A 142610-nucleotide genomic window follows, 5' to 3' on the forward strand; every position below is an offset into this window, starting at 1 on the left:
TTGACTTTTTCGTTGCCTTTTGACCGCTATAACTCGCCAAAAAATTGTTCGGTAGTAATCGTTGAGAAGTATTTAGAAACTTCAGAATCTAATCTAAAGATACATATCCATGAAAATCATATAAAGAAATTTCTTCACCTTTAAAATCGCAAAAATACTCAGTAAACTCTCAAAAAAAATGTGACTTTTATTCTATTTTTGCAATTTTAAGGGTGAAGGGATTTTCTGAAACGTTTTTTATAGATATGTATCCCTAGCTCAGATTCTGACGTTTCTAAATTTCTCTCAACAAGTACTGCCTCACAATTTTTTGACAAGTTATACCGGTCAAAAGTCAAAGAGTGGCAAGACAAATAATAAATAAATTACTCACGTCTATTTTTTCAAATGCTGACACTAATTAAATAGTTCTTTATTATATAAAACATCGAAAAATAAATTTTATCAAAGATTATTTTTGTTTTAATACTAACCCAGTATCCTCCTTATAAGACCTAGAAATCTGCAACCTAAATTGAACCTAGACATTCTTAAAAACTTTGCTACTAATGGATATTGAAAAATAATGAGTATCATTATCAACCTTTTGATATTGTGATGATATCAAACAACAACATAAACACCAAACTATTAACATGTAAACTGATAGATAATGTAATGACTTAGTGTATTAGAGCATAGTTTAAGTATTTGGAACAAAAACATATGATATTATGATAAATGAATTTAATAAAAATTGTAATTAAGCAGCACATAAACAAAAAAAAAATTAAATAATAAATACATTAGTAGTAAAAAAAAAACTTCATGAAAGAGTTCTGCTCAAGCTTACAGCAACTAGTTTACTGTGTCAACGGTCTAATTCAAAGTACGTTGTGATACAGGCACGAAATTCAATTATTATTTTTTTATGAAGAAAGTTATGGTGGGTGCATGTGTTCTTACATTTGTAAATTTTTTGGCGCTTCAAATAGTTCAAGAACGAATAGTGAGATCAATTCTATTAAAAAGATAACAACATAAAAAACACTTAACAAAATTAACAAAAAGGTTGAATAAGTTATTTTTTTTCAATAATCCGAACACTTTACAAATTAAACAACTACATAAGAGAGAGAAAGAGATGAAATTATCCTTAGTATTTGAAAGCATCAAATTTGAACTTGACTGGTAGGATGAACCAGTCTCATTTATTTTACAATGAAGAAAACTCGAAAAAAGAGTTATCGCTGGTCTTTGAGTCTCCGGGAAGCCATCGAGTCGAGAAACTACAATTATTTAAAAAATTATTTGGTAGATGAACGAAATATTCATACAAGAGAAGCTGATGGCTCTACCGCCCTTCAAATCGCTCTTCTAATAGACGACATCGAGATGGTAAGGTTTTTACTCGAACATGAAGCAGATCCAAATCAATGTTACGTTTCTGGAAATTGGGAAGGCTGTTTTCCACTCCATTTTGCCTTGTCTGTAAGAAGCAGTGCTATGGCCATGTTGTTGATCGATTATGGAGCTGATATTTTCGCCAAGTCGCCTAGTGTGCTGCCTGCAATTTGTGTTGCTATCATCAATAACCGTCTTTGTGTTCTTCGCTATCTAATGAACAATGGGTTGAGCCCTGATACTCTCATTGATGATAATATTTCGCTCCTGAGCTACGCTGTGTTAAAAGGAAATATCAGAATCGTCAGGTGTATTCTGGCGTACAAGCCTAGTCTCAACCTCCACCAAAATCAGCAAGCTCTTTTAAACTCAATCCACAGGTCTGGTAATTGTTCGAAAAGACTTGTAAAAATGCTTTACAAGTATGGATTTACTTTGCAACCGGCGGAAATAAATCCTGATCTGATCTACAAAGCTATTATAAACGGTCATTATGAGGCTGTTCAGGATTTACTGAAGCTGGGCGTCAGTCCTGACTTCAAAATAAGTTCTCATTCGCAGAAAGAGAAAAACGAACAGATACTGCATAATGCTGTAAGGTCTGGAGAGATAAAAATCGTTCGACTACTCTTGGAAAATGGTGCCAACGTAAATCTCCGAAATGAAAATGGAATAACACCTATAATCAATGCTGCCTGGAAAAACAACCTGGGTATGATCAAACTTCTCTTAAAATATGGCGCTGATGTAACGAACGCTGATTCGAGTGGCCGTACAGTGTTACATTTCACCATTATGGGATGTATAGATCACATCTACACAAGTCTTACTTTCTGTATGGACAGAACTAAGGCTAAAATTGTTAAGCTATTGATTTCTAAAGGAGCAGATGTAAACGTTCAGAAATATGATACTAATAGCAGTCCTCTTCATTTCGCAGCATGGTTAGGAATACCTGATACAATACAGGTGCTGTTAGCTCACGGCGCTCGAATGGATTTAATCAATTCCTTACACCTGACTCCACTTAAGTGTGCTCGTAGTGAAATGATTGACCTCATAACCGAGATAAACTACATCAACCACCGAGATGCCTTGTGGACTCTCAAACTTTCTACGTTGAAGCTACTTGAACAACATGTTTATCAGCTTTACCGGATCGGACTTCCCGTCTGTCCGAGGGACTTGAAGGAAGTTGATGCAAATATCTATAAATTGAAGGACGACGCTATTAAAATGATTAATAATGAAATTCGGTTTATGAAGAAGACTAGGATACTCCACAATTACATAACTCTGTATTGCTTTCTGACAAGTACTGATGAAAAAGCAGCAAAAGTAATCCGGAATGAAGCCTCTCTCAAAAGCCTCAAAGCAATGCTACGCCACCCAGTTAAGTTTCCTCAATATGCTAAACTTATAAGAAATAAGCTGACGGTTGCTTTGAGTAAAAAAAAATTAGATACAGTTACATTTAGATTAATGAAATTCTTTTTTAAAGAAAAAAAATTACCATTACTTCCAGACGAATGCATTGAACACATTGCCAGTTTTTTATCGGATAAAGATAAAGAAACAGTCATTAATCAGTTTACTTGAAAAAAACTACATATAAAATTAGTTTATTCTGAACAGAAATTCTAAAACCGATAGTACTACCTTAACTGCGCAAATCCTTGAAATTTACACTTAATGATGTAAACTAATTTTGCCGTATCTCATTTGCAAATATCACCGAATCCGTCACATTAATATTTTCAAGCAATATTATAACTAAATATGAAACATGTTAATAATTATTGATTATAAATTTTATAAATTTTAAAATTTTTTCAAACGGTTTAAGTGCACAAAATTTAAGATTTATAAATACTTATTTCTGACAGCAGCAAAGAAAGTCAATGTATCTAAAAATCTAGAAAAAAAAAACATTTCTGTACAATGAAAAGAGGAAAAATAGCTTTTATTTACTGTAAATGCAAACCTCTTTTCGTAAACATTTTTCCCTCTCCAATACTAACGTAATAATTACTTCATGAGACCTAGAAATCTACGACCTACATTGGACCCAGACCCGTTCTTGAAAACTTCGCCACTAATGGATATTGAAAACTAATGGGTATCATTATCAAACTTTTGATACTGTGGTGATATCAAATACCTACATAAGAATTTAACTATTAACACTTAAAATGATAAATAATGAAAAAAATAGTATATTAGAGCACGAATCAAGTAAGTGGACGCGAGCATTAGTAATAAAAATTATAGAAATAGAATAAAATATTGTAATCAAGCCATGTGTTAGATGGGCAATTAGTAACAAATAGTTGTACAGTAAAAAACAACGCGGTCGTGTAGGTTTCGTTAAAGTTTGTTTTCTAAGCTATCGAACCTATGTTAAGTGACAAGTATCAAATGTAATTGCAAGTATTACACAAAATTATTGGCTTGTTCATCATGGAGTTATCCCAAAAAGATTATTATCACTGCTCATTGAGTCTCCGGAAAGCCATCGAGTCAAGAGACTACAATTATTTAAAAAATTATTTGGTAGATGAACGAAATATTTATACAAGAGAAGCTGATGGCTCTACCGCCCTTCAAATTGCTCTTCTAATAGACGACATCGAGATGGTAAGGTTTTTACTCGAACATGAAGCAGATCCAAATCAATGTTACGTTTCTGGAAATTGGGAAGGCTGTTTTCCACTCCATTTTGCCTTGTCTGTAAGAAGCAGTGCCATGGCCATGTTGTTGATCGAGTATGGAGCCGATATTTTCGCCAAGTCGCCTAGTGTGCTGCCTGCAATTTGTGTTGCTATCATCAATAACCGTCTTTGTGTTCTTCGCTATCTAATGAACAATGGGTTGAGCCCTGATACTCTCATTGATGATAATATTTCGCTCCTGAGCTACGCTGTGTTAAAAGGAAATATCAGAATCGTCAGGTGTATTCTGGCATACAAGCCTAATGTCAACCTCCACCAAAATCAGCAAGCTCTTTTAAACTCAATCCACAGGTCTGGGAATTGTTCGAAAAGACTGGTAAAAATGCTTTACAAGTATGGATTTACTTTGCAACCGGCGGAAATAAATCCTGATCTGATCTACAAAGCTATTATAAACGGTCATTATGAGGCTGTTCAGGATTTACTGAAGCTGGGCGTCAGTCCTGACTTCAAAATAAGTTCTCATTTGCAGATAGAAGAAACTGAACATATATTGCATAGCGCTGTGAGGGCTGAGGATATAAAAATCGTTCGATTACTGTTAGAAAATGGTGCTAACGTACATCTTCGTGATTTTCATGAACAAACACCGATATTAATCGCTGCTGGAACGAGCAATCTATGCATGATCAAACTTCTCTTGAAATATGGAGCTGATGTGACGGATGCTGATCGAAATGGTCACACAGTATTACACATTGCAATTATGGAATGTATGGAATATATTTACGAACATATGAACTTTTGTATGAACAAAACTAAAACTCGAATCATTAGTCAGTTTGCCACTTATGGTGCGAATGTAAACGCTAGGAAATATGGTCCTTCTAGCAGCCCTCTTGATTTTGCTGCCTGGATCGGAATCCCAGGTGCCGTTCAGATACTATTAGCTTATGGAGCACGAGTTGACGAGGTCAATTCCGTGGATATGACGCCACTTAAATACGCTCGTAGTGAAATGGCTGATCTAATAACCGGGGTAAACTTCATCAACCACCGAGAAGCCTTGTGGACTCTCAAACTTTCTACGTTGAAGCTACTTGAACACCATGTTCATCGGCTTTATCGGATCGGACTTCCCGTCTGTCCGAGAGACTTGGAGGAAGTTGATGCGAATATATATAAATGGAATGACGACGTTATTAAAATGATTAATAATGAAATTCGGTTTATGAAGAAGACTAGGATACTCCACAATTACATAACTCTGTATTGCTTTCTAACTAGTACTGATGAAAAAGCAGCAAAAGTAATCCGGAATGAAGCCTCTCTCAAAAGCCTCAAAGCAATGCTACGCCACCCAGTTAAGTTTCCTCAATATGCTAAACTTATAAGAAATAAGCTGACGGTTGCTTTGAGTAAAAAAAAATTAGATACAGTTACATTTAGATTAATGAAATTCTTTTTTAAAGAAAAAAAATTACCATTACTTCCAGACGAATGCATTGAACACATTGCCAGTTTTTTATCGGATAAAGATAAAGAAACAGTCATTAATCAGTTTACTTGAAAAAAACTACATATAAAATTATTTTATGGTTTTTTTTAAATTGTTATAGCCAGAATAAAAGACCAGAATAAAATTGTAACAATTCATAGAATACTGACAAATAAATAAAAAAAAAACACATTTTTGAAGTGAAGACAATTAATCGAATTCTCTAACTTACCAATTGTAAATTACTTATCAATGTGGTGTGCAACAATTGTAAATATCTGTTTTACCTTCAGAAGATTTTCTAGCCTTCTAAAACTAGCCGCTAGTGGCGTTTCAGCTGTCAATACTCCAATTTTACATCGAACAGGTTATGTTCTAAAACCTACACGTGATATAAAGTGTTTATATCCTTCAATAAATAAATTTTTTATTTTGTTATACTGTGAATAATTAAAATGTCACGCCTCGTAGTAAAAAATTTACCACCCAACGTAAGTATTTATATTGTTTTTGATTCAATGTAATAATAAACATAATTTTTCTATGAATTATGGTTTGTTTTATGATTCAATTATTTCACAGCAAATTAATTGTTTTTATTTTAACTTTTAGATTAAAGAAGCTAAATTAAAAGATTTGTTTAGTACTCAAGGAGTTATAACTGATATACAATTAAAATATACAAAAGATGGAAAGTTTAGACGCTTTGGATTTATTGGTTATAAATCAGAAGAAGATGCTAAAAAAGCTTTAGCATACTTTGATAAATCTTGCATTGACACATCTAGGATAAGTGTCGAATTATGTGCTGAATTAGGTAATATATAATTTATTCCTTTCAGTAATCATCTGTGAATCTTTTTACTCATCATTATTTATATTTCAGGTGATTCCTCCAAACCAAAATCGTGGAGCAAATATGCTCCAGATAGTTCAGCTCATGTGAAACTTACTCCAAAAGCAAAAACTACTGAACATTCAGAAGTTGATGTTGGCAAATTGGATAAAACTAAAAAAACAAAAAAGAAAAATCAAAAGGATGGAGAAATAAAAAAAATATTAGAGAAAGTAAGTACACTTGATAATGAATAAAGAAATTAATTATAATAGTAATGAAAATTCTAATTGTTTAATACACTACTATTATCACTTTTATACATACTACATTTGTTGTACAATTTCAGCATAAAGAAGATCCTCTTTTCACCGAGTTTCTTGAAAGTCATGCTGTAAATGGAGCTAAGGAATTATGGGGCAATGATTTAATGATTGATACTGATGATGAAAAAGATAAAAAAGATTTGGACGAAGAAAAAAATGATTCTAAAGTGGAAAAAGAGGACAATGATCTGGAAGAAGAATCAAACATAAAAGTAACTGATGAGAAAATTTCTGATTTGGAATACATGGAAAAATTAAAAGGGAAAGGAAAAGATACGGACAAAAAACAGTCATTAGAAAAAAAGTCTACGAGAGGAAATATTAAATTATATACGGTAGTACTAAGAGGATTAGGCTATAAGCATAAAAAGAAACATATAAAGCAGTTTTTCCATCCATTGAAGCCAAAGTCAATTCGAGTGCCAGTGAAAATTAAAGGAATTGCTTATGTTGGATTTAAAAGTGAGAGACAGAGAAATCAAGCATTAAATAAAGATAAAGGCTTCTTCGGTAAGTTAACTCATTTGTTACATTGTTTACGTAAAGTTTTTTTATAGAAGTAATTGATTAAATTTATTTCTAATTACTTTCAGAGGGAAAACGTATATTCGTATATAAGTATGAAGGTGATCATAGAGATGAAAAAATTGAAAATGATAGTAAAGATGAAAAAAGTAATGTTCGTTGGAAGCAACAGGAAGAGGCTTTGAAAAATGAGGAAACGATTGCTGAATCGGGCAGAATATTTGTAAGAAATCTTTCTTATATAACAACTGAAGATGATTTAAGAAATCTATTTGAAAAATATGGTCCTTTAGCTGAAATTGATATACCAATTGATAAAGTTACTCGGAAATCTAAAGGTTTCGGTACTATTACATATATGATGCCAGAACATGCAATGAAAGCATACTCCGAATTAGATGGAAAGACTCTACATGGTAGAATGTTACATTTGTTGCCTGGAAAAGCAAAATCATCAATTACTGAAGCTGAACAAGGTTTGAGATTTTTTTATTTCCTTATCACTGCCAATTAAATTTTAATTCTATGATTATTATTAAAAATAACACTCCATATTGAATATTTTTTATCAATTAAAGTTTTTGTGTGGTAACCACCATATTTTTTTTTTATTTGTCTTTAGAGGGTATGAGTTTCAAAGAAAAGAAAGAGTTTGAAAGAAAAAAGATGGCTAATTCAACACATAATTGGAATACGTTGTTCCTTGGGCAGAATGCAGTAGTAGATGCCATTGCATCAAACTATAATACTACTAAAGAAAAAGTACTTGAAGATGGAGGGAAAGGAACGAGTGTGGCAGTAAGGATCGCCTTGGGAGAAACCCAATTAGTTGAAGAAACTAGAAAATTCTTGGAGGATAATGGCGTGAAACTTGATGCGTTCAATAAACCTACTGAAAAACGTTCAAAGACGGTTATACTTGTCAAAAATCTGCCACCAGCTACATTAGCAAAAGAATTATGTGAAAAATTCTCCCCGTTTGGTATTTTAGGACGAGTTATCATGCCTCCATCGGGAGTAACAGGTGAAATAAACTGTTAACTAATTTTTTTTTTATTCATAATCCTTTAAAGGAAAATTTTTTGCGATAGTTTTATTTATTATTATTTTATTCCACAGCACTTGTAGAGTTTTTGGAGCCATCGGAGGCTCGTAAAGCTTTCAACAAGCTTGCTTATACAAAATTCAAACACTTACCATTATACCTGGAGTGGGCACCTGAACATAGTTTGTCTCCAACTACTCACAGTGCCAATAAAAAATTGTCATCTGACGATAAACTTAACGAAAACACTCCTGAAGAGCCTTCAGGTGTTTCTCAAAGCACTAAAAATAATGAAAGTGATAAAGTCAAACAGGATGAAACAAGTCAAAATACAGTAAATGAGGAAGATGATGAAGAAGAAGATGAACCTGAGCCTGATACTACATTATTTGTTAAAAATTTAAATTTTTCAACTGGCGATGAAGGATTAAAAAAACATTTTAGTAAATGTGGGCAAATACATTATGCAGCAGTTGCGACGAAAAAAGATTCAAAAAATCCAGGACAAAAGTTATCAATGGGATATGGATTTGTTCGATATAAATATAAATTAGATGCAGATCGAGCATTGAAAGAATTACAAATGTCAGAGTTAGATGGAAAGACATTAGAATTAAAAAGATCTGAAAGAACATTAGGGTAAGTGGAAAAAATTCGTCACGTACTATATGAATAAAATTATCAAATTTATTGCATAAAACTTTTATGATAAAGATACTTTATTGTAGAATTGCTGATGAAATTTTAAAGATGATAAGTAACTTATGTAATTAAATTACATAATTTTATTACTAATGACAAAATGTAAAAGAATTTCCTTTCAAGCTAATTGTTATCTTTAATTGTATATTCATTTAGTAATCGTAGAAATTTTATGAATAATATATGTATATAATTTTAGAAAAATCAAGAAAACTAATAAAATATTTGGTTTCATTATTTATAGAACTGATGTAGCAACGACAAGAAAAATATCTACATCAACAGTGCCAGCCGGAACAAAAATTTTAATAAAAAACATTCCATTCCAAGCAAACGAAAGTGAAATAACAGAATTATTTAAGTATGGCTCATCAGATATTACTTTAATATTCAAAACCATCAGTCTGACAGCTAATTGAATTGTTAAATAATTTTTTTTAGGGCATTTGGTCAGTTAAAAGCTGTACGATTGCCAAAAAAATTGGTTGGAGACGAAAAACATCGTGGATTTGGATTTGTTGAATATTTTACCAAGAGTGATGCTAAAGTAAATTTATTTTATTCATGATGATTATTTTTAAATAGTGTCCACACTTTAAATAACTGGATATTTAAATGAAATATGTTGTTTACTTTTTCAGAAAGCATTTAAATCACTATGTCAAAGCACTCATTTGTATGGCCGAAGATTGGTACTAGAATGGGCCCAAAGTGTCGAGGACGTGGACACCATTAGAAAGCGAACTGCAAAGCATTTTCACCAAGGTAATTTCATTCATTCTTTCTTTATATTTATTCTTAAATCATTACACGTTTTTCACTTCATTTCTTCCATCTGCAATTCAAGCTGTCAATTATAAATCGCAACATGCTTCTTCATTCCAGAAATATCAAGTAAGAAAAGCAAAAAGGCTGTACTCGATCCGGAATCAGTTGGTCTTGAGGGTGAAACATGATAATAACATTGGAAATTAATTATCTATCAAGTTGTTTAAATAAAAGTTTTAAAGTAAGTCATTTATTACTCTAATAAAATGTAATAAAATGTTTTTAATTTATTTAATTATTGAATCATATTTTATTTATAAAACATCTTTTAATAGATAATCATTTAAATTTAGACTATAAAGAGCAAGTGCAATGCTTTGAAGTAAAATTAAGTTTAGTTAGTTTAATTTATAAATCTAATTTTTTCCTCAATAATTTATCATAGTATCTACATTGAATAAATATGTTTGAAAGAGTTTTCTTTTGAATAAATTAAAAGTTTCATCAAAAGAAAAAAATGTTTTTAATTCTCTTAAGATTAATTTCTTTACAGTAAATGATAATTTTTCTTTTCATTAAATTTACGTAATTTTCAAAATTTATGACTTTTGATTATTTTAAAAAAATTTTTGATAAAAATTAACAATTTTCTCTATTAAGAAATATCTTTCTCCTTTCTTTGAGTAATATTCATTTTAAATTTATCATAATTACATAAGTAATACCCACGTAAAGAATATAGTTGATTTCTTACCAAGTACAGAAACTGAAAATTAAAACTTGATGAATAACTTTTATATTAGACCGAAATGCATTCTTGATAGAAGCTTTAACTTCTCATCACGTTTCCAAACTTTTCCTTTAGCCTTTAGTCTATCTCTCTCACGAATGTCTCGAGGCTAACCAGCTCTTGATAATGCCATGTATCTGGGCTTCGATTCTTGCATATGCTTATTAACTTTCCGAAAGTATTGACTTCCATTCAATCTATTCAGCTCTATAAATTCATTACATTATACATTACATGTATGCATCTCCATCCTTATAATAGAATCAATAATGAATGGTAATCAAGCATAATTCCTCATATCATTGCTTTGTAAGCACATTATTTGATAAAGATTACATTTAGAAGTGAAAAGTCATATTTTCGTGCTAGTCAAGTGCATCCTACATTAATTGTATGAGACAGTGTATGCATAAGTATTAAGCATAAATAGTTTCTAAATAACGTATAGGGAAGAAATGTTTTCCTTTCACATCCCCCGCCATGCCATCAACATCATAGATGAGACTCTACATCGCAAGGCAATGGAATTGGCAGGATCACGATTCTCTGGCTCACTTGGTGGGGCTTCTAGAGGTGGAGTTCAGCCGCCGATGAACACCCATGAAAGTAACAGTGCTGTAGAACACCTTGAAGTACGCGAAAGGGATTCTCCTTCTCTCAGTTCAACATTCCTCGTTGTCGTGAACGCATTCAAGTCTCGTGTGTGTTTTTATCATTTGACAGATCAGTTACTAATTCAAAGGCTATCAACTTTTTTTAAATCAATAATAAACAATTAGTAAATATTTGTTATTTATTTATTTCACTATTGAATTGTAAATAATTGAACAATTGTAGGGTTTATTTGAATTGTGCAAAAAATTAGTGAGCTCCAAAACAGGATGCGAACTTCCTGAAGAAGGTTGTTGACATTTGAAAAAAACATCTTTGGATTTTAATCAGTGAGAATGGATTGGGTAAGGATAAAACCTTGAAACTAATGTTTGTTATTATTTTGATGTTTTTCAAGTTATTTTTTATTTCTCGAGTTATTTACTTGATTAAAAAAAAAAAAATTAATCGTCCTGGTTAAAAAAAGTTATGAGGTCGAAGAAACCGAGTCTACATGTGTTTTTTTTTTGTTACTTATATTTGTTGCACTACCTCACGCGATCTCCAGTGAGTGCGACCAACGAATTACTGAAGCCGGTTCAACTTTCTGCAGCCTTGAGACTATCCTACCGAATGATGCATTTTTAGTATTACCTTTTTCATTCATTTTCATACGTAGGAATATTTATCTTATCAATTCTTAGAATGTTTTTATAACAAATAATTAATAATTATTTCTTACTACTAGGGGAATGTTCCCTACGTTTCATAACAGCTTCAGCTGAGAAACCAATTCACACCATAGATGCAGAATGATGTAGAAAACAGGAAAAAAAATAACTCTTTAGCACTATTATGGGAGCCATCATATCACTTATTACGTGGGAGAATCTCGTGGAATAGTTATTGGTCGGTGTGGGAATTTAAATCCATTCTGCCCACAGGTACTATCCCGCTTCGGTGAGGAAGAAACGAATGTAGTAATGATTTTATTGCAAAATCTTCTGCCAACTTTTAATGATATAAAATCCGTAATTTGCCGCGAAAGAAAACTCATTTTCAGAAGCTCAAGAAATTTCTTAAGGGCTCATGAAAAAACGATTATTACTGGTAATTTTCATCTAGATTCTTTAACAATATACTATCATTTTCTCATAATTTTTTTCTTCCATTTTTTTTATGAACTCAATGAGACAAAATGAATTCGTTCATTAGTAAAAACTGTTTCCTTATTATTTGAAAATAGAACATTAAATTGATAATAAAATATAAAGTTTTGTCTTTTGTTGGATATAGCATTTAGAAAAGCTTTCTAACTTATAAAATTATTTCACTTATTTTTCACAACTATTATTAAATCGTTTTGATTTTGAAAGGCTTCTATAAAACGTTTGACATCATATGATAGAACATTACTTCTTTTTATATTAAATTTATAACAATTAATCAACTTTATCTCGACATTCCTTTTACGCTTCTGACACGAAAATCTACGTCGGTCATTAGGAAAGTTTTGAGATACGAGTAAGTGTAAAACAGTACATATATAAAATTTATGCTGGCAAGAGTTCAACTCATTAAAAGCATATTAACATCAGAAAAACTACCACCCTACCTTAAATATTTTTTTATAGCATCTGAATAAACTTTAAATGAAACTATACATTGAATTTATAGCTGTTTATTAAAACTTTCATTTTTTAGTTTGTCCAGTTATTTATCCAGTTATGCACCAGAAGTATTTTGCATTAAGGCGTTATCAATAATAGTAATGGAAATGTCTAACTGTATTTTTCAAAGCATGCGGAATTCAAATGCCATTCCAAAAGGAAAAAAATTATTATATAATATTAATTTTATCATTGATTTTTAACAAAGATTACGAACTTGTTCCTTACGCCTTTTTTGACAAGCTTTACTATAAAGTATATGCTTGACATAAATTAATATTCATCAATTAAAATTCACTTTTCCACAAGGAATTAACTTTCATCTGATAAATTATTTATCACTTTAAAGTCCACACGGTTTCTTCGAAATATGCATTCAATACTTTTCCTCACCCCCAAAATATGATACTTTTCCTGGAAAAAAAAAGAAATTCATTATTGTATCATCAAATATAAAATTGATAGTAAAGTATAATAATCTGAGAAATTTTTATTACTTCTAAAACTTATTTAAAAATAGTTAAAACACTGTTAGATAATATTATGGTAAATTTTCATGTAAATTTGAATTGAAAAGGAAAGTAAAGATTTTTTACACTTCCGACAAAGTGTTGAATAGTTAGATAATTAAAGGGAATTGATGTAAATTTATCTAATTCGTTATGAAACGAAAAATGTATTCTGTTATGAAAAAAAAAGTAATATAATTCGATGTTGTAATGTATCAATGATTTAAGAAATTAATTGAACACTCTTCTGACGACTTTCGAGAAGAAAACTAGTTAATTCAACACGTGCTAAGATCATGTGGATAGTGAAAGCGCGATGTTTAATTTATGCTGAAGGAAGAGCTCATCAATTGCTGCGACTTTGATTCTTGCGACCTTCATTTAATAGTTAACTTACTTACTGACTTACTCTTCAACATTTCTACATAATAAGAAGAAAGACGACCTTCAGGAAACTATAAAATTTTCTATTTGTGGTGTAACTGTCATTTCCATTGACAATGAAATGTGATGCATTAAAGACCATTATAAAAACGTATAAAAAAGCTAGACAACATTAAATTTATCAATGACAACGAAAGTTTGGTCATAAGAAATATGGAAATTGGCAGCTGGTTAACCTTTTCTAGTTATTACTTCTTGGAGCAGGTTCTTTGGGTCATCTATCCCCCTTTCTCTTATCTGTGACCAACGTCACATTTCTTTTCTCCTATTGCTCTTTATTACTTTTACTCTAAAACATTAATGCTTATTAATAGTCTATTTCTATTTGTAGAAAAAAAATTAATGAGCAAAAAAATGATTGATTTATTTCCTGTGAAGAAAACGATCGTCCAGTCCCTCCAGCAAATTCCTATGAAAGTAAAAGTGAGTCAGACATAACAGTAAAGCAAGGCGAACTGATACACAAGAGCTGATCTCAATATTCTTAGAGAATGTTTTGTATATGAATGAATAAAAATAAATGTCAAGATACTTTTTTTTTTAAACATGTAATTGTTACACTTGAAATGTATATTGTAAAAGAGAAGATACTTTTAAAAAGTAATGGCAATTACTCAAGCTAAAGTTTTTGTATAGTTTCAGTAATACTTTTTTCATTAAAGGAAGTTATTACTTACAACTAATTGATTGAATCAATTTATTCAATTAATTTAATTAATTCAATTATTTCGAAGATTCATTGATACTTTAACATCGATACATACCAGTGATATCATAATTAATAATTATCTCTTGTGAAACATTTCATTTGAAAGAAGTCTACGAATAGACATTTCAATATTTATTTATGCTAATACAACATTTCAATCTTAAGAATGTATATTTTTCATTACCGCTTTTCTTATTTATCATATTGTTAAGAATCAAATATTTATCTCTATCATAGAATGCTGCATTTAATTAGAACTCTTTGAATAATTTGTAAAATTATTTCTCTGCAATCTTTTCCAGCAGAATAATTTTAATAACTATTTATTTTTATTAACTAAGGAAATAACAATAATTGCTTTTTAACAATTACATTTAATAACTTCAAAGAGTTTTTTATTAACAAGCTCTAAACAAGTTATGAATTTCCAATATTATTAATCCTTTTATTAAACTGGTATATTTTAAAAATAACTTAAAATCAATATAAACTAGAATATTCAATCAAATATTCAAAGCTGCCTTTTAAATTTCCATTTACAACATAACCAATAATTTTGAACATAAAAAAAATTTAATTAGGAGCTACATAACCAATTAAAAAATACTTTCTACGATAAAAAATAATTATATATACCGTTTATTAATTAAAAATAGCCCAATCTAAATGAAAACAATCGTTCTTTTGATCAAATTCCTTGTGTTGTTGCCGGTCCATTTCTTTGTTCCACCAACAACAAAGGCCATAAACGTGTAATGGCGTCGATGCGATTGCAGGAAAGTTGGTAACATTAAACATTAATATAAGCAAATATAATCGCTAGCTTTGTAACGATTAGTTGACACCGCTACGATGTAACAACGTAATAAGATGTTATTACGTTTGTCGCGCCGAAACGCCCGAGAAAGTCGAATCAAAACTCGCTCCCTCATATATACGTTCCTTCGTTCTTTCTTCTTGCTTTCTCTTTACACATACGTTGCATAACGAGGAGTGTCGACGCACCTCATATATACAAACTGTGTGTCACGGTCCTATACTTTGGTACACACTTCTTTTAACATCAATTACGGTTTAAATAAAATATTTACTTGACAGTCTTGACGTTTATCCTGTAATTATATCTATTCTAGTCTCTACAATCAATTTCTCCAGTAAAAAATTATGTACAAAAAATGATTTATGAGCTAATTGTCACTTTGAAAAATGCCTGCAATAAATAAATCGAGTGAGTAAATAGATAGAAATTAAACCAATCAATTAAAAGATTTTACCGTTAATTAAAATGAAACATTTTATTTCCTATGGAGTCTTATAAGACTATGGTGCATTGGAACCACTAAATTGTTTTGTTCCAATCCTTCGAGCACGTTCTTCGATGCGTGACAGTACTTGTAAGTGACTGAATTTGTAGGATATCCGCATTCTTCTGATGTAAAGAAGGGCCAATCACTTCGTTGCACCTCGATGAAAAAAAAAACTAAAAGCTTTCTTCAGATCTTCTTATTTTCAAATATCATCTAAGGAAATTGAGAAGTCTTCAATTTCATATTTCATTCAAATACCATAAAAAAAAGGAATTTAGAAAGTTTCTATTTCGTTTTGATTCTAATAAAAAAAAATTAGACAATTTATAAAGATTTCCAAGTTGGAAAAAGAAAATTTAATTCAATGATTCTTGCCTTCATTGTTGATACTGGTGAGAGAAGACTTATTTTAATTTACACTTTGAAAAGAACCTATTATTAAAATAAATATAGGTATGCTATTAATGTTCTATTTATTTCAATTTGATTTCAGAAAACACCAGGAATGTCACTCATACTGTGGCTGGTATTGATACTAGGTTTAGCTGACAATGGTAAGGCAATCAGTAATCTATCAATTTTATGTATAGTATTCATTCTTTCGAACGAAAGTTTAGAGGCTAAAATTTCTCCATGTAAACCGCAGTTTCACTCCCAGCCATTTATGTCTACTTCATTCCCTGTAACGAACAACATGCGTGATGTTGAAGTCTCAATAGATTTTTCTCTATAAAGTACTTAATGAAATGTCAATAGTTAATGGCACAGACCTACATGGGTATTGTTGTATTAAATAATTAAAGAATAATCAGGTCGATTATATTCAATTATATTTTTCATACAGTTTAGCATTTATTATTCATAATAATTTCATAGACAATTTATTTTTTACGTTCAATTCTTATTTTTACAACAAAGTTGCATTTCCTAAACTATCACGATTTTAATTTTCTAAAAAGTTGAAAAGTTTTGTAAATAGTCAATTTCATTAATAAGTATTGAAGATGATTTGTTAACAACAATATATCAATCAAATTTGTTATTACGAATGAACTATTATTCAATCATCATTATTATCACTATTATAGTGAGAAAAAATAAATTTATTCAAATTTTATATACAAGAATCCATTATTCATACGATTTTCATGCTCACCGAGCAATCTTCAAGGTAATAAAAACCTTAATATCAATCAGTAATGAAAATTTCATTTTCCATTAATACTACATGGGTGGTTATAACAAACAATCATCATGATTTCGAAATCAGAAGCGACTTTTACAAACGTAAAGAATGTAGGCCTGTATTTGATTATTAATAACCATCAGTTATATACATGAATTCATTATGGAGATTTTGATGTATATCTTCATAAATATTAGACGTTCAAATATTATAAATAAATGATTTATTTCGTTTAGGACATGCTGAGAAGAGAGTCGTATGTTACTACACTAATTGGTCAGTCTACAGACCTGGAACAGCCAAGTTTTCTCCTCAAAATATCAATCCATATCTTTGTACTCATCTTATTTATGCTTTTGGTGGTTTCACAAAAGATAATACTCTCAAACCTTTTGATAAATATCAGGATATTGAGAAAGGTAAAGTAACAGATGCTTTTTTTTTAGCAAAGACTATAATAATAATTTTATGAAATTACCCTTTAATGGCTTGTCTACAGTGAATTATGATGTTATCATGATCTAGATATGAAACAAATATTTTTCCCATCATTTCAGGTGGATATGCCAAGTTTACCGGTCTAAAAACATACAATAAAAATCTGAAAACAATGTTGGCGATTGGTGGTTGGAATGAAGGATCCAGCAGGTTTTCTCCCATGGTCGCAGATCCTTCAAGGCGTCGAGCATTCGTAAAAAACGCTGTTAAATTCCTCAGGCAAAATCATTTTGATGGACTCGACCTCGATTGGGAGTATCCAGCTTTCAGGGACGGTGGAAAGCCTCGCGACAAGAATAATTATGCTGATCTTGTTCAGGTACTTTATTGTACATTGAGATAAGAAATTTTTTAAATCATAATCATTATAGTCTTGAATAATTTTGCCATGTAGATATCGTTACATGAATCACTACAAGTCACGAATTCTTTAAAATATGGAATTGTTGGATATTTTTCAAGTTTCTTTTAAATATAAAAACGAAACTTCTTTTATTGTTACAAGCTTAAAGAAACTAAATAAAAATGAGACCAAAGAAAGAATCTTACGTCTTACTTTAACGTCTTAATGTTCTAAGTTCTTTAAGTAGTTTTACTCAAGTCTAATAATGACGGATAATCTATCTGATTTCATTGCAGTATGATAAGAAAGAAAATTAGAGTTGAAATTAATGAACAGAAAAAAAGCAAATAAGAAATGAGATTGGTACATAGAATCATGAAGAAATCAAAGAATTATTTAAAGACAGTAAAAAATAAATGAATAAATCATTTGCATGACAATAAATTACAAGATGAGATTCACTAATTGAATATTAAAGTAATTATTTTTAATAAGGAAATGTGATAGAAAAATAAATTACCTGTTCATCAAAAATCTATAAAAGAAATTTATGATCATTCATATTTACATAGCTAAACCCAGAAATAAAAAATTGCAATATAATCTAATAAATCACGTCATTTATCATAAATTCAACCACGAGTTTCTTTACTTTTAATATTTTCGATTGTGCACTTTTCATGTCTCTATCTAAAGTGATAAATGTTCAAATACTAGAGAGGATTTTAAAATGGAAAAATAAAGAAACTTTTAGCTGATCTATCATTTCATTTAACAGTCTAGTACGATAAGAAAATAATTTATTTGTTTATAAGAAATCAATAAAAAAAATAGTTGTGTAAGTTATGGAAATAAGAGAGTGGAATTCCACTGAATTTGTTGTTAAACTTGATTGTAGGAATTACGAGAAGAATTTGAAAGAGAATCTTCGAAGACTGGACGACCAAGATTACTTCTCTCTATGGCTATACCAGCTGGTATTGAGTATCTAGAGAAAGGATATGATTTGCCAAGACTCAACGAGTATCTTGATTTCTTCAATCTTCTCTCTTACGATTACCATTCAGCGTTTGAGCCAGCTGTTAATCACCACTCACCACTTTATGGCTTGGAAGAAGACAACGAGTACAATTATGACAATGAGTTAACAATTGTGAGTAAATTGCTTGATAATTATGTATCCATTTTCTCTGGTTTATTAATTGAATTATTAGTGGTTTATTTAATTATATGCAACACATCATTATTTAGGATTACACGATATCCTATTTATTAAAACATGACGTTTCATCGGATAAAATAATCTTGGGTATCCCAACATATGGAAGGTCTTATACTTTGTTCAACAAGGATGCTACAGAGATTGGATCTCCAGCTGATGGGCCAGGAGAAGAAGGTGAAGCCACAAGAGAAAAAGGATATCTTGCTTATTACGAGGTATGACTATTAGAAAATATTCCTTAAATGGTTAATAATATACTGGTAATGGCTAAACTTTACTTCTTCAACCATCAAAGAATAATTATTTAAAGGTTAAGCTAGTGATTGTGTTAATTTGAATAAATCAACAGTTATGAATTAATTCTCTAAAAGAATAATTTCGGTCAATTTGTCTTGAGGTTTCCTATTAAGTAGAAAGAAACCAAAGAAGTTATTTATTAACATAGCTAGCATACTTTGATTATATCAAATTGCAACAATTTATTTATTTTAGTTTAAAGAAACGTTTTATGTAATTATTTAAATTTATCTGAAGAATATTCACTTAATGATATTCAATCAGTTTTATTTTTTATACTTTGAAGTATAATTAATGTATCACATTTGTTAATTTAAATTTCTTGTCTTTAGATATGTGAAAACATCGGCAAGTCGGATGAGTGGGAAGTAGTCCAACCAAACCCAAAGGCAATGGGTCCTTATGCATTCAGAGATAACCAATGGGTTGGATATGATGATGAAAATATTGTTAGAGTCAAAGCACATTATGTAAATGAAAAATCCCTAGGTGGTATTATGTTTTGGTCGATTGATAATGACGACTTTAGAGGAAAGTGCCATGAAAGACCATATCCGCTTATTGAAGCTGCTAAAGAAGCTATGCTTACTTCTGATTCAGGGTAAAATTTTTTTTTCTAAAAAAAATTCTTCAGAATGTTTTTTTTTTTGTACTTTTTGACGTCAATATCTGAATTTTTACAGACGAAGCCAAACAACACAAAAGCCAAAATTATCAGGAAATAGAAAGAAACCTAAGCCTCAATCGAATAATGAGCGAGATGATGAGACATCGAGTCGGCGACTGAGACCTGAAAAACGTAGACCAGGTGCTACAACGTCATCTAATAGAAAAAGAATCTCTTCACCGAGATCAAATAGTAGAAATCAAGGTAGCTTTGAAGATGATGACGATGAAAGGATTGAAGATGTCGAAGATGATGGCAATGCGGTGAAAGAGAATTCTAATAGAAATAGATCAAAACCTGCATTTAGAACTCGCGCGAATAAATCTGGTTCACGAAGGAAATATCAAAATACACAAAGAGATGAACCTTCAGATGAAGAAATTGATACTTCTAAGGAACAATCATTGGGTAATAAACTTACAACGCCAGAACCACCTACTACACCCGATCCTGGAACTGGTTAGTAATTTTTTACGATCCTCCAAGCATTCCAGTGGTATTTAAGTTGTTGGACTTTTTTCTTTGTAAAACGAAAGTTTTTTACGACTCAACTTCCTCTTAGCTTGCTTATATTCAGTTCATTTTAAAGTTTTAAAATATTTCTTTATGTAAATGTGATGAAAAAGTTCTTTTAATTTTCAACTATTATTAAACAAGAAGCGAATAATTTATTATTATTCTTTCGAATAACAATTAATAAAAAGTAAATATATCATTTGTTTTTTTAGATTTTAAATGTGAGGATGAAGGATTCTTCTCTCACCCTAGGGACTGCAAAAAGTACTTTTGGTGCTTGGACAGTGGCCCTGGGGGGCTTGGAATCGTTGCTCATCAATTTACATGTCCCTCAGGACTAGTATTCAATAAAGCTGCTGACTCCTGTGACTACCCGAGAAACGTAATTTGTCCAAAAACAAAATCAACAAGTACTGGATCATCACATACCGGATCAACAACTAAAGCTCCCATAACTGCTGCTACAAGCAAAACAACATTTTTACACAGCACGACTCGTCGGACTACAACAACAGAAAAAGCTGAATCAGAGGAAGAATATGAGTATTATGATGAAGAGACGAATACAGCTGAAGATGAAGATAAGGAAGAAGCAACAAGTACTACAACAGTTAAGCCTTTGATTTATAAGACAATTACTCGAAGTAAACCGGTAACTACAACAACGACAAGCACAACAGACATTCCTGTCACTAGTTCTCCAAGGAGTTTTAAATCAACGTCTGATAGGGTTTTAGGTTTAGAAGATGAAGAAGATCCTCAGGTTATCAAAGAATTAATTGATTTAATTAAAAAAGCTGGTAAAATACTTTTTTCATTATTTTTTAATTATTTTTTTTTTATTTATTGATTATTAATTATTTATTTGTATCATAAGGTGGCCTGGAACAATTAGAAAAGCAATTAAAATTAGGAGATAAAAATTCTAATAAGAAATCAGAACCTGGAAGTGATGAAATTACTCCCGCTACAATCAGTCGTAGTTTATATGAACGTGTATTAAACCGTCAAGCTAGTAAAGTCGGTGGACTTTTTGCAACTACCACAACAACTACTGAGCAACCTAAAATAAATAGAAATGTATTTTTAACTGATCAAACGACAAGAAGTAATCGAATCAATTATCAAAATGGTCCTGGACGATCTCAATTTGAAGGTCTTGATGAGGTTCCTGAAGTCAAAAGTCTTCGTCGTACTAATAAACCACATTATGTTACTATTGAACGTCAAAGGTATATTTTCGAAAGTAAATACAGTAATTCTACTCGACACAATAGGTATATAATTTTCAATGAATTATTATTTTCTTAGACCTTCAACTACAGAATCAATTTCTGAGGAAGACACCGACGATTTCTTAGCAGATGAAGAATCGGTAGATCGAGATACGGCAAATGTTGCTTCATCTGAAGATTTAGCAATCAGAGATTTTGCTGGGAATGAGAGAGAGTCTCCATTTAAAAAAGCTACACCGAATTACGTGAACATTCGTCGTCCTCGTCCAACTACACCTGCGTAAGTTAAAATTTCATTATAATAAATTATAAATAAATTATTTTTGTTTGAAAAATTTTTTTTATATTTTTCTACAGCAGTGAAGATGATTTTAGAAATAAAGAGGACACTGTAGATGAAAATCAACAAAGGTTTTCTTCACAAGAACGGATGGATGAGAAAGAAGAATCAAAAGAAACATCTATTCCCAAATCTAGGTTTCTATTCCTATTCTTTTAATGAATGAATACAATTCACTAGGTTATAAGTTTTAAACAAAGTAAAAATATTAACAACTTGATAAATTGATTTACAGGTACACTAGCATTCAAAGATTTAGAAGTACAACTTCAAAATCATCGGATTCGACACCATTCATTGAAAATAGTAATTTTAGTGAAGAAAAATCAGAAACTCCAATGACCACAACGTCACTATATACTCAAGACAATAAATATAGCTCTGAAAGCTTAGTTGTTTCTACATCGCCCTTGTCTATTGAGATTTCTTCTACGTTAGCCTCTAAACTGCCTGAAGCTACATTCACTACCGAAGAATCTTCAGCAACTAGATCGACAATTAGTACAACCCATCTACCACGCACAGATCCTACAATTTTCGTTGAAAACTTTGTAACCGATTCTACATTAACAACTTTACCCGTATTATCAAGTTCAAAAGCACCAGTTAGCAGAACCACAGTCGCTCAACCTCGGCCGTTTGGTTTTCCCCGAAGAGGTCGGCCAACTTCATCAACGAGTCTACCAAATACTTTGCCATCAACAACAGAACAAAGCAGAGGAAAGGTGAGTACCAGACCAACGAAAAACTTTGTGAGAACAAGAACACGACCAAATCAAAGACCTAGTGAATTACCTGATGAAAATCATCTTGATAATGAAGAGGAAAAGACTGTTGATGAAAAGACAATAAATAGATCAAGACTTTCTGCAGTAAGAAGAGGAAGTAGCCGATATTCAACAAGAACACCGGTAGGAAATAATAATTCAAATGTTAATGATTTTTCATCAAGAAGACGACCACAACGACCAACTACATCTGCTCCATTAGTTATTACTGAAGCATCATTTGAGGGCAGACCTTCTTCCTCATTTCACAGAAGACGAGGAAGACCAACGACAACTACAACACCATCAATTATCGAAAGTACAACAGAAAATAATAATAATTATAGTAGCAATAATAAACGACGAAGAAGACCTACTTCAAGATCCAACATTGATAACTTTTCTGATAGTCCTATTATAAGAATATCTCCAGCCCTTTCAGAGGGACAGTTTGGCCAGTTAAATAATACCAAAGTCAATTCCAGTGAGCCATTGAAGGTCACAAATATTAAAATTATTAGAGTTTACGATGAAAATGAAGGAAAGAATGATATAAATAATATAATCAATAACTACGAAACCACAACATTTACAAGTGGAACAGAAAGAATTAATTCTGAAGACTTGGATAGCGTGACTGAAACAACATTACTTTTTTCAACGACTCCCTCACTAACTAGGTCTCCTGCGTTAATAAATAGACACAATGTTGATAATATTATTGATTTAACTCAAAACGTAATCAGTTCAACAGAAAATCCAATAGAAAAAAATGAACAAGAACCAGAAGTGATAAGAAGGAAAGTTTATGTAAGAAGAAGGCCAATTTCATCAACAACGGAAGTTAATTATCAGTCTGAAGTACTAACAAAACAAAATAGAAGACGGAAAGTTATAAGAAGATTATATCCAGTATCATCAACAGCTAATACAATTGATGAAATTGAATCATCAACTACTGGAGTAAATGATGATGGCCGAGAAAATGAAATAATAACTACGACAGACTCTTCAGGGTTATTTACAACAGTAAGAGATGACGAAGGATCGATCTCAACTAATACTTTCACTAATTTACCATCTATAATTGATTCTACAACACAGTTTAGTTCAAATCCAACTACTTTAGCTACTGAAGAAGATACTTTATCTATAAATAACGACATAGAATCAGGAGAAAGTACTACTGTGAGCAATAGTTTCGAAGATTCCTCTACGACAATTTCTGTTTCAACTCTACAGACTACCACAACAACAACAACAACAGAGAAGCCAAGATTTGTCAGGAGAAAGTTCATTCGTAAAAGACCATTGGACTTTTCATCATCTACTACGTCAGCACCTTCATCACTTACTCCAAGACGCGTAGGATTCCGACCTTCAAGTGATTCTACTTTTAACTTGAATAATTTATCTAAACATAGAAAGAGTTTGTTTATTCGTAGACGTCCAATTTCTTCCACACCATCAGGTGCTGATGAAGATTTTCGAAAAGATAATAATAATGATCAGGATGATGTTGATGATTTTGATGATCGGGAAGAAATTTTATCACAAACAAAAAAACCAATTGGGGTAAGTCATGATACTGAAAGCTTTTGGAAACAATACACAACATCTTCAACACCTCTGGCATTGACTCCAAGCTTTCAAGACACCTTAACACCATCTGTTGATGATTCGTCTCCTCAAGAATCGGCAGATAAGCCTGGAGATGTTGTGGCTAACCGTGAATCTCGTACTTACCTTCACAAAGACGACTCTGACAATGACGGATCGACTAAAGTATCTAATTCACCTGTTTTTAATTCATTTTGGCAAAGTCAATCAACGAAAAATCGATCATATCCAAAACGACCAAGTTCTACTACAGACTCTTCAGCGACAGAGACATTAATTCCATCGAAAAAATTCGACTTTGCTGCTGATGCAGCTCACAGAAAACAAGGTTTACAAAAAATAACGACTCTACCATCAGTTAATGATGATAACGCTGTAGAATTGACGACACCTTCCTCAAAACCTCAAGTAACTCGGCTTGTCACATCAATCGCTGAATCAGGAACCACAGAAAGACATAAAATTCTCATTAGGACGAGAGTCTCTTCAGTAAAGACAATGACGAAAGTACCTGTTAATAATAAAGACAATTTAAATAACATTGACAAGAAAATTTTATTTGACGAATCACGACATGTATCACTAAATGAAATTCACGAGCCAACAGAACGTGTGCCTGAAAAATCAACGCTACCAATTGAAAGCGAATTTGCACGAAGGCCACGTTATTATTTTATAACAGAACCATCGATTGAATCATCAACCATTGCTATTGAGTCAGTGTTTAATGATTTAATTAATAATAAAAAACATCAGCTTTAAACTCTAAAGACTTATTTACAAAGATTAAATATTTTAATGTATTTGTTTTTTGTTAATGAATTAATTAAATAATTAAATAGTTGTTAAATATGTTGAAACTCTTTATATAAACGATCATCGATCATCAAATCTTTCATTTAAAAATATCTTCTTGACCAAAGGAACACTTTCTGCAATGCTGTTGCATGTTAACGACTTATCTCGACTCTAAACGTCGAAACAGTCACTTCTGCTTTTTCTACACTACAACAAAAATTGTGACAAACAAATATTTATCAACAAAATGAATAATTGTTGTTATTTCCAATGGTTATCATTTTTCAGGTTGAAAATACTCAGGAACTTCCTACTCTGAAGAGTCTGATTAGTAATAATAATCAGATTAATAATGATAGAGATCATATTGAAAATACATTTAGTGAATTTAAAATAATTAATGATAATAATAATCCTGATATTAACATTCAGAATGATAAAAATTATGAATTCGAAGATGAAAATTCTGAAATTCTCAATGTTGAAGAAAATTTTCACGGTATTAAAATCCCTGTAAGGATCATTGATGACCAAAATAAAGAAATTAATCACCAGTTTGCTGTTCTTCAGCTTCCTAGAAGTTCAATTAATTCCAGTCTGCGTGGAAATATTTTTAAAATTGAGATAATTGATAAACAAAATGAAAAGATATTTAAAAATCCTTTTCAGCTAGAAATTAATGATAAATTACTCGATAATGATCATGATAATAATGATGACCATAGTAATAATCAGGAAACTGCATTAGAAAGAAAAATAAGAGAAGAAGATTCAACAGTTAAAAATAATTTCAATGATTTTAATCCAACGTCTATTAGACCAACTACTATAAGACGACCTGAAATATTAATTCCCAAGTCTCAGAACTCTCTTCGAGGATTCTTCATTACTAAGAATCTTGACGACATCACTGAAGCTGTAACTGAAGATACAACTGAGTCAGATAAAGAATTGGAAATAGATTTACCTTTAGAAGTAGTTACAACTATGAATGAATTTAATTCAGAAAATAACTTGATTGATAAAACAACTGGTTTTCTTCAAAGTACTTCTTCGTTTATTGATGATAATTTTTCTTCTGTTGATTCCACTACGATTAACAGCATAAAAATTCAAAAGAATGCTGATTTTGAAGAAGAAATATTAACAAATAATATGACATCTGTAAATAGTACTGAAAATAGTAAAACACTTATCACCAAAAATACAACATTGTTAAATAGTCCTAAAGAAGCTGAAGAGAAAATTTCATCAGCTGTAGAAGGAAACATATCACCAAAAAATAAATGGAGGAAGCGGTTAATACGGAAGAGACTAAAGGTACCGGAGTTGGAGGATGATCAGACAATTGCTGAGACTGAGCTTGAAGTGAGTGTACAGGAAGTTAAATAACTACTGGAAACAATCAAATAGCAAATTATTATTATAATAATAATATTAATAATCATAATGATAGTAATTATAAAAATAATAATTTATACGGGTCTGCCTTCTATAAATCGCGTATAAATAAAATAAAACCACTCTATAAATAAAATAGAAGCTAAAAAATAACACGAAAAGTTTTTTTCAATGGCTCAGGATGCTAACAAATCATCACCCATCAAGACTGTCTTCTAACGCTATCATGTCTTCAATATAGTAAGAAAAAAAGGGGGATGTGTTATAAGATTTCAAGCTTCGTCACATCTGGATGATTCTTCGTACTACTCAAATAACAATCTTTTGTCTTTATATATCTTATGAGGAACTGCTTCAAGCGTATTCATCGCAAGTTGATGATAAACGCAATGCTTTTTCTTCTTATTTACAGTCTTTTTACAGTTCTTATTAACGCTTGCGAATAGAATTTTATCTTTTTATCTAATCGATTTCCAACTTTTATTCAAGAATATCTTCTCAATTACTGACAAATCTATAAATCAATCATTTAAAACAGGTTAATCAAGTGAGGAATTCTGGTGCTTCATTAAGAAAACCTGGGAATGTTGTAAGACATGATGGATCTGATCGACCAAAAGTTATTACACGTAATCCAACAGTTGGTGAGTTTAATTATTATAGTAAAGATAATTATAAAATGCTGAAATATTTTCTAAGTATTTATAATTATTTAATGAAACAGGTGAAACTAAGTCTGATAGACGAAACACAAATAAAACAAAATCAGAAACATTTGATCAAAGTAGTCGAGCTCAAGAACTAGAAGTATCTGTAGCAGATCCACCTAATGATTCTACAACACAACCAAGTACGTAAGAAGTAAATTGTATTCAATTACTATAAATTAAATTTTTTTTTACCAATTATATGTTATATCAAAGTTCTTTTTCACTCTGTCTCGTTTAAAAACTCTTACTTCATGGTTTCTTTATCACTCTTTTCTATTTCTATTGGTGTCATAACGTCTTTAATTAATCTCAACTGATTTCTCCCTCAGCTGAAAATAGTGCAAGAAATGTTACATCATTGAACTAACAAATAATCACCAGTCACCCAACGAAATTCATCGATGCGCCAGAAACTCTGCGAATCATCTACTTCTCTTCATAACTCTTCTTCCTCCTTTTATCTTTTTTTTTTTTATAAATAATATTTTATTATTAATTTATACTTGTATATAAACTATACTATATCTATTTTTATTCACTAACGATCATTCTAACTGCTGAATCATCAAGAAAAAAAAGAATTTTATTATCGATGTCTACCTTACGATCATATCAGGTAAAAAAAAATCATCAAGATTCAGAGAAAGTCAAAGATATACTATTGACACAAGATCAGCGGATAAAACTGATGTACCAGTACCTACTAAAACAACTCCATCATCATCATCTATAAGACGACAACAAAGACCTAGAAATAGTAACAAAAGTAAACTTATCGAAACTACTTCCACAAGACCACGCCAACCAGCTGTAATTGATTATGATTATTATCTTGACGAAGAAGTTCAACTATCTCTACAACGTGAACTAAAGGATAAACTTTACGTAACTCGAGAAGGTGGTGTACGATGTCTAGATCAAGGCAACTTTGCTCATCCTACTTCTTGTAAAAAATTCATAAACTGTGCACGAATGGTCAATGGCCATATGATTGCTACAGAATACACGTGCCCAGATAGATTATCATTTGATCCAATTGGAGGAATTTGTAATTGGTCTGCTGGACTTGGCTGTAAAAAATCATTAACTTCATTTGTTTGATAAATTAATGTTGTATAAAATATGTATTTTATTTCGTAACAATTTCGACAATATAATGGCATTATATAAAACGTGATTATTATAAACTTTATATGTTTTTTTGAAGATAAAAACAATGAGAAATCCAGAATACAGTTGGAATTTGATTAAAGTTAGCAATGATGACTAATTAATCAGGATTAGATTTTTTTATTGTATTAACTTGGTAGCCATATACATTGTATGTTAATTCTAAGCACATGTCGTGATATTATCGTGTAATGTATCAGTTTTTTAAATTTGTATATACTAATTTGTGTAAATAAATATATAACGAATGTATTAATAAAGCAATCAATAAAAAACTGATTGTATGAAATAATGATTATAATTTTTTTGTTAATAATGTGGTCATTATTTAAATAATGAAGTAAAAAATTTTTATAATATTTTTTTTAATATACTTAAATTAATGGAAGGCAGGTTATAAATAAAAACAACACCAAATAAACTTATATCATTAAAATTTATTATATTAAGTATTAGATGCATAAAATATGATTAAAAAAATGCAATTAAAATTCTTTATTAGATTTAACATAACAGTTGTAAACAGAAATAAATAATATAAAATATTGATACAGATGATACAATTTATACATAAACTAAAATAAATAAAAAACTATTTACATATTTACAAGTTAACTTAAAATACAATTACCAGTTAACAAAATCAATTCGTCTCGTGATTCGAATTCTTTTAGTAAACTGATCAATAGCTATTTTTTTCTCTTCATCGGATAGGAAACTAGTTATATATTCAATGCATTCAGTTGGAAGTGGTGGTAATTCTTTTTCTTTAAAGAAGAAATTGAATAATTTGAATGTGACTGTTTCTAATTTTATTTTCTTTAAAGCAACCGTAAATTTATTTCTAATTAATTCCGCATATCCAGGAAAGCTATCTGAGCGGTACAGTAGTGCTTTGAGGTTCTCCTGAAAGACTTCATTCCGGACTAATTGTATAGCTTTTTGGTCGGTACAGGTAAGGAAGCGTAAGAGGGTGATATGACAATCGCCGATATTGGTGATTTTGACAAAATCGATCTCCTCGTCGATACATTTAATAACGTCGTCGTGCAACTTGCATACCCGATGGCTGTTTTCTACAAGATCTCTCAAACAGATGGGAAGTCCAATCCGATGAAGCCGATGAATGTGGTTTTGAAGTAGGTGAAATGTGTAAAGTTTAAGCAACTTGAAATCTTTTGTGTATAAAAATGAATTTTCTCCAAGGATGTAGTTCTCCACTTCAACCATGGCGAGGTCGAACGGTGTCATACTCTGAGAGTTAATCGCATCTACTCGTGCTCCGTTAGCTAGCAGCGCTAGAAGAGCACCAGGTGATCCAGTAAAAGCTGCATAATGAAGAACAGAATAATGATGACTCGTACTTGCATTTACGTCTGCGCCATGAGTAATGAATAGTCTGACGATTTTGGTTAAAGCATTATTCCTATGCGGGTTCAAATTCCTGAAAATATTTTCCATATCTTCTCTAGCTGCGAAGTGTAATACAGAAAAACCGTACACATCGGAATCCATCACATTTGCTCCATATTTTAGAAGAAGTTTAATGATGTGTACGTTTTTTAACTCAGCAGCAATTAATATAGGTGTTTGTCCGTAATAATCACGGCTGTGAATGTTAGCACCGTACTCTAAAAGTAATCGGACCATTTTTGCCTCTCCAGTTGATACAGCAATATGCAGTATGTTTTCCGTTTCATTCTTATTCAGATTATATATGATTTCAAAGTTAGGACTAACACCCAGCTGGAACAGATTCAGAACAGCCTCACAATGACCATTGTAAATGGCTTTGTGGATCAGATCAGGATTTATTTTCGCTGGTTGTAAAGTAAATCCATACTTGTAAAGTAACTTTACAAGTCTTTTCGAACAATTACCAGACCTGTGGATTGAGTTTACAAGAGCTTGCTGATTTTGGTGGAGGTTGAGACTAGGCTTGTACGCCAGAATACACCTGATGATTCTGATATTTCCTCTTAACGCAGCGTAGGTCAGGAGCGAAGTATCAAAATCAATGAGAGTATCAGGGCTTAACCCATTGTCCATTAGATAGCGAAGAACACAAAGACGGTTATTGATGATAGCAACACAAATTGCAGGCAGCACACCAGGCGACTTGGCGAAAATATCGGCTCCATAATCGATCAACAATATGGCCATGGCACTGCTTCTTACAGACAAGGCAAAATGGAGTGGAAAACAGCCTTTCCAATTTCCGGAAACGTAACATTGATTTGGATCTGCTTCATGTTCGAGTAAAAACCTTACCATCTCGATGTCGTTTATTAGAAGAGCGATTTGAAGGGCGGTGAAGCCATCAGTATCTCTGAAGTATGTATTTTGTTTGTTCACCAAATAATTTTTTAAACAACTGTAGTCTCTTGACTCGATGGCTTCTCGCATACTTAGCGGACGCGTAATTTCTTGAAATGGTTTCATTATTAATGATGTATGCACTTTACACTTCACCAATGACGCTGTAAATTTGGCACTTAATATTGCTTTGAAAGCTTTAAAAACAAACTTGAGCTGTTTCACTACAAAGGCAAAAACCTTTTTGGAAGAATTGCTAGAAATACATGGGCCTTTTATCGGCCAAGAATTTCTATGGTTTATGGAGGGGTTGTTGGGTCAGTAGTGGGGAAAAAAAGCATGTTTTTGGTCGTGAAGCAATGTAAGCAACCATGAAAATTATCAAATTTACGTTGGAATTTTTCTTTTTTCCATGTTTTAATTTAAGATACATAATTTCCTTTAATCATTTTCATTTTGTACAAATATCTCTAACTATTTTGGGACTTGAAAAAAATTATCTCAATCCTCGTTTAAGTTGAGATTTCATTTTATAAAAACGTAAATTTACGGGTTACCAAGTAAGCTTTGTCTTTAAAAATTGTAAAAACAATGCTCCCTAACACTTTCGAAAAGAAGAAAGCATTCCAATTTGTAAATTCAAGGAAAGTGCACGGAACGAAGAATTGAATATATTACCCTGCTATTCAAAGTAACCCAGGTACCCTACGCAAACAAAGTAAAGTTTACCCTACAAGATGGTACAATTTTTTCTTCTGTTTTGTGAAAAGTTCGTTTCTCATGGGGCAGCTTATGATGTAATTATTCTTCAGGTATAAATGTGCCTGCATTCTGCACCCATAAACATTAATAAGTGTGAGTAAGCAAATATTCATTTAGGAAGCTCATAAAAATCAAATAGGCCCTGGTTTCTTGGCTCTCGACTATGATGACTAATTTCTTAATTGTTTATAATTATAATGCAGAATATTAGCCTTTCTTATCTTTGTAACTATTATAAAATGATGTTTTAATGAATGTACTCATTTCAGACTGAATCAGATATGACTGTAAAATTATTTTACTCAGAGTAATCCTACTTACTATTGAACATTCCCAATTTATTGAAATTTACTGCCAAATTTATTGCTATATTCCTGTAGAAATAATTTTTATTATCATTTGAATTTAAAAGTTCATTAAAATCTAATCATAAGAACAAATGAGTTAACCTCTTGACGATTTTAGATAAATTCTTCTCTTTCTTTGCTTCAAAAAAATAAAAATGGTCGATTTCTGTTTTGGAGTAGACATAGATTATCAAGATTTCTAGAAATTCCAGACACCTTTTAGTACTGGTGAAGAATGAAGACGAACATTAAAATGTAGATAATTCATTTGTATGCCTACTTCAACATGATATAGATAGCATATCTGTCATATTAAAACTTATTTATTTCTTCTCATTTTTCATTTTATTGTATTGAAGGATGAATACTGAAGTCGGTCCAGGTGTATCAACATGCTTACAATTGTAGTTACTTTGTCAACAATCGATAAGTAATAACTCGTTCAGTGCTCCTTCGGTGTTGCAGGGTGCATTTAAAATGACGTTTCCAAGCATCAAATCGATACTCCCCTCTTCTCAGATTACTGTTCATTTTCTTATGGTATATGTTCAGTATGTATGTGTATATCTAGATTTTCCTCGTAGTGGGATGAACGTTGATAATGCGCTGTGCGATACAGTAACGATAGAAGGGAAGAATCATTAAAGCAGTGGCTTTGCCTGGGTATTTTTGTCGATAAATTCATAGCAACAGTATAAATTCACACAAAGTTGAGTGAAAACCTGATTGTGATACTTTACACATGCACAAAATCAAAAAAATAAAAACTGTTTTGCAAATATAAAATAATAATAATAATAATTACAAAAATGTTTTTGATTATTAATTTAAATTTTCGTTACTAATATTATCTAAAATATAAAATAAATTATTGTGCAATGAACTGTGTAAATGTTCATTGATGTATATTTATTATTGTGATATTTTTTTACTGTAATTAAAATAGACTGCTAACTGAAAAATCAATTCAATCTAAACAGATTTTTTTAATAACAACATACTAAATTGTTTATAACTAACGTTTAAAAAAATTCAAACGAGTGCAATTATTTTAATCATCTAATAATAATGATAAACTAGTCTATAATGAACAGTATTTTTAGATAAAATCTGGAGTATTTTTAAAAAATTGAAAAGACATTAAAAATTGATGATAATATTTAATAATAAATATAATATCAAGAATTAAATAAATTTTCGAAATGTTTTCACTGCAGACTGATGTGATGATGATCGAATTTTTAAGGTAAAGAATTATTCTATTATAATAGTCATAATAATGAAAAATATTAATTTTGTATTAATAATCCATCTATTTGCTTCCATTTGTAGCATCCCATGTGCCTGCTTTTGTCCATTAATATATCATAATATGTCAAATGTATTTATTGATTTTGAAGTCCACTACGGGAGTCATGTTGTAGCCTATGGATAGAATAGAATTATATGTATGAATTATGTCCATACATGAACTCTATATATAACTGATATTTATTATAAATTTTTACATCAAAAACTCTTAAATAAATTGAATTCATAACTTTCTATTTTATCAAATTCAACTTATCTTTGCATAGAAACAATGACACTCATTAATAATGCATTACAATTGAATTCAAAATTCAATTGAATCTCTGATAGATATTTAGATTGTATAATAAAGAATCTTTCTATTCAATCCAAATAATAAAAATAAATGGATTTAGTCATTTTGATGTACTTGTTCTGCATATTCAAATAGTTTGGACATGTTCAATAACTTCAAAGTCAATAATCATTTGCATTTGTTAAAATAAATTAACATCTCAGTTAGAGGCATTCCCATCAGACTTCGATGACATAAATGTGATTATTGTCTTTACAATTTTATTACATTGAATATTAATATTTTGTACATATTTTATTTTCAGTACATTGAAGCAGAAAATGCCAAAATTAGAAAAATTGGAAAATTTAAATTGTCCAGAATGTTCAGGACCTCCACCTCTATTTCGAGTACCACCGCCACCACGGCCTCCTTTTTTAACAGAAGCTTCAATTTGTTCAGAAGCACCTTTGGCAGAACTTGAAGACTGTATTGCTATGCCAGTAAGTAATTGATGGTTCAATATAAAAAAAATACATCATCACAAGTATCAAGAATTTATAAGATGTTGATCTTTATTCATTGTCAATCTATACGATAGATAATATAACTACTGTCAAACTTAATTTTTCAGATGATTGATGCATCCTACCATGCCAATCCTTCTTTGCAAAATACAGCGCTAATCATAGCATGTACTGTCATTTTATTGCTCATGGCAGCAATAGTTTCAGTTGTGTTTTGGAAGTAAGTACTTTTATTTTGCATATACATTTTGGTGATTCAGTTAATTAGAGAGCACATCATTTTCTAACTTCATTAAACAATCTCGAATCTAGTTAATGCACAAAAGTTAGGTACGAAACTTTAACGGAAATAATCCTTATTAGTTCCAAAGGTACAGAAACTAATGCGATTACTTTATAATAGAAGAAATTTATAGTTACTAAGACTAGTAAATAGAAACTTAATTAAAGTTGATATTATCAACTTTGCTCATGTTAGTGCGTGTACCAAGTTATTGATTTTTTATTAGAGAATATTAGACTGAATTCAATTTTTACACGGAGAAAACTGAGATAAAGAGAGATATTGGAGTAGAAAAGAGAGATTTTCAATCCAATTGAAACCATTCGGAAGTATCAATATAATTATTTTTAATATCATCATGAAAGAGAATATTTTTTTCTAGAAAGTCTTCAACAGTCTCATTCTGCTCTAATATCTTTTATTCTTGTTTTTTCCAATAATGACAAGTCTTGTGATTAATGTTTCAATTATCATTTTATTTTTTTTTAAATCAAGATGCAATTAATGTATTTTATTGTTTATTTATTGTGTTTATTCATTGAATATATTTATTATAATTTGTATATTATTTATATATTTTTTTGTATAATATGACATTAATAAATTCTGAATTTATTTTATTTTTATTTATTATTTATCCTTTTTCATTTATTTTTTAGATTAAATATTTCAAAATAAAACACATAACTATTGATAAAAACAATACGCTTTTAATCTCTATTATAGACATAAAAGGAAAGTCCAAAATCTCCTCCCTTGCAAGAGTGCAGTGGCTGTAACTGCAACCACAAATCAAACTAGAGTTTTGCCAAATGGTCAAACCTTAACAAGCTCTAGTAATATTACTGGAAACACACGACTGTACGAAGATTTAATAGAAAATATGCCACGCTCTCAAATTCACAATCATTTGACAATCCAACCCAGGATCCAACCCACGATTGAGGTACGAGGTACAAATTCCTCAAGGCAGCAGGTGAGCGAGTTCATTTCACCACCGCATCGGGTCGACTATGTTAATTATCGTAATTCACAATCAAATATTTGCACTACTCGATTGTCAACGAAAATGAACCTTGGTGGTGGATATCACATACTGCAGACTCATTTGTCAGAATCACCAGATGCACCGATAATGACCAATATTACGTTGCATCCTAATTTTATGAATGATTTTTACCAACAATCTACCAATACGTCTTTGTCAAACCCACAATTAGCATTAACATTATGTTCAAATAATCCAGTATTTAATTTAGAAAACATTTCTCGATTTCTAAAATTTCCTTTATTAATAAATCATTATGATTCCGATAAGAAAAAATATTCCACCAATTTGAATGCTGTACCCGAAGCTTTTAATCATTCATATTTTACCTCAGTAGTGGAGCTTGCTAATTGTAACTTATTAGTCGGAAAGCAATTTTTGAAAAATAATATTGATGATATTAAAGATAGTCAGAATAATGACTCAAGTATCAAAAATAGTATTTGCATTGATAGAAATAAATTACTATTAACTACTAATTCTAAAAAAAGTACATATTCAGAAGCAGGAACTAGTGATAAAAATGATAAATTAACTTTAAAAATTCATCACACTCACGATCAGCAAAATATGCAGCAATATAATAGTAAATATTTTCGAAAAAGTATTCTTTATAATATATCGAATTATAAAAAAATTAAAGGCATAGTTAAAAAATATTCTCATCTAATTCCTACTCGTAGAAAGACGACGTCTCAAACAATTGTAAATTTCCTTCCCTACGAGACTAAAGATGAAATTTGCCCACTTTGTACGATACAAAATATTCATTATCTTCTCTTGTTACCTGATAAATCCTAGATGTAATCATTCAAAATTCATTAATTTACTTATTCAACAACACTTGATTGAAATGTATGCAATGCAAAATTAAAACACTCTCCGATACTAGACTTTTTAAAGTTTTATCTTGATTACTTATAATTATTTTTACTCTGAAAATTTTTTAATCTATATCGACTCTAACTTTCAACATTACTTGGGAAAAATGCAATTAATGATTTTCGGTCAATGAGTCTTTTATTTTTAAATATCCATTTTTTCCCCAGTATATTTTATTAAATATCTAAATATTTTTTTAAAATTACTAGATTGTATTATCTATTTTTCTATAACTTCTAATTAAATGAAATAAAAAGAAGAAAATACAAAGTATGAATCTAACTCACATCACATTATTGATCAGTATTAATTATTTCAGAACTTGAATACTTCTAGCATAAGCATAAAAATAAATATTACATTTATTAAAAATAAAAAATGACTCTAAAAAAAAAGAATTTTACGAGTTTTATCTTTTAGAAGAATAATAAGACATTAATTACAATTTAATTGTAAAGGTTTTAAATATTTCAGAGTAAACTTAATCATGAGTAGCAAACATTATCCACTGTAAACTATGTAGGAACATTACTTTCCATAAGGTATCCTTTAGATTTAAGAATTAATTTAAATATTGGAATATCCTTCTACACAGATAAACATAAAGTTATATGATAGCAACAAACATACAGTATAAGTTTCCTTCACAAAAACTCACGTTGTGTATATATAAAGAGTGTAATATTCAATATGAACGTGTATTCTAATCATTAAATTATTATAGACTACTAGAATTTAACAAATAATAAAATATAACTATATTCACGGTACTAAACATGAATTTAATCAATATTTATTTTTATTAGAATAAATAACTTTATAATGAGCAATGTGGCTGTTATTATTTAAAGTATCAATAAGAATGACAATGAGAATTTTTTAATAAAAAAAAAAAAAAAGGTTTTATAAATCTCAATTTCATCCCTTAAAATAAAATTCAATAAGATTAACAAGAATCGGATATTTTTTATTAGAATGAAAATCGGCTGCTTTGTGCTTAAAAATTTTTCTCATCACTATACTTTTAATGAAAGTACAATTTATATATCTTCACTGTAGATGATTGATGTCAATAAGGAGAAGAGCATCGATCGAGGAAGTTTTACTTGTAGCAGTCCTGGACCAGATCTGTATGGATCACAAGATCTTTACAATCCAGTTTATGAAGAATTATGTAATGGTAATTTTAAATATAGACTATGATTAAAAATACCAATACTTTATTTCTATTCGATCAATAGAAATATATATATCACCAAGTTAAATAAATAATTATGATTTGTTCCAGGTGACAATCATTTGAATACTGATGACGAAGGAGAAGTAAATCCTCAAAAGTATTCACACCATCATCGATTATCGATTAATTTAAAATCAGGAAGTGAAGATGAATTTGCTGAAGATGAGCTATCAGTAGGTGAACCTTCAGAATCAAGAATGCTTACATTGTCTATAACACCAAGATCGTGGGGTACATGTCCTAATGTAACCAATAAATCATCAAGAGATCGCAGAGGTAGAAGTCCAAGGAGCTTAGATGAACGAAAAAACAATAAAAGTCACGATGTTGGTGAGTTCCATGAAGGAATGCTCCTAGATGCTCTACTTCACTTTTATCCTAATGTTGCAGGTAAATAGCACTTTCCTTACACAGTAGATATTTCCTTACACATTATCCTATAAAAACCATTGGGAAAATTGCTTTGGAATTACCTGCTGTCCAATTATTGATAAAAAAGTCTTACAAAAAGTATAGATAAATCGTCTGCTTTTTTTTGTTAGTAAAAATAGATTTGGCTTACCTATTGAAATACACTGCTTATCCACTTAAACAATTTTATATGAATAAAGTTATTCACAGTTTAATATGAATTTTCCAATATTTAGGTATTGTTGGATCAAAGAATAATTCAAATGCCAATGAAGCAAGCAAATCCGCAACAACATTAGCTCATAAACTGCCATATTTTTTGCCATCTGCTCCAACTATGCAATCAATTCACAAAGATGATGAAAATCCATATGAAAGTGTTCCAGTTTTAGGTCCTTTACACCATTATTCAAGTCACACTAAAACAAATAGAGAAAAACATCACAAAATGTCAACAATGGACCATTACGATAAATATCCTCATTACGGTTCCAAATATTTTGGATTTAATTCAGACAATATGGCTCCTATTTATACTCAAGTTGGAAGTGATTATTCAGAAACATATTCTCAAACAATTGATAAATTATCTTACAATGATAATAGATACGCACAACCTGTTTATTTCATGTCAAAAGATCCTTCATCTCGTGGGCTTTATCAAAGTCAACCTGACAGTAGTTTTGGAAGTGACAGCGGTTATAGTCATAATACGTCTAGTGGTGCAACCACATATACCAATGGTATACGAAGCAGTACCACACGAGCAAATCATCGTAAAGACAAACATCGAAATTCAGACCATTCTCATCATTCAGCTGATTTTATATTTTCGCAATAAGCAAACACAATATTATACGTCACGTCAAAAACATTAAAAAAAAAGTACTATCTCTTAGATTTATATAACGTGGAAAGTTTATTGATTCTAGTAATCATCAAAAATGATTTATTTACTGATTATAATTTCAGTACTAGTCATTATGAATAAAAATTAGGTATTTGACACAGCAAGTAGATTTAAGGAATTTTTAATAAGTATTATATTAACATAATCTCCCTAAAGTAGTATTATTCTTCTTTCTTATTCGAAAAATAGTAAACGTACTTTATCACACATATTGCAAGCTTAGTGATCAGTGGAAGTTGATGTTACTTCTTTATGAATATTAATGTTGTGTAATTAGTATATAAAGTTCGGAAATTCATAGGATTTGTTGTACTCATTGTTAGGTAGTTTAATATGTCAGTTTCTTTATCAAGAATCCGATGTTATTTCAATTATAAATATTATCATGCAGATCATTAACTCAAAGACTACATTAGCACCATGGCATCATTAAGATTGCTAAATTTAATTATAATAACTTATACAGTTAGCCACGATAATAAAGTAATTAAAGTGAAATTTAAGTCTATCTTACTTGCACAGGCCTTCAGGAATGTGCCCTATTCTTATAATACAATGCTTATAAAGCTTGCTTCTAACAACGAGTAGAGTTTAACTCACCTTTTTTACGCTACCAAGACTTTATTTCAATCAGATTAGTCATTTTGATGTCAATACCGACAGATATGTACATCTTTTTATAATTTTACTGTAGATAAGACTGAGTATTATTATTATTATTAATAATGAAATATCCTACTGATTTTAGTTTTAGTTTTATTTATGTAAAATATATTATCAGACTGAATCTATAATAAATGTATATCATGTGTATTCTTTCAACACAACAAGAAGAAAACTAATAAATTTATATAACTGTATTGTATTGAGACTTTGAAAAAATTCGATGAGGTTAGAAACTACTTGATATATATACACTAATTTTTTTGCAAGTGGCTTGAATTCCTGTTGCCATTGTTCAAACGCTACTGAAGCAGATGGTATTTATATATTGTTCAGATGAAGAAGAATGTTGATATAATTTTTTTCGAGAGAATCCTCAATGTAATAGGTAAGTGTTATAATACATATTTCTTTCTATTTTCTAAATATTGTTATAAAATCATTTTTTAAGAATATTTGTTATATTTACAGATAAAAAAAAGATTTTTGAATTTTCAAAATTATTTTTATATTTTTTTCAGTTGATCGTCAAAATAAAATAACAATTGAGATATCTTGATTTATTTATTTATTTTGCGAGATACGATATCAACATGATTTAAAACAAATTGATCAATTTTTTATTAACACCAAAAATTATGACAAATGTTTGAGAATTTAATTTCTTAATTGTTATTAATATCTATGGTAAACTACAAAATTTTTGTAAAATTATTAAATGTCTCTTTTTAAAAATTATTCCATTAACTTTGGTATGACAATATAATACAAAGATATAAGTCTTATCAAGGCAGTATATTCATAATTGATACTCTTAAAAAAGCGTAATGTTTTATTTAATTTTTAATATCAATTATCAAAATCCTGTAAATTATTGAATAAATATAATTCTTCTTTCATATTCTTATTTTAAGATAATTTTTTTTTTCTTGCTTATTAAAGTAATTTACATGATAATTTTATTATAAGGTAATTAATTTTTTCACAGTATTAAAAATGTTTTAGATATTTATTTAAATTGTATATTAATAAATTAATAATTGAGATCATGTTTTAACATTTAATTATCAAAATAAATAAAAAAAATATTCAAACAACAATATTCATTAAAAAGTAATTTTTTAAATATCAAAAACATTAGTCTAATAATAAAAATTTTATCTTACATAAAATGCTCCTATCTGATGGAGTTTATCATTTTAAGTCATTTGAAAGCATATAAAAAATTTATTTATTGTTTATTGAAAAAACCATGTCAGCATTTAAGTTAAAGGAATCGTGGTCTTTTATTCGTTAATTGCGCTGCAACATTTAAAAGCATGATTACATGTTCAGAATCAGTTTGTGATCTTCTAGATGATTTTGCTTCATAGGAATTTTGATCATTCTCAAGAATAGAACGTCTACATGCATCATACATTTGTTCTGCAGGTTCAGGAGATATATCAGATTGCACATTATTAGAAAGTATTGCAGCATGGGTATGCCGAACAGTTGAACGACATCCATGAGGAGCCTGTTGAGCAACAAAATCTCTTCTTATTATATTAGGCTCTTTCAGAGATGCATGAATTAATCTCCCTGCAGGATCATCGGTTGACAAGTGACAGTAGTGTAGAAGATTTTGCCAGATGCGTGCGAATCGAAATGTATGCACCCATGGTCGTGTAAAAAATCTGAAGCAAATAAATCAAAAGAAAGATAAATCAATACATCAAATAAAAAAGTGAATAAAATTATTAGTGAGGACAGAAATAAAATAACACAAATCTGTATTATTTAAATCACATTTGACATAATGCTTTTTTCAGCAAAAAAAATTGTTAAGGATAAAAAAGAAGAAAAATGCTTGAAAAAATTGATGGGGAAATTTTTAAAAGAATCCAGGAAAAACCAATGAAAAATGGAATTTAGATATCAAAAAATTAATTGAAATATCTACGCATCTAATTAATTTTTTTATCGTTTCCTTATTATGATATGTAATTCCTCTAAATGAGGAACTTTTACTAGGAAACAAAGAATTTTTACAGCTAAACAACATATTCATTGTTAGCACATTCAACTTACTTCCATGATGCAACGAAAATTGTAGTAGTGACGAAAAGTGAAACAATGACGTATATAATTATGAGTGCTTCATTTTGCACTGTAGGAGTATTATGATATGGTACACCAATTAACTGTAAGGAAACATAAATGTTATACAATATTTTATGAAAGAAAATTTATCTTATGTTACAATTATAAAAGATATTCTAAAAATTTCTTTAACATTTATTAAATAAAAAAAAATATTTAATTTTATATCCTGAATATTTCTACTCAAATATCAAACCTACCAGAAATTTTACTTTATCAAGAGCTATTTATATTATAATATAACTAATGTTATATTTTTTTGTACTATTTAGGTATTTAAAATGCTTTGTGCTTACGGAAATAGTACTACAATCTTCAAGTTCAGCTAAAGGTAGCTCTGAACAGAATGTGGCTTCATCAAGAAACGCTGGACGAGGTGGAGGTGGTAGCTCAAAAATTGGTGGTGGCCCTGAACATTCTAAACAATCTTCACTTTCTGCAGGTCGTCGCATTTCCGTCATAGTCCGTCTTAAAGATCTACATATAAATATATCATTTACATTAATTCATCTATTTATATTCCCATATTTAAAAATAATTTATCAAATATTTTAACAACTATTGATTAATTCATGAAACAAAGTGTATTTGAGTATATCATAAAATTTCAATTGATTATTATTTACATTGTTTTTACTCCAATTATATTATGGAGCACAAAGAATATTTCTATTTGGTAAAATTTAATTATAAACAAGATTTGTTTTTATAAAAGAATATAAGTATCATATGAATTTTTATATGATGAAAGTCAGGTAATTTTGTTGATCAAATTCATCTCATTTTTTATCATCATGATGGAATAATAATGATCTGTTTTACGCCAACGCAATGCATTGTATAATTATGCAAATTTATTATAAAATATTCAACTTTTATAAAATTGCAGATGTTCTGATAGAAGTAATTATCTAAAAATAACATCTTCAGCATTAAAATGAGAAGAATGAATATATTTACAGAAAAACTGTAAATATATTCACGCTATCTATCTTTGTTAATACTAAATATGGATACAAAGGCATTATGCATCTATATAATTTGCTTACCTTATGAATTCAATCATCATATTTGACTGCCACATTAACTCAATAAAGTACATTCATTCTTTACTATCATATCTAAGCAATTTTCAATCACATGCCATTAAATATCAATTTGTTTAAAAAGTTTTAGTACTTATAACATCATTTAAGTGAATGAACACTGAAAAAAATTGTTTTTGTTTATTCACTTTTTTTCATAAAGCTTTATTATGTCAAGAAATAAATACTTTGCTTCGATTATCGGTGTATCAAACCGTGTAAAAGCTTCATGAAACATTTTTATTTTTTCAATGAATACATGACCGAAAGATACTGTACACACTTTGCAAGTATTGATTAACTACGTATTACACTGCCACCTAAGAAATAATTGAGTTTAACAAATTTCAAAAAATTCTATAGATATTTTCAAAAAATTCATTACAATTTATTGTATTTAATCATTTGAATATCACATTTTTTTTCTATCTGTAAACATGTCTTTTTTGAATCATAAAATGTAAGTGATGCAGTCTGTAATGTAAAACAGAATTTTTCTATGGATTTCACGTTTGTGGACCTGATACTATAATATTTCAGAAAAATTTTAGAATTTAAAATAATTAAAACTTTAAACAATCTAATAAATTTTAATTATATGTAGCTTGATCAATATTTTTTACTAATTCTTTACTGAAACAAAATTGAAATAACTACCAAATTATATTTTTGCTTTCAATCTTTTCAGTAACTCTACTAATTTTCAGTGTACATTTACACAATAATATTATATTTTATTAAATTAAGAATATTCATAAATATCAAATTGTCTTAAATAATAATAATAATAATAATGCTTGAGTGAAATGTAATAAAGAAACAAATATTTGAAGGTATAAAAAATTTTATTACAATGATTATTGTTATAAAAAAATATAAATACAGTATTAAAATATTATCACCGTTTCCAGTTCATATTGTAAAAAAGTACAAACGATATCCTAATTTATAGAATATAAATAAATTAATAAATAAGTTACGAGATGAAAAATGGAATAAATAAGAAGTACAATGATATCAATAATGATAGCTTATAAATTAGTGTATAAAAAAGATTATTTTGGCAGTGTTCTTTTTCATCGGTGGTATGTTCATATTCAATAAATATTTTAATCTTAACTTATTCTAAATACTAGTGATCAATTCTCATAATGTTGTATCAGGGTGTAATTGCTTCTTCTCAAGATCTCCAAGTAATTGAGCACAAACGCATCCAGTGTTAATTCTGATAGGCTTCTTTTTACCTCCATTCTTAACGATGACATGAATTTTAGTGTATGTTTGAATACAACAATAAGTCCCACTCTCTTGACATCTGGATCCTCTGCTGTTGCAGGTGATGTCAACCAAGCCTTTAGGCACTTCGTAATCCTCCAGATTCTTCAAAGGAGTCACAGTATAATTACACAAGGAGCTGTTTTGTGCGTCTTTTACCAAAACTTCAAACTTCTTATTATCATTACTCTCTAGATGTTGTAGAGCTTTCTGATCCCTATCGTTGATTGTGGCGTACTTAACTCCTTCGTCATTTCGCTTCTTCAGCAAATGATGATTATGATAGAGTAGATGGTCCATCGGTGAATTTGAATGTGAATGGATCCTTGATCGCAAATGCCTCATATTTACGTGTCTCATGATTGAATGTATATTTGAATAATTATCACTTGTAGGTCTCCCCAATGAACGAGATTTGATCTCCTGCACCATCAGCAATAGGCTGAGTATTATCACAATTAAAGTATGGATTTTGGTTTTGGATATATAAAGTAGATCCATGTATTATAAATTAATTGACAAAACTGTATAAAAGTAGTATAAAATCAGGAGAACTGTTCCTATCAGAACCAAGGGAATGACTGAATTTCGAACGTTCCTTAGTGAATTTTTTATCCTGAAGCTTATTGTAGCACGTGTATATAGTAACCCCCCTTAAGTTGCAATCTAGTATAACTACAAAACCAGAAGTCACACAAATCCTGTCAGTAAAACCTGTCATTACGTCATAATTTAAGCCTTCTTCAACGTCATGATCATTGGTACTGACGTCAAAGAACTTCTTTCCTTCTGCGAATCAAAAATCCCCGTGCCTTTCTATTTTTATGTATTCCATAGATAATCCATTTACTAATCAATCATATTTATATGTTATTAATATTATTATTATTGTTAAGATGTTCATTTAAATATATATTAATAAACTGTCAGCATGAACGTCAGAACTGACCATTCTCTTATCAACAGGACTGCATGCATGGCTACTAGCTTTTGCTTAAGTATATGACTTTGTACTATCTTATTACTGTCATTTTATTTTTAATTATAATTATACAGATACGTTAATTGTAGATCTTATCATCGTTAAATGTTAAATTAATCAATTAAATTCACGAGGAAATAAAAAGAGGAAATGAGGATATTACTTTGACGTCAAGAACTGCGAATGATATTGAAAGATCGTATGTGATTGAATTGTGAAATTTTTGTCATCAAATTGCGATTAAATCCAAAAGGAAAAAAGCTCTTGTGGTTTTGTGTACATTTACGTTTGATTGTTGTAATATGAAAGCATAAAACCCCATATGTTCTATCAATTGATACAATAATAGAACTTTTGAGAAAGTATTTGATAAAAGAACACATCGATCGATTCCAATTGTTCAGAAAGTAATGAGACTAAAATTGTTTACAGGAGAAAATGTTAGGATTAAATAATCATACGATGGAGACTCTAAGTCTCGGTTTTCATTTCCTCAATTATCGGGTATTACCCGCCATTCTTAAATTAGATAATTATTCTTATTTTTCTTGGGTGTGTTACATTGTTGATTCTTTCATTCATGAGGAAATTGAAAAGATGATCAATTTATCATTATTCATTGAGAGTTTTATTGCTCAATTTAAAAATCCATTAAACTTAAAATAGATATTTTCATGCATTTTTCTCCATATTAAAGAAGTAATTTATTCTAAAGAATAAATAAACAATTTAATTGACATTTTAATAAATGGACTGGAAAAATAGTGATCAAAACAATCAAGTATTTTTAATATTTTATTAAAGATATAAAAAATCCTTAAAATTCGTATAATTTATAAATCATTTTTTAAAAATATTTCAAACAACTGTTGCCAATCTGCATTTTTGAGACTCCATGTCTTCCAATAAGTCTGTCAAAAGACCTTCCATTTGGGTGGCAGCACGTTTTAATTCACAATTTTCACTTGCACTCAAAGACTCTAAAAAAATTATTCAATAAAGTCAGTTAAAAACTTAATCATAAATAATGTTTGCTAACTCATTCATAATCAATCATTATATTTTAATGATTCAAATGAAAAAATTTTTATGAATGAAATTTGATGAATGAATTGTAGTAATTTGTCATTGTTTATGTAGATAAAGAAATAAATAGAAATACTTACTACAGACGTAAAGAATCACGCGATATTATAGGAAGTAAAGAAAGTGATAAAAGTTGTGACGTTTTACTTTCAGAAGTCTATGATGTAATTGGTGAATTGATACGTAAAATTAAATGTGAGTGTGATATTTAATATTAATGACCTAGATTAACAATGGATGAAAGACCGCAATGGCTCAACGTAGCGACGGAGAATCAATCCAAAGAACAGAATGAGTTTGACCACGACAGAATACGGTCACTCATGACAAGTTTTTTATAAAACTAATTACTTATTCAAATTCATGAAATTATAAGTTCTACATACTGTTAAGTAATCTAAAGTTATTTAATTCGACGTAATGACGTCTTTTCGGAAAAAATAATCGTGTCATAAAACTATTGCAGTTATTAACCTTTCTCTTACCTTCCAACAAACACTCGTTAGCAACCATGTGCTGAAGTCGATTTAAAATGTCATTTAAATCTCCTTGAATATTCTGAAGACTGCTATGCTGTGAATGTCTATCAGGACGTTGAAGAGAAGACGGTGTATTATCTCGGGAAAAATCAAGATTAGAATCATCATGATACTTCATAATATTCTGTCGTGATTCTGATTGTTTAAATTGTCTTGTATTCTCAGAATTAGGATCCAGCCATTGTGAGAATCGACCTTCATCAAAGTCAATATTCGTTCGATTACCTGGTAAAGTAAATTACATTGATATTTTTTAAATTATTCGAATTAAATATTTTGATAAATAATTAATAGTAGAAAAGATACCTCCAATCCAGGTACTCAATTCGATTTGTGGTGATGATGGTAAAACTACCGGTGATCTTTGGATGTGGTTTATGCTTCTAGTTTCCATTGGTGGATCAGAATCATTCCCATTTATTTTAATTGAATCTTGTGAAGTATTTCTACGATGATTAATAGGACTCAATTGAAATTCTGGCAGTGGTAGAAATCGCGATTCTGATGGCATTTGGTGCAATGGCGCAATCAAAGGTGTACTTTGAACACATCTCATCGTTTGTGGAAAAGAAGATCGTTTTCCATGAAATAAGCATTTCTACAATTAATGGGAACATTAATTTAATCTCTCTTAAATGAATGAAAATTTTATTCAAGCAAAAAGAGCAATTATTCGAATAATTCATACCTTTAATATCTTGAGTCGTTGCAGCTGTGCTTCAACAGTTTTTCGATGCTGCTGCAATCGTTCTGCTCTGCTACCACAAATTTCTTTCAATTCCGCTTGAAGTTGTTTATTTTCTTCTTCCAGATGATTAATTATACTTGAAAGTTCTTTATGAGGATCGCTTTTTACTTTTCTTTTTACAGCTGTATTTATTTCAGATATTGTGTCAAAAGTATTCTCTTTGTCACTCGAATAAAATATTGTATCCGATAGTGATGTCTCAATCTGTTGTGTTGTTTGAATTGGACATAATTTCAATTTATTTTTAAAAAGACTTACTATTGGCTTTGTTGCAGTTTTGATGGATGTCTCTGCACAGTATTCTTTTACTGGGTGCTTTATTTTGTGTTTATGTGAAGTTTTTGCAAAGAAGAAGCAAGTTTGGCATTGATGATATCTCACACATCTCATGCATGAAAATCGTGGTCCACGTACTGGCGTTGTTTTACATGAAGAACACTTTATATTGTGAACGACATTTTCTGCTAATTTTAATCGATTAAATGTTGAAATCCATGCGAGTAAAGGTGGATCTCGCATTAACCACATTCTTAACTCTACTTTACTAATGCCCAGACAACCTTGTGATTCTGCAAAACAACTGTCAATTGTTGATTGGACAAGATGACTGCCATAAGCTACACTTTCTCCTAGAAATTCAGTTACTTTGCAGATATTCATTAACAATAAATGTAAAGATGATTTAGATAAACATGCATTGTGATCTGCCAACAGTTTGTATAAATATTCATATTTGTCGTGTAAACTACCACAGCTTAATAAAGTCAATAAAACTTTTGTAGAGAATACAGATACTTTGTCTTTGCTGTAAAGAAATTGATCCATAATTAATGAGAATAAAATCATATCTTAATTATTTTATCGATTTTAGAATAAAAATTAATACAAGGTTTGTAAGAAAGAATGAGAATTTCTATGAACAAGGAAATTATAAGTTGTAGGATAAAATGTGATAAAGGTAACGAGTTGTTGTGACCCTTACCGGAACTATGGTCTAGTAAGGAAACTTTTTGGAAAACGTTTTTGATTATAAAGGTAAAACTTCATCTACAACTATTTATAACAAAAGTATACTCACTTATCGAACACATGTAATAAAACATTAACAGCTAATTCCGTAGATGCATTCAAATCAAATGTGGCATTTGCATTCTTCTGTGCTGCATAATAAATATCAAATACGACGTCTTCTACCTCTGATCTATCTAACGTGACTGAATTTTCTGTGACTGATAATTTATGTCTCTCAAATACTCCAATAACAAATTCGAGTGATACATATTGCACTAAAAAAAAAAAATTAATTTGACAATAAATAATAGTTTATAAAAAAAAAAATTAAAATACTTACTATACAGCTTTTGATGTAAGATTTGCACTTTTGCTGCTGTTCGATAAAAGGGATACCGAATGCCATTGTATTTTTTTATAGCTGTGATAATACTTTCTAATGTGGTCGGACATTCTTGCTTATTGTAATCTGAAATAAAACATAAATTACTACAAGAATTATAATTTATTAAAATAAAATCATTATTATCAATAAATACATTTTTTTATTTTGAAAAAATTAATTTTTAAAAAATTTATTTACATATTTATCTCAAAGAAATTTTTAAATAATTTAGTAAAGCTTCAGCTATGATTTTCATATTTATACTGAATTCGAAAAAAAAATTCATTTAGACTTATAAAGTAACCGGTAAACTATTGTAATGCAATAATGGCAAGCTTTTGATGAATAAAAATAAATTATTTTATAACTGGTAATAATCAAATTTCTTTTAAATTAATAAATCATACATACCTGGAGTCATGATGCATTAAAGTAAAATTACTCAAATATTAAATATTACAAAAAATAAATGAATAATAGATATTTATAAAATTTTGTTTGATGCAGAATTTATGTTTATAAAAACTATGATTTTCATGGCATTGAAATAACTTTAATAAAATTTAAAAAAATATATCATAGAAAAACTGATATTAGATCAATTATTGGAACAAGATAGAATTCGAAATGTGTATTAAATAATTGTTGAAATGGAGTAAATAAATCACTGTAAACAATCAACAGTCACTACAAATATTTACAAAAGAACGGTTTTGGTAAGAAGGGTTATAGTTGAAACAGGTGCTGCCAACAATAACAAAGTAAATACACTCCATTGCACTAGAGGTTTGTATGCATTACCGCGCCAACTTCAAATTGATTTTGCAAGTGCATACAAATGATACGATTATATGCTAAAATAAATTACATCATACCAGTATGATTTTTTTTTTATTTTACAATTGTTCATAAAATTTGTAGATAAAAATAGGAATCCATGTTATTCAATATAATTGTTAGAAAAAATAAGTACACTTAAAACTAGATTTAAATAATTTATTTCATAAATAAAGGTCTCAAAAAAAGTATTAATACAAATATATCAGAAATGCATTCATTTCAATACCACATTACTGAATTGTCATTACCAAATGTCAAACCAAATTGTAGATAAATATGATATTGAAGAATTTAACAGATATATTATAACAAAATTGTTTTCAAGTTAAACTAAAAATATCAACGATTTGAAATGCTAATAATTTTTCATGTATTCATTTAAATTGTTAAATAATGATCATTATAGCCATGAAAAAAATTTATACCACTAGAGTGTAATTTTCTTATACTACAAATTGAATTAAATAAATAACAGTCTATATTCATTTCATTAAATAAAAATTCAAGACAAGTTTTCCAACGGTTATAATTAAATGCATCAATAATTATACTTTGATCATTATAATTTGGACATCTTCAACAATTATTCATAAACTTTAACTATAATTATTTTTTTTAATCTTTGGAAATATATCGTAGATTACAAAATCCTACGTCAATTGAAAGCAAAAACCTAATCTCTAGTTTTCCATATAATTTATTGAATCAATCAGGTGACTCGAAAAAAGGATGTTTTTTTATTTCTGCAATACTTGGCCTTTCTTCAGGATTAAGTTTCAGGATGTCAGTTAATAAAGATCTGGCATTCTCTGATACTCTACATGGAATACTGATAACAGATTGTGAATAAATTATATATGAATCCTCTTCACTGAATTTCTGTAATAAACAATTAATATTTATAAATAAAATTCTATGTTAAAAATAATTTATCTTGTTATAACTTACTATTCCAGTTAATAATTCATATAAAATTATTCCATAACTCCAAACATCAGCAGCTGGATCGACAGAAATAGGTGATATATACATGTAAAGTTCAGGTGCCGTGTAAGGTATATGACAATCAATAAATTCGTAGCCTTGCTGGGGGATAATACAATTCAGTCTAACACAATTATCTTGATCAATTAATAAATTATCAGGACGTAAATTCATAAGTACAATATTTTGTTCATGTAAAGCTTCAAGGATTTGAAGTAATTGAATAGCCCATCGTCTAATCATATTCTCGGGTATACTCCAATATTCTTCGTCATCGAATATATAATTATTTTTTATTTCACTTGTATTTACATCTTGATCGTCAATATAATTTACAATATCATCAAACGTTAAAGCTTGACTACTATCAAAAGTTTCTAAATCTTTGGAAATGCCCATTTTTTGTACACTTGAATTATCTGCCAATCCATGTGCTAATAAAAGATCACTTAATTCACTATTTTTTGTGCTATGACTATCACTCTTTTGATCATAACTCTTGGAAGTATTTCCAAGTTCATTTAATTTATTTGTCATGGAATCACTTTGTTTTAATGTAACATCAACGGATATCAATAATTTTTTAGCTTTATCTAATAACTGGTTTATTGATAAGTCATGATCATGTTGACCATTATGAACTCCATTACTGCTTTCTTCTTGCTCAAAATGTTCTTCTAATTTATTTGGAGTAGTTTCTAAAGATTCATTTTTTGGAGTATCATGATCTAGTTTATCAGTGCCATCACTCGTTATTATATCCCATAATTTTTGACCTTTAATATACTCGAGTATAAAAAAAATAGTTGTCTCTGTTTCAATAAATGCATGAAGCTGAACCATCATTGGCACCTTTGGATATAGAATATAATTATTTACACCTTTTATACAACCTGCAGGTTTAGCTACAGTTTTGACAATTCTTTCAACATTTTCTTCTGTATCTCTAACAAGTATTGTTGTTGATCCCATGATTTTTAGAATTTTATATTTTTTTAATTCAATTGGGGGTTTCATAAACATAGAAACATCACTATTTAAATATTTTTTGTAGATTTCGTCTATTTTTTTAACATACTTAGAAACATTATCTAAAACCCTCTTTTGCCTATTAAGGTCTGGATCACTATTCACACAATGTTGAAGCTGCATAATACCAAGTTTATATTGAACATAAGCCTCCTTATACTCCTCTAAGTGTTCATGTTTATGGCCGGCGTTTATATGAGCAGCTGCAATGATCACATAATGATTAAAATCCTTCAATGTCATGTTTAGTACTTGTGAGTTGCTCGGTGCTAAGGAATTCTCTTGTTTCTTTATATTTCCATGATACTCTTCCAAAATATTATTGAGTCCATAAGATATAATTGATGTATTAAATTTAATATTATTATCACTTGAATTGTCAGCTGATGTCACAACAATACTATTGTCATCTGATTGACTGCAGACCTCTATTTGATCTAATTCACCATTAGAAATGCTCAAGTCATTAACATTAACTATATCAGACACATTGTGGTCAGGGTCTTCGTCGAATAAATCAGGGCTAACTGATTGACTATCAGCTTTTTGACTATCTAGACTAGTTTCAAAGAATTTAATAAATATATCATGAGTGTACAGAATAGAATACTTTGCAATAAATTCTAAAAACTTATTAGCACATTCACGACGTTCTTCAACCACTTTTTTATCGAATCTTCCGAAATATTTAGACTTGGCAAATTTTGGAAAAGGTTCTTTTATCGATGAATTTTTGTACACTGCATAAAGAGATTTATAAAGATTTTTAAAATCACTGTAGCGTTTCCACACTGATACAGAGGAAGCAGTATCTGGAGAATTCTTCAAAAATATCTTTAACAAATAAAAATAAATGTTATTATCAGAAATAAAATATTTTTAATATTATTATGAGAAAACTTACCAAAGATGTAACTTTGTAAATAGTAAAACCAGTTTTGTGAAGGCTTGTTTCAGTAATAAAAAATCTTCTGACCCACTTATCCTTACATGAAGTCATATCTATACACATTAATTAATTATATCCATTAACGTTGGTGATAATTATTCCTCGATCTAGGTTGCTTGAAAAAGTATAGAGAAATATTTAGAATAAGTAAAAGAGAGTATGTATAATAAGGGCCATGCGCAATGAAACAAGTAGGAAAAATATCACTGTATTTTTATTGGAATTGTGATATCTCACCGAAATATCAATGACAACTCAAATGTACTCAACAAGAGTTTTTAAAAATTGAATCTCTTTTTTATTTGTAAAATAGGTATAAATCATATTTATTATTTTATTAGATAAATTGAATTTAGAAAAAATTACATCACCGTAGTTACTAAACAGAATTATCGAAATTCTAATAAAAAATTTTATCAATACTCGGTATTATTATAATTAAAACTAACCTTCATAGGTGTCACCATTGGAATATTTTTCGATTAGTCCGACTGTAGAGATAATTATCACGTGGTTTCGAATTCGTTTTTTCTCTCTTTCCTTCTGACCTTTACCAAAAGTGTGTGATATAAAATAAACGTAAATATTTTCAACTTATTAATCATTATAGAGTGCATGTGCATTCAAAACAATGTAGTATCTTCTACCATTTTTACTATTGTTTCTTGTAAATCTGTGTTTACTTTCAAATAAAATTAAACTTTTCAAGTCAACACCAAACATAACCTTGCTACTTGTAATTAATTATGTATTAGTTGCATTGGATTTTTATTTCATTACTTTGAATAAATTTTGATAAAAAATTAATTTTACAAAGAATAGCAAAATTCAATTATCACTTTAATTCCTTATATCGACATTTATAATTCAAATTGCATCAGTTTTAGGTTTTATAAGGATTTTTTCATAAATAAATTATAGTTTTAAATAATATGCTGTTGAACTAATTATTGGATAATTTTAGATAAATCATGGATGAATATTCGAGAGAACCATGTCCTTGGAGAATCGTTGACGACTGTGGAGGTGCCTTTACAATGGGTGCAATTGGAGGAGCAGTTTTCCAAAGTATAAAAGGATTTCTTAATGCTCCAAGTGGTGTTAACAGACGATTTGTTGGTAGTTTAATGGCTATAAAACAAAGATCACCGATCATTGCTGGTAACTTTGCTGTTTGGGGTAGCATGTTCTCTACAATCGACTGTACTCTAGTACACTTCAGACAAAAAGAAGATCCTTGGAATTCAATAATCAGTGGTGCAGCTACTGGTGGTATTCTAGCAGCTAGAAATGGACTCCCTGCTATGGCAGGAAGTGCAGTTATTGGTGGTACCTTATTAGCACTCATTGAAGGAATAGGAATTTTACTTACACGTTTAGCTGCTGATGAATTTAAACCAAGAATATTAGATCCTAATGATCCTTCACAATTAGGACCTCCACAAGGATATCCATCGTAATTTAAGCTAATCAAAAGATTAATTCTAATTATATATTTATAGTTAATTCGGTTTCACTTATTGATTTTTAAAATTTAAACAAATTTAAATAGTCTATAGGATTTCTGTTCATGTACAAGAGTATGTAATTAAAATTTATGTATATTTAGGTTATGTATGAGTTATTATTTACAATTATTGATAATTTATAATATAATTTATAATAATTACTTAAATATATAAAAAATGTTTTTTTATTTAATCCTGTTCTTCCTCTTCTTCTGAATCATCAATAGTGTGTGTTGTTGGCACTTTAAGATCTAATTCTTCAATACGTAATGGATCTTCTTCTTCTTCTGGCTCTGAGCTATTATCATCAGTGTTTCTCAGAAGTCCTGCTAAATGAAACTGTTCAACCTGAAATAAATCCAATGTTATTTGACTGATATTGCTATTATTAATTACGGAATTGATTGATTATTTCTCGTATAACTATTAACTATTCATCATTTTGAAATTTCGTTATACCTGAAGTACATGAACTTGCTCTTGTAATTGAGAAAGAAGTTTTTTTAGCGTTTCTTCTTCATTAACAAGCTCTTGACGATAATCATGAAGACGTTTCAGACGTTCCATAAGAATTTGTTTTTTCATGTTGGCTTACTAAATATTAATTATATTATTTATCAGGAACAATAAATACTTAGTTATACGATGTTTAACAAGTTGTTTATTTTAAAATACAACTGTTTTTCAATTGAACAACAACAGAGTCAATAATCCTTGTTCCAACGTCTCTAATACACCATATTCACACTTGTAAATTGTCGAACTGAGAAAAGAGGTCCTTAGTTGCTTCAATGCTGTCAGGCTCCCTACCACTGATTCTTTACTCCTTCTACCATGTTTTTTCCTATTGCGCAAGCGTACAAGAATTCAAACTGTGCACCATTTTTAACGTAAATGGCAATTTAAAACTCAAAGGCAATAAGCAAATGAATTTACCAAAATTTAGTCAGCGGAATAATTTTTCTAGATTATTCTGTTTTAGGTTATATATTCCCATGATAATTAATAATACATAAACAGAAGTGAAAGATAAGACTAAATAACCACCAATGAAAAGTTCTTAGTGAAAACGACAGTTTTCCATGCATAATTTACTAATTAATAATTTGTAATATTAGAATATACATATTGAATATAATGCTCCAAACTGGTAATAACACACAATTCTATGTAAGACAGGTACAGTAGTAACTGTATAAATTTATAATTAGAAGGCTAATTAGAAATTACTAATGAGAAGTTTTCAATTTTAGGTATGAATAAAAGCTGATAATTGTTGTAATTAATATTTAGTAATGTCATTATGTATGAGACGAGGTATGCTAAAAACCGGAAAAGAAAAAAAAGATATAACTATCACGGAGTTGTGATGATGAATTTTTAGTATCAGCGAAATAAAGACAATGTCAACACTTTTAGAGTAGCATCAAATGAAAACTGATAACAATGGATAGGGATTATCAATAAAAACATCAATAAGTATCATTATTTTATAATTTATAATTAATGGTAAACTTTTCGTCTTACAGCAATTAACCAATTGTTATTAAAAGCAATGAGAGTTTTTGATCTTACACAAACAACAAACTATAACTGTTACATTGTGTATCACCAGTATCCATCACCCTTATTAAATTACCGAGTATATTAAAAAAACAAAAAAAAAAACATTGTATAAATGATGATTTATATTTATTAACTTCTTTGTCATTGATTTCTCAATTCTTTATATCTCAGTTCATATTTTAAATAAAAAGGTGACGGATTGGTTTTAATATTTTTATTATATCTATACGTTATCCATTAACTAATATCCTCTCAATTGCTTACTTACATAAATAAAATTAATTCTATTACTATAAAGTATTTCATTCACATTTTTGAAATATAAATATGATTAATGTACACCTTTATCGCAGACTCTTCTTCTTAACTCTCGTCACTGATTCGATCAATGATTGTTGGAATTAACTATCTCAATCACTTCTCCAATCAACATATATTATCGCATCGTTATGTTGTTATTCTCACTGTTTATTTAATTATTCCAACAATTACAATCAATCATTACCAATCTTTCTATTATTTTGTCTAATATATAAACTAAAATATTTGCAATCAAAAGTGAATAAGATCGGTAAAAATTTTTTTTTTAGTTCTTAATCAATTCTTCTTTTATTCACCGTACTAAAATGTCTCTATTCCATTTAATGATAATAATAAAAGAAATAACTAATTATTGTGATTTATTATTATTATTACTTTAATCATCATTATTGTAATAGTAATATTAATTATAGGAGTAGTTAATAATATTCATAGAAGTGCTAATGTGATGATAATAATGATACAGCTGAATCTCTAGAATTATTAAACAATGTACGCAATAGCATAACAATATGAGTGGTTTTAAGTTTTACTAGTAAATATCATTTTAGAGATCCACCTGTATATAATAAATGACAATAAATTTACATAATTTGATAAAATTTACAAATTAAAATGAGTATACTTTATTTTAAAAGTATCAATTACTCCATATTTTGAATGATAATAAAATATAAATTCAAGGTACAGTATGCAGCGGTTAAAAATTAATGATTTAAGTTTTTATTCTTTTTTTTTTTCCTTTTTTTTTATTTTTCAGCTTTATGAAATATTTCATAACTCTTTATTCGATCACATAGCGGGGACAACGATAATTGGGGCTCACTTATCTTCTAATAATCTTTTTTTAACCGAATATATTATTAACACACTGTAATGAAAGTGTAGTTGATTAATTTTTAATACAGTGTAATTGAGTTAAGTTAATTATTATGTATCATGTATTTGTAATACGAACGCGTCCAGCGCATAAAAAATAAAAATGATTAATTGTATTTTAGTTTTAATAAAATCAAAACTTAATTGTTTTTAGAATTTGTTTTAAAAATAGTCACAAAATTGATTATGTATTTAAAAAAGTTTTATTTTTATGACAAAAAATCCGTATTTTCATTCCATATAAGCCCAATATTCTAAAGAATTTTTTATTCACTCGAAATAAATCATTTTATCACTGTGCGAACTCGTATTTAAAATAAATCACAAATTATCCTTTCAATGATCATTATTACATTATTGTTGAATAATATTATCGATTAATAGTAATTAATCGATTTACAAAAATATTGAGCATTTATGGATTTAACTGATTCACTATTATTAATTAAAAACTATTTCATTCAATGGTAACATACAGAGAAAAAATTAAATACCAGTTATAAACACATTGAAAGAATTAGTATCAAAGCTTTTTCAGCAAAAGTTAATATATATATATATAATAAACATATAATAGTGATAATAATATATATTATTTTGACACTGTATTTAATAAAACAAATAAAGTTGAAGAAAAAAATCTTACATTTAAACATAAAAAAGTAAAGCGGTAAAATTAATAAAAATGCTTTGGATATTTTAGCGGTGTAATATAAAAAATATATATGAGATTCAAAAATGAAAAATCTTATTTTGTATTTGAGTCTCTCTATATGCTTTCATATTTATTATAATAAATAACCATGTTATGTCTGACTCGCGATATATGATAAAACGGTTTTCACCTGACTATACTTTTTTCTTTTTTTTTTTACTTTAATTATCATGACTATTGCATTTATTGATTACAGTATGAAGACTTATTGGCTATTATAAATTGTAGTTTGTACTTGGATTTCTTTATTCCTGAGAAAGTACTTGTGAAAGGGCTCACTTAGCGTATAATAAAAATTTTAGACGGCTTATGGACGCAACTGACAATGGCTCCATTTTTAGTTTCTTTGTAATACTTTGAATTCGTAACATATTAGCATTCAAGTTTGATAAACATTTTACTTTTACATATTTACTATTTTTGTTTTTCATTTAATTATCTCATTAATGTATGTCACGCATTTATTCTATTTACATAAACGCCAATATGTTTTGTCGCCATCAGTACACCCTGTGTTATATTTATTTGTGAGGTAGTATTTGTACTAATACAATGAAATATTGTAAATGAATGAAAATATTGATATATGTCACAGTGAATCAATCGAATTCGCATAGTTTCAACGAGTTGTACAGTTATTTATAATATTATTAATGATGATGAAGTTTAATAGTTGAAAATATGATATTGGTAAAACAAATATAATTATTTTTTTTTATTTTCCTATTTGTTGAACATTAAGGGAATTATTATTTTTTTTTTTTCAGTTAAAAGGCATACAATTATTCACAAGTTGCCGAACAAATCGACTTCTATTATTTTTTGCCTTAATATGCATTATAAACACTTATTAATATTAAATTTATTTCATTTAACTTTGTACTATAAATCACGAGCGTATAGTCAACGTCCCCGTAAATCGCAGCCCCGCATTGTGATGATAATTATATCTGAAGATCGAGTATTATTGTTACTCTAAAAATAATTGCATGGATTTATTTTCATTCTAGTTAAATTATTTTTAAAAATAAAAAAATATTATATCTTAAATCACTCAGAAAAAATAATTAAATTTTATGATCACCGGTTAATTTTTCTAGCAATTAATTTAATAACAATTATACACGATCTTACACATGTACTGATGTACATTTTACAATTCTTATTTTCATTAGACATTTATTTATCATTTACTACCCAACGGTATAATGTATTCTTACATTTTTTTTTGTTTTATTATTATATTTAATTTTACTAATTATTTTATTACTTTGTATTTCTATATATGAAATGTTTTCATTTTCATCAATTTGCCCAATTTCAGTTAGCTATGACTGATGGTCTCTTTTACTATTGTAAATTACTATCTTTGTATTAGAAACATCATCCAGGAGTTTCAGGCTTCGATAAATCACAAAAAACTCCAATTATGCTAGTTTATTCATCGTATTAAGAGAATTAAATGATTAATTTGACGAGCATTACCTATTCTAAATCACCGACTTTACTCGATAACATTTTTTTGTATTTTTTTATTTTTTTAATTTTTTGTTTCATTATACTCATCACTTCATCAAATAGCTCGCAGTGAATGATACGTTAAGCTGCATCACACAACATTTATGAAAGATTTTCAATCTATAAATACATATTATATAAACAACATGCAACATATTATTTTACGATGCAATAATACAATAAATTTATATGTACAGAAGATTAACATTGGTGTGATAATCTTCTGATTCTAAGTTATTAATTTTGCTACAGCAATTATCTTATGTATAAGCTAAATGATCCGAATGAAAGGTTGATCTTAAATATCAGATATTGACGACTTTATACGGCCACATATTTAATCATTTTAACATTATGAAATGAAAACAGGTAGCCGTTAAATCCCAATTTTGTTAATTTTTTTTTAACTCATTTGTAATCATATTTCTCATGAATTTTTCTTGTATCCTGAATATGTACATATTATTGCAAAATCTTAAAAAGTATTAGAAATATCAGAATTGCTACCGTCAAGATACTTCACTAGAAGATACATGTTTTCAACAAGAATTGTGTGTAAGAATTTTCACACTTAATAATCCGCTATATATATCTATATATATTTATAATATATTATTTATTTGCTGTAAAATTGTTATAATATCATGCATAAAATGACAATTTTTCAGTAAATAAGTAACATATTGACCACCATATTTCCACCATATAAAACACATATCGAGGAATGGTGGATAAATGAAAAATCACAGTACGTAACTATGTTAACGGAAACTTACGGGATAGAAAGCTTCAGTTATAAAAATAAAAAAATTTAACTCATATACACTATTATAATGTAAAAATATATACACACATACATATATGTATATTACATTTATATATGTATGTACAAATATATATATATGTGTAGGATATCAAAATAATTAGATACCTCGAATCCTGCATTAATGCTTAACAAAACAAGTATATAACATAGTAATTATTATCGCATGTATGCAAATAAACAAAATGGTAACAAGAAAATTATGAAATTGCCTAAAGACAATATTATAACTGACTCCATTCACATTCATGTGTTTTTTTTTTTTTTTTAAGAATACATTTTTTTATGCTTTTTAAAAACATCTTTAGAAAGTAATTCATGTGAGTTTTTTAACACTCAATTTTGTTTTTTTTTTCTTTTTTTTTTCGTAATAGTCACACTTAAGTTTTTTTACATACGATACAAAACATTCTTTACAATGATTCTATAAATCATTATTTCAAACTTAGTGTAAATTAATCTATCAATCAATTAGTTTTCAGTTTTGTCAATTTTAAACTGATGTATCAGTTTTACATCAATTGTGAAAGCAATGACATATTTTTTGTCAATAGCACTGATTTTTGTTTTCGACTCTTACATATATATATATATATATATATAAAGAATTTTATGTTTTCGAAAAGAGATTATTTTAATTCGAAATTGCTCCACTTTTAAAATCTAATCGATAAGTTGTTTTTTTTTATGTGTGGTTATCATGAAATTCTACTAATTTTTTAAATGAATTATTAACTATGATTTTTCATAATTACAACTTACATATTGTTTTCCACATTTATATGGTAACGATCGTTATGAATATTGAAATATAAAATCGTGATAAATTCCTCATGCTGTGAAAAAAAGTACATATCAACAATTTCAACGCGATAATTTATTTAAATTGTAATCGCGATGTTATAGTCTTTATAGTCAAAGAATGGGCTACAGGTACGTTCGTTACTATTTTTCCATCCCTTGTTTTTCATTTTAAATAAATTCAATCATAAAAATTCTTTAAAATATTTCAATTTTGGGATATAAACGGAAAAAGCTCATTCTTTGGCTAGTGTGACTGTTTATTATTTCATCATTGTATTTTTTTATATATAGAATATATTTATATATATATTTATTTATTTATGTATGCATATATATGTTTTTTTGTTTTTTTTTAATTCAGTTCTTCTTCATTATAATGTTTCAAAGTTTATACTTATTCAAAATCCATAAACATTTAGGTGAATTAATTGTTTATGTGATAACGTTTTTGAATAAGATAGAAATTAATATAAATACGGTGATGTTAGCAATATAACTGCTATAATTGTACTTCGATATTTTGTTCAATGGAAATTCTATATAAGATATTTTTTAAAATACATGGTGGTTTTCGCCTCACCAATATAAACTGAAAATAATATGTTCATAATATCTTAACTGCAGTAATTATTTAGTTATAAAGTTTGAACATTTTCTAACATATTTCTCTGCAAAATTGAATATAGTAAAATATAGAAAACGACTTATTTGATTTTACTGATTATTGAATACATTGTTCCCAGTGTTTTGAAGACAAAAGAAAAACTATGAGGTAGTATATTGACATGTTTGGCAGATCTGCATTTGAATGGCATCTTTAACAGTTGATTGTGTGAGTTGTAGTGTTTAATATCACTTGAAAAATGTATAAAAATAACAATATTGACTATTTTATTATATATTCAGTTAATCTTTTAAATATTTATTGTTTTCTTTTTATATACTGTATTGTTTATCATGAGATAGAATCGTTGTGTGATAATATCTTGATGAACTGCAGTAACAAAAAAATTTGTAAATACTGTAACAAGTAATAATGTGATGCCAACCTGACTAGGATTATTTATATGTAACACTATCGTATGGAGTTAACATTCTGTATGGAATTATATCAATTGAACCAGAGTTTAACTATTACTTTAATAATTCTTTTCTTTTTAGCTATTTGAGATGATATATCTATGTTTCTTCTTTTTACATTTGAAACAATTTAAATATTTAAACTTCCCATGAAAGCCAAGATATGCAAATTGTGTCAAATAAATTATTTTTAAACTTATAAATTAATAAAATATCAGGTTTCTAAAAGTTTTACAGTCAAATAACTATTATCAAAATTGTAGTTATTGCTGACTTTAATATTTATACTTTACAAATTGCAGTAGAATTATGTTAAACAGCCTTGAAAGATTTTTTTTTTTAATCGTAATCTTCAGTGAAATATAATAAATTATTAATTCGATATATTACGATTAATGGTATTTGTAATATTACATTAAATATTACAAATAATTTTAACTTTATAAACAAGGAAATAATAAAAAAAAATTGTTATTTACTGCCTCATAGTAATTGGCACTCATAACATGAAATAACAAACTCGCCCAAACTTTTAGATAAGTTGGAGTATAATCCTAGGCTCAACGTTTAATAATGATAATTGTTAATTACGTATTGCTGAGTTGATAAATTTCTCTGAAAATTTTTTTATCTATATTTAAATATGGTTTTCTTTAACTATTGTGGCAGTTGTGTATATTTATATTGTATATATTATTATTATTACTATTATTATTATTATATAAATGCTTGTGAGTTTTAAATATATATGTCTTATTGGAGGCAGTCTGTCATTGAGATAACAAAATATATCTCTATAGTTATTATGTACCAATATTCGTACTTTAACTATATTTAATCAGATTTGAAGTAAAACGGAAATGCATTGGCATGTATTATGAAAAAATAAAATCACCTGAGCAAGATTGTTCGTTTAAACTGTTCGTTTTCCTTTTTGTTTATAATCATAACCAGATTCTCAAATCTGTACCCATTATTTCATTTTCAGTTATGAGTACAATATTGCATACTTATTCGATTATATTTATTTCTTTTTCACTAATTTAGCCATAATCCCTTTCATATTAATTATAATTATTTCTTAATTATTCTTTATTTAGTATCGATTATTCAGCTATACCCTAGTTATTAATTTATTGTTGTTATTATCATTATTATTACTATTATTACTGTTATTATCATTGATATTAATATTATCATTAGATTTATTGTTTTTTTTATCATTATTAATTATTAGTAGTAATAATATTAGTATTATTATTTTTATGTTTCATATAGTAGCAGTTGTTTATAATAATAGTAGTAGTAGAAGTAGGGATAATAGTAGTAGAAGTAGTAGTATTAGTAGTAATAGTACGAGTATAGTATTATCGTATAAGCAGTATTATTAATTGGTAATTAATAATAACTGCATTAATAAATTTGACCGTTGCACTTTCATTGACTAGTTTTGTATTTGTAATATTTAAATTCTCTTAGTAGCTTTCTGTATATACCAAATCACTGGATTACTTTTTGTATTTCGTTTTCGATACCTATATAAATGACACTTTCTGCGTGTATTTTTTGTTTTTTTCCTTTTTTCGATAATGATTTCTCATTGTTTTGAGAAATTTTCTGCATCGGTAAAATTCACGTACTGATTTAAAGAAAGTGAAATTCAAAGATTGTCATATTTTTTTTTTTTTTTCATCGACAAATTTGCACTCTCTAGAACATTAAGTTCTTATTTTTTTTTTTTTTTTATAATATACACAATCGACTACCTAATTTCCCTTGTATTATTATATTAAAGTGATTTTTAATTAATTAATCAATCAATTAATTAATATTCAATGAATTTGAGTAAATTATATTAAAATGCTAATATTCTTATCATGATTTACAAACTTCATAAAGTTTGTTTAAAATAAAAAAAAAAACGTAATTGCTTTAAAATTAACGAAAATTTGAAAAAACCACCATAATAAAAACGATAAAAAAAAATATTAAATATTTTTTTTTGTAAGGTGCAGGTAACTGTAGTATTCATAAAATTGTTGATCTATTATCGATCATTAGACAGAAATGTTTTTTATGAAATGTAATCTATTCATGAATCATATCTTCAATAGTAGGAGCGTTATTATATATGTAAGAAGATAATTGATTCATGATGGTACATTTATAATAAACTTGAAAAATTACTCTCTGTACATGGAATAAAGATAATGATAAACTTAACATTTATTGTGGCATTGATTCTGCAACTTGATGACCTGATGTTTGAAAGGCCTTAATGCTTATTTCATTCTTGTGTTCCCGTGCTATATGTCGTCGTACAGTATTATTTCTAGTAAATGTGCGTGAACAAAATGGGCATGACACTCTGATACCTTGATGACGTTGACGTACATGAGCACGTAAATTTGTCTCGTAGCCATAAAGACGATCACAAAAGGGACACTTTAACTTTTTACCTAGAAAAAGATACAAAAATTATATTAGACTATCATCAAATGGTATTCTTTCATTAAAATAAATTTATTAACTTTTAAAACTATTTTAATTACAAGAAGTAGAAGTTGAAGGTAATGAAATGAAACAGTTTTAATCAATTGTATCATAATTGTTCTCAAAGAATTCATTTTAAATAGAATCAAAAAGAAAGTTCATCAACTAATTATAAGATGAAGTTAAAAAACAAATTGGATAATTTTTTTTGTTTGAAGAATAGAATATTATAAAAGTTAGAAAAAGAATTGATGATGTAGTTATTTTAAGTATCAAAAAGCCCTTAGGTTACTAGATAATTTGAAAGAGAAAGTAAAAATTGGATTCAGAAAATAACAAGGGAGTTATTAGAACACTTAAAATTTCATAAAAGCCAATTTGTAAGTTTATCATATAATAAAACGATTAATGAATAATGAATTTTATAACAGGTGTATATGTAGTTTTTTGTATTTAATAGGTCAAAAATATATTGAAGTTGGCGAGTTAATAGACTAATAGTTAACTTCTATATAAACCAATCATGAAACAATTAAACTAATAAATTCTAGCGGATGAGATGGTGGGTCTAAAGGTGTTTCATTGGTTGTCCTTGAGGATCATATGCAGCCCATAAGTTCGTAACGTATAGAACACCACCAAATATCTTGGCATGTGTGAGATGAGCTTATATGCAGTAATATGTGGTGGTACTACTGTCTTTCGATGAATACAAGCCTAAAAATAGATGTTGACCATCATAGAAAAATTCAATGTAATGGGGACATGGCTCACGGCATTTCGTGCAGCTGACTATGAAATTTACAAAGGATAGACAAATAATCACTGTGAGGAAAGAAGATGGTATCACTATTGTTCTAGATGTGGTGATAAAAAAAATCCACCGACAATAGCACATCAAATTTACTTGTTATTATTATTAAGAGAAAAATTTTTTTTCATAGAATAGATATTCAAGTTTCTAATTATTCAAATGAAATTAGCTATTTGAATAATTCACGAAATGTTGAGTGTTAAGATGTTCTTAAACGTACAATTAAGTATAATAATATATTTATGTGTAGATATATACATATATCTATCTGTGCTTAGTGAATGGCCTTGAACATTATTCATAAGTATACCTTACTATATGTGCTAAAGGTTGTAGGACTTCTAGATAGAAAATATAGTCAACGAATTTGTTGAGAGAGAGGAATAGATTGAGAAAGACATAATATAGTTATAGTCTTTGAAAGAAAAAAAAGTAGCAGCAGGAAGGCCAGAAAAATAGAAAGGTTAAATTATGAAGTAATGCGTTAGAATCAAGGTCTATCCTTACTACTTAGTTAAATATTCGGATCTAAGGTTCTCTATCTAACTGTACTATAAAAAATTCTCGCAGCAGTTATGCCAAAAAAAAAAAAATCTTATCTATCGTCAATTATATGATAATATATTTTTTTTTTTTAAGATGTTAGAAAATAAATTTTTTTTTTGACATTCTCAGGAATTCAAAGGCTTGTAATTTTAAAAAATTAGCCATCAATTAATTTATAAATAATCATTTTTATGCCTCGGTAGATTCTATCTTGGTATTTAATTGACATTGACATTGAAAAGAGATTTGAATAACTTACTTTATTGAGATTTATTGGTATGTAATTTATATCAAAGAGCATAAATAACGTCATTAGATAATGTTTATCAAGAAAGAGAAGTCATGAATTTTATTATAATCTTTTTCATTTTTATTTGTATATTTGAGAGTTTGAGAGCTTTTTGAAAAATTTGTTGTGAAATTTATTCATAATATGTAAAAAATTAATTATTAAAAAGACTAGAATAAATATTTTTAATATATTTCTGTGCTATAATAATAGATAAAATATTTAAAATTATTTGAATGATAAAAAAAAACAAAAAAATGATTGCTATTTTTATTCATAAAATTAGAATGAATAACTTCATTAATTCTATTCCCAATTTAATGTTTGAATTAATTTCATCTTTAACACGTTGAAAACAAGCACCGGAAGCAAATAATTTTTAAAAAATTTTCAGAAGCACTAATTAATCATCAAGTAGTACAAATAGTCGGTAGAACTATTACTCCAAAAATGTTATGATAATTTTAATTACAAAAGTAATTATCATTTATCAGTAGTTTTAATTTATTAAAAAAAAATATTTGTTATTATTTAACGTAAATTTACCAGGAAATTGATTAAATAAATAATTCCCTGGTTTTTGGTCAATAAAAATTGACAGGGCTAACAAGACTAATTTTTTATCATGCAACTACGAAAGCTCGTCGCACAATTTCTACTCTGCGATCAATACACGCCACAAGGTTACCATCATACCTCGAATAATATTGTTATGATGTGACTGTACGCCTATGCATGATTTATTAAAAGCATTGTCTAAAAACCATACTGAATAAATTTACTTCGTACACTTATTATTAATTCATCAGTTTTCTAATTTTTTTCTATTTATTTATTCTAGAATTGTAGATATAACCACCACTTTAATAACTACCCTAAATACTAAACTACCCCATTACAATTATTTCACAAAATTTTATTTTTATCTCAATGATATTAATTCACAAATATCAAAAACTCATTGATTAATCATCAATAAAATTATGCCCTTGACAATGAATGATATCAATATATCTAAATCGTATTTATTCGAAGAAAAAGTATGAATAATCAAACATACATAAACATTGAATCTCCCTAAATGCTGACTAGCATGTGGTGATAACTATTTTATGGGGGATTGACATGAAAAAAAAAAAGATAAATACAGAAATTGCATTATTATTTGAGCATTAGTATTAAAACAGTAAAGTCTGAATGTCATTTTATATTCATAACATATTTTTTATTCATCACTGAATAATAAAATTGCTTTCATCCTTCAACAAGAATTACTTTGCTGGAAAAAAAACTAATTCATCAATAATAAGAATAACTGCATTACTGTAATAAAGTGGATATTTTAATAATGTAGGACTGGACAACGTGTGCTTTTTAGAACTCAGTGAGAAGGGTTGCTGTTAAGAGCTCAGTAAAAGTCGCTCGTTGCCCAGCCCTGATGTAGGAAATAGGAAAATTCTTTGTTAAAGGCAAAAGAGAATAAACAAATATGCCTGGAACCCCTTTCTTGCATTCATCTATTGATCTGCTTACCCTATATTGGTTAATCCGTTTACTTAATACCTGTCAGATTTATCTACTAAATGATCTCGTATATATGATTATTTAACCAATCAGATAAAAATGGCTATCTTGAGTTTACTTTAAGGATACTACTGTTGTTACTTATATTTATAAGAAAGTAACATAATTATTACTTGCAATTAATTATTTATGCTAATTTCATTAAATTTATCAAAAGAAAACTAGCATTTTTTAGTTTTTTTGATACTGGAAGCTATGTAAATAATTTAATGAGAATGTAATGTTGCTGATGAAAAAAAGATAATTAAGAAATAATAAGTAGTTAACTTACCATCTGGTGTAGTAACTGTCCCAGCTTTATTAATTTTTGAATTCCATCTGGCTGGAGTTGTTGGAGCTGGGCTTAGGTCAGGTGTAGGAGGATGAGTTAACGGAGCTGATCCTTGGCTGAATGGTGTTAAGTTATGTTTATGATCACCAACTAATTCATAACTACTTGGTTCATATACTCTTCCTGCCGGATACACTTCACCAGATAATCTTTCTACCAATTTTTCAGTTCTTTCCCGATCAGTCATCACTAATGGTTCTTGTTTTATTCGTAAATCTGTAGCAGTGAGTTCTTGTATCAATGCATAGGATTCATTTGCAAAACATTCACAAATTGTATACATTTTTTTTTACAACTACCTTGCATTATCAATAGATAAAAAATCATAATTTTTATCAATATAAAACTTTTGCAAAATCATTCTTAAGCTGGTTTTTTATTTGCTTAGGATTGTGCTTTAGAATTTGAAAAAATTATTAGATAATTTATCCCAAGATTATTTAAGGTAAATAATAAAATATTAAGACATTACCTTCAGCTACTGTTTCCTTATGTTCACCATTATCTTTCTCATCTGACCTAACTCTCTCCAATTCTCTCTCTAATTCTGTCGGTGTGTGAGGTGCAGTATACGAATGAGTCACATTTTCTGAGGGATGTGTGAAAGGTTGATACAAATGATTTTCTAGTAATAATGGATGTGGTGCTGATGCAGGTCGAAAAGCTGCTCCATCTCGTAACACGCTTACTCTTCCAAGGGTATCAATTTCACTGGGTGATCTGATTTAAAGACCAAGCATTAAAATTAATTGAGGAAATTAATTATTAAGTTTATGACATAAAAATATTACCTTATTAACCTCGTCCTCTTCTGAGGACTTTCATAGTAGTGAGTTGAATTATAAATATTTGGTGCTGTGTAATTTGGTGATGGTGATGATGTTGAGGTTGATTCTTTCTTCATCACCCTACTAGTAGTTTCTGATTCCAGCACTTCTGCATTACCATTACCCGATTCTGTTGATGAGCTATTATTTTCTGCTGAACGGGTGTGTGCTACTGCCAACTTTTCATGCTCAATAGACAAACCTTTTACCTGTTTAATCACATTATTTTTTACTTTAAAATATTAATAAATATTTAAATAATTCTATTAATTACATCGTGTGATAAAAATTCTATTAATTAAGAAAATAATGGAAAATTTTACAGCATAGTATTTATATTAATGTAGCAAAATTTAGGCTACAATAAATACTTATTTCATTATATTATATTAGAATCAACTTCCTCATTTACTTAAAATTTATTTAGCATTATTTACAGAATATGTTAATATTGCGTTTTCAACGCAAATCAATGCGTGACTTAACTTTGCAAAGTTTTGTTCTCAAGCAGTATAAAATTGCGTGATTAATCAAAATTCTCTAACATTTGCATAACAATGTCAACTTATTCAACTACCCAAATGATTTACTGTTACTTTTTTTTTTTGTATTATATAATAATAGATGATAATAAATAACATTGAATTTTTCCAATATCCGGAAAGTATTCCATAGAAAGTATTCTAGAAAGTGCTTCACGAATTTAAATAAAATTTAGGTTTTTACATTTTCTCTACTTTTTATTGCACATCATTAAATGTAATCTTAATTTCTTTTACCATTTTACCATTTGAATCATTTATTATCTCTATTAAATTAAGTGAAAATATAAAATTTGAAAACAAAACTATCACTTTATAGAATTAAATCAAATATAAAATTCAACTTGACTTTTCTTTAAAAAATTGAATATTTAAATAATTTCTATCACAATTAGTTCACTTGATGTGATTAAATCTACTGCTATCATCCAGTTTTTTATTAATAAAGTATACACTGCTTTATTAAAGGCAACCGCAGTTATATTGAATAATAGCTTTATCTATTTAATATTTAGTAACAGTTATATTGTGTAATGAAAACTATGATAAACAAAATATTTAATACTAGTGTTTTAGAGTAATATTTATTCAGTAAATGATTTATTTAAACAAAGAAAAAAAAATCTGTTTAATCACAACAAGGAAATATATTTACTTTGAAATTATTGAAGGAAAGAATGTAATTTTTTTTTTTTCTAAAAAATTTAAAGAAAAAAATCAACATACTTGAAGATATTCAGCAGCCTTCAAAAAGGAGCTGAGTGATTCTTGAGAAACATGAACTTCGCCTCGATACATAAATTCAAGAAGAGAAGCCATATTATGTGCACTAGTACCGTCCAAAATGACAATAAGTCCAGCAGGAGAAGGCGGCATACTCTCAAAAAGCTCTTGAAAATGTTTACTACATGCTGCTAATATTAATTTATGTGCTTTAAACGTTATTCCTGTAACAATAAAAAAAAAACTAATTAACATCATTGCCTTAAGTTAAAGAATTTTTTGTTCAATAAAAAAAACTCTATATAAAATCGTTGATAAATTGATTAAATGCATTAGAATGCATAATGAATATTTTAAAATGATAAAAAAAGAAATCGTGATGAATTTTTCAAAACATTAGTCATATCAGAAAGATATGAGGAGTGTAAAAAATGCATCAATATTAATAATAGTTTTATATTTGAAATTCTCATCGAATTATATCATTGTATTACATTCACCTTTCTCTGACATACTTATTCACTTCGTACACGTGTATGTAGTCATTTGTATAGATGATAAATTCACTAGATATCAAACACTCATTTATTCAACAATGATTACTATGTCTAAAATAAATAAGTCAAAAAAATTTTGAAATTATTATTACTCTAAATATCCTTTTAGTTGCTAAATATTTTTATTTTTTATTATTAATTTGATATTAATTTCTCTACTTACATACTTTAATGAATAATGCAAAAATTATTTTATAAAATAAAAGAGAGATATTTTGTAATTTAATAATAAGTAATGATGGCAATATAGAATTAAAAATATTTGTAAGTTATCAGAAATGATAACTTAATGAATGTAAAACAAATAGATAGAATTGAATATATTTTATCACGTATGGTAATGATCAACAAATGTATACTGATGATCATATTTAAAATATGCAGCCATCCATAATGAACACTAGGTCTTTGTTCGATAATTATAATTTACTATTTGAGTTCTAATTTTTTTAAAATACGATTTTTAATAAAGTAAACATAGTTTGTCGATATTTAATCTGACAAGATTTAAAATTTTGAAGTTGAATTAAATTAAATTTTAGATAAACTATTAATTATATAATTTAAGGAATTAATCAAAGCTCCAATTCTGAATGATGGAGCTTTAATGTAATATTAAACAGGATAAAAAATTTATCTATCATCTTTTTGCATTATTTAGAATGAAGATTTATGATAAATCAATGATTTAATATTTTTTCTAACTAATCTATATAATTTGATTGCATTGAATATTTTAGTATGAGCTAGAAATTTAGTTGCTTAAATTTCAGCAACTGAAAGTGATTTATAAGCATGAGTTTTGAAAATTCCCACTTTCATACACGCCTGTCTGAATAATATCTATTTGTATCCCTAGCAGTTTCAATTCTTACTGGCTGTGCTGTACTGTACTACATCTACTTAAGAATTTTTGCATCACAATTATGTACTCTCTGTTCTCAACAAGCTAGACCTAAAAATATAACACAAGTTAACTACCAATATTTTATCTTTAATTAATGTGATTTTATTTATGATAAATAATTAGACTTTAACTGATAATAAATAATTACAGTATTTTTTGGGGGTACTATAATGATTTTGATGTTCAAAAAATAATAAAAAGAAGTTGGTTTATAAAGTTGATGAAGAATGTAGGCTTGAATGTAGCTACTATGAAGTAGTGAATAATAAAGTTGGATAAAAAAGAAAGATAAATCTGTTACATCAAGTAGTAAATATAGCAAAAAATGGATCCTTGTTGAAGTAAAGAGAAAAAAGACATTAGTGGAAGATATATTAAAAGTAGCAGTTGTGAATACACCTTGTTCTGCTAATCAGAAAAAAAGATTCTTAGAGCGGGGTCAATGTGCCAGCAAGGCCGTTGCAGAGAGTACAAAGGCCCGCACGCTGAACTTTTTAAGTGGCCAATTGTCATTCGACTTCCTTTAAGTTCGGCCAATGGCCGCGTGGGACCAAGGCCATACTCTGCACATGCTGCCTATTGCAGAAATGAGAGAACGATGAGTCGAAAGATGCTTATGAGTTTATTCCACTCCGTCCACCGACCAATCTATTACATCACTATTTCATAAAAATAACTGCGTATAATATCACTGGAGTCAATTATAAAATGTGCGATACATGAGGATAAAGTTTATTTATTTTATAATAACATAATTTTTGAGAGATTAGCTAATTAATAGATCAACATAATCTAAGTTAAATTAAAAATAACATTTTTTTTCTTTCGTTTAAAAAATTCTATCAATTTTTTTGATCAATATTTTAATTAAAAAATAAAATAGGAAGCAATTTTTAAAGAAATTTTTTAAGATGTCCACCTTTTGGTGTGTATTGATTATTCTAAATGCACTGAGAATAGTTCGTCTAAAAAGTGTACTAAAAATAAAAGAAAGATGTAGTCTACACACAGACGTTATAACATTGATAAACTAAATAAAGAAGCATGAAAATAGATTGGGTATGTTCTAACATTGTAGTTGAAAAATTCGTATTAAAATAAAAAATAGTTTGAATTTAATTGCATCAGAATAGTAAGTGTTATTTCTGAAAATATGTTACTATAGAGTTTATTGCTTGATGTAACATGATGCTTGCGCATATAAAAGCAGTTTTTGGCGCCCACGTGTGCTTCTTATTACTCCACAGAAAACTTCAAGGTTACAGAAATGGGAAAGAAAGAGGGGGAAAGCTAAGAGGGGCTGTTGCACTCTATTCGGCGAACTATAATGTATGTCACGCGTGTTCGTCCGTGAGACATGTTGATCCAATAGGAAGGTTTGACTGCGAATGCGTGCGTTGAACTCCCCCTTCTCTTTCTCTCTCTCTCTCACACACTTCAACTTGCTGACAGATTCTATCCGATTTGAAAATTAACTAACGCATATACCCAAGTATCAATACTGTATTGACACTTGCTAGCTATTCATGTATATAAAACAATCAAATTATAATTTTATCTATGTTAGTACTGTCACTTGTACTAGGATATATATATATTCGAATATAAAACCATCCATTTTTGAACCCTTCATTTAATTATTGAAATTATTAGCATTTTTTATTTGTTAGTTTCATTATTTTATTTGTCAATATAAGACTGAAGTTTTAATAAAATAGTTGAATTAATTAATTAAGATTCATTTTGTATTTACAAATTTTAATGGACAATTAAATTTTAAACCAAATCTGTTTCATTGAAAATATTTTTAAATATTTATTTATTAATTTATGCCTAAAACTTTTATTGATTTTTACCTTTGACATAAAAACTATAGCCATCTTTATAAATAAAAAAAATCTTGTAATAATTATTATTAATAAATAATAATTTCATCATGTTGAGTGGTAATTTCTTCTATTTTGAGGCTTTTATATATTTTCAAAATAAAAAAAAAAAATTATTTATAACAATGTCCAAAAGCCATTTCTATTTTTATTAATTACTTATGATAAAAATGGTAGAGTTTTACAAAATAAAATCATAAGTGATAACTTTTTTTTTAATATTATTGTTTGATTATAATTAGCAATTTTTTAAAAATTTAGAAATCATATCAATAAAAAAAACTGATTATATTATAATTTAATTTTCAACGCACATGACATATATATATATATATCATTGTTCCAATTGAAGCTCAATATAAATCTAATCAGTCATATCGATTAATTGTATTAGACGTCAATTGATACGTTGCACAAATATTAATTAAATAAAATTAACAACTATTGTGTTCTGTGGAAAGATGAATGGTCACAGTTACAATAAAAAAATAGGAACAATATAAAAACGTAGTAAATGAAATGAATTACACTTTTTATGATGTAATATTTATGGAAAGAAAGAGTGAGTAAAAATTACTCTGCCATTGAGTGTAATTGAGGCAATGTGCAGTGACACAGAAACAATAAAATTTACCTGGCAAGATCAATATAATTTATTCATTTTGATCTAGGATTGCTTGTTTATTTTTAAATTTATTTTACGAATATACTTCACTTGAATGTGAATTTTTTTTTAATGTTAAAAATAAACACATAGAAATGTATTATCATCTCTATGAGAAAGAATAATTATCTCATTGCTTGATACCTTTTTTTAATAAATTTTTTTATGTGTAAACAATATTCAAAATTCTAGCTATTTTTATCTTATGGAGCAGAAAAAATTTTTTCTATAGAAATAGTAATAATAATTTTAAAAAAATGAAAAGTCCTTTCCTGAGAGGAAAATTGAGTAAAAATGCACCTTCTATACAGTGTAATTGTGGTACACTGCACAAGAATGGTAAAATTTACTGTATAAAAAAGAGAATGTTACTATCTTTCAGTGTAAATGAAACTTTTTCTGTGCATTGTACCACAATTACTCTGCACGTCAGGAAGTAAGATCAATATTAGCATTTAATTATTCTTTTACGCAGTGACATAAAAAATTATTGATAATAATTTTGAATTTTTAGGTAATTATATTTCGTATACAAAAAAATAATAGCTGAATTCACTAGCATGTGCATCTGTGTAAAGATGATGTGTATGAATAAGACTATTTACTAAGTAGATAAAAATTTCATAGAATATTACTGATATATCTAACTTAATATGTATGTAATTCTATAATGGTTTTTTTTGTATAAAGAATGACGTTTATTTGAATTGAAATTTTATTTAAAAAAAAAAATTTAATACATTAAAAATATTTTATTTCAATATCAATAGAGGACTGAACGTAAAGTGAATTGGGAAATATTTTTTAAACATACTCAATAATTTTATCGCCATTATTATTATCAGCATGGTTGAAATTATGAATAAATTAATGGAATATGCTGAAGTAAAAAATGATTTAATTAATGATGTAATTTGGAAGTAAATAGACCAATAAATAATCATTTATGATCATCAAAATGTTAACATTAGAATAATTTTTATACTTTGTTTATTATTTTTAACTAATATTTTATTTATTATTTTCCTTCGCACTATCTTATCATTTTTTTTAAAGCTTTTTTTTTATTTATTCACTGATAATTATGACAGATCCAAAAAAAATTGACATTTGCAAGTTCAAATGAATGTTGACTGATAAAAAATGACAATAAAGAATTGTATTCGAAAATGACCTAAATTTTGGAGCACGAAGAAATAGACGAATCTTATTGATTAGAATCAAAATTTTTTCATTGACATCTTGATGAAAGTTTCATGATGACTTCGATATTAACTCAGGATATTCAAAGTGAAAAGACTGATGTTAATTTTAATAAAATATACATAGCAAACTTATCCATTTATTTAAACGTCATATTCATAGCTGGGTGAGTTAAAAATATTTGAGTTTAAATTTTCTCACTGTGATTGAAATTCTTTCACACATCGGGTGTGTTATTGACATTCGACGGTTTTTTGTTGTGAAACGCTGGGATTACCAGGTAATTTTTATAATGATAGGTAAAAAAAGAAAAAAAACATTAATAGCTAGCTTGAAAAAAAAAAAATCAAAAAAGGCCTAATAAATGTTTGATTTTAAAATGCATATAAATTATGTGATAAATTATAATAATTAAAAAGATGAATTTTGTAATATTTTATCAGATTAAATTCAATTTAATCTCAATCTACATTTCTATAGATATAAAAAAATAATTTATGTTTAGAATGCACTTTAAAATGAATTTTTAAATACAGACAATTAAAAATAAAAGTAATCAGAGCATGAAAAAAAAATGAAAGTATAATCTTTATGATGACCCAATAATGCATTTTATAAATTTAAATATCACTAAAATATGTTCCAGTAGCTTGACCAATTAGTCAATGATAAATCATTTTTCTTCAATGCAGTGAAAGTTGATTATTACAAATGTAAAATCAATAAGAACATAAATAATGATATTATTCATCAAATTACATAGATCTTTATGTTCCAGGAAATTTATTAAATTTATTCAGTAAAACTGTTTTGATAATAATAACCTTGAAAAGCTAATAAAAATCATTCTTTTTCAACGATTCAACATTACATAAAATAACTTTAAAAGTTGAAGTATTTTATGAATGAAAATTTATTCATTGTTAATAAGAAACCAAAGAATAAAGTATATCTTTACCAAACATGAGTTTCATTTTAAAAAAAGTAATAATTTCTGAGAGTGTAGAAAAAAAAAATCATCAAATAAAAGATCTATTTTTCTAAAGTGTTCCAATACTTAACCAACTTATTGGCTACATTTATCTTATGTTGGCCAAAATGTTAACCTAATTGTATACCAAAAACTGTTCCCCTTCAAATAAATCAGTATTGGTGAATACATAGTTATTAGAACTATTCTCCTTTCGACATAGAGCAGAGTTAGTATTTGTGAATAGTACTGTTAGATATAACTGTAACCTAAACCTACTTAGAGCAGCTTCTTTCAAGTCAAATAATTCGTCTCATCAAATAGAACGACATTTTTTAGCTGTTGCAACTTTTTAGCTGATTAACAGGACTAATTCAATATTATTCATTGAGAGAATTTGATTGAAAAATTGATACATGACTGGAAATATTTGTCAGATAAGCAGCTTGTTGATTATTGGCTTATTTTATCTCGTGATGGATTCATTCATGGTAATATCAGTGAAAAAATATGTCAGTAAAAGTAAAAATAACTGGATTTAAAGTAGATCATTGCCCTAAGTTGGATAGTTATTTGCAAAGCAACATCAACCCACAAAAAATACTTTTATTTCTGTTAGAAATAAGTTTTCTTTTTCAAGCTTTGATGATTCTGAGTTTCATTAGAATTCATTTAACCTTATTAAAGATGATAGCATGCTAAAAAATATTATTATTAAAATTATTCTAAAATAAGTATAAATATTGATATAGAAATTTTTAAATCAAATCCTGTGCTATTTTTTGTGAGTTGAATTGATGATAGCTTTGAAGATTGCCTTCTTTATTTTTTAGATGTTAAAAATGATGATCATGAATAATTGAAAGTAACATACCTTCACAGAATAGTGTTACATCAGTAAGACTCTCACTTTTGAAAAGATTTGAAAATGCAGTAGCTAAATTACTGCCAAAACTATTCCACTTGAGACAAAATTGTTGTTGGTGAGAATCCATGATGCCACCCTTGAATCTGGGCTTTTCGCCACTTCTATCACTGTAGTCCTCCGGCACTATTTTATCTTGTCGATCACACGTGAGTCCTATGGCTTCCCCAACTGAAAAAAGAAAAATACTGGCTGATGAGATTTTCCAATTTCCACAATATCGACATATATTAAAATAACCCACAATTTAAAAAAAAAAATCTTAACGTTATAAGAAAAAATTTTGTATGAAATTTTGAAGGCTTGGTGACTTTCTTGATGGTTTAGTGATTGAAATTTAAAATGAATATATTGTGAAATGTCAAAATACAATGGTAATTCTATTAGAGAAATACACTTGCACAAATTACATTTTATTTGAATTTAAAAAAAAGTGAAATTTTTTTAAGAGATTTAGCAGCTATAAAAATGCATTTGATAAAGAAGCCAATGAATGAGTAGTTTAAAAACATTAAATCTTTTGATAAAATTGTTTTTATCATTTTTAATAGAATTATTACTTATAAAATAATTTTAATAATCATTGTGCTCCAAAAAAATATTTACAGTAAACAATTAATTAATTTAAAAGTAATATTTTAAATTGTTTCAAATTTATTTTTATTCGTTTTTTTTTCTGATAAAAACAACGAAATTTCTCATTGACCTCAATTCAAGTGATAATAGATTTTTAGAAAACATCAAATTTCACAGTTTTGGAAATTAAATAAAGAACTTTATTGCTAAAAAATGATTAGTTTAAACTAACTAAAATAAATACATAATCCCCAAAAAATAATTATAGTTTCACTGTCACTTATTTCTAACAAAAATTATTTCTTTCAAGCTAATAAATCTAATAAAAAATTCAAGACAATACCACACCAAAAACGAAACCCTAAAAATCATCAAAAAAAAAAAAAACAAAAATTCCTAATACCACCTGAAGCCTAAAAATTGAATGCATTCATCAATCAGCCAAGAAAAAAAAATATCTAAATTTCATTAAATATTAAAAACAGTTCTAAGAAATCTTATATCATTGTTATCAATCAAGAAAATCAAATTAAAACCAGTGATTAAATCATACCATGTAGTTTACACAGATCGATAATGTTTTAAATACATTTTAAAGATGACATCAATTAACTAAATATTACTTAATTCCACCTATCAACATAAAAATAGCCTTTTTTTTAAGAAAAGAAAATACTACATTCCATCCTAAAGAACCTTCTCTATCCATTATTCTCTCCAAGTTCCTAGTAAGTGAATCATTCAGGATTTCATGTCTATAATACTATGCAGTTTTGTTCTCCCGAAAGGTGTTCTTTTTTTTTTTAATAAATATAAAGTTAAAAACAATATTAAAGTAATCAAACACGAACAGTGTAACAGTAATAATAATAGTCACATAGAAAAGAAGGCGTTAGTAGCAGCTATGATAGCAGAGGGAGAGCTCAAGGTCATTGCGAGGCCGCACGCGCGGGTTTATCTCACAAATACATACACCGGCTTCGTTAATATGACATTCGTAGTGTGTTGCAGCATCACATATGTTTACACGCAGGCACCCACTTCCTCCATCACGTCACCACTGACACAATCATGAATACCCGGTTTCTATACTTATTTCGCGTTATTATAATATCTTGCCTGCAATGAATGTATTTACTCTGTCCAAAATATTAATGCATTATTACAATATTATCATAATTGTTAAAAATATTAAATACAAATTAAATGTTAATATAAACTTACACGAATTATTGTAAAATATTTTGATTGAAATCAAAGCAAGGTTGTGTAAGTTCAAACTTTTTATTATAAAAAGAAGATCGTATGATTTTTTCAGTTGAGTAGAAAAGTCAATATAATTAAACTTATTGTAGTGTGCATAACACCGATTGTTTATTTTAGAACACACACCTTATCTTTATTTGTTTTATAATTTATTTTAAACATTCACTATTTAATATAAAATATGTACATTTTACGAATACAAATCATTTGATCTTATAAATGAGAAATTATAGAGCGTAGTTAATAAAAAGAAAGGTCAAAATAAAAAACCTGTACTATAATTCCTGGAGACAATATATATATATATATATATATATATATATATATATCTTAGTAAGTGAATTAGAAGAATTACATGTATCCTAAAGACTTTCTACATAAAACAAATTATGTCAACTGTCAAACATTGTTTATATTTGTTCTCTTTTTTTTTTCCTTATTCTCATGAATTCACTAGTACATACATTCCACCGAAATCCTTTTTACTTTCTACATTCTAGATAATAGATTTGAAGAATAATAAAAAGAATAATCATTATTTAAATGTCGTGTAAAAAAATTAGGTCATGAGAATTGGACATTAGGTAGCTTAGAAACTGGTAATTTCCAGTTGACTTTGGAGAATGAAATATCTTAGCAAAGTTAGATGATATATCAGCATAAATGTGATGAAAAAAAAGGAAAGAAAATGAATATTGATGAGAAACTTACGAACAATGAAAAATAAATAGGTATAAATGATGCGTTGATAGTTGAATTGCACCTGATGATGATGATAGTAATAATAATATTATAAAAATCACTGCACTTAAATAGAAACGATTTAATAAACTTTTACACCGAACTCTTTTTGTATGCTCGGCTCACCTGTTCTTTCGACCATTCGCCGTATCGTTTGAAATAAAAACTAAAAAGCCGCGCAACCAAGCGAGCGGATAAACCAGGTAGTACGAGCGCAACGAACAAAGCACGTGGACGCGCGGGAAACAGCGTCAGAAGAAAGAACGACTTGGTTCACGTCATAGTTGAAGAGACGCAACGCGGAAGTGTGCTGCGGCTATGGGACTGGTGGTCGGCCTGCGAATAGGAAACGCGGTATTGGGTCGACGTGTTGTAGATATACCGCTAAAAAGAGAAAGGAGATGAAGAAGAAAAGAGAAAGAAACAACTAACTACAGTCTAACTGTAATCTCACTCACTGATTCTTCTTTTAGTGTCCTCGTTCGCACTGTAACTTCAATTATTACAACGTTTGGAACCATGACAGTGCAGTACCTACATGGTAACAGGATTTCGCTTTTAATCCTACTATTTCTTATTAGGTGACATCCTTATTCTTTATTCTGATATGATATCTATTTTATTTATTTCAACGAAATCTACATTTATTTAGGAATGCGCAGGCCTACCATTTTTGGAGAACAAACATTATCATTGCTTTTTTGAATATTTATTTTTATTTTAAATTTAAGAGTTTATTTGATTTTTAATTAATTTTTTTCCGTTTTTTTGTATTTTTAGGTGATTAGGAATTATTTTTTTTTCTTGAGATTATAAAGATGATGATTAAATATGCTTTTGTTCTTGTATTTTATCTAGTAAAATGTTCTAATGAACAATCATATTGCTCATTCTAGAATTAAAATGCTTTTTATATCTCTTAAAATTCGAATAAAAAGATAGAGATTTTTTTTATTTGAGTAATAAACATTTATTTGTTGATCTTAGATGGATTGGCTTTTTTTTTATCTTACTGCAGTCAAAATTGTGTTTAGTAACTTATTCTCCTAATACGAAGTGTTTAGTGAATCTTATCGTCATTAAGATACCAGAAATTATAGATAAAGAATATTAACCCCCCGGTTACATTTTTTTTTCGACAATATTGCATTAATATTGATGTTGACAAAATATTTAATCACCTCTATCGATTATTTAATAATACATTTCGTAATCATCATAATTTATTCACATTTATCATTATTATCATCAACCTTATTTATCATCAAAAATATTCACAATTTATCCATATAATAATTAATTACAATAAATGGTAAATTCTAATGGATGACAATCATTAAAATATGTTATTTTAAAAATGATATAAAATACTAGAATATTGTAAAAAGTATTGATTGTTATAAGAATAAAATCTCTAGAATATTTATTATCTTATTTAAATTTAGTAGTGTGTGAAAATAGAAATAATAACGACAAAGTAATTACAACCAAGTAAGCACAATATGACATGTGATTCCAAGTGTCTTCCACACTCTGTTGTCACCAAAAAGAAGAATTTTGAAGTCAAATCGATGAATATTAAAATAAACTTGAAGTTTGGTCTTCTTTCAAAACGTATTGAATGAAGTAAATGTCAAAATCGATAAGAAAACTTGACTTGATCAAAAAATAAAAAGAAAACAAAAGTTGAAGCAGCTTCGTAGTCTTGTTGAGTTATTTACAAGTAAAAAAATTAAGACGTCCTGATATTAAAGATTAAAGATACCTGGTGAATGAAGCCACCATGAATTGGCCGGTGGTAGTTGTTGATAACTCAGGCCGTCACCAGAAGGGGCGTACATCCTCCCTGGACTACGTCACGCCCGTTACTGCTATACGCAGCTTTTACTTTCTCCACTTTTACGTTTAGTAAGGGCTGTTTTCACCCCTCTACAATATCTACTTGCTTCCCTTCTTCCTCTCACGTACGAAGGGGGTTGCAAGGTTACTGCCAGTTTTCCATCTTCTATTCGCTGCCGTCGCTTTGTCGCCTTTGCTACCATCATCACTGCCTCCAACGCACCCCTTGCATCACGTCTATATACACACGGCCGATATTCTCCCTTGAACCTGTGTAGTACACTTTCACTGATGAACACTACGTATTTTAGGGTGCGCGCAGTTCGATAAAATATATTGCAACTTTGTCCAACTGCAATTTAGCCCTTTTTGCACATTAGGAACTCGTGATTTCATTGATCACTGAATTCAATTTATTTCCTTGCCCAAATAACATTTAATCTTTATTGAATAAATTCTCCTTCAAGTTGGTCTCTTTTTTCTAATCAATATTTATGCAATATTGTTGCAAAAAATTTTCTTAACATTCTAGAAGTTGTTGTTTATATTATTATTACCCTGGAGTATTAGAAAATGCTGAAATACATCAAGGATAAAAATTCAATGTCAAAAGTGAGATGAAAATATTTTTTAATTGGAGGAATTGAAGCAAAAGTTGATTGCAAGAATATATCTACACCGAAAGAAGCACGATACGCTCCTGTTTTCGAATCAATTAGGAAGGGAGAGAAGTTTGCAGCCCTTGCGTCCCTGAGGGTGCGCATAGAGGCATCGCCAAAATTCTGCTGGTGATTCTCGTATTTTCAGAGGTTTGCGAAATACCACGCAATAAAGTTAGAGAACCTAGATATTAGAGGGAGTGAAAGAGACAGGTTTGAGAAAGATGGAAAGAGAAAGAGAATTGGCAAAAAAGAGTGAGAAGCAAAACAGAAAGTTAACAAAAATGAAAGAGAAAACTATTGACGAGGGTGGGAGATGATATCGAGTAACGTGCACCCAGCAACAGCCCCGACCTCGGAAGAACTAATCATTAACCTCCTTCTAGACGACAAACTACTGACTCGCACGCTATATTCTCCATTTACTTTCACCTGCGTCGAGTCCACGAAATCATGTGCGCCACATTCATCCCTACAAGTTCAAACCTTTACAATTTTTATATATACAGAAATATTCATCACTCATCACCATCATTCATTATTATCTTTAATATTATGATGGATTTTTCTACCCTAGGAAAAAACTTTTCTGTATAAATCTGCATTTTTCCCTCAATATTACCAATTATGCTAAATTTATTGATGACCTATGATGCAGGATAATCAATTATTGATTATAATTAGAAAAATATTTATTCTTCTCCAGTCTGTTGGGATAAAAAAAAAAGGTTCAGTTAAATACACATTATCTTTGGTAAGTGAATTTCACTAGAGAAAGAAAGTCGAATACATTGAAGTTATAATTTAGAATCTTGATGGGTTATATGTGTATATATGTATAGAAAAGAAAAGGTTCGTTATTGATTTCCTAGTTGGTTGTGTGTAATTAAATATTATACACTTGCAATTTTTACATTGCGTTTCACTTTTTAGTAGTAGTAAAAAGTATCACACATTCTTAGTACCAAAACATGTTCTTTTTTTTTCATCATGCCATAGCTAATATACTTATTTTGCTGTCTTCAATGTCATTAATTGTGTCATATTTTTTTTCATCATATTTAAATCATGATAATAAACTTTTGAATTGATGATCAAGTTTGTCAACATCTCATAACTTACTTAAATTATAATTAAAAATGCATAAATAATATTCCCATCAAATACCAACTAAGATCAACAAATATGTTTGCTATAACTTTAAAGAATTTTTGTCAGTAATTAATTGCACTTGATGTAAATATTTCTCTTTACAAAATACTTCAAGGTGCATATAGTTTTCATTTCGGAGTATTGTTTTGATTTAGTATGTATTTATCAAAATTTCCTTCTGATTATCAGCTGAATGTAAATAATGTCTGTAATTATATTCAACAAAAACTGTGTAGATATATTAATCGAAAAATAATTCGTTTTATTAAAGCACATTAAATAAAATTACGTAGTCATTCTTCAATTGAACGATTAAATAAATAATTCTTACATCTATATTATAGAGTAGTGTATGAAAACATGATTAATTATTCACCATGAAATGGATGTAGATATAAATATAATGAAATAATGAAAAAATATTTATAAAATACTTACAGATTGTGGTCAATTTGCCTTTTACACACACAAAGTGCAATGACCAATGTTGATTTTATGACTGAATGAATTTAGCTGACCATCTGTACTGAATTTCCTGATCGTATTTTGTAGGTATAATCTCAATGACAAATTTCATTTACTTGAGTTCTATTTGAATAGCCAACAATCATATGATAACACAGTTATTTTTTACCATAATCACTATTCCAAATAATAAATCATCCATTAAATTGCTTAATATTAGATAGTGAATCACAACGATATGAGTGCATCATTTACGTTGTACACTTAGTTTTTTTAGTACGACACAATAATTAATAATCGTTTTTCTTTTCTTTGCAGTATCATATATAAACATTATGTTACTATAGATACTATCACTTGTTAATTCACGAGAAAAATTTGAAAATCCACAGTAAAGAATTTAGTTTCTCATGTCAATTTAATGCTAACAGGCTACTAACAAAACTTGACTATGGTTTACCGGTTTATGAATCATATGTGGAATTCTAGCCTATCTCAAAGATTTTATTTCTCGTTTAATATTAATATTGACTTTAACAATTCATTTATATTTGAAATTTAGCTTGTAATTGTCAAACTGAATTTAGAGACCCGTAAATTTCACATGTTTACTTTGTTAAACTCCAAATTTGTTTTGATCCAAAAAAATTTTGCTTCATGAACTCTGAATCGCCTTATTACTAATCGCCATACTGGTTATTTTTTTGATATGCCTTAACGCCTCTATTACAATCAAATTATATGAACTAAAAAAGTATGTATTCTATCGGTAATAATATGTGTGAATAAAATAGATTTCACGAATATCGAGAAATTTATTACATAATCAGTCGTTTTTTTTAGATAATTAATTTTTCAGCTGATATAAATTAAAAACAAAATATACCTCGGACATTTATAAGATTTTTTAATTGTTGAAATTAATGGTTTCTGATGATTTGTTTAAAATATGAAATAATTTAATAAATTTTTCAGTTATTCAGAATCTCAAATTCATGTACATTTACTGACTGATTTTAAATGATTTATTTGAAGATAAATAAATAAATTTACAAATAAAATTGATAATTAATTTGCAAATGATGTAATGAAATGCACTGAATTGTTGTTTTTATGGAAAAATTTATGTTCTCATGGTAAATTGTCTGTTAATTTATTCTGAATTTTGTACAGCTTAACATTATTACACATTTTTGCCGCACATTTTAGAAATAATTTAAAATTTGAAAAGATTGTATTTTTTGTCGTAATTGTACAAATTATAGTTTAAAACTGATTGATGCTGATTTCACGGCATTAATAATATCCTTTATTCAACAATGATGTCATATTTTACTACTAAGAAATCGTTTTTATTTAACCAACGACGAGCAAGTTATCAATGAACTCATGGTGAGGTACTTCTAAATTCAAAGGAGCTGGACCTTTCCTAATTCTGCCACTAGCATCATAATGTGATCCGTGGCATGGACAATAATAACCACCAAAATCTCCAGCATTAGCAATTGGTACACAACCCAAATGCGTGCACACTCCAAGGACAATTAGCCATTCGGGATTTTTTGTTCGTTGGTCATCACTTTCAGGATCTCTTAATGTTGAAATGTCCACTGATTTTTCTTTTTCAATCTCCGCAGAATCTCTGTTACAATATTATCCAATTTATTATCATAAAATCATAATATATTTTTTAAACAATTTATAATTAAAATTCTTATTGTCATTTTTTTTTTTTAATAATATACCTGTGCCGAACAAACAAAGGTTTTCCTCTCCATTTGAATACCACACTTTGTCCCGTTGGAATTTTAGTAATATCAATTTCAATTTTGGAGACAGCTAATACATCAGCAGATGCTGCCATACTCGAGACAAGGTCGGTGACAATTACTTTAGCTCCATAGACTGCTGTTAATCCAGTTGCTAAAAATTTCATAATGCAAAATTTTATTATTTGTGGATAAAAAAATTGTAATGTTTTATTTGAATTATACCTGCGGTAAGTAGATACTCGACACTTTGTTTACTTCCTGATCTATCTGTAACAGCAGCGGGATTTTTCGTACTGTCTTTGCGGTAGTAGTCGAAATTTGGTACTCTGATGTCTCTATGAGCCCATCTTTTTTGAGAGATTTGGGTGTTCACTAAAAAATAGAAAATTTAAGTTGATATGTCAAAAACACCATTTCCATAACGCTGCATATTGTAGAAATGGAAGATAGAAATATTATATAACCTTTTATGAGTATCTTACTTCCAAGTTACACTAGTGTACAATTAATTGATAATAGTTTTAAAATAGAATTAAAAAACACTCACCAGCGGGTCCAGAACTAATACGAATTGGCTTGGTACAGAGATTAAGTGCAAGACTATACGAATTTATCCGCAGGATTGGATCAGGACGAGCTGATTTCTTGGAGTCTTCAACGGTTCCTGATGTAGCCTTACTTGATACGGCTGTTGCTGTTACTCTCATAAAAGGAGCAACGTTTGTATATTTTGTTATTACGTTCATTTTTTTACCTTGTTATTAATTTCCCAATAATACGAAATCAGACAAACTGGTGACGAATTGCAAGCTATCCCGAAATCAGCTGCAATCAGCCGTACATTTTTATTTTCTGAACCAGCTGATGATGTTAAGTACTTTATTGATCGCAAGAGGACGGAACAAGACTGTGTAATAAGGCGGTATTTTCAAATATTATTTTATTGTCGAGTGAGTCGATTCATGTTTTTAATGGTTAGAAAAATAATTTATCATACAAAGGAGAATTTATTGAATAAACGATTTACTAGTAAGATTAATTAGCTTTTATATTCAATTTTTTATTTAGCACAGAGTCGAAAATACTAAAAAGAACTCCTAAAAGATCGGATTTAAATTATTTGAACCTCTAATGAACGCATTCCAAGAACATGATGTCACTTCTTATATCTAATATAAATTTAGTACAACTATAAAGAACACCATTATCGATGACAATATTTACATAAATGATAAACTATCCTACAGTTTGATTATAAAAATGTTTAAAATATTTAAGGCTACGCTGAAGCCAGAGAAGCAACTGATTCCCCCTATTCAAATACATGGGAGCGGGATAATTCTAATTTTTTCGCCAATTTACAATTATTTCTATAAAATTAGGTACCAAATTACAGAGGAATTAATGCCGGACTGACGTAAACAACAATTTTTTTTATATAATGAATATTTTTATTAAGAAAATTAAAAAGAAAAATAAACATATCATAAATTGATTTGTCACGCTTAAATTCCAAGATGGCGGCCACATCATTTAGATGAAAAATTACTAATTATTTTATTTTTATACGTTTTTCGCCCAAAATTCGTGTTTGCATCAGTCCTTGCTACCTATCTGAATGTCAAAAAAATAAATTTATAGTATAAAATTGAATAATTTAGAAATAATTAAAAATATTGTATTCTACATGATTTTCTCCGGAAATTAGTTTGGAAAAATTTCAATAGGTGGCAGCATTATGCTTGCAGATGACCTCAGCAGAGAAAATAGACCTGCATAGAAGTTCAATGCAGTGTTCTGTTTATTAGGGATCATCCCAGGCCACCCCAACTGTGTTAAACTCCTACCTGGCTCCATAACAACCCATACTAAATTCTTGGAACACATCGGCCCATTTGAAATAAACTTCTATTCACGTCTCTCTTCTCTGACCTCAGTCATCCATATCAGAGAAAATAAATATTATAGAAGAACCATTGCATGAAGTTTTACCAACCTACTTAAAAAGTCAATTATTCATTAAATAAGCTCAATGTTGTTTTTTTTTTCGTCATCTCCATCATCGATGCAGTTTGAATCTTTTGGAAGAGACATTAAGCCTGTGACAATACTATATTGCTCTTTTCTGACATTGTTAAAATTAACAACACTACATTAGAGAAGAGAAACGTGAACAGAAGTGTATTTCAAATGGGCCGATGTATTCCAAGAATTTAATATGGGTTTTGACGGAGTCAGGTAGGGGTTTAACACGGTTGGGGTGGCCTGGGGTGATCCCTAAACAGAAGACTGCATTGAACTTCTATGCAGGTCTATTTTCTCTGACTACATATTTTGCTTGCAACCAGTATAGCGTCATATTTTAGGACGTATCCCAAGTCGCTTGTAGAACGAGGGAAAATGATGGGCCTTATCCCTCCTGTAAACATTGGGCGTATTTAACTTTTAGGGCATGCGCACAATGAAACTAGAGTTGGTGGAGACTACCAGAGAGTTGAGTTCTTCAGTTTGTCCACAGAAGTGTATAGGAAATTTATTTTTCAAATCCACGTCTATATTATTTCGGTGAAATCGTACAATAGTGAGGTACATAATAGTTAATGTGTTCTGGTAGCGTAAAAAGTTTAATAATAAAAGAACAACTTTTACATTGACTCTTTTTGGAGTGAATTACACTTCAGTGATATTATATGAATATTCATTAATACGTGGTTGTATTTACTTCTGTGCTAATACATAATAATTTTTTAAAAAATTTCATAATTTTCTCGAAAATCAACAAACCATGTTTCATCTACCACAAAATGATTACTGCTTCCATCTTTATCATGCCATCGGAACAGGAAACAGAGTAACAGCTCTGCGCTTGATAAATAATAGCATTACTGTTAATTATTCTCTAAATGGCTACACTCCTCTACATTGGGCCATTTACAAGAATGCAGACTTTGATATCATAAAATTATTACTTGATAAAGGAGCCAATATCTTTACTACGGATCATCAAAATAACACACCTCTTCGAATTGCGATTGATTATTACAGAACAGCGGCAGCATTATTACTTATTCAAAAAGGAGCTCTTGACGGAGAAAATTTATCTGAATTGTTGGTTAAACCTGCTGTACAAAATAATCCCTATTTCATCAACATGCTCATTGACCATGGGATGCAAAATGAGCCATCAATCAGTTTACAATGTCGTATAAGAGTTGTTTTTCGTAGAGGAGGTCTAGAAATAATTGACGAATGTATCCCAAAAGGTTTTGAGACGAATTTAACCGATAATTATAGTGCTAATTCTACTAATATTGAATTGTTGACACCTTTGCACATTGCATGTGAAGATGACAATCGAAACAATTTGAGAGCTTACCTGGAAAATTGCGTTGATGACTTTGCTGTAAATCCTGAAAGTCAAATACCCGACTTCGATAATAAACTAAATACTAGAGAAAAAATAGAACTATTGCTGAAAAATAATGCAAATATTGAAGCTCAAAGCAGGATCGGTCGAACACCACTTTTAGAAGCTTGTCATCACGGAAATAATGAAGCGGTTAAAGTGCTTTTGGAAAATCATGCAAATCCCAATGCTATGGATTGGTTTGGTCGAACAGCTCTTCACTTTAGTTGCGAGAGGAAACATAAAACTACTTCATCAATAATACAGTTATTACTGGAACATAATGCATATACTGAAGCTGTGAACTGGGTCGGTCGGACACCGCTTTTTGTAGCTTGTCTCAAAGGAAATAATGAAGCAGTTAAAATTCTTTTAGAGAATCATGCGAATCCAAATGTAAGAGATCGGAATGGTGAAACAGCTCTTCACCTTATTTGTTCATGGGAATCTAAAACAAATCTCCAAATAATAAAGTTATTGCTGAAATATAATGCAGATATTGAGGCTATGGATGACAGAGGTTGGACACCGCTTATTACAGCTTGTTCCATTGGAAATGCTGAAGTAGTTAAATGTCTTTTGGAACATCATGCTAATCCGAATGTAACAGATTGGATTGGTCAACCAGCTCTTCACCTTGTTTGTTCGTGGGAATCCGAAACAACTCCCCAAATAATAAAGTTATTGCTGAAATATAATGCAGATATTGAAGCTGTTGATGAACAAGGTCGAACACCTCTTTTTGTAGCTTGTAAATCTGGAAATGTTGCAGCAGTTCAATGTCTTTTGGAGAATCATGTTAATCCAAATGCTACTAATCAGCATAGTCAAACAGCTCTTCACTATATTTGTTCAGCGAAACCTGGAACTACTCTCCAAATAATACAATTATTGTTAAAACATAATGCAGATACTGAGGCTATGGATGACAGAGGTTGGACACCTCTTTTTGAAGCTTGTTCCTCTGGAAATATTGTAGCAGTTAAAGTTCTCTTAGGGAATCATGCTAATCCGAATGTAAGGTGTTGGAATGGTCGAACAGCTCTTCACCTTACTAGCGCATTGGAACCTGTAATAACTCTTCAAATAATGCAGTCATTGTTAAAACATAATGTAGATATTGAAGCTGCCGATGAGGAAGGTCGGACACCTCTAATTGAAGCTTGTATTTACGGGAATGTTGTAGCAGTTAAAGTTCTTTTAGATAATCATGCTAATCCAAATGTTACTAATCATTGCGGTCAAACACCTCTTCACTTTATTTGTTTCGGGGAAACCGAATCAACTCTCAAAATAATACAGTTACTGCTGAAGCATAATGCAGATATTGAAGCTGTCGATGAGGAAGGTCGGACACCTCTTTTTGAAGCTTGCAACTCGGAAAATATTGGAGCAGTTGTAGGTCTTTTAAGATACGGTGCTAATATTAATATTTTAGACCAAAAAAATCGATCTCCGCTTCAATGCGCTGCTGATAAGATTTTATCAACTTCTCCCGAAAATTCTAACATTTATACGATAATCCAAATGCTAGTGTCACATATAATTACATTAAAGACTGTTAGACTAAATGTAAATACATGTGAGTTTATAACTATCAGGGGAGTGAAATATTCTGCAATAGAGGGATTAAAATCCAATGAAGTTTTAGATGATACAATCGATACACTCGACATCAAGTGTGAAGAGGAAATTAAAAAAATGAAAATGGAAAGTATTGGGATTAATGACATGTGTTTTTATGAGTTGTTAACACAACATATTCATCTTATTGGCATATTAATGGAAAATAAGAAAATTCAAGACATTTTAAAATCATCCATTTACGATGAAAAGTTTCCATTATTTATAGGTATTGTAAGATTCCGACTGCGAGATGCAAGAATTCGATATAGACGATATAAACTACAAAAATCTGCAAGGGAATACTTTAGTTCAGAAATTAATGAAGGAATTCCTCATGAATGTATCGACAAAGTGTTGGATTACTTGACCATCGTAGATCTGAACACTTTTATCCGAACTTTTAAGCCTTCGAGGGGAGAATCAGTCTTATGAGAATAACGATTTCAATCTATAACTAATTTAGTTTGGAAATATGGGAATCATTTATTAATACTAAATGTAAATTGTTTATCGGACAATTAAGTTATATCGAGTAGCTCGTAAACACTTTGAAATTTGTATCAAGTTCTAACTGACACATTGTTCTAACTTTTTTTTGAAATTCACTTAGTAATGAGTTTTTGAACATAATTATCAAGTGTGTACTACACTATCTTCTTGACATTGTGCAATTTAAATTTGTAAACTATCAATCACTATAACTTTTGGATAAAAAATCATGTAATATTGTAAATATTAATTTATTTTTATTTAATAAGTAAAAACTCCAAATAATATTAAGTTTATATAAATCGGTGAAGCAATTTAATTTTTAATGAAATGAAATCATTTATTAAACCAAAGGTTCATTTAAGTAATTCTCCAATACAGTTTGACTATAATTTCTGTATTATAAAGTATTGTAATTTTTGTATCTTTGTATTTCATGAAAAATAAAAATCAAGATAAATTTTTTGAAAAACCACTGAATATATTTTAATTTATCTTATTACCTATTCTTTTTGTAAAATTTAGATAATACGGACTATGAGTATTCTTCAAGTTTCTGTGACCGAGTACCTTGAAAATCCCTCATTAAAAAGCAATTTTCTCTTTACTTCGAACATTGTTAATTTTCCATTAGAAAGTTATTGCAGGGGGGTCGATTTTTGAAATTCGTAATTTTATCATATCTTTTCGTTTTAAGACATTTTAAAGCATATTAGAAGGTTTCAAAATGGACGTATGTATACCGTGTTAAACTCCTACCTGACTCAATAAGAACCCATACTAAATTTTTGGAACACATCGGCTCATTTGAAATAAACTTCTATTCACGTCTCTCTTCTCTGCCTAAGGTCAACATAATGGTCATTACATCTTATACTCATTGACTTATGTTAACTTAATGAAAAGAATGCCAAGATGCAAATGATTAAATATTCAATTATTAAATTAATTAATAGTATACAAGTAACTGTACATGCTGTTTTGTCTACGAATTTAACATGCATTGGTATTTGTAATAGTCAGTTTTTTTTCCATTCGTGTAACTCGTTAGTTATTTCATATTCTAACGATATTTCCAATATTACAATCATTTACAAAAAAAAAAAATTATAAATATACGGAAAATTGAATGTTTGATAAAAATTTATTTTGTTTATTTTAAATTATCAATTTCTTGAATTGGTAAAAATAAATTTCTAATTTTTTTTTTGTAAATGATTGTAATATTGGAAATATCGTTAGAATATGAAATAACTAAAGAGTTACACGAATGAAAAAAAAAACTGACTATTACAAATACCAATGCATGTTAAATTCGTAGACAAAATAGCATGTACAGTTACTTGTATACTATTAATTAATTTAATAATTGAATATTTAATCATTTGCATCTTGGCATTCTTTTCATTAAGTCAATGAGTACAAGATGACCATTATCTTGACCTTAGGCAGAGAAGAGAGACATGAATAGAAGTTTATTTCAAATGAGCCGATGTGTTCCAAAAATTTAGTATGGGTTCTTAAGGAGCCAGGTAGAAGTTTAACACGGTTGGCCTGGTATGGGGTGATCCCTAAACAGAACATAGCGTTGAACTTCTATGCAGGTCTACTTTCTCTGCCTTAGGCTAATTACTACTGTACAATTTACATAAGTAAAGTATTATTATTCATTTCTTATGCGTTGGTAATTGTAGATCAGCAGTCGTTTATAATTTAAAGGAAAAAAGAGAAACCTTTTTAACCGGCTGATGTTAATATACTTGAATTTGCCTCTTTAAAAAATTGCGCCAAAAAATGTATCTAAATGGCGTGGTAATAGTAACAATTTTGTCCACTACGAGGCGACAGAGTCTTCAATCACGATGGCGGAAGCCATGTGACAAATAAGTTTTATTTGGAAAAAGATTTTCAGTGTTTTTTGCCGATATTTGTATGAATGATATAAATATCTATTCATTAAAACATTGACTTTAGTTAATAAATAAATTTTCTATGTTTTTATGCATTTATATGATATATCATTGAAAAGTTAATTATTTGTTACCGGTAATCTTACGTTTCAACAACGTAATATTGAATCATTTTTCGTATTTTTATATTTAATAGAAATAATATAATCAATGTTTATGAAAAATACAATAATACAAAGCTTGTCTTACAATACTACATTGTAAAAACATCTAAAAATATCAACTGTTTGCTTCAATCATGTTGCGAAGACTTTGTAAGCTTTGTCAGATTGTAGAAACACCAGCAATTAAAAGTTTACGGATTTTTTCTGTACGTTCTACTTCAATAAACTTCTTAATTAAAATAATTAATTCATTATATGATTATAAAACTATTTTTAATATTACAGACTGCAACAGTACGGAGGTTAGAAGAAGAGGCGATTGAAAAAGATGTTTTCGCTGATGACTTTCTATCTCATACATCAAAAGAACCTGAAGTTGTTGTTAAATCCAAACGAAAACCAATAATACACTGTAGAGATCCTAAATTGCATCATTATTATGGTACAACATATCCAAAGTTTCAAGAAATACCTATTGCATCCAAAAACTGGATGAGCAGAAAATCCAAAGGAGATTATTTTACTGTATATCCTACACCAGTGGTATGTTTCGACTTGTTTTATTATTGTTATTCATTATTTTTTAATAATTGTTCTGATTTACATAAATTTACTTGCACTTATGGATAGCTAATATTTATTTCTTTGAAGTCTTAACTTCATTCTATTGTATTATGAGTTACAATTATTAGTCATACCAAATGTATATTTATTAGCATTGATTTATTACGTAATTTATGATTGAACATTTATTTCTTTTTTTTTTTTAGAAAGATGATTCAACTGACAATTATGATTTGGAAAATACATATTTCTCTGACATCAAACTTGATTCTAGATTAGTAGCAAATTTGAAGAAATGGGGATATGAACATCCTACAAAAATACAATTGGATGCAATTCCACAATTGTTAAGTGGACAGAATGTTATTATCACAGCGGAAACAGGATGTGGAAAAACATTTGCTTATTTGATTCCTATTGTACAGCAAATTTTAAAATGGAAAAAGATAGGCCAAGAGAGAAATTTAAATACCCCTTATGCTGTAATTATTGCAGCCAGTCGAGAGTTAACAGCACAAATTGGAGTAAGTGGCGCTTGAGTTAATAATTTACATTGATTGTTTATTAAAAAATAGGCAAGCAAACATTTTATCTCATTGTTCTGTCGATAACTTTGTCCATAATATCATATAATTAATGAGAAAGTTTTCTGTCTGCCTCATGTCTTATATTATGTTAGACCTTTTTCTAATAAGCCTTTTTTATTGCGGTACACTCGAACCTAATCCGTTCAAGTCTTATTACCGCGTGATTCTCAGGATCATTTGTCTGACATGTGTTTTCTGTATTGTTTTCTACCATGGATTTTCCCAATTTTATAGCTTTCAGCTGCAAGGAATTCAACTTTAATAGGTTACTTAAGATTGAAGCCATATTAATATTAGATTTTTTTTTTTTTAGATGGAAACAAAAAAGTTAACAAAAGATTTAGACATTGATGTGCAGACAATTGTTGGTGGTAGAACCACTAAAATAAAAAGGAACCCTCCTATACGAAATGTAGATATTTTGATTGGTACAGTAGGTGTTTTATGTAAAATGACAACATGGAAAATTTACAAACTAGATCATGTTTATCATACTGTTTTGGATGAAGCCCACGCTTTATTTGACGAAATGTATGATGATAAATTATTATCGTTTCTGAAGAAGATAAAAGTGAGTTTTAAAACTAATTTTCTCGGTGTATGATCCAAAAACAGTTACATTTATTTATGAATTTTTACAGTTTGGATTCCGACAACCTGGAACCTCGATTCCAACGAGCAGTCAATTAATATTAGCTTCAGCTACAATGCCCGAAACCATGCCAGATTACCTTGAAGAAGTTGTTGATGTAAGATTAAATATTATTAAAATTGATCAAACAAAATATTTCTTTTTCTAAATATTTTTCAGGTGAATTCCATCATTAATCTTTCAACCCCTAATACACATCGAGTGTTGGTTCCACAAAAATTTTGGAGACTTGGAGCATTACAAAAACCATATGAACTTTTAAAATTGGTAAAATCAAGAGCATTACAGAAAGCGCCTACACTTATTTTCTGTAGAAATGCTGCAACTTCTGACTGGATTGCAATATTTTTAAATTCAATGAATGTCAAAGCGATTGCACTTAACGGGCAAATGCCTGCTGTCATCAGAAAGGATAGATATGGACAGTTCAAAAGAGGTGAGGTTCATATTTTATCAACCACGGATTCAGCTGCACGAGGATTAGATACAACGATGGTTGATCTGGTTATCAATTATGATTTTCCTGCAAGTACTGCTGATTACGTTCACAGGTTGTTATTTTTATTAATATTTATTGATGATTAATTCATCTTCGGCAATTGTTTCAAGGAAGATTGAAATTTTAATAAATAAATATTCAATTTTCAGATGTGGTAGAACTGGTAGACTTGGCGGAGTGCAAAATGGAAGAATAATAAATTTTATTTCAAGAAAATATGAAATCGAGTTGACTCAGAAAATTGAACGAATTGCAAGAAGAGGAAGAGCTATTCCAATGTTTAATATAATTGAAGCAAAGGAAAATATTTCTGTAGACCAAGAACTTAAGATGCTTTTAGAGAGGTCGTAATTGGCTGTAAAAAATAGATAATAAACTAATAAAAATAAACAGTTAATTTTTTTACTGATTTTGAAAAATAATAAAAAAATTAAGTATTTTGGCAAGAGGAAATGGGGGAGATGTTGAACCAACCCATCCGCTATTTCATTCACTGAATCTACATACCATCACATCCGGTTTTAACATATGCTATGAATGTTGTATCAACTGGATAACATGCTTTTTTATTGAATATATTTTATTTCATCTTTTCAATCATTATTTATTCATTCAAACCCTAAATAAAATATGATAAATTAATGGTAAGTAACTAAATCTTTACTCCATTTTTAAAATCTAAAGTTTTAAAAAATCACTCTTTCTAGTACAGAAAACTATGACGATAATAATGAAGGAGTAATTAGCGTGGGCAGATGCGTAACATGTAGGACAGGGGCATTATGCTAAAAAAAATAAGCTAGAAATGGCGATTGAAGCGTCAGAAAATTTATGTGATGAGTTGGAGTGTTGGAGAGATGCGTGCGAATGGAGTATACAAAAAAATGAGAGAGAAGGATGAGTCATTTCGTCTCGGAAATGCCTGGAATTGTTGACCAAACTTAAATGTATAAGTGAGTGTACCGGAGGTCTAAAACTAGAATATACTTGGCGATTTGTTGCCCGATAAACGAATAATTTTAAACGATGTTGGAAAAAGATAGAAGGGGGATAAGTCTTGAGAAAACTTAAATGGTAATAAGTCAAATGGAGGGGAGTCCTTTAAGTTACTTTAGTTGTATTACTTGTGTTGCCCTTTACTTGTTACGTCGAGGTATCGTCATCGTCACTGTACAGTAGAGCCGCATCAGCATCACCCCACGGGCGTCGCCATCACACAATCGGTCGGCATCGGCATCTATCCCTACCACCATTTCTAGCATCGGTTTAGCTCAGTTGCACTCGTGAGCGTGACGCTCACGTTCATTCTGACGCGTTTTATCCTCGTTTACCTCGACGACGTGCACATTGTACATTCTGTAGTAGAACTCGCGTGTTTTGTGCCTTCGTTTTCAATCGCTTGGTGTTTTTTACTTCAATATAAAAGTGATTCTGGTGCCATTGACTGTCTATACAATGAATTAAACACCATAATAAAAATATAAAACTCCATTTTTTCTCGTCACACAAAGAGAATGATGAAGAAAACGGTCAATTGATGCTGCAGTTTGATGGTTGAGTGATCAGTTAACTAAACAAATCAATCATGAAATCATTAAATAATTCAGACATTCATAAATCTACGTATGATCATGTAATGTATCGTCTTGGAAGTTTAAGACGATTTCGGAATAGTGAACCTACAAAAATGATGAAGCTGAGTAGGAGGTAAACACTGCGTGAAACTCGGTCGGACAAAGCGAGCGTCTTATAGCTTCTGCTAGGCTTCTTTCAAGCGAACCTTGGCTATTTGATGTGCTTTTCTGTGTTGTGCTAGTGCCTTGCGTTATTACGTTACTTTTCCTGCTTCCTTGGCCGCTTTGCGTCTCGACGCGTTTCGTTGCCTTTTAAATGGTCTCGTGTGGTGTGTTCCGTTGTTTTTCCAAGCGAGGCCATTCAAACATTGCGACTCCTTCACGTAGAATGTGACACACAACAAAAGATACACTGAGGAGTGGAGTATTATTATATTTATATTAATACATACCAACAGCATTATTAGTGCGGTGATTTTTTCTTTTATTTCCGCTTGGTGTATAAGTGACGTTCACCATGTAATCGTGTGATTATATCAGTGATCTTTGTTGCGTGATGCTAGTTTAATCAATGCAAGTGCTTGGTATCTTATAAGTACTCTGTTATTGCATTCAATCGATTTTATCGTGCCTTTAATCCTTACGCATTCTTTACTATATCACTACTAATCACTATCAAGGAGGAATTATCGTGAAGCGGAAACCGCTATATTGGAGAGGAAACGGGAGAGCGGTCTGCCGCTCGCATTTCCGTGTCTGTCGCGCCAGCGACATTCAACTCAATTGGAAAACGTGAGTTTCATACTTTTTTCTTATCTATATCACATTGTTTTTATAAAGATTGATTTTTATCATTGTAAAGAAACTCGGTTTCCTTGATATCAATTTATTAACCACAAAAATTGAATACAGAGAAAAAAAAAAATAAGTATGATAAAAATTATTTTTATTGCATAAAATTGGTGTTGATTGGTGATAAAAAGTTATATTTATTGCTTTAAAAAGCAATCTTTTAGATTCAGAAGTTGATAAGTTGTTGATTGATAATCTGTGTTGAGTTTTAGTTTTTTTTTTTTTTAAAATTTGTTTTATAGAAAGAAGGTTTCTATTCTTGAGGTAGGAAACAATGGGTTTATTCATAATGACAGGATACAGTAATTGGTTAGGATGACTGGTAACTCAATTGGTTTATTGGTTATTTAAATGAGGTAATAATTAATTATTATTTTTTTTTGTTATGTCAATTATATTGTAAATATTATATTTAATCATTTTATAAATTGATTTAATATTGAACCATAAATATAACTGCCAATCAAATCAGTTTTAACCTCTAATACTTTGATTTTATTTCAGGTTATTTATTACTAGGCTATATATTTAAATATAAATTTAGGGAAGAATGATGAATATTTATTTTTTTTAAAGAGAAATGAAAAATGATTTTGATGTTAAATTGACTTGAATGTTGCTACTTCTTCCTATTGTGAGGAATAACCCGTATCATAACTAAGAGTTACTTAAATATGATAAAGTAACTTGTTGAATTCATTTTAATTGATGTTTATTCCTCTATTAATTTATGTTATGTTGATGAACATCTTTATTCTGGGTTATTTATTTCATTCTAACACTTCAACTTTTTTTTTTTTTATTATTATTATTTCAATTAAATTCAAAATGAATAAATATTCTTAGCATTTCAAAGTAAAAGAAAATAATTTTAAATAAATATTGCAATATGTACTCAAGTATGTTGAAAGTTATTCAAAGATTATTATTTTTCAAAGAAGAAAAATAAATAAATAAAAGTAAATTCCAATCTATTATTTTTTATGATAAATGAATGTAATAAAAGGAATATTCAAAATACCAGAAACTAATTATTTCATAATAAAAGTATTACAACACTTTAAATCATAACACTTTGATAATTAACACGATGAAAACGAGTAGCTATTTTATTTGAACTTTTTCTACACCGGATGTAATAAAATAAATCACTAATTATTTTCAAATAAATAATGGAAGTTTATGGTGAGTTAGAAAGCGCATTTAGTTTACCTTGTTCTCAAGGAATAATATTAAATAAATGAGTTAAATCCTGCGTTGGTTTTTAATATACCTGCATGACCGGAAAACAGGGTAATATCAGAATTATAATGTAACCGTTATTATTATACATGTTCAAACTTGATGATGAATTTTTTTTAATCATATTTTAGTTCAAAGATGCTTACATAAAATATATAAAAAAAAAAAATAAATAATCATACAACAAATGATAAAAAGTGCAATGCACATAATATTATAGCTACTGAGAATTCTAGAAGCATTTCATCCACATTTACTCCAACTTATGGATACATAAATGTAGAGTGTCTACTTATTTGCATTTAAATAAGGTATTCACGAATTTGCTAATTAAAAGTGATATAATTGACAAATAAAAATAGACACTGCATAAGATGGAGTTATCTATCATTAATTGAGCAACATGTTGGAGAAAGAGAAAGCGTAGAAAGACTTTGATGACTACTTAAGTATGTACTTGTTTTGATCTACACTCGTGACTTGCGAGCCATAGCAAATGGAAAATTCATTAACCAACGGAAGCTACAGCCAGGGGAAATATGCAAGAGCTCTTTAACTTCTTCATGAACGGGGACAAAGAAGCCACTAAAAGCTAATCCTGGACTCTATAACTTTAACTACTGCTTATTTATAGTCATTATTTCCATAGAAATACGTATATTTATTCACCATCACCACCCTTTACTAGCTAAACTAACTATTTAATCTTAATCCTGGCCTTAATTCTTTATAAAAGATTACCTTTAATTTAATTTAAGCAATACTGCTTATGTATATTAAATATATACTTCTACTTTCCATGTTGATGCTCATAATCTTATTAATTGTATTCAATAAGCTTTTTTTTTTATTCAGAATAAAGATGAGTTTAACATTAATTTACATTGGCTTTTATGTAACTTAGTAACTTTAATACTCCGTTTATTTTTTAATTAAAAGAACAATAGAGTTTTCTAAATAAATATATATCTTTGTTGATTTAATAACTTGAATTATGTTAGTATGAAGTACAGTTTGGCATTCAACCTAATATTTTCCCATAAAATATCTTATCATGAATTTCATGACAAACTTTTGTTCTTAGTGACTTGACATTTTCCAAGTGAACAAATATAATTATACTTTCAAAGAATTTTTTTTTCATTCTTGGAAACATTGAATATTTTAAAAACATTCATCTATTCAAATAACAACAGATATTTCATGATGTTTTTCGTTATTTATCTCTGAAGCATACAAATGAGTCAATATTCTTTTGATTTCTATTTATTATCCAGGTTTACATTGAGTTAACAATTGTCAACATAAAATATCTTTTTTCCAGTTGGACATATTAATTGTTTTTTTTTTTTTGAATTGAGATTATTCATTGAATTTTTCTTTCAGTGACTTGAATGAAAAGAGATTGAAGAAAAAGTATCCAAAAAATTCTTTGTCAGCATTAAATCTGTGGAATGAAATAATTCATTAAAAAAGAAACAAAAAAGCAGCATTATAAATGATTAGCTAAAAATTTGTAATAAAAGTGATTGGTAAAAAAATAAAAAAAATATTTTCAAGAATTTTTTTCCAAAATGACTTTTACGTTCTATGAGTCAACGAGTAACTGAGTTAATGAATGTAGGTATGGTCAGAACAGCATGACGAGGCGCGTGCAATAAAACAGCGAAATTGTAAAAAGAAATGAGAGAAACCTATATGTATCGTCACGGTTGGAGGTGTTGCGTCTGAATGTTGGGAAAATCTGTATAACTTATACATATATTGAAACCGGTAGCTATTTCATTGTTTCTCTCGAGCGATGGACAAGCTGCGATGGATCGCTGGCAAAGAGTAGACGAGAGCCAACGAGTCCAACGAGATGTAGTTGGCTTGCAGAGTTGAGTTCGATGCCCCTACGACAGACAACGCTAGGCGCCAATGCAACAACACAAAAGAACAACAAAAGAACCTCTTCATGTGGATTCTCATACGTCTATTGATCAATTTTTCTTAGAATCTTATTAGGGAAAAGGAGTAATATGAAATCTGCAACATACTTGGAAGAACTGCTTGACACAAAAAGATCAAAGCTAGCAAAAAGACTCACTTGATCCGAGTTCACTGAGTAATGGTTGCATCTTTGATAAAAATAGCTAAATTCTCTAGCAGCTTCGAGTAAATTTTCAAGCTTCTTGATTTCAAAATTTTCTTCAACTTCATCATCAAACGCTAATTTGTCATACATCATTTAAATCAGTGCAAAACCTTCACTTTCTTTTTCAATGTATTTTTTTCCATCATCAATTCTGCTAAAGCAGAACCTTTCTTTTGATTTAACATGATTATAATTCATGATAAAATAATCGTACAACAATTACCTAGACTTCATTAGAAAGCTGAACATTTCCTCTTCAGAATACTCCAACTGTATTTTCAATAAAAAAATTTCTCATGTTTTAATATGTATTCTAAAACAGTGTGTAAACTCGTGTTTTTCTTGTTTTTCAATCTACTTGCTGTCACTTTCTAAAAAATGGTTGAATCATTAAGATGACCATGTTGTTTTTTTCTAGATCAGGTTACTCAGATTTTTCTTCACACCATTCAATCTTTTTAAAAAATTAGCTATGCTAAAAAAAAAAAAATTCTGATAATTTTTTAGTCAATTAAATGTCTTAATTTGAATCAATAAACAATGAGATATTTATAAATTATATTACGGAGGTCAAGTATTTGAAGCATCCAAGTCATAACGAGTGTATTGGCCCAGTGGATGAGGCGTCCAATTCTCAAGAATGTCCGGCACGATATATTAGCATAACTGGTTCAGTCGGTGCAGGCATTGATGACGTCTCATGCTGAGTATTCTGTTTCGTTGGTTGCGAATGAGATTATGGAATGATATCGATACATTTACTGACGTAATCATTGGCAAGACATTAGTGATTCACTTTATCAGTGTTGTGTAGTAAAAGAGTAAATAGTAGTACGTAAAATACCAAGATATCAGTAATGAGACATAAAATAATTGTGTTTCAGAATGACGAGATGATTGCTCAGCTGGCGGTGATGGGCGGCGGAAGTGGCGGTAGCGGTGGTGGGAGTCGTGTCAGTCGTGGCGGGCTTACTTTGCACAGATCAAATTCCAGCCTAGAATTACCCCACAGTCCAGAACGTTCAGGACGGACACTGGATGCTCAGCCACTTCGGCGAGAGTATGGATCCCACGGTAAGTAATATACACAACCCTTATGCTGATGGTAATATGAAATATGATACGATTCTGATCGATTCGCTTGATTCACATAGGAAGCATCGATGTGGTGGCAGGACAGTGCAGTCCAGCAGGCGGTAACGCAACAGGAGATCATATCTTTGCGATGCTTCAAGATTTCAGGAGTGGAAGAGCATCAGCAGATCGTCTTCACCCGCATGGAGATTCTGCTGGTGCTTTAAATGTGGGTGCATCTACTGATGAAGTGTGTGGACCTTCCGCTTCCAGTCCTAAACTAAGACTTAAACTCAATAGACTGTGGGGTGGTAAGGAAAGTAATTGTCCATCAGGAGCATCAACACCTGGAACTGTTGTGTCTAGTGATCTTGAAGAAAGACATCGTAGACGAGCTTTTGTTCATTATGATACTCAATCGCTCACTGCGAACCTTGGGTATGCAGCTAAATTGAGAGGAATCTTGCTTGCAAGAAGAAGAAATACTGCAACAGGTGCATCTGCTGCTAGTACAATAAGATCACCAACACCTGATAATGAAGCAGAAGGAGCGGAAACTAAAGATGATCCCGGAGATGGTAAAAGCAATGAGTTACTTGAATCTTGTCCTTTTTTTCGCAATGAAATTGGCGGAGAAGGTGAACGAGAAGTTGCTTTGGCGCGATCTCCTAGTGCAACTATCGGTGCTCATAGGCCTTCTTTGGCTTATGGAGTTTCTGTATTGGAACCGCCAATAGGAGAAACACTCTGGAAACACACCTGCCCTTTACGTAAAAGACTTCTACCGATTGAGAGTGTTGATGAAGGTGCAAGATATTATCGGAAATATTTCTTAGGTAAATTAACATCTTACGTAGATATTAAAACTGTTACTAATCGTAAACAATCATCATAAATAAATCTTTTGTACTTAATTTCTAGGTAAAGAACATCAAAACTGGTTTGGAATGGATGAGCAGCTTGGACCAGTAGCTATTAGTATACGTAAAGACATTAGTCATTATAGAGTGATCGTTCGTACATCAGAACTTTTAACTCTTCGTGGTTCCATTGCTGAGGAAGCTCTAGGACTACGGAATCATCCGGGTAATAGAATACCAACGAGAGAAATTTTAGAACTGGTAGCACCGGAGGTTCAAATTGGATGTCTGAGGCTTGGAACACCGGCTGCAGAGGAAGCTCTTTGTAGATTAGATGAGCAGGGTCTCTCTAATCGTTATAAAGTAGGAGTGTTATATTGTCGAGCAGGGCAACGTACTGAAGAGGAGATGTATAATAACCAGCATGCCGGACCTGCTTTCCTTGAATTCTTAGATACAGTTGGTCAGAGAGTGAGACTGAGAGGCTTTGAAGGATATAAAGCTGGTCTTGACACGCGAACAGATTCCACTGGTACTCATGCGGTTGCTGCAACTCATCGTGGAGCTCAAGTGACTCTTCATGTTGTCACTATGTTACCTTTCACGCCGAATAATCGACAGCAATTGCTGAGAAAACGGCACATTGGCAATGATATTGTGACTATTGTATTTCAAGAACCTGGAGCATTGCCTTTTAGTCCGAAACGAATACGTTCGCAATTTCAACATGTATTTATAATCGTCAGGGCAATTAATCCATGTACAGATAATACACAGTATTGCGTAGCAGTTTCTAGAAGTAAAGAAGTACCAATTTTTGGCCCTCCAGTACCACCAGGAGCTATTTTTAACAAAGGAAAGTCTTTTGCTGATTTTATTCTTGCTAAAGTAATCAATGCTGAGAATGCAGCTCACAGATCAGAAAAATTCTCAACAATGGCGACAAGAACGAGACAAGAATATTTAAAAGACCTTGCGGTTAATTATTCTTCAGCGACTCTCATCGATACCGGCCAAAAGTTTTCTATGTTATCTTTTAGCAGTAAAAAGAAGGCTCCGATACGTCCGAGATTAGCTTGTGATGCCTCTCAACGTGGTGCTATTTGTTGGCAAGTGATACTTGAAGAGAGTAATCAAAATACTGATTGTTATTTGGGTATTAGCGTAGATACTATTGTATTAATTGAAGAACACTCAAGACAAGTTGTTTTTGTGTCACCGTGTGTAAACATACTTGGATGGCATGCTCAAACAAATAGTCTTCGGTTGTATTACCATCAAGGAGAATGTATAAGCATTCATGTGCGTCCAGATTATTCAGAAAGAGATGAAATAATGGAAATCGTTGCGCGACTCAGAGCCGTAACTCAAGGATCTCCTGCATCAGAGCTATCGTTAAGGAGAAATTCTCTTGGGCAATTGGGGTTTCACGTTCAGCCCGATGGAGTAGTCACTCAGGTCGAAAGTATGGGTCTCTCTTGGCAAGCTGGACTTAGACAAGGTTCGAGACTTGTTGAGATCTGCAAGGTCGCTGTGTCGACCTTGAGTCATGACCAGATGGTAGATCTGTTAAAAACCAGTGCTCAAGTGACCGTGACCGTTATACCTCCAACGAATGACGGGCAACCGAGAAAAGGTTGTTCGCTGCAAACCTGTCAGTATTTATCTGCTAATTATGAGAGTGACTATGAGAATGTATCGAGCTCTGAGAACGTGCCGAGTCAACAGATGGCTCAGCAAGTTCAAAAGAATTATGAAAGATCTCTAAGTCCCCCACGATCAAGTAATAGCTCTGGATATGGAACTGGATCTAGTTCTCGATCATTTAATGATCCACGCTTTGTTCAGGAAAATTCAATGACAAACGTGAATACTAACCATGATGAACGGTGGTATGACCTTTATGAAGCTCCTGAACAAAATGCAAGTCATCGAACGGATGGAACACCACCGCCACCTCTTCCGGCTCGAGTGAAGAATGATCCGGCTCTTGGGAAAGCTGATGGACTTAAACACTATCATGAATACTATTCAAAAGAGCCTAATTATGTGTCTCCGCGAGTCATTCATGAGAATAATTATCAACGACTTGATGAAGCTAATCGGAGTAATCAAGAGGAACCAAATTATGCCAGGATGCAAAAAGATAGTCATGGATATTGGTATGGTCATCAAAAATTATCGACTTCCACTTCATTACCTTTAAACCAAAATTCTAACTATTCCAAACCAGTGAACAGCAATGGAATTCGTTATAACGAACAAGTAAATGGTAATGAACAAGGAATTGTTTATGATAACGATTCTAATCGTATTATTCAACGGAAGCCAAAGGATTATGAAACAAGAGTAGAGTGGGACCGAAGTAAAAATAAAAATGAAAATTATGAAGAATCAAGAATTGTCGAGAATCAAAATGTGACTTCTTCTGCACATAATCATGAATCTAACGGTAAACTTCGCGAGAGACCAGTAAGTTCTTATGAGTTTTTGCAGAATGATTGTGATAGAAAAAATGGCGAGACTTCAGATGGCAATCGACGAGTTTCCGACTTGAATTACGAAGTAACTTTACAACGTGATGATGGTGTTAATTCAAATTGCGAGACAGCACATGAATTTTTAATTGGTGAGAAAGTAACTTGCCTTAAGAACAATTTGCCTGAGCGAGTTCTTACGCGGAAATTAACACATGAATATGGGAGAAAGGATTATGCTTCATCAAGTTTACCACCGGAAATGAGAATTTTAGAAGGTACTGTTGTTGAAACTGTAACTCCAAGTGAAGATGAATCATCTACGTCTCGAGAAAATTCATCTCCAGGATTAAGAAGAGCCGGAAAGCATAGGGCTAATCCGAGCCCTCGAAATCAATCTCCTCGACCAAAGTCTGCAATAAGAAATCCTCACAGAAATTCAGCAAATTTAACTTCTAGCACACTTCAAGAGGACTTGATGAAGTTAATTAATCCAGATTATATCGCTGACGATAATCATATACCTGGTAATACATTGAGTGGCAACAATGACAGTAATTATACCGACAATGTGAATAATAACCGGGAGAGTAATGCGATTATTACAGTTGAAAAGAATAATGATGGCTCTAAAATGATGGGAAACAATAATAGTCATAATAATAGCACCAGCAATAATAATAGTAATAACAATATCAACGAGTTGGAGATTCAAAATAGATGTAGATCAAGAGAGAATTTGTGTGGGACGAGTACATCTACATTAAGTGTTTTAACTCCAGCAAATCGCCAGGATAACACTAATCCTGGATCAGAAGTGATTTTAACTATGGCTAGGCCTGCTACAGTTATCTCTAATACCAGTACAAATTCAAGTCCTGCTCCAAGTGAGAATAAATTGTCTAAAGAAGAGAGGTTATCACCTCGTGTTACTAAAACACCACATGTGCCTTTAAAAACAGCAAATAACTTGAATACGTCAATTCGGGATGGGAAAAGTGAAGGAGAAAGTGACAACGACAACACATGGGTGAATTGTCATGCTGATGTTAACAATGCTAGGTCTTTGAAACAACATGACCCGGAATGGAGTGATGAAAAGATTTACGACACCAGTAGCTCAGTCACTGATTTACAAAGTCATTTATCAAACCTAGAATTGAGAGTTGCACGTGAAACACGTAGACGATTGTCTCTAGAAGATGAGGTTCGAAGATTGAGAGATGAAAATCGTAGACTTCAAGATGAAAATCATGCCGCTGCGCAGCAATTAAGACGATTTACTGAATGGTTTTTTCAAACAATTGATCATCAATAATAATATGTAGAGATAGTTAATTAATACCTTTCATAAGAATAATAATAATAACAAACGAATTAATATCCTGTTAAGAATGTTAAACTGATCATACCGAACAACGTCATTTTTTCTATTTTGTTATACAATTAGTAGATTATATAGATTTATATATATATTTTTTTGTACATGTCAGATCGTTTGTTAATGGAATTATTATTTTTCTTTTGTGTAAACCAAACACTCTCGTTATCTACTTCAACACGAGTTAATTATTCGTGCGTTAGCAGTATTAAATATTAATTATCAATTTGAAACCGTTGATAAATAAAGTATTCATGAATGCTCATCATAATAATGAATGATTAAATCTGTATTCATTAATACAACATGAATTTTCATCAATAGAATTTCTATCATTGAATAAAAAATAAGGAAAAAAGTAATATTTCACTGCGTTTATACGCAAATAGCCGACCAAATATTTGTATCTTAAGATTTATTTTATTATATAAAAGTTAAATATTTATCAACTGCCTTATATATCAATTATTAATACCATTTTAATATTTAAAATATTTTCAATTATAAAATGATATCAAAAATTTGGAGATAAAAAACTTAAAAAGAATGTTAGCCGGTAAAATATGTATTTTTTATATTCGGCAGAGAAAATGTAAGAGAAAAATTTTTGATGATAAATAAAGGATAATAAAAAATAAAATAGAGAAGGTGATTTATTGAAATATCACAAATCTATATTTAGAATAATAAAATAGTTTATTGTAATCCACAGAGAGAAAAAAACAGACATCTGATAATTTTATTAATGCCTTAAATATATCACTACTGTCATTGATTGACAATAACACTGCAATCACACTCTGCTGGAAATCTCTATGGAGGACAGTATGTGAGTGCAAATTGCATGAGGAATAAGCATAAAATTCTATTAACTATTTAAAGTCTGATAAATTTGTAATGGACTTTTTGCTGTTACTATTTTGATAATGGATGGGCTGTTATAACATTAGTACATCAAAGTACTACTAATTAATTCATAAGCAAGTATATAACGATAACTAATTCATTATTAACTAATAGTAATCATAATTATAAAATAATTAAAATTATTTATAATAATAATAATAATAAGATCTTTACGTGAAATTCTAAATGATTTTTCAAGACTTTTACACTCTCATTGTTGTTAAAACTGTTTTGAGTTTATAAATATTAATAAATTATGTTTATATGATAATCAGTAGAATATTATATCACTGTGCTGCATTCTAAATTGAGATTTCTGTTTTGGATACACATTAAAATGTTTAAGTACTTTTATTATGCCGTTAGAAAACGTTGTTATAACTGTCTTAACTTTCTATTTATTTCCATGAGTGTTGCATTAACAATAGAATTTTTTTTTCATTTGCATTTTTCTCTTCTTTTGTTTATTATTATTATTAAAAATTGGGGTTTTCATTTTTTTTTTTAATTTTACGCTTTAACAGTATAAATGATGTGAAATGAAAAAGGAAAAAAAATCTAACCGAATCAATCGGACTAAAGGAGGTATATAACATTGTGCGAGGATAAATTGTAATTGCGGCAAACAATTAAATGTATAAACAATTTAATTGTTTTCTTATGGCACGCACTGAGTATATAATATATTTATATATATTCGTACGATTTTTTTTTCTGTACGTGTACTTAATATTTTTATTTTGTTTTATTTATTTTTTTTTTTTTTTCATTATTAAATGAATATTCGTAAGAATGTTAATTAACAGGCCGCGCAGTGTGGTAAATAATATTGAGTAAGACAAAATCACTGGTTATAATCCAGCATCACACAAACAGCACGTGGTTGAAATAACCGGAATCGCAGCTTTACCAATACAAAAATACTCTTTGCTGTCTATTCCACATATATCACACACTGCTGTGTATCATACTCGATACTCTTTACAGTAATTCTTACTTATTCATAATATGTCACGTTGATAAAATGTTCAAATACTGGAAATGGCATATCTTTTTAACAATTTCAAAGTTTTTTTTTTTATGCTCACACCATGGAATTTGTTTTATTTGTTTTTTTTGTTTCAATATTTAATCTTATAAATGCATGTTAAGAAAAAATTACCTGAATGTAAAAGAAATTATTTGAGTAATAATAAATTATTTATAAATTTTGGCAATTTACTATTCATCTACATACATACTATTAAAAAATATATTTTTAACGATACTAAAAAATTATCATTAGAAAAACGACTTTTCTCATTAAATATCAATTAGCTTAAATAATTTTCTACATTCAGGATAATGTTCCTCCCACATACATATATTACTCTCTTAAAATGTATAGTTTATCTATGATATAAATATGTAATTTTTATAATTCTCATTTGTAAATACTTCAAACAGAGAGGGACGTGTACTTATAACAATGTCCCGCATTTTTAGTAATTCATCATTCAGTAATAGTAATTAATCATTAATAATAATTATACTCATAATAATAGTTATTATAATATAAGAGAGAGTACTGAGAATAATGAGGAATTTGTTTGTCACCATGCGTTACATTTCACAACGTCTCAGTCATATTAATAGTAATATCATACAGTATATTAACAGCATCACAGCATGATAGCGCCCTTCAGTATAACGTAATGATTAATCCCGTTTTTTATTAGTATTTATTCATTTATATATTTATTTATTTATTTATTTTTTTTGTTATTATCTCATTTTTATTTATTTTTTCATTATTTTCATTTTCTTGTTTTTTTTTTTTTGCAAATTAATATTTTCTTTTATTGATCTTAACTGTTTATTTTTAAAAACTGATAAAACTCGAGGATACATTTCTTTTATTTTTTTTTTCGTTATTTTTTAATAAAATAGCACACCCTATACGTTTAACAGTATATCCTACAACAACCCGTTTGTAATATTTCCCTCGTATTTGATAGATTCATGTACGTCTGCTCGGGAAACAATAAAACACTTATATTGATTTTTTTTTACTTTATATAATGTGATAAAAAATGTAAAAAAAAAAAAAAAGTTGCATTCAAAATGAGAGAAAAAAATTAAATTTTTTTTTTATAATAAAAAATTGAATGCAAAATATTCAGATTCAATAGTTAAATATTATAAAAAAATTTTGTGCGTAAAAAAATACGCAATATAAATATTTATAATAAATTTTCAAAGCGTAGTAAATAGTTCATTTTAAGCGCAGAAGCAAATTTTTTGTAAGCAATTGCAGATAAAATCAACTAATAGATATATAGTTTAATTATTAAATTAAAAAAAAAAGAAGCAAATAAGAAATAAATATTTTCTTTTTTTTTTTTTAAATCGTTAAATAGTTTATACTCATGATATATAGATAAAATATATAAATATATATATATATATAAAATGACTCGAAATAAAAAATCATTAAAATTAATTTGCACGTCGCAGGGAGCGGAATGTAGCAACTCGTTCACTAGATTCTTTTTTGTTTCGTTTTGATAATAAATATCTCGATTAACGACAATAATTTATAGTATAATTAGTGCATTTGCAATCGAATAACATTGGACGAATTAATAAATAAATAGAAAAAGAGTCTATGAATAATATCAATTTGACATAGACTATTTAGAATAATAAATAAAACCGATTAAAAATATATATTCATATATATCATGATTAATTAGATGTAATCTTTAATTTTCAGCGAATTATATATCGCATTAACTTCTTGATAAACTCTTAAAAATGAATGGCAAGTAGCGCGCGGTGATGAAATTCAATTTTATAATTTAAAAAGAAAAAAGACACTGGAGAGAAAATTTGTACTTTTCTACTTATGTTTGATATCTACCACCTATAATAATTAGTTTTTTTTTCCAATTATTCAATTAAATCATCCGTTCTTTCATTAATCAATTGTCAATTTATAAACTAATAGATTCTAACGCTCTATATACTGGCTGACAAATGATTATGAGAATTTTTATTTCATATTATTATCATCATCTCGTATACTTCTGATAAATCAGCACCAAGTCTTGAATCTGTATAGAGTCGGCTAAAGAGCGAAAAAATATTGCGTGGCAGGAAGTTTATGATGAGATAATTGAAATAATGAGATTGAAAAAATATATATAAGCTCGAATTATTACTCTCGACGTGTCCTCTTGGGACGCTGATGTACTCCAATCTCATCAGTTCCTCTTGACTTTTTTCCAATTTGCACTTGACTCTGTGCAGTTAATTGCAATGAAATTGCATGAGTGTTTAATTTTTCAGCCAGTAAAAGATCCTTAAGTCCTTTCATTTTCTCACTATAAAGTGTTATCCTAGGGTTTTCGTTCTCAGAGTCTATTTCAACTTCTGGGTCAAGACTTTCCTGGGAAGTAGAAGGTGTTGGAGGTAGAGAATTGTCCTGAGGAGCAACAAATGGCTCGCCATCACCTTGAATAAGGTAATCCCTATTTAATATTTTTTCACTACAAGCAGCAGTCAAAGCTTGAATTCCTGGATGCATTGGAGCAGCATTTGATGGTACTTTAGATTCAAGCCTAGCTATCAAATCTCGTGCAACACTGCTTCTTTCCTTCGTTTTATAGTAATTATTATTATTGTTATTATTATTTGTAGCATTATTGTTATTGTTGTTATTACTCGTAGTTGTATTATTATTATTATGAAACCCATCATCCAAAGTTGGTTCCCTTCTCGATCCATTTTCGTCATCGTGTTTATTGAATGTTGGTTCAGAATCGTGACATTCTATGATCACTTGTGCTCTAATACTAGCATCGAATTTCGATATTGTATTTACCAATGGCCTCGCCCAACCTATATGAAGTACTGGAGTATTTGCTCCCTCTTCCCACTGGCATATTCCATCGTAAAATCGTAAGAGATAAGCAAAACAACGTGGCTGACGTAGCAAACGCTCATCAGCTCTCACAGTATGAGGTATTAATTCATTTGCAATTTCCAAAAGTTCTTTATAAATTTCACCATCATCACGAGTATAATCATACCTGAAAATTCATCAATTCATGCATTAAAATCGATACTGAATTTCATTACAATTCTATATAAACAATAACCATACAATCTCTCTTTTATTATTTGTTCTTTTTTTCATATTCATCAACAATGGAAATTCAATTTTTTTTTTTTTAATAATCCAACGCTAGTATTTACTCAACCCGTTAAAGATAGAAGGACATTAACTTCAATTAAAAATAGAAAAAAACAACTACTTCCGTTAGCAGCGGACGAGTATTGAATAACATATGGCAGTTTTTTTATCCTCCTAATGGAAGTTATAAGACTGCAAAGTATTTAATTTTACGGACCAACTGCCAGAATTATAGATCGTTTTAAAAACATATTTGTTAAGTTTTTATGATATTTAACGAATGGATTTAATTCTTATCATCCAATTATCGGATAAATTGATATTTTTTTACTGCTCAGTTGATTATTGCATACTAAAATAATTATTATTAAAAATAAACTACATTTCAAATGACGATAGATTATTTTTTACTGAGTTACAAGATGACTAATAGAATGTAAAGAGATAAGAATAAAATTTAAAAAACGATCGTCTTAATATAGAAATGATTATATTCAACCAATAGATCTAGAAAGTTGGGATTTGAAGAAGTTATTTACATAATATGGTCATATAAGATAATTCAGTTTGAATACGTAATCTGTCCTAATTTTGGAGGTTTTCGAATTCTAATTTGTTATATTTCATTAGAATAAATATTTAATTCTATATAAAAGATAAAATGGTGTTATTCTACATTCATTGGAATTTTTCCACTCATTCTATCTAAGAAATAACTCCGGTTGCATTATTGTATATCATTTTTAAATGTCCCAGAGTAAAGTAATAAAATGTTGTAGTAATTATTTTCTTTAAAGTATGCAGTGAAATAGTGTTTAAAAGGTTCTTGTACTAATACTAGTTCAAGCAATAATATGCAAACGAGATGTAAATAAAAAAAAATATCATTTAATATCTCTCATAACTCCGTTTAAAATTAAGCAGCATATTAAAGTTCACCGTGTAATGCTTTCTACATAATAATTTAAAATGAGAATAAAGTTATAACAAGTATAAAATAATATTTTTCTCTATTCAAATATGCTTTTTCATAACAAATAGCCTCATTTTACACGACTCTTTTTAATGATGAAAAAGCTTCTTAACTGTTTTTATTTGAATTAAAAAGTAGTTTTTTTTTTGAAATGGCTGTAAAAGTATCGATTTCTTTCAGCAAATACTGCGTTAAACAAAAAAGAACTTTTCCTTGATAGATAAATATATGATAAGAACACTTGGAGTGATGTTAGGTAAATTTACCTTCTTAGAACATCAGCAGCGTCTGCCCAAGAAGATAGTGCATTTGCATGAAGTCCATGACGATATAAATATCCACCTTGATACGTGTAAGGATAAACGTGTGCATTACCATAATACTTTCTCGCCGACCTGATTGCTTCCTGAAAAAAATTAGAAAGATATCAATGTCTGATAATGTTGACAATCAAAGTTGATGAACTAACCTGAAAAAGAACGATTGCAGGAGGTCGTCCGGGTGTTGGAGCAGCTTCTTCTAAATCTCCAAGATTGCCGAGAGCCATTGGATATTTAGCTAAATGACCCAAGTCATAAAGTAACCACAAAAGTTCTTGCTGGAGAAGTGCAACCTCAGCAGCATCTGCTGTTGCACTTAGACTAGGATTTATCGCGGATACAATAGTTGCAACTTCCATTGCTCGCGTACAAACAACAGCATGACCATTGACGTATAACCAAGAGCGTGACGCGACACCTGCCTCTACCGGCTGGCCTCTCTTATCTTCATTTCCCTTGCCTAAAATCATTATTAATTAATTATTTATTGAACTAAATATATTAATAAGACAACCAGATGCTTTTTTACATACCATGCCACGTAACCTCGACAGTTTCACTGCCGTCTTCCCCACAAACAACCCACGCATGGTCCTCGGACATTGCTAAATGAACATCCTTGAACCCTAAAACTTGACAACCGGCAACAACAGCAAATGCTACTCCAAAACAGTCAAGTTTATTAGCTGTGAGGTAGCTGTAAAGACTCTGAAGATGAGCTCGATCTTTGTAATAACTTCTTGTCAAAGAATTCCATATTACGTCTGATACTCTTTTAACAAGTTCTCTTGTAGCATATTTTGTGTCATAAAGTGTCAAATCAATCGCACCTTTAATTACTGCATGAAACTTGGAATATAAAGCTTCAGCAATGTGATATTCGAGAGCTGGAAGCTTTGGTTCATCATAAATAGTATTTTCCGGCGACGCAACTGTACGATTACAGGTTAGAGAATTTTCTACGGCGCCAACAAGTATTGAGAGCAATGTCAGATCTGGTTCTGAATTATTTGATAATTGTTTTTCGAATATTTGAACAATTGAAGAAATACTGCGGACTGGAAAAAAAGCTTTGAGTTCTTGTAAACTCGCCATGGCTCGGTCACTTACAGACCGAAGCCAAAGCTTCACACCACGCACGATTTACACTTCTTTCACTCTCTCTACTACGTTTCTTTTGACTCTTCTCCGCAGTTTTATGCTTCTATTCCGTTCGAGAATCCACTCGTACTCCAGTCACTGTGCGCGGCAGCTGAACGTTCGAGAGACAAACGTACGAGTTCACACGAAAATACCCGAAAGACTCCGGTTATTTATGTTACACGATTCTCGCTAACATACTTTTCCAGGTGTATTTTGCTTTGTACTAACCTCACTGAAGCCGGCCTTCACAACATTTTATCAACAAAATGACAGCTTTTGAAGGTTTATCAACGATTTTCTATTCATTTTGTCATTTATCTCTACTTCTTTACCAATTTTTCTCATCCTTTGTCTTTCAGAAATGGGCGTACTGCCTGAAATCGCCAAAGCCACTGAGGATATGGAATGGACGTAAGTTTTTTCCTCATTTAAAGCTCCAATGAACATATAGCTCCAATAAAAGACATTCAGAAATATATTCAAATATCAACAATAAATTTTCCTTAGGCTACCAACTGATGTCCAAGCTGAAGCAGTTCCATTAATTCTTGGTGGTGGTGATGTTTTAATGGCAGCAGAAACAGGAAGTGGAAAAACTGGTGCTTTCTGTTTGCCAATTCTACAAATTGTTTGGGAAACATTAAAAAATATAGAGTCTGGAAAAGGATCTAAAAAGTCTGGTGGTCAACGAATATGTAAATTTTTTTAAAATTGTATTCTTTTGTATGAGCTTTTCTTGGTAGAGGTTATAATGACTGCTAAACATATCAATTGAAATATTTGCCATACAGCTTGTTATTCAACTTTAATTTATTCAGAACATTAAGAGACTAATTGAAGGTAATTTTTATTTTAGCTTCCCAATGGGCTCTCAGTCTTTTCGATCGAGGTCGAGCTATGGCTGTAACTCCTGATGGTTTACGATGTCAAAGTCGGGAACAAAGAGAGTGGCATGGATGCAGAGCAAACAAAGGAGTGCAAGGGAATGGAAAATATTATTTTGAAGCGACAGTAACTGATGAAGGATTATGCAGAGTAGGATGGTCTACTTCACAAGTAATTATTTTCGCTATAAACATTGCCATTCCAATTGTATTATTATCGTGGTTATATTATGACACTTAATTTAGCATTGTTCTCGTCCAATGTCCTTTTAACTTAGTTCAACCAACAATACCCTAACATATTTTATAAACCTATAATTTAATTCATCAACTATTGATGCAACAATTAAATCAATTATTATCGTTATTCATGTGTAATGATAACGCTTCACCTACTTCTCTACTACATTTTCAAAGCTTAATTACTATTATTCAATAAAAAATTTATTATATTACAGGCAAGCTTAGATTTAGGAACAGATAAATTTGGATTTGGATTTGGTGGAACAGGGAAAAAATCAAATTGCAAACAGTTTGATAATTATGGTGAATCATTTGGAATGCACGACGTGATTGGTTGTTTATTGGATTTAGACAAAGGAGAAATAAGATTTACAAAAAATGGAGTAGACTTGGGCAAAGCATTTGATTTAAATGCCCAACAAAAGTCACAAACATTCTATCCAGCAGTAGTGTTGAAAAATGCTGAAATGTCATTTAATTTTGGAGCACAAACTTTCAAACATCCACCACCTAGTGGATTTATTGCCATTTCAGCTGCTCCAAAGGAACGTGTTAAAGAGAATCCTGTAAGTGACAGTGGCCAAACTCAAAGCGGTGATTTGACACCTCCAACAAATGCACCTCAAGCTATTATTATTGAACCATCTCGAGAACTTGCAGAACAAACTTATAACCAAATAGAGAAAGTAAGATGAGTTGATATAAGTCAAATGGGAGTATGATTTAAATATTTTATTAATTACTTTTCTTTTTTATAGTTTGGTAAATATCTAAAAGATCCTGTAGTCAAACAATTACTAGTAATTGGAGGTGTTGGAGTGAAAGAACAAATATCAGCGTTAAATTCTGGAGTAGATATTGTAGTTGGAACACCTGGGCGTCTAGAAGATCTTATTCAAGGTGGATACTTAGCATTAACCCACTGTAGATTTTTTGTCCTCGATGAAGCTGATGGGCTTTTAAAACAAGGATATACTGATTTAATTGATCGAGTACATAAACAAATTCCAAAAATGACCTCAACTGGAGAACGATTACAAATGATTGTCTGCTCTGCAACATTACATGCTTTCGAAGTCAAGAAATTAGCGGTATAGTAGTGATTAAAATCGCATTAAAAAAGTATAACTGATATCGTTAGGATATAAATTAGTTATTAAAAAATTATATTCTTTATCACAGGATCGTTTAATGCATTTTCCAACATGGGTTGATCTAAAAGGCGAAGATGCTGTACCTGAAACTGTTCATCATGTCGTGGTAATGGTTGATCCTCAGAAAGATAAATCTTGGTATAATCTAAAACGTCATATTCAAACTGATGGTGTGCATTACCGAGATAATGTTCAACCTGGAAGTAATACACCAGGTAAATTATTAAGCATGTTTAATTTATTAATGCACAGTAATCTTGGGTAATTTTAAACCTCAGAAGTTTATTGGATCATATAATACTGTAAATAACTTTTTTATTACAGTTAATATGCGCGATCAAATAATAATTTTAATTTTTTAAAATAATTTGTTTAAAATTTCTTCTTAGAAACTCTCTCGGAGGCAATAAAAATATTAAAAGGCGAATATTGTATCCGAGCAATCAGAGAGCATAAAATGGATCGAGCTATAATATTTTGTCGTACTAAACTTGACTGTGATAATCTTGAGAGATATCTAAAACAAATGGGATCTAGTGAATTTTCTTGTGTATGCCTTCATGGTGATAGAAAACCCCAAGAACGGAAATCTAATCTAGAGAAATTTAAAAGAAACGAAGTCAAGTTTCTTATCTGTACGGATGTTGCTGCAAGAGGATTAGATATCACGGGTTTACCTTTTAGTAAGTATCTTACTGATTAAATTTAAAAATTATGATTTAAAATCATTTCAATGTTTACAGTGATCAATATCACTCTACCTGATGAAAAATCTAATTACGTTCATCGTATTGGTCGAGTTGGTCGTGCTGAACGAATGGGTTTAGCAATTTCTCTAGTCAGCAGTGTGCCTGAAAAAGTTTGGTATCATGGTGAATGGTGCTCAAGTCGTGGAAGAAATTGTAATAATTCCAATTTAACTAATCAAGGAGGATGTTGTATTTGGTATAACGAACCACAGGTCAGTTAAAAACAGAAAGATTAAAATTTAACAAAGATAATGATTGATATAGAGATGAATCTATTGTTTGTTTAAACACAAACAAAAGATAAAAAATGATGAAAACTATTAGATAACATTCACTGTTCACTGTCAACTATTTTTTCAGTATCTTGCTGATATTGAGGATCATTTAAACGTGACAATACAACAAGTCGGTCCAGATATCAAAGTTCCAGCTGATGAATTTGATGGCAAAGTTATTTATGGTCAAAAAAGAATGGAAACTGGCACGAATTATCAAAATCATGTCCAACAAATGGCTCCAATTGTTGCAGATTTGGCAAAACTTGAATCTCAAGCACAATTGTGTTATTTAAAAAGGCATTTAATAGCTCATTAATACGCTTATTGAAATAATATTCCATTTACCTATGATAATAATTAAAAATACTGAAATTAATTTAATAATTAGTATCTACCAGCTTTTATAATTTAAATATGAATAAAAAATATTTAGAACCGAAGGAGAAGTGTGTTATAACGATAAAAGCATTTATCATTTATATAAGACATACGATAAGTATTTATTGTATTTTCATAGCTTTATAATCATTAATAGACTTTAGTTACACAAACGTATGATACAGTGGCTCCACAGCGTTTCATCTTTTAATTTTTATTACTCATTTTGTTATTTTTATTAATTCATTTCTTTATGGTATTCTAGATGCATCTGTGACCGTGCGAATTAGACATATATCCGTATATATGTCATTGAAATTTATCAGACAAGTTCTTAGTACACCTAATACACATTTTATGGCATGTAAATACGTATTTCGAAAGCCATTCTAAACGACTATCTCGCACAATGTACAAATTACACGATCATAGTTTTTTATTTTATTTATTTTAATTATTAATAAGAATTTTCACTTGTCATATATTTTTTTTGTTTCATAAAATGCTGGACTTGTATATTCCTAAAATGTTTTTTTTTTTATCATTAATTTAATTTACCTGACTTAAATTGTGTACACCCAACGACTATTTAAATTTCTTTATATTACCAATTATTTTTTCTCATTTTCTTTCAACTCTATCATTTAATTATTAAATTAAGTTTACGTGAATATTTCATATTCAAACAGTCATCACAGAATGAGAATGAAATATTTGTTTTTTTTTTTGTTTTTTTTTAATTTGATAATCTAGAAAAAATTAATACAATCATATTCATAATATCATTCACAAAATGACATACATACAGGTATTATTTAAGACATTCATTCATTGCTTCTCCATTTAATTGATTTATTTATTAAATTCATGTATGTGAAAACTCAATATTTGTCAATTAATTTAATTATTACTCAATAAATGTTTATTTATTGAGTAAGTTTATTCACTTACGTAAATTTAAATTAGTCTATTTAATTGAAATTCATTATTTCATGCCATCATTTTAATAATTAAATTACGATATATGTAGATAAAAAATAAATAAATGTACGTGCATATGACGTTTATCAAAAAAATTTGTGGTCGCGAAAATTTAGGATTAGCGAATTAACGATCGAATGAAAGAACATTATTACTTTTCTACATGATATAGAATTATCATTCAACCACATTAAGATCGCTATTTGTTATTGACAGCGGCTTTATTATTATTACTTTTTGTCACTTTCCATCATCTCATGATCATATATAAGTAGCTTTTAAGTTACCCATAAAAGTTTATTCATTACTAAAGGAAATTGTACCTCCTATATCAATACCAATTTATTATATTTCACGCATACATTACGTCTAATTACTTGATTCTTGACTCCTTCATAGCAGTAATTGCTTTTAAGTCGTATTTTTTTTTTTTTTTCATTCTTTTATTTTTATTTCTACTCTAAACATATTTGTTTAAATTTTTTTTTTTTTCCTAGTAAGAGAAAGTTGAAGGATGAAGGAGTGATAGAACAAGAGATACATGGGCCTTTTTTTAATAATAAACATCGACTATTTACCCTCCTTAATCGTTCGGCAAAATAGATTTTCATTTATAAATTTTCATTATAAGTTTAGTTTAAAAAGTTTTTAATTAAAAATGTGATGATGATTATTTGTTTTTCTTTTTTTTTGTAGCTCGGTGATTGCTTCAAATTACATTTCATTCTATTTTGTAATTTCTTCTCTTAGATCACTAAAACTTATTTTCATTTGTAATTACCCTCATTATATATACATTTCTCATCCAAATAATTGTTAATACAATTGAACTATAATGATTTAATTAAATATATTCATTAGAGTAAATTATTTTTATTGTGATAATAATGAAGATGTTATAACCACATGATTGAGGCACAAAAAAATTATTTCAGTTATTATTGTATATTTTTTCACGTATCAGGATTATTTTTATAATGCACCCGAGTTTATGATAGATATGATTTCTAAAAGTTGTATGCTCAATTACACTTATTTCTGATAAATTTCAATCTTTACGATGCACAATAATGGTATCTTTTTATATGATTTTTATTTCATTACCTGATTATTGAAATATTGAGTTAAAAAATTCACTTAAATCCATCTTCGATTGCATAATAATTGAATTAAATTAAAAAAAAAACAATGACTGTTTTTCCATTCTAAAATTACGAGTAAATGAGATGCAATGATATCAATTGATTAGACTCAAATAGATATGGATATTTGATTGAATGCAACATTATTAGCACGTAAGAAAGGATAGTTAATATAAATCTATTAAATAGAATATATTAGAGGACACAATTAGACGTTGCATTCAAACATTTACTTTTTTGATTTTAATCACAGACTTAAATTTTTTTATTAATGGCTCGAGTAATGCTGGTACGCTAGTTATAATCAATACGTATTATTTCTTTAAATTAAATTAATATTTATTATTTAATTATTTTTAAATGCGTATTGGTTTTAATTTAACGCTTATCATTATTTATTATTATTCTTTAATACGTATGAAAATCCTTTGGCGTACTTTAACATCATGATATATGACAAATAAATTTTCTAACATCAACGTGTTTTATAATTGATCATTTCAAACATTTTCTTTACAATTTCATTCTTTCATTATTAAAAAATTTTTAGCCAATAATTAATTCAAATAATCTTACGTCAATACTGAACACCATTTAATCACCAAACAATCCTATACTTTCATACAATAGTGTAATTATTTAAATTATCTTTTCTATTACGTTGGCCATCGACTTGTGAAATCATCAACATGATAGCACATATCTTTTCCTTATTAAATGTACGACCAAGCCATTTGTAAAATTATTATATTACCACGCAAGAGTTAACAATTATTGATAAGTATAAATAACATTAAAGAACTTACTTCTTATTATCATTAAATAATTCATTAATAATAATTAATGATAATAATAAAAGAAGCACAGCGCGAAGTAGTATATAATGCAGACATTACTGCAATGGTATAAATGGTTCAAATATATGTATATATATATAATTTAAATATTTATATGTATATATATATGTATATTATGATAAATATATACATTGAAAAATTGACTTATAATTGGTATATGAAAATACGAAAACGAATCTTAATATTTGACTCTGCCTCATCATATACCTTGGTATTGTTTATACTTGCATTAATTTTCTATTTTATTCCATGATGATTTAATGTATAAACTACATTGACAACAGCATTTATAATTACAATGGCAATAATATTTAAACGTATTTCATAAATAATTATGATAGGTAATCGTGGCGATGTAAATAATTGTAATTATTTACTGATAACAATAATCATTAACCGACCGATTGCTTTTCCAATAGTAAAGGAAAGAGCTGTGAAAGTTTATCGATATCGGTAATAAGAGATTTTTCAACGTACAATAAAAATAATAATAATGGTAACAACAACAATAATAATCTAGTCAATGACCAATAGAAAATTCTTAAATAGCAAGACTTTATGATGTTCATTAACGGCTTTTTTTAATAGACTTTTGTTTATTTATATTTTATTTATTAATAATTTTACTATTTCATATTAGTGTTAAATAATTGCCGCTTTATAAAGAAATTTTTATTACATAAACTAGAGTTTGACTTTTTTTTTTATTTACATTATTGTTTGTTTGGAATATTTGGAGTTCAGTACAGACATAAGAAAAAATTTAATTATTAATTTCTTTAGATAATTATTAATCATCGCAATCGCTCTAAAACCAGTTCAAAAATTTTCTCTTATCGAGGCCTCAAAAAGAGATAGATTAACAATAGACGTTTAAAAAAAGGAAACAATGCACGATATTATGGACTTGTAATTTTTTATATAACAATCATAAACTTGTGCGATTGGCAATAAAAAATAAACATTAGTTATTCAATCAATTAATTTTTTCATTCTTTTTCAGTATTTTCACACAAGATTATACACTTTCATTAAACACACTCGCATTCATATTTGTGTATTTTCTTTTTTTGTTTTAAATAACAATGGCATCGACAATAGACTTCTAGATAGTGTCTATAAATATACTTCGTATTAATTGGATGTATTTTTATGTTTATAATTTATTTTATTCGACGTAGCATTTCATGGGAATCTATTATTTCTATGTATTTCAAAGCTCATTATTATGTTTAATAAATTATGCATTATAAATTCTGCTTCAAACATAATTGAAAAACAGAAATTAATTCAGGCGCCAATTATTCATAAATATTCAGTTTTGTGCCAAAACGAAGTTATTTTATGATTAACAAATTACATATATAAATTACATGACACCAATATTTTTTTTTGTCTAATTATCATCAAATTGCACGTGTATAATGCGGTAAAATTGCCAACTTAAAAATAGTTTGACATTATAAATAAATTTAAAAATTGCTAAAATCTTTTAAAGACATGATAAATGTAATAGACACTTTATTAATCGAATAATTAATCAATCGTTCATTCGTTCAATAATTAAATAGTCTATTAAAAATTGTGTGCGTGTAAACGTGCGTGCACGCTCGACAAAATGTTTTACAAAAACATAATGATAATACAATAATTATTATTAATTTGTTTTACGAATGAATATAATTAAATATAAATACTAACATTTAAAATTTACTAAAAAGTTAGTTTACAAGTTGCACAATTATGATAAAATGTTTCAGTTGCATGTATAAAAATTTTTTACATTGCATTAATTGGCCTCATCATACATTTAATTGCTGTTCTGCGGCCTGTTGCGTTGTTATTTTTATGCGTGCGCGCACGTACATGTTTGCTTTGCAAATGTAATAGTAAAATTGAAGAATTTAATTTTTTTAAAATCATAACATACCCTTTCATACTCGTATACACGTATATACGACTGTACACTCATATTCACACACTTTATATAGATTTATTTTTTTTCATATGTGTTTATATATATATATTTATGAATTATTTGTTTTATATATACACACATAATGATTTTTTTTTTGTCATACACACATATTCCATATTCTGGAAGAGTTGACTAAATCGTTTATTTTTAATTTTAAGATAATTAAATCAAATTTAATTTTATTGTATTTTTAAATATATGCAAAACACTATTCGTTTCATCACTTTCGTCACGTTGGAATAACGATGTACCGAATGTGTAAGCACAATCATAAATTGTCGAAGAGATGTGTCGAGCATCCTCTCGTAAGCCCGTTGTAATCTCCTGACCGGCGGTGGGCTTTATCAAGATAATATTTACAGACTTGATTTAATAACTTTCATTGACGTTTTTACAATGTAATTATGAAAGAAAAAAAACAAATATAAATCTATATTTGTAAAAAAGAAAACAAACATAAAATGAAATTAAACGGAAGATCCTAATTGTCGAGATGTAATTATTAAATAATAATTACTCAAAACTGAATAATGTGATAATTATTTAATATACAATTAGTTTAATTAATAAAATTCTATAATTAAAACACTCCTTGAAATACTGTAAAATTTCATAAAATACTTGTTACATAAAAAATTATGTAAATGAAACGTTTTTTTTTGAGAATGTGCCATTTGATATAAAATAAATGTTGGAGACTGTAAAAAGTTGTTGAGGTTCAAAGCTATTAGAGATTCAACTGTGTAAGAAATGGAGTCTTTAGGAGATTCATATTCTTATTGAAAAGAACACTAAAATGATTACAGCAAGCGAATGAATACAATGAATACCATGAATTATCTCTCAATGCTTTGTAAAATAGAATTCGAATCAATTATTTATCATTCATACAATATTCGCGGATACACAATTTCCTACGGTAACAAATTCACTGTTCGCCCACCTAGGAACACGATTTGTACAAATAAAAAATATTGTTCGAGGTAACAAATCACAGTGTATTAAGTGGGACATTGAAAAAAAGAATAAGAAAAATAAATAAACTTTATTTTGTTGTTGTTTTTCTCTTACGAGCCTTTGGAGCTTGTATCGCGTATATATATATAATCTTGTTCATCTCGCTAGAAAAGACAATTCTGCCGGCCGATCAAGGAGAGGAATTAGTGGCTCGTTAAGTTTAACCTTCATTAAATAATTTGATTTGGTAAAGCTTTGCTCTTTGTAGAGAAAATGAATTTTAGACGTTATTTAATGCCCCATAAATGACATTATCCATGACTGCTCACGCGTATGTTTATATATTAATATATTTATATATAATTAACGTGTGTGAGTGTATGCAATTATAATTAATAAATCCGTTCATTTTCCATATTTTCTCTCATCGATAAATCGACACATTATTGAATTAATGATAGTTGCCGAGACATTTGGCGTTTATCTTGATTAATTCGAGACGATATAGAGAGGGTTATGAAATGGAAAATAATTTTCTTGGGCAGACGACACTAAGCAACGGCAGGAATGAAGTCACAAGAGCTCATATTGACGCAGATGCATACGCTGAATTATGTCACGACAGTCATTGAATACTCTCTTGATGTTTTCCGTGTCGACTGCGCACGTAAAGTGAGGGTAACAGTAGTGTTTGCCATCTCCACTGGCCGTACTGATGCGCTATAAGGATCATTAACACCAAAGAAAAAATCATTATAAATATTAATTCCAACTCTAAAAAAATAAATACTTGATATAATGTATTACCAATACTAATAACTTACAAGAAATTCATCTCTGATGAAATATTTGGCTCGTATCACTTCCGGAGGTTCACTAGGATCTGCTACTACACCAGGCTCCACTGGTGTTTGATATCGCGAAAATTCCGGAAAGTAGTCCTCCAATTTGTGCTTACCTGCCTTTATTTTTTCCGCTAAAAGATCTTGTTTATTTAAGAACAAGATTACTGATATCGTTCGAAGCCACCTAATTAAGGTAAATAACAAAATATCCATTAATCAGTATTCTATAATTCTTAGAATTAATTGATAATTAATTAACAAAATAACTTCTTGCCAAATACCATTTATCATTCATGCTACATATATTATTTTGGCTAAAGTTTAGGTCAAATATAACTACTTAAATAAATAATATTAATGTTATTTTTAGTCGGTTAATTCATCATGACGATGATGATATGGATCATTAACAAATTATGTATCCAAGAACAAATTTTTTGATAATTAAATTGACTACATTTACAATCTACTTTTAACATTGAAAATAAATCTTTTCTGACCCATATAATGTTAATCAAAAAATACCAACAATTCTTTTCTTTAACTGTTTTTTATGTGCATATAAAAATTTACAATCAATAAGACTGTCTATAAATAACATCCCCAACTGTATAAAAATTATTAGCTTTATTTTCAGTATTGATTTAATATCTATTTCTCTAGAACGTTAATTAAATTCGACTTAAAAATTATATAGACACTTTATAAATTATAAATAACAATACTTTCAATGATTTTATCATTATTTATACAGATAAAATATAAATGTAGTTAATTTGGCCTCTAAGAAGTTAATATTAATACAATTCTAGAAAGTCAAAGGGCGGAGTTAGGAAAACTCACCGATTATTCCAAATGCTTTTAAATAAGTCGAGACTTTCCCTGAGTCTCAATTTAGTTGGGTCTTCCCTGAGCACCATATTATAACTACTACATGCAGTGACAAATATAATCGCTGTTACATCATTAAAACACTGTATCCACTTTCTCCTTTCATCTCTTTGCCCACCAACGTCGAACATACTGCAAATTGAGATAGTATAGTGAATATAAATTGTAATTAGTTCTCTAAAGATTAATTAATGATCGATTGACTAAGAGCACTCACTGGAAGTTAACTTTGTCGACTTGAAACCGCGTTTCAAAGATACCTGATGTGAGAACACGACACCTGAGGATGTCCTGAAACAAATATACATTTCAAATAAATACATTTATTCACGCTTAATTACTCTAATCAGTTAATTATTTAATTAATTAATTAACATTGTATTGTTGAATTATATTAATTTACCTGCTCGGTTGGTGTATAATCCGGCTGCTTCACGATTGCAACTTTGTCTAGAAAGCTGAAAAATAAGAAGAAAAAATTGAAATAATATTAAAGCAAATGAATAAAAGTTTGAAAAATCAATGAAAATAATTTATCTGATTATTTAGCTAATGTTGATGCTGAATAGATTACTCTAGACATTTTAACAGCAATGAAAAGAGTTTAAATGGATAGGAATTGAATTAAAACGAATTCATATAAAAACAGGTCGGATATAAGAGAACATAGAAGAGTGGAAGAATAAAATTGGAGGATAGTGAGCGATGGTGAGAGGGCGAGGAGGTAAATCGATCGGTCGTAGCAGCCGCGGTGGTGTCCTACCCTAACCCCGAGCTCCACTCCATACCAGCCTTGTTCTCAGTGACCGAACGAGGGACTCTAGGTTCTATACCTAGAGATACTAACCCCAGCAATCCAGGATGATAACAAGAAGACAAAAAAAACGCCAAGAAGCTAAGCCCAACTATCAATAAATCACACTATTACTTTATCATGTATTCCCTCTCGTGACCTAATCCTTCCCCACGTCCTAAAACTGTTCATTTGTTGACATACTTAACCATAAAGAATCAGAATAAACTGGCTTAAAAATAAATTTCATTTTTTTTCCTGTTTTAATTTAAGGTTTTAAGAGAAAGAACTGTGGTGTTCCCAGTGATTTTCTTTAGCTATTTTTAATTTTAATGTGCGATAAGATAAGATAAAAATTTAACATATATTTTGTTAAGAATAAATTTAGTATTTAAAAGTTATTTTTAAAAATACTATATTGCTAGAAAAAATAGCAATCTCCCACGGGTTATACTTTTAACTCATCTTTTGAGCATCAATGTTATTAATCTCATTCAATAATTTTGCAGTTAAAGTCAGAAGAAAATTATTGATAAATAAAGCATGTTATTTATAACTTTGTCCTTTTTTTTTAGCTTTATAGCTGTTGTATTTATTCTAGTAATAGTGTAACGCAGAAGAAAAAAGTTATCTTCAATATCTGCATTTTTATTTAATTTTTCATTATTACCAGTAAATATAAAACTAATTCTATGGTACAAATTTAATTTATTTAATGGCTAAAGATCATATTAAAAATATATACATAATTGATTATTTCCATTCAAAGCTATGTTATTCAGTAGCTTTTTCATTTATTCTCATTGTAATATCATAGTAACATGTTGAAAAAAAGTACTTTAAAGGTAAAGTCAATGTCAAAGGTCATCTTCATTTGTTACTTTTGTTTTGAGCTTAGAAAGTTGTAATTGTATCCAGTAATTAACAATTGAATAGAATATAAATATGGTATAGTGATGAATAGAATTTAAATACTTCAAAAAAAAAAATGTAAATCAAGATAGAATAGTTATGCTGAATGATAACATTTTTGGAATAATAAGATGAATTGCAAAATGATAAATGTCTAGATGAAGACTCTTGGGGAATGATGATGAATTGGTACAAGGGGACATCAAGTTTGCAAGGACCACTGGGCTATCTTGTCGCGTGTATCTACACGCTTCTTCGTATTTTCGATACTTTCTAAAAATATCTTTGCTATTTATAGCAACAGCCTCTTTGGTTCTCGCGGCTCTGACAAACAGGAATGAACGTTAAATTGCCAAGCCAAAGTCGATTGTTTGTTCATCAAAATTGCAACAAAAATGTCAAATAGTTTATCTTTTTATCCTTCCTGCTACTCAACTTTTGAAGTTGTTGGATAAATTTGCGACGAGTTTCATCTTCATGAACATCAAGTTAGCCAATTATTAATGTGGTGTTGTTAAATATAATCATTTTTGTTAATGGTGAAGTTATTTTACCAAAGTAATTGATTGAAATATATCTGATGAAATATTAATATTAATGTTTGTATAAAAAAGTTGATTTAATTTTAGTGGAATGATTAATTGTGTTTACTTGTAAGCTTCATAAGCTGCAACACGAGCGATAAAATACATCTATTGCGGGGGACACGGATAAAACTTGCAGCTAAAAATAGTCGTCGGTTGGTATAATTAAAGCATTGAACAATATGAGCGCGCGAAAGCAAGTCACAAGGTAGGCAGACGAGTCAGTAACGAAATGACGTTATAAACTAGACATAAAAGTCGTAGGTGATCATCATATAGAAGGTCATGCATCACTAAATGACAAATGATGGCAACAAAATAATAGATAAACAAAAAAATATTCGATGTCCAATAATCCATTTTTTCATCGAAAATTTAGTTTACCATTCAGAATAATTATTCAAATCAACTTCTTATTACTCAAAATTTCCCAGCTTTTACATTCAATGTTTTTGAGTTGAATTTTTTATAAATCTTTTCTACCATAAATGATTATTACACTCAATTATTTAGTTGATAAATAAATAGTTAATTATCGTGTTAGTTACTGAATTAATAATTTAAAATCATACTCCAAGAGTTGATTTAAAAATCAACATATTTAATAATTTCAGTGCTCTATTAATAATAAAGCACTGAGCACAGACAAATCTCTAATGAAAATAAAACAAAATAATTATTAATTGTTTTGATGACTAGAAAACGAGAAAGAAATGTTTAGTGACACATTTTATAATAATCTATGGTTATTTTAAAATAAAATAAACAAACAAAGAATATGAGAATTTGTTGATAAAATTTGTATATTACTGACGTCATTTTTCTTTAAGAATAAAAATAGTCTTCATTATGAACTTACGTTAACTTGTGATAAATTTATGACATACGTGTGGAGATAACTATCACAGAATTTAGTTAGTTAGATTCATATAATGTTCATTTGTGTTCTTCATTAATTCATCATATATTCACCTTGAGTTCTTAATGAACTTCATTAATATTTAGAAAGATTTCTTTTTATTATAAATTAATAAGTGATCATTTATTTTCTAATAAATATCAATTTTTATTATATAATTATTATATAAAATACTTTAATATTTTATTTCTTTTATTAATTGTTATTTAATTGTATCTCATTAATATTCGAAAGACGACTTTTGAGTTCAAAAAACTTTAGCATTTGGTAGAATGTAAAGTAAGTATTATGATTGATGTAAAATTAAATCAATATTTAAAGCAATGATTCATTTCTTATTTCAACTTAACATGAAAAAAATCTTGAGCACATCATTCAATATGTACCTGCTAACATATTGATTAAAGTAAAAATGACTTTCATGATGATGTCATTTCTAATGATGGAAAAGTTTTGCTACATTTATGGAACTGACTGGTTTATTACTGCTTGAAACATCTGACAAATTTATGTTTCAAATATAATTAATTTTGTGTTAAATCGATTTAATTTCGAAATAATAGTTAAGATATCTAAATATAATCAACTAAAATACTAACAAAATAACTTCGAAGGTTTCAAAAAAGAAAAATTTTTTTCAATTTATTAATAGATAAAAAAATTATTCTTCTGCTAAAAATATCTCGAAAGAGCTATTAAATTAATTCAGCTTGTTATTTAAAAAGTTAGATTGGAGTTTTCCGTAATAACCCAATTTTTTTACTTCTAAGATGCTAATTTTTCTTCATCATAATGATCTAGGCAAGTATAGGATATAAATAAAAATCAAAACTATAACTAAAGTTACAAAATTCAAGTTAAACTCCTTGTCAATGTGAGTATATATACCATTACACTAGTGAGCTATTATGCAAAGCGATTACCTCGTTGAGAGATATTGTCTCAACTATTGGCGACAAACGACTCTAGCAAACTAGTATCTCCTCCCCCGCTGAGTTACAACGATCACTCTGGTCTCCCGTGGACTCAATATTACTGATTCCTCGTATGCACGAATAAATTATCCAATTTTTTTGCTCCCTAGTGAAGCTGATTCGAATGCTGATTCTTATTTAAGAGAAAAAAAAACGTATACGAAAAGAGGGGAAAACAGTGAGTGTAGGCGGTGTAATAAGTATTCACCATTTTTTATCTTCTTGTGAATACTATCCGTATGCCGTAACGCCTACGTTATCGCCCTTTTTATCATGATTATAGATACCAGTGTCGCGCGACTTGATAACGGAAACTTTGCCAAAGATAGGCATTCATAATGAGAGATTTAAAAACCTCAAAATCATCATGTAGATAAGAGTGAAAATTACTTGATAATAATTATTTCTTTTTTTGCATTTATCATCCATCATATTATTCTGTGTGAATAATCAAGTAATAAATAAACTCACTATTTAGCGCAGTCAATCAATTGGTACTCGTTACTCCTTTCAAAGCTTTGCTGGACTCCCCGATCTTTCCAGAGGGCTTCAACGATTCCATAAAACTCCTGAAAATAAATCAAGTAATTTATTTTATTTGCTTCAGTGATATGATTGATTAATAAAATATCTCAATAACAAAATAATAAAGATGTGAAGGAGAAAATAGGAAAAAGAGTGTAAATGAAGATAAAAAGCTCAGACTGAGATGGTAAGCAACCTGTGTTGGATGACCAGGTTTATGTCGCGCCCGCGCGCTTCGTTTCGTTTATTAATAAATTCTCTTGGTTCGACGTTACTTCGATTAATCGATTGGCCAAAAGCCATCGCTGTCCTTCAAATAAAACATTAATTTTTGAATTGATATGCCGTATTATTGTATCGAAGCATCATTTGAATAAAAAATATATGTATATGATATGAAATAAAAACAGTATCTTCTTTATCTCTTTTTCCTTTTCTGCACTCATTTTGTTGGTCTTTTATGCAAACATCATTTAGATATGATTTGATTGTCTTTCTTAAAGTCAAGATATTTTGCATGTTCTTCATCTTCAAGTTTCTACATGTCATAATCTCTTTAAAGAGAAGAAAACAATACTGTGTGGTATACAAGCGACGACTGCTGACTCACCGGAGGGTAATCAAAGTCTGGGGAAGACGATACGTCCAATACATAGTCGACTTTACTCTGATTTGATGGATCCTCGAGCGTCACAGGTGGCGTCAATGTGCTCATGGCGCTTGTTATCGTCTGAAATAAATTTATCAAAGTTGATTGTTATTTTATCATATATAATTGAGCGATTGATTTACCGATCGTTTAATGATTATCAAACAATTATACTTACCACGATTGCATCTCTGATGTTTTTCTTGATATCTTCTATTTTTTGCCGCTTCTCCCTGCAATATTATGGCAATTATTTTAGTTGTAAAATCATCAATAACATGATCCATCAATAAATAAAAAATAAACATTATAATCACAGTAGAGAACATCAGTTAATCGAGCATCACTAGTGGTGACAATGACAAGATTAACAGAATAAACTTACGCTTCACTGAAGCCGTTGACGTGCAATATCCTCATTTGTTTGACGATCGTGCTTTTACCGGACTCTCCCGCCCCTGCAATTTATGCCAACAATTTATTATTCACATTCGAATACATATTTTAGTTGATTTTATGAATTAAAAAATATTATATAGTAATCAGACATAATAAAAAGATATTTATCGAATACAACAGCTAATACATGTGTGAATAATAATTAAATGTTTGAAAAAAGTAATTGATATATTTATAGATAATTATTTTTTCCTTAGGAAAGTGTTGAGAATTATCCACGTCGTAAAATACATCATATAATGATAATTATGCTGAGAAATAATGTCGTCGACAGCTGTTGCTTTGTGGCCGGAGACTGGCCCCTGTCATACACAAGACGTAAGACGCTTGGTTCCAATTGGAACGTCGTTGTATAAAACGCACCGTTGCAAAAATAGAAAGTTGAGAATATTTATGTCAGTTGCTAGTTGTTTGCTTCAATTCTAACAGAACTTACATATTCACCTAATGTATTAGCTGAGATTAATGAACAAATACTGATTATTTTTATTGATTATTGATGATGATGATGGTAATAATAAGTTGAATATTGAATTGAAAATTTAAAGTAAAATGTAATGCATACCAAGTAACAGAAGCCTGTGTGTGGCTCTGTAAACTTGTTTATCCTTCTGCAACTGCCTCGTGATCGCATCTGACCGCCTCTTCTGGTTCTTACTGTCATCCTGACTAGCCTTACTGCTCTGACTCCCGAAACACCCCATGACATACGAGCCACACAGCTTAATTTCTTCCTTCGTCTTCTGTCTATTCACTCTACTACACCCACTTAATTATCCGTCAAACAACACGCCACGAATTATAGGCGTGAGTATCACAGACCTATCGGACGATATTTCTATCGCAAAAGCGAGAAATAAAGGCTCATACACAGCACTGGCCTCTGCAAAATAGCAGAGAACACTTGAATAATTGAATTTATTAATTGATTTACACCATCCCTATCTTTTAAAGTTGAATCTCAATAGTGAACCTTGAATTTTGGATTTCCTTTTTTTTCTTAGCCTCTCCTGTTTCCAACCTCTCGCCACCTTTTCTTCCTCTTCCTCGTCGTCTTCTGCCCCCGCCCCCTCCACCTTCTCTTCTTCTTCTTCCTCCACTGCCACTAATGACAGTAACAGCACCACCAACAATTATTAATTCACCTCCTCTTATCTGTTTACCTGTCACACTCGCGGCGTCAGTGTTCTTAACACAACTTCAACAACTCCCGCCGTCTTTTTCTTGAATTTCCAATCCTTTGATCTCCACACCAATAAATAAATCTAAATTCTGATAGTCACTAGCCCATCCACCAATCTCTGATCTCACACCTTCTTTCTTTACTTGGTTCGTGGGCTCTTTTTTTGTTCTTTTTTTCTCCTCTATTAGATATAGGGATGAAGCACGCGCGCGCTCACTTTGCACCTTTCTCTTCACCCCGTAAGACCATAACTACCATCATCCTACTACTGCACTATACTACAACAGCACTGTTTTGGACGGTGAGCCTGTTGAAGCGGCAGCAGCCGCGTGTAGCGTTTTCAAAAAGGGCGATAATCAACCAACCAAATGTCCAACCAACCGGCAGAGTATTGCTCTATACTCCTATTTATTCTCTCTTCTTGTCTTCTCTTTGACAATCTGCTTTCTCTCTTGCTTTTCCTCTTGGCTACTCACTTGAAGCCGACGGCGCCAGAGACATTTACGTCGGTCTAGCCAACTTTTCTTTTCAAGTAATTCCACCTTTTTTTTAACTCTACTGATGCACTTACAGGTAATAACCACATTAGATACTACTGGTGCTGAACATATCAATTTTCGAGTTGAAGCTTGATCATACACCCAAGTAGCACTTTTGATAATTCTTTTCCTGGATTCAATGATTCTTCTATGACACAAGATGCCGGGTAGAATTACAAGCACCATGCACCAGCGATCTAGAAACCAAGGCACAAGTATTAATTATGCGTGGATTATTGAGTTGAATTATTTTCATCACGAAGGGTCTAAATAGTGGTATGATAGCTTGAGACACACCTTTGGTTGTTGGCTTATACCACACTAATGTGCGTTATAATAAATCGACAGTAGTAACGACAATAACGACGACAACGTGATGACACACGGAGGCGCGTGTTCATCGAGATACAACCTCGTCTCGTTGCTTCTTGTCCCCTACTCTTTTGACTTCTTGTCCCACCGATTCAACGTTAAAATAGATTGCTCGCGGCTCGTGCTCCGAATTGAGCCTACAGTCGACAGACTCGAGTTTCGACAATCCCAATGTTTCTCTCTACTTTTATCGTTACCCTCAAGTTACACTTTATATATCTCCACCAATATCAATACCACATTCAATCTATTGTTAATAACTTACTCTCTTTATTAACCACTTGTTCTCTACTTCACCTTTTTTATTCTATTTTCGAAATTTATCTATTTTTCTTTCACTACCAACACTCTACATATACTCAGGTATATTATGTATATACTACCGTCCATGTTTTATATGTATACACGCGCGCGCACACGCATTCACTCATACTAAACTTGACGTATAGATTCGAGTACGTATATTCCCTTATTGTTCTTCACAAAGTATTTATATTACACAACTGTAAAGATGGAATGTAAAGTTGGGCCTGAACAACCATCCCTATGTCCTGTGAACACCGCCAAAAAAATGACGGAAGAACCGCCCCCGCACTGTACACTAGGGTCCGAACGTTACGATCTCATCGGACCTCACGAGTTGGTCGCGTGTTCCTCCTCCTCGCACCTCCCTCGTTCGCCGACCTCACTCACCCACCTCACTCAAGGATTCCCGAGGAAACTCGCGGCCGAAACATCCGAGACGAGGTGCTCCCCGTAACCAACATGTCGTCGTCTGCTAGGCCCACCACCGTGGTGGCCCTCTCAGCTATCAACCACACCCTCGTATCAATTCTCTCAAGAACCCTCTTGTTTATCTCATCAATCTCCCCAGTCTTTACTCAATAAAATCCATCCAGTTATCGGTACAACGCATGTCCTAACAACTCATTCCACAGGTTCACAGGGAATATGATACATCCCTGTACCGTCGACGAACCGAGGTCCGAGGATCGATCGGCTCTTTTCGGCAATGAACGATGAGAAATATTCATCGAGGACTACCAGGTGCTGTATTAGGAAATTTTATTTTTTATTTAATATTTTATTGAGGTTCATAAAGTTTATCTCTTTCAAATTAATTGCTACGATTAATTAGTCGACGTTTATAAATTATTTATCAGCTATTTATTATAAAAATTTAAGATTTATCTTTTTATTATACAAAATATCACTTTTAATATATAATTCATAGACTTTTGATTATTAATTATAATAATAACAATGATGCTTACTCTTATTTATAAATATTGTCATACAATATTTATTACATGCAATAATAATACCATATTTGCAAAAAATTGTCAATAAAATAAATAAAATATTTGTTCTAATATAAATATTAATATTTTTCTTAACTTTTCTTTCTATTACTAATTTCAATTTCATAAATCTTACAAGACATAAGTACAAGATGCTATGAAGTCATAAACTTCTGCGTTCACGATTATACAAAAAAACTAATCATACACGCAGTGCCAAGCTCATCACCGAAATTGGCATCGTTTCAAGATGCACAATTTCTCACATAAAGTAGAGTCATTTAAGTCACATGATGAGACATGAGAAAATTCAATTATTTTCAAGCTGTTTCATTAATTTTTTACAATACATCCTTTACGTCTCAACCTTCGAACTCTTTGGATGATTCGTCTCATCCGAGTCATTTGCCAAAAGTGCATTCAAATCAATGTCTTGGAGATTGAATGAGGTGTGTTGATTAGAACCTTTAAAAAACACAAATCAATCAAAAAAAATAGAATAATATTCATTTAAATTAAATTTTTACCAGCATGTGCTAAAAATAAATCCTTCAAAAATCCCAACTCCTTCGTCAGCATCTTAATCTTTTCTTCTAGTAACTCATTTTCTGTCTTGAGCTGATTGACACGTTCTAGAGTTTGTTGAGTTCGTAACTTGCTTTTAACTCTGGAGCGTTTTACTGCCTATAAATATTTAGATGTTTTTACATTATTAAGCTATGTATTTATGACTACTTATTGATTTCAATCTTGGACAAGTCAAGTGGATAATTGAGTAATTAATTAATTTAATATAGGATAAAATCAATTTCCTGGTAAATTGATTTTTCCATAAAAATAAGACTGGTGATTACATAATTCTAATACTAACATAACTGATGACTTATTTTTTAGTTAATAAATATTGATTATTTTTATTTGAATTATTCTTGAACTTAAATGCATTTGGAATTGCATTTTTTAATTACCTGGTTATTTCTGTCTCGTCTTCGACGGTAATCAACATCATCATCATCCTCAGAAGACCTTTTTTTTCTATTCGAAGGATTCTCTTTATTTTTTGGAGCCATCTAAAATAAAGTTTTTAATATAACTATGTGTAATCATTTGATTATCAATAGAATTGATTGTTCGTATTATCATGTGGTAATTTTGAGCAATAATACAGGTGATCAAATAAAATATTATTTTCATATATTCTATCAAAATAAAGGTTGTTATCTATGATATTAAACAGTTATTGTACTTTTTTAAAGATAAAAATATATAAAATCCATCTCGATGTTTTATTTCAGGCTTGAAAATCTTTAGAATTTATATTAGTCAATGTTTTCGAAATGAGTTCTACAAATTTACACAGTTAAGTACAACATTGTTATTATATTTTGATAAAATAAATTGTTTCAAATTGTCAAGTACATTCACTTAGCATACTAACCTGCTTTCGTTTTTTTTATTACAAATACTGGTGTTGACAAAGAAACTTTTTATTGGTACACTTGATGCAATAAGTCCAATCAAATAATGACGCTTTAAGTCTATCAGCAATGCGTAGCTTTTGACAGAAAGCGTAATTACTGATGATTCAGATTCTTCGTGGAATTTAACCTTTTTTAAGATGAACTTATTAAGAAGAATATTATTTTTTATCTAGATTTTAATAAAAACTTTGCGTTCTACAAGAATATACTTGTAATTTGCACTGTTATCTTTGCAAAATGAATTCTACATTGAATCAAAGAATGATGCAATAACTTGCAGGAGTAAAAACAAATAAAACCTTGCGTTCGATTCAGTGACAATTCCTTGTTAAACATGTGTGAGTGTATTCGTATATATAGGTTAAGTCCAAAACACAATTAGAGAAGCGCGATGAAACGCTCTCAAGTGTCAAAAAGAACATTTAAAAGTTGATAAAATAAACTTCTCTTTTACCACACACGTGTTTACTATATTTTCTTTACATCTATACTGTATTCACTTCCATCTTGTATGTTTACAGACTATTCATTTCTTTTTTATTCCACGGCTTCATCCAAAAATTGTTTTGCATCCACAGCTGACATTTTCTCCTACTAACAACGCTACAATATCATTTCATTTATCATTCAACGCTAAGATTTTTTCATATATAAAAGTATTTTCAAGTGTAAATATTTCTTTTGAGAACTATTAGTCAAATACGGGGTATGATTTAATATTTATCAACGACTTCTTTTTCATTTAAATTAAAAGGTAAGAATGCTAGAATGTATCTTTGATGTAAAGAGAAATCTCCGAATTTTGAGATAAAAAAAGCTTTTGTCAATTAAAAGAAAACAAATAAAATTTTTACAGTAAAGAACGAAAGAAAAAAATTAATTGAAGAAATGTCTTCAACACGACGAAGACGTCAAAAACCATCCCAAGCCAGATCTCTTACTCGATCATTGTCTCCAGAGTGCTACATCGACTTAACGGTCGATTCGCCAGTACGGACGCCAATAGAGACGAGGATTTTGGATCATGAAGCAGAGTCAACTATGATGATCTCCCAATTACAGCGAGCATTGATATGGCCTCTTGGAACCGTATCAAGAAGAGCCGTCAATCGTGAAGAGTCACCAGAATCAAATACTCACCGTTTATCAATTGAAATCGATACACCTGATGTTGAATTGGATATTGAATTAAATGATAATAATAATTTTCGAGAAAATACAACTAATGAAACAGTGGTGATCGATGATCCTGAACCAGTTCCAGTTGTAAGGTAAGAGATTTAAAGAAAAATTAATATTTGTAAAAACTACTGTTTCTTTACTAATATGTTATTTAGAATATCTGTATAAATTGTCTAAATAAACATTTTTTTTTTTAGCATGAAAAATTCTTCCCAAGTTCATGAAAAATCAACTGCACCATGTTTATCGTGCCCTATTTGTTTCGAGGAACTTTTAAACACTTCAATACCAGCATATACGACAAAATGTGGTCATATTTTTTGTGAAACTTGTCTTAAAAGAGCAATTGAAACACGAAAAAAATGCCCAATGTGTTTAAAAGCTGTTAATATCAAACAATGTGTTCGTTTACATATTTAATCATTGACCATAATTGTAGTTTTTAATCATTTAACGTTGTGTCAAATTAAGGTAAAGTTAATAGTTATATGTATAGATTTGGTAAATTTATTCACTAGCAGCTTTAATTTCTCTTTCATAATAAAACTCATGCTGGTCATTTACAGATCCTTTGGTACAATGAAAATCAAAAGTATTTATTAAACAAACTTCACAACCAAATAGTATCATCTGCCCATGTACATTTGTAATTGCATTAAATAAATAAATATTTTTCTATTACCATTTTTCCAATGTAAATTTAAAAAAACTATTGTAATATTATTATTAATAATAATAAATAAAGTTTTTGGACAATGTAAACATAAACAATTGGTTCAGTTTATCATTTAAAAAACATGCTTGAATTAGAAGAATCATATAATGCCATCTATTTTTATAAAAACAAAATTCACATAATTCAACATAAAATATAGATTTTTAACATAATCTGTACATTGATAAATATATATGTACACATATTGATATAGTATCAGATGATACATAAAAAGAACGCACTAGACAACAATGGTGACAGCTTGTTCATATGTGAAAAAGTGTATATACCATATACATCAATACACTTCTACACAATACACTGCAATACATTTATGTATTTGCTGTTACATTGCTTCATGTTAAAATTTTTTTATTACTCTATTTTAATTCGCGAATAAATTACAATTATTTACTCTTAAATATGATGAATGGATAATTATGAATATAATTATTTAATATAACATATCGGTAGTGAGAGAGTTTGTTGTATATATATGTATATCTAGAAAAATTAATATGAGAACGAAAAAAACAATAGCACAAAGAAATTGCTTATGTCAGTGATACTACCAAACGGCAGAAACCTTTTATACATAAATATTTGTTTTTTTAATGATTATTGTGCCAAATATAATCAAATAATATATTGTATGTGAATTATAGAGTCTATTGTATCTAAAAATTCATTATCAAGGGTATTAATTACACATATTTATTCGTGATAATCATTCACAGTGATTGCTACCTTCAAGCCGTAGCAGCAGAAGATTTAAAGAGTCATATTATTCATAATCTTGTAAGTTTAATGCTCTTCTTTTTAAATGGATTTCAATATCATTTTAATAAAAATAAAATATCACTTTAATTTTTTATGTAGCAATGAATAAACTATGTTAACATATTTTTTCCAAGAATTCTTTTATTTTAGACAGTAAAAATAAATAAACATCTCGCTATTTTTTTTTATTTTTTTTCTTTTCTTAATAATAGCTTTTATCATTTTTTATTTCCAGATTTAAAAGGTTAACCAGCAAAGGGAGAACAACAAAAGTTTATTATTGAAATAAGAGTTGTTTGTAATCAATAGAATATTTCATTTAATGATGGATAAATTTAATTAGATGCGTATGTGTGTCTAAATATGACATCAATGACAAGAAGCGATAAGACCGTAATGAACATGAGCTCTAAACGAGTCAGTGAATAGTGATTATTCAGATGTATGTGTATGATTTAAAAGTAATGCCTGTTCATCAGATTAATGTTAATCCCCCTGATTGGCAATCACCCCAATCCCTTGATCCTTCCAATAATGCCAGTCCAACAGGAGATGAATCATTGCCGGAATGGTCATCGAGAGTAAGTTTACTATTCAACTGTATATCTATTTATTGTCTTTTTTTTTTCAATAACGTTTTTTGATAGATATAATAAAGTAAAAACAAGCAGTAAGTGAATAACAAACGATATGCATATGATCCCAAAATAAAATTTCAAGTGATCTACATTGGCTCAAGCCAAGTTATTCTAAAATAGCTTTATATAGATATACTTGCTTCATCATCATTTACATCTTTATCATCTATTATTAATATTTTTTAATGTTGCTTAATTTTTTTATGTCGATAACATACACAAATATAATAATCATTGCAAAAAAAAAGTAAAGAAAGGAAGTTATTTTCTTATAAAGTATAAAGGTCACTAGATATGTTAATATTAATAAATTATTATAAAACACTGTGTTCTTTGAAAGTATCAATAATTCTTCAGAATTGATTCATTATTATCAAAATAATTATCCCTATCATTATAAACAAATAATTTTATTAAAAAATATGAATTTATTTGAATGCAATTCTTTGTTATTGTATATTAATTAATGAATAATAATTATTTTTTTAGGAACCAACATACGCTACAGTTGTTACGGTAATACCAAATCATTGTCATTCCTCAGTGAGTACTTTATCATCCAGTAATCATGACATTTGTCGGTGAGTATCAAAACTTAGATGAAAACAAAGATGATTCAGAAGAACAAATTATACATAAAATGTTGACATTGCAGAATATGTCATTGCGAAGGTGATATTGGAGCACCTTTACTAGCACCATGTTATTGCAGTGGTAGTCTACGTTATGTTCATCAGGCCTGTCTACAACAATGGATAAAAGCATCAGACACACGTGCCTGTGAACTATGTAAATTCACATTCATTATGCACGCTAAAACGAAACCATTTTCCGAGGTTATTGATTGTTATTATTACTATTATAATTCTTCTAAAATTGACTTATCATCAAATATTTATACTAATCTACGACTATTGATTTATTTAAAAGTGGGAAAAGCTTGAAATGTCAGCACCAGAAATACGGAAATTATGGTGTACCGTAGCGTTTCATGCAGTAGCGGCTCTCTGCGTTGCTTGGTCTCTGTATGTTCTGGTAGAACGGTCAGTTGAAGAAGCACGAAAAGGATTTGTAGATTGGCCATTTTGGACAAAATTAATTGTTGTTGTTATTGGTTCTTCTGGTGGTCTTGTTTTCATGTACATTCAATGCAAAGCCTATATCGAATTATGTAGAAGATGGCGTGCATTCAACAGGTGATTATGATTTACTAATTTATGACTATTTGCATCAGTAAATAATACTTAAAAAAATATACAATTAATTTTAATTACAATTACTTTGAATTATAGAGTAATATTTATTCAAAATGCTCCGGAAAAGGTGGTACTTCCTCCATCACCCACAGATTCACTTAGAGAAGTAACGTTACCACTCAAAGATCCCACTGCCTCATTGCCTGAGTTGAATCGTAGTCTTTTACCAAGAACATTAGATCCTTCATGTGCTTCAGAAGCAGTCAAACCATCTGAAGCGGCATCGCCCGCCCAACGACATGATGCTCAACTCAAACTTTATGTATTCGATAAGCTATCTTCGTCTGAGGATAATCTGTAGTCACTAAAAATTTGTGACTTAAATTAATTGACTACGTCAAAAGAATACATCACGTACATATATATATATCCGTATATATACATATAAAAAACTGATAATTTAATAAGCGTGTATGAAGAAAGAAAGAGTGTAATAAAAAATTGTCGTTAATTGTATATTAAAGCGGTGCAGAACAAAAAAAACTTGCTTCCAAGGATACAACTCAAGATTTGTGTCTCGCATCCAATCTTTTGGAACATTACTTGATACTTAGTACTTGAGTGATTGTATTGACTATGAGAGATTAACAAGTTCCAAGTGAATTATTAATTTTCTCTTCAAGCGATTGTGTACATAATTAATATATCTGTGATGTTACTCAATAAACTTTACCATATTTAAATGAACCTTTGCATTTCAACAATTGTATCAATTTTAGAAAATATATTTATACTTATATATACATACATATTTTATATAAATACATATGTATGTATATTAAATTAAAATACATAAAGAATTTTTGTTATATTTATCTTGCTATAAATAGTTAAACATACTATGATATATTCTTTTTTTCATTTGAAACTTTTAATAGTCATAAATTATCATAGGTAATTATAATTTAATTATTTTATAATAACTAATGTTAATTAAGCTAATTTTCCATGAAAACTAGCGAAATAATAGGTGTATTACAAGTAATTCCATTATTAACACATTTTGTTTACGCTTATAAAAATATTTATGCACACTTTGTACTGCCACTTGACACTTTTATTTTGTAAAAAAAAAAAAAAAAAAAAAAAAAAATATAAGAAAGGTTAAATAAATAATTAGTAACTATTAACAATAATTTTGCATATAGAACTATTTATTTCGTTGGGTCAATAATTAACGATAATAATTCTTTACTGAAAGTGCACAGTATTTAACCTCACATTCTAATGAACTACTTGTATGGAAAATAAAGTAACTATATTGTTATTATTATTATGAAATATCTATGCTGCATAAAATTAATATTAATTAATTCAATTACATTCAATATTCGTGAGAAATTAAATATTGTTTACGGGGTTTTTAACCTGTAGATACCCTGATAGCATTGGAACTCCAAATATGTTCATTTGATAAATACTTTTAAGATTTTTTCGTAAATTATCCATTTATCTAACATAGTTAAATAATTATTTATAA

At 29.3% G+C, this 142610-nt stretch overlaps 19 protein-coding genes and 1 long non-coding RNA gene across 34 annotated transcripts; 11 read left to right on the plus strand and 9 right to left on the minus strand.

Annotated features, from left to right (window-relative positions):
• Positions 1-1200: 1200 nt before the first annotated feature.
• On the plus strand, positions 1201-5625 carry LOC118073300 (putative ankyrin repeat protein RF_0381). Its single transcript, XM_035093716.1, has 2 exons — positions 1201-2830; positions 3941-5625. Exons 1-2 carry the CDS (start codon positions 1201-1203, stop codon positions 5623-5625), a joined length of 3315 nt encoding a protein of 1104 aa, XP_034949607.1.
• Positions 5626-5906: 281 nt separating this feature from the next.
• LOC118073211 (probable RNA-binding protein 19) lies at positions 5907-10049 on the plus strand. Its single transcript, XM_035093573.1, has 11 exons — positions 5907-6044; positions 6166-6370; positions 6440-6621; positions 6738-7224; positions 7308-7715; positions 7862-8263; positions 8359-8923; positions 9231-9347; positions 9428-9533; positions 9628-9751; positions 9872-10049. The coding sequence occupies exons 1-11, from the start codon at positions 6009-6011 to the stop codon at positions 9940-9942; spliced, it is 2703 nt and encodes a 900-aa protein (XP_034949464.1). The 5' UTR covers positions 5907-6008; the 3' UTR covers positions 9943-10049.
• Positions 10050-11112: 1063 nt separating this feature from the next.
• Positions 11113-28802, plus strand: Cht6 (Chitinase 6). The gene is made up of 17 exons (XM_035093571.1): positions 11113-11500; positions 16268-16328; positions 17197-17379; positions 17518-17777; positions 18700-18954; positions 19053-19238; positions 19653-19921; positions 20004-20446; positions 20716-21303; positions 21381-21735; positions 21815-22018; positions 22096-22215; positions 22314-24420; positions 25552-26631; positions 27203-27308; positions 27389-27514; positions 27991-28802. The coding sequence occupies exons 1-17, from the start codon at positions 11492-11494 to the stop codon at positions 28473-28475; spliced, it is 6837 nt and encodes a 2278-aa protein (XP_034949462.1). The 5' UTR covers positions 11113-11491; the 3' UTR covers positions 28476-28802.
• LOC118073220 (uncharacterized) lies at positions 13040-39543 on the minus strand. The gene is made up of 3 exons (XR_004691082.1): positions 39456-39543; positions 38097-38364; positions 13040-13219 (listed from the first exon to the last, which is right to left on the minus strand). It is a non-coding gene; the product is annotated as an uncharacterized lncRNA (long non-coding RNA).
• pxb lies at positions 33067-41244 on the plus strand. 4 transcript variants are annotated; one of them, XR_004691081.1, is made up of 8 exons: positions 33067-33215; positions 33880-34057; positions 34189-34301; positions 35091-35340; positions 37354-37474; positions 37583-37864; positions 38182-39906; positions 40950-41244. XR_004691081.1 is itself a non-coding variant. In XM_035093579.1 (7 exons), the coding sequence occupies exons 1-7, from the start codon at positions 33172-33174 to the stop codon at positions 38784-38786; spliced, it is 1653 nt and encodes a 550-aa protein (XP_034949470.1). In that variant the 5' UTR covers positions 33067-33171; the 3' UTR covers positions 38787-39900. The 4 variants fall into 4 exon arrangements, 2 of the variants coding, with proteins under 2 accessions (XP_034949470.1, XP_034949471.1); XR_004691080.1 differs by having other exon boundaries at positions 35091-35310; positions 37583-37924; XM_035093579.1 differs by lacking the exon at positions 40950-41244 and having other exon boundaries at positions 37583-37924; positions 38182-39900.
• Positions 41245-41999: 755 nt separating this feature from the next.
• LOC118073213 (dystrophin-like) lies at positions 42000-49471 on the minus strand. 2 transcript variants are annotated; one of them, XM_035093578.1, is made up of 7 exons: positions 49183-49471; positions 48727-48855; positions 48454-48661; positions 47316-48180; positions 46934-47225; positions 46574-46852; positions 42000-42137 (listed from the first exon to the last, which is right to left on the minus strand). In XM_035093578.1, exons 1-7 carry the CDS (start codon positions 49190-49192, stop codon positions 42130-42132), a joined length of 1791 nt encoding a protein of 596 aa, XP_034949469.1. In that variant the 5' UTR covers positions 49193-49471; the 3' UTR covers positions 42000-42129. The 2 variants fall into 2 exon arrangements, with proteins under 2 accessions (XP_034949469.1, XP_034949468.1); XM_035093577.1 differs by lacking the exon at positions 42000-42137 and adding an exon at positions 45785-45982.
• Positions 49472-50030: 559 nt separating this feature from the next.
• LOC118073212 (ribosomal protein S6 kinase delta-1) lies at positions 50031-52961 on the minus strand. 3 transcript variants are annotated; one of them, XM_035093576.1, is made up of 4 exons: positions 52811-52961; positions 52529-52626; positions 50560-52458; positions 50031-50490 (listed from the first exon to the last, which is right to left on the minus strand). In XM_035093576.1, the coding sequence occupies exons 2-4, from the start codon at positions 52622-52624 to the stop codon at positions 50317-50319; spliced, it is 2169 nt and encodes a 722-aa protein (XP_034949467.1). In that variant the 5' UTR covers positions 52625-52626; positions 52811-52961; the 3' UTR covers positions 50031-50316. The 3 variants fall into 3 exon arrangements, with proteins under 3 accessions (XP_034949467.1, XP_034949466.1, XP_034949465.1); XM_035093575.1 differs by having other exon boundaries at positions 52529-52688; XM_035093574.1 differs by having other exon boundaries at positions 52529-52961.
• A 100-nt stretch (positions 52962-53061) lies between these two features.
• Positions 53062-54197, plus strand: LOC118073217 (mitochondrial import inner membrane translocase subunit Tim17-B-like). Of its 3 annotated transcripts, none has more exons than XM_035093588.1 (2): positions 53062-53152; positions 53538-54192. In XM_035093588.1, exon 2 carries the CDS (start codon positions 53545-53547, stop codon positions 54031-54033), a length of 489 nt encoding a protein of 162 aa, XP_034949479.1. In that variant the 5' UTR covers positions 53062-53152; positions 53538-53544; the 3' UTR covers positions 54034-54192. The 3 variants fall into 3 exon arrangements, with proteins under 3 accessions (XP_034949479.1, XP_034949481.1, XP_034949482.1); XM_035093590.1 differs by having other exon boundaries at positions 53096-53132; positions 53538-54196; XM_035093591.1 differs by lacking the exon at positions 53062-53152 and adding an exon at positions 53333-53460 and having other exon boundaries at positions 53538-54197.
• Positions 54178-54844, minus strand: LOC118073219 (uncharacterized). Its single transcript, XM_035093592.1, has 2 exons — positions 54541-54844; positions 54178-54429 (listed from the first exon to the last, which is right to left on the minus strand). Exons 1-2 carry the CDS (start codon positions 54664-54666, stop codon positions 54271-54273), a joined length of 285 nt encoding a protein of 94 aa, XP_034949483.1. The 5' UTR covers positions 54667-54844; the 3' UTR covers positions 54178-54270.
• An 8221-nt stretch (positions 54845-63065) lies between these two features.
• Positions 63066-84413, minus strand: chinmo (Chronologically inappropriate morphogenesis). Of its 5 annotated transcripts, none has more exons than XM_035093584.1 (7): positions 83720-84413; positions 76998-77219; positions 69940-70160; positions 68636-68880; positions 68317-68564; positions 67785-68060; positions 63066-64246 (listed from the first exon to the last, which is right to left on the minus strand). In XM_035093584.1, exons 2-7 carry the CDS (start codon positions 77116-77118, stop codon positions 64014-64016), a joined length of 1344 nt encoding a protein of 447 aa, XP_034949475.1. In that variant the 5' UTR covers positions 77119-77219; positions 83720-84413; the 3' UTR covers positions 63066-64013. The 5 variants fall into 5 exon arrangements, with proteins under 5 accessions (XP_034949475.1, XP_034949473.1, XP_034949474.1 ...); XM_035093582.1 differs by lacking the exon at positions 83720-84413 and adding an exon at positions 81397-81506; XM_035093583.1 differs by lacking the exon at positions 83720-84413 and adding an exon at positions 79758-79898.
• A 470-nt stretch (positions 84414-84883) lies between these two features.
• RFeSP (Rieske iron-sulfur protein) lies at positions 84884-86382 on the minus strand. The gene is made up of 4 exons (XM_035093587.1): positions 86066-86382; positions 85741-85890; positions 85492-85669; positions 84884-85388 (listed from the first exon to the last, which is right to left on the minus strand). The coding sequence occupies exons 1-4, from the start codon at positions 86262-86264 to the stop codon at positions 85103-85105; spliced, it is 813 nt and encodes a 270-aa protein (XP_034949478.1). The 5' UTR covers positions 86265-86382; the 3' UTR covers positions 84884-85102.
• A 1921-nt stretch (positions 86383-88303) lies between these two features.
• On the plus strand, positions 88304-90982 carry LOC118073301 (ankyrin-1-like). Its single transcript, XM_035093717.1, has 2 exons — positions 88304-88934; positions 89016-90982. The coding sequence occupies exons 1-2, from the start codon at positions 88304-88306 to the stop codon at positions 90980-90982; spliced, it is 2598 nt and encodes an 865-aa protein (XP_034949608.1).
• A 1923-nt stretch (positions 90983-92905) lies between these two features.
• Dbp21E2 (putative ATP-dependent RNA helicase Dbp21E2) lies at positions 92906-95817 on the plus strand. Its single transcript, XM_035093530.1, has 7 exons — positions 92906-93319; positions 93399-93656; positions 93884-94201; positions 94578-94835; positions 94906-95013; positions 95076-95467; positions 95565-95817. Exons 1-7 carry the CDS (start codon positions 93248-93250, stop codon positions 95764-95766), a joined length of 1608 nt encoding a protein of 535 aa, XP_034949421.1. The 5' UTR covers positions 92906-93247; the 3' UTR covers positions 95767-95817.
• Positions 95818-97356: 1539 nt separating this feature from the next.
• Positions 97357-107473, plus strand: LOC118073185 (signal-induced proliferation-associated 1-like protein 1). Its single transcript, XM_035093529.1, has 4 exons — positions 97357-97781; positions 102105-102294; positions 102375-103130; positions 103216-107473. The coding sequence occupies exons 2-4, from the start codon at positions 102114-102116 to the stop codon at positions 106947-106949; spliced, it is 4671 nt and encodes a 1556-aa protein (XP_034949420.1). The 5' UTR covers positions 97357-97781; positions 102105-102113; the 3' UTR covers positions 106950-107473.
• A 216-nt stretch (positions 107474-107689) lies between these two features.
• Mnn1 (menin 1) lies at positions 107690-114690 on the minus strand. The gene is made up of 4 exons (XM_035093764.1): positions 113922-114690; positions 113538-113848; positions 113335-113474; positions 107690-111991 (listed from the first exon to the last, which is right to left on the minus strand). The coding sequence occupies exons 1-4, from the start codon at positions 114481-114483 to the stop codon at positions 111118-111120; spliced, it is 1887 nt and encodes a 628-aa protein (XP_034949655.1). The 5' UTR covers positions 114484-114690; the 3' UTR covers positions 107690-111117.
• Positions 114601-118733, plus strand: Ddx1 (ATP-dependent RNA helicase Ddx1). Its single transcript, XM_035093763.1, has 10 exons — positions 114601-114813; positions 114891-114942; positions 115039-115226; positions 115388-115587; positions 115874-116344; positions 116417-116749; positions 116841-117027; positions 117202-117495; positions 117556-117773; positions 117922-118733. The coding sequence occupies exons 1-10, from the start codon at positions 114798-114800 to the stop codon at positions 118153-118155; spliced, it is 2193 nt and encodes a 730-aa protein (XP_034949654.1). The 5' UTR covers positions 114601-114797; the 3' UTR covers positions 118156-118733.
• A 3820-nt stretch (positions 118734-122553) lies between these two features.
• On the minus strand, positions 122554-134578 carry Galphas (G protein alpha s subunit). Its single transcript, XM_035093765.1, has 12 exons — positions 133703-134578; positions 132657-133602; positions 132249-132566; positions 131610-131682; positions 131403-131457; positions 131186-131305; positions 130522-130619; positions 126272-126326; positions 126086-126159; positions 125821-126000; positions 124957-125161; positions 122554-124852 (listed from the first exon to the last, which is right to left on the minus strand). Exons 3-12 carry the CDS (start codon positions 132385-132387, stop codon positions 124706-124708), a joined length of 1146 nt encoding a protein of 381 aa, XP_034949656.1. The 5' UTR covers positions 132388-132566; positions 132657-133602; positions 133703-134578; the 3' UTR covers positions 122554-124705.
• Positions 134579-135266: 688 nt separating this feature from the next.
• Positions 135267-136894, minus strand: LOC118073346 (CCAAT/enhancer-binding protein gamma-like). The gene is made up of 4 exons (XM_035093801.1): positions 136517-136894; positions 136047-136148; positions 135606-135762; positions 135267-135543 (listed from the first exon to the last, which is right to left on the minus strand). The coding sequence occupies exons 2-4, from the start codon at positions 136146-136148 to the stop codon at positions 135434-135436; spliced, it is 369 nt and encodes a 122-aa protein (XP_034949692.1). The 5' UTR covers positions 136517-136894; the 3' UTR covers positions 135267-135433.
• A 150-nt stretch (positions 136895-137044) lies between these two features.
• On the plus strand, positions 137045-138440 carry LOC118073345 (E3 ubiquitin-protein ligase BRE1-like). Of its 3 annotated transcripts, XR_004691100.1 has the most exons (4): positions 137047-137313; positions 137416-137830; positions 137939-138212; positions 138308-138440. XR_004691100.1 is itself a non-coding variant. In XM_035093800.1 (3 exons), the coding sequence occupies exons 2-3, from the start codon at positions 137448-137450 to the stop codon at positions 138159-138161; spliced, it is 606 nt and encodes a 201-aa protein (XP_034949691.1). In that variant the 5' UTR covers positions 137045-137313; positions 137394-137447; the 3' UTR covers positions 138162-138440. The 3 variants fall into 3 exon arrangements, 2 of the variants coding, with proteins under 2 accessions (XP_034949691.1, XP_034949690.1); XM_035093800.1 differs by having other exon boundaries at positions 137045-137313; positions 137394-137830; positions 137939-138440; XM_035093799.1 differs by having other exon boundaries at positions 137048-137313; positions 137939-138440.
• Positions 138441-138693: 253 nt separating this feature from the next.
• On the plus strand, positions 138694-141817 carry LOC118073347 (E3 ubiquitin-protein ligase MARCHF8). The gene is made up of 6 exons (XM_035093802.1): positions 138694-139254; positions 139472-139817; positions 140364-140455; positions 140530-140710; positions 140805-141070; positions 141167-141817. The coding sequence occupies exons 2-6, from the start codon at positions 139677-139679 to the stop codon at positions 141429-141431; spliced, it is 945 nt and encodes a 314-aa protein (XP_034949693.1). The 5' UTR covers positions 138694-139254; positions 139472-139676; the 3' UTR covers positions 141432-141817.
• Positions 141818-142610: the final 793 nt, after the last annotated feature.

Source organism: Chelonus insularis, unplaced genomic scaffold, assembly GCF_013357705.1.
Source record: "Chelonus insularis isolate UGA/USDA-ARS -01 unplaced genomic scaffold, ASM1335770v1 scaffold_277_pilon, whole genome shotgun sequence".
Taxonomy (NCBI): Eukaryota; Metazoa; Arthropoda; class Insecta; order Hymenoptera; family Braconidae; genus Chelonus; species Chelonus insularis.

Coding starts and splice junctions, on each gene's coding strand:
- LOC118073185 (XM_035093529.1), top strand. CDS start 102,114: ATGATTGCTCAGCTGGCGGTGATGGGCGGCGGAAGTGGCGGTAGCGGT. Junction 102,295..102,374: donor GCGAGAGTATGGATCCCACG/GTAAGTAATATA, acceptor TGATTCACATAG/GAAGCATCGATGTGGTGGCA. Junction 103,131..103,215: donor TTATCGGAAATATTTCTTAG/GTAAATTAACAT, acceptor CTTAATTTCTAG/GTAAAGAACATCAAAACTGG.
- LOC118073300 (XM_035093716.1), top strand. CDS start 1,201: ATGAAGAAAACTCGAAAAAAGAGTTATCGCTGGTCTTTGAGTCTCCGG. Junction 2,831..3,940: donor TAAGCTGACGGTTGCTTTGA/GTAAAAAAAAAT, acceptor ATTATTTGGTAG/ATGAACGAAATATTTATACA.
- Galphas (XM_035093765.1), bottom strand. CDS start 132,387: ATGGGGTGTTTCGGGAGTCAGAGCAGTAAGGCTAGTCAGGATGACAGT. Junction 131,458..131,609: donor GTCAACGGCTTCAGTGAAGC/GTAAGTTTATTC, acceptor ATAATATTGCAG/GGAGAAGCGGCAAAAAATAG. Junction 130,620..131,185: donor CAGACTTTGATTACCCTCCG/GTGAGTCAGCAG, acceptor ATTTATTTTCAG/GAGTTTTATGGAATCGTTGA.
- Mnn1 (XM_035093764.1), bottom strand. CDS start 114,483: ATGGCGAGTTTACAAGAACTCAAAGCTTTTTTTCCAGTCCGCAGTATT. Junction 113,849..113,921: donor TGTCGAGGTTACGTGGCATG/GTATGTAAAAAA, acceptor TAATGATTTTAG/GCAAGGGAAATGAAGATAAG. Junction 113,475..113,537: donor CTGCAATCGTTCTTTTTCAG/GTTAGTTCATCA, acceptor AATTTTTTTCAG/GAAGCAATCAGGTCGGCGAG.
- Ddx1 (XM_035093763.1), top strand. Junction 117,028..117,201: donor ACCTGGAAGTAATACACCAG/GTAAATTATTAA, acceptor ATTTCTTCTTAG/AAACTCTCTCGGAGGCAATA. Junction 117,774..117,921: donor TTTGGTATAACGAACCACAG/GTCAGTTAAAAA, acceptor CTATTTTTTCAG/TATCTTGCTGATATTGAGGA.
- LOC118073212 (XM_035093575.1), bottom strand. CDS start 52,636: ATGTGTATAGATATGACTTCATGTAAGGATAAGTGGGTCAGAAGATTT. Junction 52,459..52,528: donor TTTACAAAGTTACATCTTTG/GTAAGTTTTCTC, acceptor TATTTGTTAAAG/ATATTTTTGAAGAATTCTCC. Junction 50,491..50,559: donor ATGAATTATTAACTGGAATA/GTAAGTTATAAC, acceptor TGTTTATTACAG/AAATTCAGTGAAGAGGATTC.
- LOC118073301 (XM_035093717.1), top strand. CDS start 88,304: ATGTTTCATCTACCACAAAATGATTACTGCTTCCATCTTTATCATGCC. Junction 88,935..89,015: donor CTTTGCTGTAAATCCTGAAA/GTCAAATACCCG, acceptor CAAATATTGAAG/CTCAAAGCAGGATCGGTCGA.
- RFeSP (XM_035093587.1), bottom strand. CDS start 86,264: ATGAACGTAATAACAAAATATACAAACGTTGCTCCTTTTATGAGAGTA. Junction 85,670..85,740: donor CGAGTATCTACTTACCGCAG/GTATAATTCAAA, acceptor TGAAATTTTTAG/CAACTGGATTAACAGCAGTC. Junction 85,389..85,491: donor CCTTTGTTTGTTCGGCACAG/GTATATTATTAA, acceptor ATATTGTAACAG/AGATTCTGCGGAGATTGAAA.
- LOC118073346 (XM_035093801.1), bottom strand. CDS start 136,148: ATGGCTCCAAAAAATAAAGAGAATCCTTCGAATAGAAAAAAAAGGTCT. Junction 135,763..136,046: donor GACGAGACAGAAATAACCAG/GTAATTAAAAAA, acceptor AAATATTTATAG/GCAGTAAAACGCTCCAGAGT. Junction 135,544..135,605: donor TTTATTTTTAGCACATGCTG/GTAAAAATTTAA, acceptor TGTTTTTTAAAG/GTTCTAATCAACACACCTCA.
- Dbp21E2 (XM_035093530.1), top strand. CDS start 93,248: ATGTTGCGAAGACTTTGTAAGCTTTGTCAGATTGTAGAAACACCAGCA. Junction 93,320..93,398: donor AAAGTTTACGGATTTTTTCT/GTACGTTCTACT, acceptor TTAATATTACAG/ACTGCAACAGTACGGAGGTT. Junction 94,836..94,905: donor CGTTTCTGAAGAAGATAAAA/GTGAGTTTTAAA, acceptor GAATTTTTACAG/TTTGGATTCCGACAACCTGG.
- LOC118073347 (XM_035093802.1), top strand. CDS start 139,677: ATGTATGTGTATGATTTAAAAGTAATGCCTGTTCATCAGATTAATGTT. Junction 139,818..140,363: donor TGCCGGAATGGTCATCGAGA/GTAAGTTTACTA, acceptor TTATTTTTTTAG/GAACCAACATACGCTACAGT. Junction 141,071..141,166: donor AGATGGCGTGCATTCAACAG/GTGATTATGATT, acceptor TTTGAATTATAG/AGTAATATTTATTCAAAATG.
- chinmo (XM_035093582.1), bottom strand. CDS start 81,472: ATGTACGCCCCTTCTGGTGACGGCCTGAGTTATCAACAACTACCACCG. Junction 68,881..69,939: donor AGGCTGCTGAATATCTTCAA/GTATGTTGATTT, acceptor GTGATTAAACAG/GTAAAAGGTTTGTCTATTGA. Junction 68,061..68,316: donor TAAGGAAACAGTAGCTGAAG/GTAATGTCTTAA, acceptor TCACTGCTACAG/ATTTACGAATAAAACAAGAA.
- pxb (XM_035093579.1), top strand. CDS start 33,172: ATGTTTTCACTGCAGACTGATGTGATGATGATCGAATTTTTAAG. Junction 34,058..34,188: donor AAGACTGTATTGCTATGCCA/GTAAGTAATTGA, acceptor TTAATTTTTCAG/ATGATTGATGCATCCTACCA. Junction 34,302..35,090: donor GTTTCAGTTGTGTTTTGGAA/GTAAGTACTTTT, acceptor TCTCTATTATAG/ACATAAAAGGAAAGTCCAAA.
- LOC118073219 (XM_035093592.1), bottom strand. CDS start 54,666: ATGAAAAAACAAATTCTTATGGAACGTCTGAAACGTCTTCATGATTAT. Junction 54,430..54,540: donor AGCAAGTTCATGTACTTCAG/GTATAACGAAAT, acceptor GATTTATTTCAG/GTTGAACAGTTTCATTTAGC.
- LOC118073211 (XM_035093573.1), top strand. CDS start 6,009: ATGTCACGCCTCGTAGTAAAAAATTTACCACCCAAC. Junction 7,225..7,307: donor TAAAGATAAAGGCTTCTTCG/GTAAGTTAACTC, acceptor AATTACTTTCAG/AGGGAAAACGTATATTCGTA. Junction 8,924..9,230: donor AGATCTGAAAGAACATTAGG/GTAAGTGGAAAA, acceptor CATTATTTATAG/AACTGATGTAGCAACGACAA.
- LOC118073345 (XM_035093800.1), top strand. CDS start 137,448: ATGTCTTCAACACGACGAAGACGTCAAAAACCATCCCAAGCCAGATCT. Junction 137,831..137,938: donor GAACCAGTTCCAGTTGTAAG/GTAAGAGATTTA, acceptor TTTTTTTTTTAG/CATGAAAAATTCTTCCCAAG.
- LOC118073217 (XM_035093588.1), top strand. CDS start 53,545: ATGGATGAATATTCGAGAGAACCATGTCCTTGGAGAATCGTTGACGAC.
- LOC118073213 (XM_035093577.1), bottom strand. Junction 48,181..48,453: donor TTATTACATGTGTTCGATAA/GTGAGTATACTT, acceptor ATTTCTTTACAG/CAAAGACAAAGTATCTGTAT. Junction 47,226..47,315: donor AACGACTCAAGATATTAAAG/GTATGAATTATT, acceptor CATTAATTGTAG/AAATGCTTATTTCATGGAAA.
- Cht6 (XM_035093571.1), top strand. Junction 21,736..21,814: donor GTTACTATTGAACGTCAAAG/GTATATTTTCGA, acceptor TTATTTTCTTAG/ACCTTCAACTACAGAATCAA. Junction 22,216..22,313: donor ACATCTATTCCCAAATCTAG/GTTTCTATTCCT, acceptor ATTGATTTACAG/GTACACTAGCATTCAAAGAT.